The 126,727-nt window shown below is 39.7% G+C and overlaps 9 protein-coding genes across 11 annotated transcripts in view; 6 read left to right on the top strand and 3 right to left on the bottom strand.

The window, feature by feature from the left end:
• The window catches only part of LOC122037266 (gibberellin-regulated protein 14-like), a 1,217-nt gene extending 936 nt beyond the window's left edge, over positions 1-281 (bottom strand). The window contains exon 1 of the mRNA XM_042596708.1: positions 1-281. This exon is cut by the window's left edge and continues 113 nt beyond it. The gene's annotated coding sequence lies outside the window, so the exon portion shown is untranslated.
• A 9,626-nt stretch (positions 282-9,907) lies between these two features.
• On the top strand, positions 9,908-12,060 carry LOC122037276 (cyclin-D2-1-like). The gene is made up of 6 exons (XM_042596728.1): positions 9,908-10,343; positions 10,427-10,513; positions 10,998-11,093; positions 11,175-11,376; positions 11,457-11,587; positions 11,667-12,060. Exons 1-6 carry the CDS (start codon positions 10,068-10,070, stop codon positions 11,868-11,870), a joined length of 996 nt encoding a protein of 331 aa, XP_042452662.1. The 5' UTR covers positions 9,908-10,067; the 3' UTR covers positions 11,871-12,060.
• A 14,742-nt stretch (positions 12,061-26,802) lies between these two features.
• Positions 26,803-28,491, top strand: LOC122037265 (protein ALTERED XYLOGLUCAN 4-like). The gene is made up of 3 exons (XM_042596707.1): positions 26,803-27,079; positions 27,160-27,446; positions 27,515-28,491. The coding sequence occupies exons 1-3, from the start codon at positions 26,824-26,826 to the stop codon at positions 28,277-28,279; spliced, it is 1,308 nt and encodes a 435-aa protein (XP_042452641.1). The 5' UTR covers positions 26,803-26,823; the 3' UTR covers positions 28,280-28,491.
• An 879-nt stretch (positions 28,492-29,370) lies between these two features.
• On the bottom strand, positions 29,371-31,497 carry LOC122037243 (probable serine/threonine-protein kinase PBL28). Of its 3 annotated transcripts, none has more exons than XM_042596683.1 (8): positions 31,309-31,497; positions 31,059-31,140; positions 30,809-31,007; positions 30,534-30,732; positions 30,296-30,459; positions 30,114-30,218; positions 29,880-30,002; positions 29,371-29,789 (listed from the first exon to the last, which is right to left on the bottom strand). In XM_042596683.1, the coding sequence occupies exons 1-8, from the start codon at positions 31,331-31,333 to the stop codon at positions 29,586-29,588; spliced, it is 1,101 nt and encodes a 366-aa protein (XP_042452617.1). In that variant the 5' UTR covers positions 31,334-31,497; the 3' UTR covers positions 29,371-29,585. The 3 variants fall into 3 exon arrangements, with proteins under 3 accessions (XP_042452617.1, XP_042452618.1, XP_042452619.1); XM_042596684.1 differs by having other exon boundaries at positions 30,809-30,993; XM_042596685.1 differs by lacking the exon at positions 31,309-31,497 and having other exon boundaries at positions 30,829-30,993; positions 31,059-31,263.
• Positions 31,498-43,020: 11,523 nt separating this feature from the next.
• Positions 43,021-45,670, top strand: LOC122037255. Its single transcript, XM_042596694.1, has 4 exons — positions 43,021-43,078; positions 43,938-44,200; positions 45,337-45,380; positions 45,463-45,670. Exons 1-4 carry the CDS (start codon positions 43,021-43,023, stop codon positions 45,557-45,559), a joined length of 462 nt encoding a protein of 153 aa, XP_042452628.1. The 3' UTR covers positions 45,560-45,670.
• A 16,794-nt stretch (positions 45,671-62,464) lies between these two features.
• Positions 62,465-67,375, bottom strand: LOC122037254 (pectinesterase-like). The gene is made up of 4 exons (XM_042596693.1): positions 67,361-67,375; positions 67,158-67,241; positions 63,559-64,354; positions 62,465-63,156 (listed from the first exon to the last, which is right to left on the bottom strand). The coding sequence occupies exons 1-4, from the start codon at positions 67,373-67,375 to the stop codon at positions 62,465-62,467; spliced, it is 1,587 nt and encodes a 528-aa protein (XP_042452627.1).
• Positions 67,376-79,516: 12,141 nt separating this feature from the next.
• On the top strand, positions 79,517-81,532 carry LOC122037269 (pectinesterase-like). The gene is made up of 2 exons (XM_042596712.1): positions 79,517-80,375; positions 80,841-81,532. The coding sequence occupies exons 1-2, from the start codon at positions 79,517-79,519 to the stop codon at positions 81,530-81,532; spliced, it is 1,551 nt and encodes a 516-aa protein (XP_042452646.1).
• Positions 81,533-113,824: 32,292 nt separating this feature from the next.
• Positions 113,825-115,207, top strand: LOC122037252 (pectinesterase-like). The gene is made up of 2 exons (XM_042596692.1): positions 113,825-114,290; positions 114,516-115,207. Exons 1-2 carry the CDS (start codon positions 113,825-113,827, stop codon positions 115,205-115,207), a joined length of 1,158 nt encoding a protein of 385 aa, XP_042452626.1.
• An 8,088-nt stretch (positions 115,208-123,295) lies between these two features.
• The window catches only part of LOC122037251 (pectinesterase-like), a 13,761-nt gene continuing 10,329 nt past the window's right edge, over positions 123,296-126,727 (top strand). The window contains exons 1-3 of the mRNA XM_042596691.1: positions 123,296-123,472; positions 123,553-123,619; positions 123,842-124,066. Of these exons, the coding sequence (XP_042452625.1) occupies positions 123,296-123,472; positions 123,553-123,619; positions 123,842-124,066 (469 nt within the window). The remainder of the gene's footprint in view (positions 123,473-123,552; positions 123,620-123,841; positions 124,067-126,727) is intronic.

The following is a 126,727-nucleotide window of genomic DNA, read 5'->3' as shown; positions in this document are numbered from 1 at the left end:
GAGCGGTGGTTTATATAGGGGGCGAAAAGGGGAGCAGTGTCGTCAAAGCACAGGCTGGCGCAAGGAGAGCAGCTGGTGGGCACCGGGAGCTGCTCCCCATCTCGTCTGCAGACAGACAGGACTGGCGATCGCAGTTCAGCTTTTTAATTACTGCGAGTAAATGTGCGTAGAGTTCTGGCTGTCACCGACGCGTGTACGCAGCTTAATTAGCTTGGATTTGGCGTCGGGCTACGCGAGAGAGATGGAGGCAAAGGGAGGGAGGGGCACTCGCGGCTCGGGCAGCAGAGCAGAGCAGAGCAGAGCAGTGAGCAGAGCACATGGTTGGTGTCTGTACGTCCTTCATTTAAGGAGGGTTAATTATATTAATGAGTGTGTTGATCGATTTGTGTGAGAGTGGTTGGACTGGGACTGAAGTGGGCAGCATAGCGTAGCCGTAGCGTAGCTGCTGCACGTACCAACTCCGTTGTCCAGACTGAGTTGGATTGATATATATCTATTAAGAACTGTATCTCGATTCGCATGGCGAGTTTGTGGTCATATTGGGAACAATTATGATAAAAGGTAAATATATTCGTCTTCAATATTTTCGTCAGTTCGTCCTAAGATTAATACGAAAGAGTTAAATCATGAATAACTACTAACCTTTGGAATAATGACTAACATATAAGAAAGATATTTATCTCGACTTTAACGAAATTCAAACATTAAATCTTATTATTATTGAGAACAATGATGATATATTCTCTAGATAATCTCATGTTTCTTCTAGCCAGCTAAGGCGGTTCATTTCTGAAATGGGCCTCAGGTTTGGGCAATGCACTTTCTAAAAAGAAAATTAAAAAAAAAGAGATGAAATTAAATATGGATGATCTATTAACATTTGGCAATGGGCACAGTAGTTTTTTTATGGCTAAAGGATGTCTAAATGAGCTGATTGCTCAGAGTGAAATGGGCCCAGTGCCCAGCCTAATTTGGACTGGTCGTACAGCACAACATTAATGGGCTGGCAGCTGGTTTATTGCAAGTCTGGCCCAAATAATTAAAACAGAGGAGAGGAGTGCTTCCCAGTTGCATCCTTTAATTGGATCATGCCATATTTCACCGGATCAAGGTGGATGAGGGTGGCAAAGGCAATTCGCTTGCCTTCATCATCTTTCGTCCCTATGATAAAACGAAAGAGATAAATCATAGACGATTACTAATCTTGAGTAATTGAATAGTACATAAAAAGGGCAGCCACCCAATTATTAACTGAGATTTAAACTCAACTTTATGATAACAACACTATTATACATTAATCAACTATCTATTCTAAATGAACCACAGGATCATGATGGCATCCTATGTAAGATAGATTTAGGGTTAGGATTATATCGATTGAGATTGGATCATATAATCGTACGATCATAACAAGGAATCTTAAAATTTTATAATACATGAATAATAATAACACAAAAATATCTAAAAAAATAAGGATTATTTGCATATAAATAAATTAATAATTTTACATATACATCTATTCTCAACACCAAAGATGATATATTATTAACCATAAAATTTAAATTAATTAATAATTTAACTATCATTCTAATACAGTACCACTAAATAATATTTATATTTTTATATCACAAAATATTATAAACTATTCAACTTAAAAAATGTTCTAATTCACAAAATGACCTAGTTTGAAGGTTGCCAAAATAATTCCCAATAAAAAATGTATAGAATCATTTGTAACATAGGATCATATTGATCTTGCTCTGATTCTACTAATCCCATGCTCCGATCCCATTGAAAAAAATAATTCTATATGAATTTGGTGCTCAAATTCAGGATTGTAGGATTGTGTGATCCTATTATCTAAATCATGATTCTATAAATTATGATCATGCTTCTCTATTCCTATATAAACACTCTCATCCTAATACTCTAAATTAATACTTAAAAAACAAACTCAAATAATAATATCTTCTGAGCTCTCTTTTTCTCTCATTACATCGATTTATTGTAGAGAACGATCAAGTGAAGCCAGACTCCAAATAGGCAAATTAAATATGGAGATATAGCAAATAATGATTATCTAAATAGTACTCTTGAGACTTCGGGAATGAAATGAAGAATGTTTAAATTGGGAATTGATATCTGGTCATTTCATCTGACGAAAAGAAGAATCCAATGGGATATTCCGAATTTTCATTTTTAACGAATCAAAATATCTATAGATGGATTAAAAAACGATCCGGAGGATATATAATACTGGACTGTTTGAAGTAAGCATTACCATCTTTTATCAAAAGATAAATATAATCATATCTATATCTAGTCAGAGGATAGATATAATACTGGACTACTTGAAATAAGTATTACCATCTTTTATCAAAAGATAAATATTGATATGACTATTATATTTTAAAATGTTTAAATAAAATCTTGCTTACTCTTCTATATCAAAATATTTGATTCCAAGTCACAGTTTATTTGTAAAGATTTTTTCTTTAAAATAAGTGCATAATCATGGGATACTAGATTTCTGGGTCGTTCATCGTGAACACTTTTCGATTTATTCTAACGGTCAATGTAAAATCTTCATGGGATCGGATCGATCAGTACTCCATATTCGATATTACCTCTTGGTTCATATTATTTTTTATATCAAAATACTCCATCTTCAAAATAACTTTTTAATCACGCTATTTAGATTAAACAATTTAAGTGACTAAAAAAATAAGAAAATAAAAAGCATTATCTTTATTATGTAGGTTTACATTTAATTTTTTTTAAAATATATAAAATTAAAATATCAATACGAGTTCATAAAATCTATTACCTCGTTTCAATTATTTAAAGATTGAATTATTGAAAAATGATAATAATTGTTGATAAATTTAATATAAATTAGTTTATTCTTCTTTTTTATTCTCGACTTTCTAACGATCGTTGTACATTGGAATAACAAATTTTCATTAACCGTAATGGTTTTAATAATTAATACCGAGGATCCTAAGATATCTGGACAAGTGTACATCTCAAGGTTAATAGTGCGAATAGGGACGTCCTCTGATCTGATTTGTCCTGCTCACAGAGGAGAAGTGACCTGCTTCTCTCTTTTCTTACCGTTTCAGGGAAACGAAGAAAGGACCCTAAAGCCTGATCAAAAGATTCTTTGAATTGACTAGAAACTTTTTTTAGAACGAATTATTATGAAATCATACTGAAAGTTTTGGCAATACTTACCTGTTTTCTATATGAACATTATTACTCTTAATTACTTGCTATATATCCTGGCCTCAGGCCTTTCGACTAATCTTAGTGAAGTGACTACTGCACTAAGATTACTGAACATCCAGGCTTTTGGGCTTGCAACTTATCAGATCTTTTAGAATTGGAAACTTTTTCTATGGAGTCTTGCGAGTTGCAAAAATCAATGTCAGTGGCAGGTAGCATGCATCTTTTGACTCTGCAAGTTTACATCAGTGTGTAGCTCTAAGCTCACTGGTGAAACTTGTAAGCTTTTCAAAAGTTACTCAAGTTTGCAAGGCTGCACTGCACCAAAGCTTTACTTGATGTGATTTCATTAAGTGCCATCTCAGAGTATCTAAAAGGCTATTCAATTTTCTTTTTTCTTTTTTCTTTTTTCTTTTTTCTTTTTAAATATGTAAGTGCACTCAGAAATGTATTTAGGACTAGTACAATTTCATGCAATAAAAAGTAAATTGAGTATTCACTTATTAACTAATTAATTTATATATATATATATATATATATATATATATATATATATATATATATTTGAATTCATTTGCTGACTTTTTTTAAAAGACACAGATGTCTTGATCTTGTAATTATATTTCATCTGTTCTTTTTCTGCTTCATATATACTGCAAGGTGACCATCAATGCAGTATTTATTTATGTAGCAATTGTAAATTGTTTATTCTCCTTCCACGTTTCTTTAGTTTCCTGATCAGAGGAAGCATTGTCAGAATTCTTTTATAGGTTTGTCAGTTTGACCAACAGTCAAAACTGCACAAAAATATATATATATATATATATATATATATATATATATATATATATATATAATATGACTCCAAGAATATAACCGTAACTGATTTAACCAACCACATCAGTGAATTAATATTTCTGCTGCTGTTCATGGGCTATGCTGAATGCATGAATCATGAATGGGCACAGCTAAAGGTTAGGTAACCACCAACTTGATCGATCGGGTTGATCTTCGATACAATTTACTGACTAGATTCAAAGAGGCTTCAGCTTCACATGGTGGAGACTCGAGAAGCCACCAAGCTTTTTGCTCTGCACCACAGAATGTGATAAACCTCACCCGAGACCCCTTGGGTATTATTATCTCTTGCGATCTGAAAGAAAAGTAAATCATAAGGACTTCGTTTAACATAGTGACCTTTTGCATGGGAGGTGATGATCTACGATGCATTTAGCATATGTTGAGAATCGATTTCATGATCTATTATAATAACACCATATATTAGTATCAACTATGTTAAGTGTATTATATTGTCTAGTATTTGGAGGGAGGGGTAAAGTGATACATTGAGTTCATTAATTGAATTGAAAGTCATCGACACCTTAACAATTTTTTTTTTCATTACAAACTAATCGAATCAAATACTCCTTAATTTTAAAGGAATGAAATAATTTAAGAATTGAATTCAATTGAAAATCAAATTGCACTTTAAAAATTAGTATAAAATAAAGTACAAATTGATTTATCGAAATAACTTTTTGTAGCTTAAAAAATTTAATATGCTATATTTAAATGTTTGAAAAATGATAATAATTGAAAATTTTAATTTTAAAGGTTGAAAATAGATGCCAACTGATTAATTATACGTATAGATTTTGATTAGTATTAACATTTTGACCCTTTAATTATGATTTATAGATTCTCTTATATCCTAAAATTTTAAAATGCTTGATTTTTTTATTTTTAAGTTATATATTTACTAATTATCAACTCGTGTCTTTCAAATTTTTTTTTTTTTAAACTATCATAAGATTCTAGATAAGATAAATAAAACAATAATGTTTTTATACCTAATTAATTTTAATTATAAAGTAATTTATATGTTTTTAATTTATTTTATAAATTATTTTTATATATTTATAATTAAATATTTACAATGTTCTTGATGTAAAAAAAATTAAGTTGCCTGATGTTTTTCAATTAACAATGATGTATTCGGAGGAATTGACCTAATTTTTTTTATCATCTTAAAATCAAAGAGTAGGCTAGTACATAAAACTCCCATTAATATAGAGTTTTGAGGAAGGGTGGGAGTGGACTATACTGAATCTATTATATGTAGTTTTATCATTCATTATAAGAGTCGGTTAACGTAATGCTCCCATCAATGTATAATTTTAAGAAAAGATCAAAATACATTATAATATAAAGGTGGAATTCACCACCCAACGACCTCACACGCCCAATCCAACGACAATTTATGAGAAGAGATAAATTAGGAAGCCACAGTTGATCACCATGGGGAAGACATTTTTCTCGGCTTCGCCAAGATTCAACCCCTTGGCCTATTGTAGTAATATCCGTCCCGTAGTAGTCAATGTTGACGCTAGAATTCATACACTTTATTAATGATAATATGTGGTATATAAATACCATTACAAGTGAAAAATAGAAAAACACATAAAATAGAAAATAAATAAATATTTTATAATAATAATTATTCTCTAATAATTAGGAAACAAATAAGTATTTACTAATAATAATTATTTCTTAATAGTCAACTCAACTGTGCTCCGGGGCATAGATTAAATCACATTGAATTTATTATATGTAGTCTTATCTTTCATTACAAGAGACTCTTTCGCGACTTAGATTCATAATCGCAAGGTGACACTGTAATATATCGAAAAGGACGAATAACCATGAGGAAATTTTTAGAAAATTTTCGGAGCTTGTATGACGAGTTTAAGATGATGTATATATAAGCTTGGGAAAAACCTGTTTGGAATACCCAAAAATGAAAGTTGATTGAGGAATTTAACCTAGGATTTAATTAAAACCCTAAGTTTATAACATTCCATTTCTTTTCCTTCTCTTCCTTACCCATGCCCTAGGTTCCCCACGCCGATTCCCTCTCCTAACTAATTGCCTACCCCAACTCGACGACGGCTCGCTTCCTCTTCTCCCACGCATACAAAAACCATCGGCCAAGCTTCTTCTCCTCCTTTGGCATCGCGTCGCCCTACACCAGATGCCACTGCCAACTCCAGATCCGCCGGCTTCCCTTTCTTCTTCTTCTTCCATCTCTGCACGGGCGCACCCCAACGCCACCGCCGACCAAGTTTCTTCCTTCCTGTCTCAGAGTCATCTTCGGCCAAGGAGAGGATCTGTGCCCTAGTTTCCACCCGAATTCCCCTTTCTTCGCCTTGATATGCTTCGACGCCGCATCAACCACTAAATCGGCGCCAACCGATCACTCGCCACCGGAGGCTTGAGCTCTCCCATCTTCACCACTGAGCGCCTCCCCTCTGCCCTAGCTCTCCCGATCTCTTCCTCTTCACTGATCTAGATCATGGAATCCTTGTGCTGGCTGGAATACTTGCAGGTATTGGCGATACGAACAGAACCTAGAGATTAGTGGAAGGTAGGGTTCTTGTTTCACGTTTGTGGATTGAGGTTTGGGTTGATACCTTGATATGAATGTGTGATTTTTGATTTAGGGCTTTTGAATTGTTGTGGCAATTTTGCTTCAGCTGAGGATTTGGAAGAAGGAGGTTGTTAAGGATAGTTTTTATGTCAAGCATTGACCCGATCAATAAATGTATTGGAATTGGTTTAAATCTAATTGTGAATGCTTGTGGATATCCAAAACCGATGTAGTGGTTGTTGTTTGAGGAGGAATTGATAAATGAGTATGATGGACCCAATTTGGGTTAGCTAATTTGGTGGAATCATTTAGGACAATCCACATTGAGGTTCCTAATGAAATTAGGATTTAGTTTAGTTAGTTGCAGTTGGACTTTGCTAAAATTATATGCATGTTGTTACAGGACTCTGATTCGAAACGAGCGTATCGATGTGGGAGCTATCTTATACAATCTCTATTTTTGAGGCGGATACCTTTGACTTATCTTTTTGATATTGTCATTCTGATATGCTTAGTGAGTTATAACTAGTAGTAATAGTTATGTTGATATCTTCTTAGTATGTCACTACTTGATACCCGTAGTATACCTATTTTGTTATTTGTTGTGCATTTATATGTATGTCCTTTTTGATTCTTGCTATGTGTACTTATGTAGTGACATACAATGCGTTACCGGATACATGTCTAGCTAGTAGATATACTTGGCTTGTGTACCCAATTTTATTACTTGACATATGTACCTAGATTTATCATCTGACATGTGTACCTAGATCATTGTTATGGACTTGGTTTCCTTTTTGGTACACATTATGAGGAGGCTGGTATTTTTAGGATTTACATGCTTAGTGTCATGCACCATTTTGCATGATTGTAAGCTGTGCGATTGTCGGCTCCATTGTTGTTGAGCATATCGCCAGTTACATGACCTGCACACACACACAACCACTCATGGGTTGGTGGTATTTCAGGCAGGGTGTGTATGCAGTTTGCTCTGTCAAGGCTTCGTTGGTTCGCTCATGGGTAGTGGTGACTGCAGCGTGGTAGCGGGCAGGGATCCCTCGTCTTGACTATGACATAGGGAGATGAGAGCTTTGGTGTAACAACCCGGCCCTTTTGGCCTCTTGGGCGGCCCTTGTGGCGGCCCAACTGACGACCCTTATGTCGTCGGCCCATTTGGCGACCTCTCATATCGTCGACCGACGACCCTTTGGCCGTGCCGTTACTCACTAGGACTTTCCACCCTGGTAGTGGATTTTTGCCTCCCCCAGGATTCGAACTCTAGACCTCCAGGCTTAAGTACTAGAGTTTATGAATCCTGGTAACCAAGTGCATCTCACTTGATTCCTGGTACTAGAGTTTCTCATTTGGCGGCCCATTTGGCGACCCTCGGGTCATCGACCGTCGGCCCTTATGTCGTCGGCCCATTGGCGACCTCTCATGTCGTCGACCGATGACCCTTGGGCGTGCCGTTACTCACTAGGACTTTCCACCCATGACAGTGGATGTTTGCCTCCCCGAGGATTCGAACTCTAAACCTCCAGGCTTAAGTATTAGAGTTTATGAATCCTGGTAACCAAGTGAGATCAAGGGTCATCGGTCGACGACATAAGGGCCGACGGTCGACGACCCGAGGGTCGCCAAATGGGCCGCCAAATGGGTCGGGTCGTTACATTTGGCTCCCTCGCTCTGTTTGGGGTAGGAGGATAGGTGTACTCCGACAGCATCCTGTCTACTCGGTCACTCAGGAGTAGTGATGACAGAGTGCACAGTTGTCATAACTCTACCTACTCGATCTCACCATCGCGTGTGAGGTGGCTGACTGACGTCATGGGTGACCATGTCATTTGCATCATATGTATGGATTGCATTTATTGTTTGTGATTACTGCATATTGGATGTTGTATTTTTGTGGTTGCATATGCTTGACATGTATATAGGAGACATGAGATATTTGGTTTGACGACCCTTATATCCGGATAGGAGGTCCTGGTGAGGACAGTTTCTTTGTTTGTCCAGTTTTTTGCATTTCCTGTTATTGATCAGGAGACTGTACTCCATGATTATTACTGATAGCTATATCTTATTATGCATGTCAGTTCGATACCCGCTGAGTTCTTGAACTTACCCCGTTGCTTATTTCCTATTTCATGTTGAAGCTGTCAGGAGGTTCCAGTCGTTAGTCCCCACTCCGTGTTGTGACGGTTTTCTGTTTTCAGTATTTATTTTCTTGTTATGTATATACATGCTGGTGATGCGTGTGCCTTGCACTCGTGGATTTTATATTGTGATTTGGGTATGCTACCCATGTTTTCCGCTGTGAAGATTTTTCCATTGTGTTGTGTTTTCCTCGCTATAGTGGAGTAAGTATTATTATAAACTGGGTGGTTGTGTAGTCAGCAAGAGGCTGATTTATTATAAACTGCGTGGAATGTTCATTTGTTGTATTATATATGTTCCGGCCATATTGGCCGAGGTTTGAGAGGCCTTGAGGGCTGTGTAGACAAGTTTTAGATTGTCACCCGTACAAGGGAGATATTATTGAAATTTCATCGGTAAGGACTCCCTCGGGACGTGACAGACACGATAATAACTTTATAGTTAAGTCAATGCCTTTTTATCATCTCAATATTTATTTATATTTAGGAGCCTTAAATTTAGTTGTTTATTACGCTATTTTTATTTCTCCAATCATTTCAAAGAGATTTGTATTAATAATTAATTGTAGAAGTGTAAACGAGTCAAATCGATCTAAAATTTATGGTATTTAAGTTTATTTGATAAGATAATCAAGTTACGTCGAGTTTAAAATAAACTAAGCTATTGAATAATTGTTGAGGTTGGTTTAAACTTATTTTCAGTTTAATTTATTTAGATATTATCTATTTCTCAATTTTTTTTTTTATTATTTAAATTTTTTTACATTTTAAATTTATTCACGAACACTATTTATCTCTATAGTGGTAGTCAAAAATGTCTATATCAAAGATAGAAAATCAAATCAAATCAAAGTCACCCTATAATTTTCAATAAATTCCTTCCCTAATCATCACAGTTCCTCAAATATAAAACCACTGTTTACTTCAATTCTCTAATAATTTATGTGTATTTTTAAATAAATAAAATTTTATTTATTTATTTAATCAAAATATAATTTTCTTTATTTATAAAAAAAAGCAAAAAAAAATCATATTAATTGGGAAAGCATTTGCTACCATACCAAAATCATAACAAAGAATCAAGAGTCACCCACCCCATCCCTTTCCATTCCCTCCCTCCCTCCCTTTCCATTCCCTCCCCAACCCTCCCCGCCATTTTATATACCAACAAACAGAATCGCCTCCTACAATCATCATCTTCTTCTTCCTCGGTGGGGTTGGGCGGCGCTCCATGATGGTGGTGGAGCCATGAGTTGCCCATGCCGCTCACTCTTCCGGACCACACCGCTGCCGCTTGCTGCGACCTTCTGTGCAGCGAGGACGCCAGCCAGCTCGCCGAGGGCACGCTGTGTGAGGGCGGCGCCGTGGACGCTGCTTCGCCTCCGGTAGAGTTCCCCGACGACTCGGACGAGTCCATCGCCGGGTTCATCGAGTGCGCCGCTGACTACTCGCCCGGCCGCGACTACCCTGACCGATTCCGGTCTAACTCGCTCGACTCGGTCGCGCGCGAAGAAGCCGTCGCCTGGATCCTCAGGGTTCCCCTCTCTGTTTCCCTCTGGTGCGTGATGGATTTCTCAGGCGGTGACTTGTTAGATTGAGCCTGCGTTTTCTGTTTCAGGTGCAGGCATACTACTGCTTCCGTCCGCTGACGGCGTATCTTGCCGTAAACTACATGGATCGTGTCCTCTCTTCTCATCGTTTACCGGTGAGTTGAGTTTTAAGATTGAAGTTTAGGGCTTCGCAGTTTACATAGATTTAACAACGAACACGGTGTGTTTGATGATTTAATATGATTAAAGGAGTGAACCATGAACTAAAATGCCACTATTTTGGGGATATAGAGGACTTCGTTTGTCCTATACATAAAAAGAGAAAATTTGATGGTTCTCTTATATAGAGGCAAATCAAAGAAGATCCTCTTGGCTTCAATTTGTATGTTCTTTTCCCTTTTTTGTGTACTGCTAAGATTTGGTTGATTATTGAAAGTGATCATTTGGTTAAGGGGTCTACTTTATCTAAGACATGAGACATGAGACATGAGACATGAGGTGAAGGAAATATATAAAGACAATACAAGAAGATGAAGATTTAGATTTCAGAAAGTCCTATTATCATGGAACTGTGTGTTGTTAGTTTCTTTTGGAGATTAAATGTGCATAACCTCGTCTATGATGATTCTACATGTGCAGCAAAATGAATGGGCATTGCAACTTTTATCTGTGGCATGCCTCTCTCTGGCTGCCAAGATGGATGAAACAATTCTTCCATCTCTGTTAGACTTGCAGGTAATCGGATTCAGACTCTAATTCTTTGCTATGTATTTACCTTTATAAATACTTGATCTGCTCTTCTTTAAATGAGCTCAGGTTGAGCGCGCTAAGTTTATTTTTGAGCCTCGAACAATTATCAGAATGGAGCTTCTTGTGCTGACTGCATTGAATTGGAGGCTCCGATCCGTCACACCTTTCACTTTCATTAGCTTCTTTGCTCACAAGATCGACTCAGTAGGAAAATATGCACAATATTTGGTTGCGCTGGCCACTGAAATTACACTTGCAACTATGAAAGGTTACAGAGTTAGGATCTTATTAAGTATGTATGATAGGGAACTCTTTTTTATTACTAATCTGAAACTTGTGGCATAACAGATGTAAGGTTCCTGAGTCACTGCCCATCATCACTTGCAGCTGCAGCCATAATCCGCTCAACTGATGAGATTGTGGGTCTGGATTCTATTAACCCTGAAGCTGCAGCTTCTTGGTGCGCTGGATTGACAGAGGTAAGTTCTTGCGTTGAAGATGCCGAAGGATGTTATCTAACTTACAAAGTGTGTCGTGTTGCATTTCTCTTATTTGTAGGAGGGGATTGCCAATTGCTATCAGTCAATGGAGAATGTTATCACCAATATCTCAAAGAGACCTTCTATGATACTTTCAAACCTTAGAGTAGCCACTTCAATTGACATGGGACAAAGGATCCCTTCCTCTTCTTCTTCACCTAACACAAGAAGGAAACTGAACAACAATTGCTCATCAGTGGATAGTGGGAAGGAGGGCTTATAGAAACCATATATATTTATATATACTGCCCCTTTTTTGGTTAAGGCTTTAGGAAGTAAGACCAGATGCTTCTTTGGGAGTTGCAGATTCCTCATCATTTTTCAAAGTGAGGGGATGTTAGCCAAGTGATTAGGATACTGGTCTGCAACAATGTGCCTAATCAGCAGCTAGAGTGGGAGGACATTTTTTTTTTCCTGTTCTTGAAGTTCTTTAATTTATGGCACTTTGCTATTGATTCAGAATGCAATAGCAAAGTGTTGGAGATCCTCAATGGAGGGGGATCTGCCATTGTGGTAAAGTAGTTGTTCTTGCTTGTGTTGTTTGTGGGAATTATTAAAGTCAAGTCTGAATTAATTGTCGAAGGGAGGCGAGCAACTGGTGGGTCTCCTTTTACAGCCACAGTAAAGAGGGGATGCCATTAACAAAGCTGGCTGGCAACATGATCGAATCTGTTTTCCTTAGATATACATAAAACTGTGTGATTGTAAGCATCATGCATGAATTATTGAAGCATGCATGTCCACCTGGAGAAAGATGCCTATTCATCCAACTTCAGCCTGAGGTCTATGGCTAAGGCTAGTATTTGTCTTGTACAAAGGTTAATAAGGCCTTTTCAATGTCGAGTTAATCTTATTCAATAAAAAAGGATGCGTCATGTTGGCTCGCCATTCACTTTCTGTTGGGTAAACGAAGCTTTCAGTGAGCAGCGTAATGAAGAATCAATTGACTGAGAAGGAGTTAGGTGGCAAATTCCATCCATTTACTGGAGCAAAACTTGAATTCAAAGATCAATGCACAGCTTCAGCATGAGCAGCATTAACCACTCTTCTACCGTAGGGACAGGACAGGACACGACATGAGAGTCGTGGCTCAATAATTTCCAGCAGTGTTCGAGATTGGTGAGTGATGGCAAAAGCTTGTGACCCCACATGAAATGCGCCTGTTCTAGCAGGCAATTCATACGTAGGAGTCTGTCTTCCGTATCCTCTTCAGATTCCAACAAATACAACGGTTTAGTAATAACCTATGGCACACTTTGCTATAATTAAAAGATTTAAAAGATAAGAGACAAAGGGACGTATCATAAAAGCACAGAGCAGCTTTACTCCGCTCTCTGCTTTGGCCTCGACCCAAGGCAAGACCGAGTAGTTGTTGTTCCATGGATGTACGATAAACCACATCAATGTACAGTGAATGCTCACTCACGAGAAAGGAAGCTAGGTATAGAACCAACAAAACAGACAAGGAAATGGCTTCCAACTCAGACTAAACTCCAATACATCCAACCAATTGTACAGCTCATCGAGAAAGAAGAGAGCAATCCCAATCCCAGCCTTGTTTCCCGCGCAGCTTCTGCTGATCAAGAACAAGAACCATGACCAAGTCTAATGCTGCAAATCAAGCTGGGACCATTGCTTCTTGAAAGAGATAGAGGGAGAGAGAGAATGCATCTACCAAGAATTAAGAGGGTCCCTGCACCCACTTTAAAAAGGTTAAGGATGAGGTCCAGGACCTCTCTAGCTGCTCATGTTATCATTTAAGGGGTCTATTTTAAACTTGTCCCAATATGGCTATTCGAAGCACATCCACACAGAATGTATTTCCAGCCAAGTGCCTCGTCTGCAGCAGCTCCAAACTTGCACGCACTTGATATTGTGGTTGACATAATGAAGCATCCAATCCGTTTCCTTTTGCTCAAAGTGCAAAGCCAGAGATTGCTTTCCTATCATGCACCATTTCCCACCACACTCACCTTTCTCCGAGTGAGGAATCCTATGAATCAGCTCATCAGTCCACGACCGCCCTTCACTTCGATCCCACACACATCATAAAAAGTCTTGCGGATGCCGAGTGTTCTTTAGTGGTGTCATTCTTGCATCATGCTTCGGAGACGTGGTGTCTGCTTTAGGGGTGCTGTTCGCAAAGAGGAAGTTGCCTTTACAATTGATTGATGGTCACGAATTTGAATTGCTGAAATAAAACCGAGCACAATAAATTCTTCTTGAGGATCCACATTGATCGAGAGCTATGTGGGTCGAGCTGCCCATTTGAAATGTTTTGCTCAAAGCTTCTGGGGCTTAAGCTGGAAAGCTGCAGTCTTATCTATCAACCTTTGCTTCAAAAAATTCTTCTACCTACTGCTGCTGTATTAAATGGATTCTGACAAAGTCCGTTGTTCAATCATCAGAGGCCACCATCTAGTCGTAGCGCATGATCTTCCGTTTCATTACACTTTTCTGATCTTTTAGTTTCTGCCATCATTATCTACAAACGCAAAAGGAACTTTGAAGGCGGGTCAGCAATACCCTATAATTAACCACATAGTTTGAGGATACAAAGCCATCTTAAAGCAACTCCTCTGATATATATATGTTGAAATTGCTCCACTTAGCAGGGCATAATCAGCTAATACTATCAGGTTGGTGTGGAAGCATACAGAGAAAAGTTTGTCCCATGGAAGGCATTTTGTGGCTGCAAGCCGAAATGAAGTTGATACACATGAAAAACTGTCCTGGAATGTGCATATACTTTAGCAGATGTGCTAACCAACAACGGCTAAGATCAAGTGCCTCAGACAAAACCTTCTGCAGAAAGTGAAGCTGATTTGTCTGAATTGGAATTACACAGAAATAACCCTGTGGCTTGGGATCGGCCAAGGCTCATCAGTGCTCAAAGCATATGCTCCCTTCAGGAAGATATGGGGGATTTCTACATGTAACTACCAGAAGCAAGTATAACTGAATAAGGAGGAATGGTGAATTGATGCTGCTAGCTGCAAGCAACATTTGGGCAATTGATCGAACAGGTTGAGGATGCAAGTGAGCAACTTGACATTCTAACCAATCAGTAGGCCGGATTGACCCACCGGTTCTATCGACCCGCATAGCCCATCAACTCTAACTGGCCCGCCTGATTCACTTATTGTCACATCTGATTCCCTTATTTTTATTTATTTAATTTGAGTTTTGAAATAGTGAGATATTTTTTTTTCCATATTCCTTTTTAATATTCAAAATACCTTATTGTTGTGAATGTTAAATTTTTTAAAGGCAAAAATATCTATTTAATTTTTTATAGTTAAAATAATTTACTTTAAATAGTGGTTTGGCTAAATTACTTTAGAGGCCTTAATAGCATCTATTTATTCTAAGGAAAAAATAGTTTATGATCATACCTTTATTTCATTCTAATGCAATTCAGATTTGCAACATAACTCAATCTTAGATAAATATTTCTTAATTCTTAAGATATTAACTTATTATACTAGTTAAAAAAAATTTATTATTCAATTTTCTCTTTTAAGTTCATAGTAACAATATTTTTTAACCAAATGGGAATAAATAGATAAGGGATACGCCACTTGTACAACAATTAATTTGTTAGTTATGTACCCTACTTTGAATCACAATCTAAACACATACGTGACACAAAAGATAATGCATAATATGTAAGGAATTTAGGACGATAAATACGTGAAAGCGCATGGAAAACATCTAATTCCTTCAAAAGATTCATACGAAAGGAAATCATATACTAAAATTTACATAAGAAGGGAGTTATACATTTGTTGCGTGCCCTTCGCAATCCTGACAATAATATTTCTTTAGATGCGGATCTTAGCGCGATCAAGTGGTCACGTCTTTATGGTATCCACACGAACAAGTCTCGTTTGCCTCACAAACTCACAAAGTAGAGAATGAAGCAACCAAAGATTGTGGTAGCAACCCTTCTTGGAAGTTTCGGCCAAGTGGAAGAGAGGAGGAAGAAGAGCAAGAACACCAAAAACTCATTATGAAAATGAATCCAAAAACCCCTTTTTATAGATTCATGAAATTGACTCACGCCTTAATATCAATTGTCTTAATTGATATTAATATTTGTCTTCATCCAATGAATCCAATGCATGAGCAATTCAAATTATTCATTCTTCATCCAATGCATCCAATGCATGAGTACTTCAAGTTGTACACTCCTTTTTCTTCATAAATTCAAATTCATGAAATCACTTAATGAGTTCAACTCATTAATCATCAATCTAATTGACTTAATGAGTCTAATTCAAATTGGACTCAATCCAATAGTTGGATCCAATTGAGTCTAACTCAATGAGTCTAATTTGAATTAGATTTAATCCAATGATCCATCATATGAATCCATCTCCATTGACTTATTTTTTATGTGTGACCCAATAGGTTCTCGTAATATTGACAATGTATCCAAATCAACATTTAGATACATAAGCAATGAATGACATCTAATAAGGCATCATTGCTACCCAAGTGACAAGAATGTCGAGATCCGACTTAACCTTTTCATGGCTATTATCTTGTATGACTCAATCCTTCTATCCTTAATATCTAGATTGATCAATAAGGCATAGACCGTGTCATTCTCTTATCAATCTTTGTGTTTCTTGATCTCTAAGTAGATACACTCAATCAAATTAGCTCAATATCACATATTGACTTATTTAAACATGACTATACATTCTTGTGTCCTACTAATCAAGGGGCCTACAGATATCACTTCCATTATATGGAAGGGATAGATCCCATCTACATTACTCACATCCCTCCACATAAGGAACCGTAGTGACTTCAGGTCTAAGGACTATTCATGCTTAGTCACATGAGAACGTTTATGACACTCATATAACGATCAATGAAACATTCTCATGGCGGGCCATTCAGTATATATTCTCTAATATATACTCATGTGCTAATCTGATATCTTATACCATAACTTATGAGATTAAGTCATCCTTTGACTTACATGCTAGTCTCAATACATTAATATTGTTCTTGCATATTAATGCTTGATTAGGAATAGTTAAGAGTAGTGTTCTTTGTATATCTACAATATCTTACTATCAATTAGTCCAATTGATATATTGTATATTAGAACCTCCTACACTAGGACATTATTATACTTATTCATTTGACACTGAATTGAAGTAAATGTAATAACAAACTTTGCCTTTATTAATAATGAAATATGATATAAAAAAAGTCATTTACAATCATCTCATAATTGATATTAGGGCTAATACTATAATTATAAAAGCTTACCGACTGAAAAATATACATTAGTCCATAACTTTGATAATACATTCTACATAGAAGATAAATTTAGTTACCAATTGAATTAAAGATGAAAAAAATAGTTCATTTTATTTTAAAAATTAATCAAACTGATCAAAATTTAGATACTAATTATATTAATCAAACTAGTTTAACACAAATATTGAATGAAGTGAAAAATAACTAAAATGAGATCAAACTAAATCCACCTTATTTGCCTGTTGATTGACGCATCTAATTACTTGATTTGTCGATCTGCATGGTTTGCTTAGCTTGACTTCCTTGTCTAACCCAATAGGTTTAATGACGTCGAGTAGGATAACAATTATCCTACGAGCTAATGAAAATATTGAAGTAGAAGGCAAGAAGAGAATTACCCAAAAAAAATATTCATAATAGAGGATTATTTCCTGAAATAACTAAATACATTACTTATATAACTCCAGACCTTAAGATAAAATAAATGAAAATAAATCCTAATGTTATATAAATTGTAATTTCTATCTTGTAAAGAAAGGATTTTTTTTTAAAAGAATAAATAAATTATTAACAAACTCACCATCCTAAAATTTTGAAATATAGTAAAATCCAAAAAAAAAAAATAAATACAAAAGATAGAAAATATAAAAGATACCTTAAATACCCAAAAAGTAAAAATTACCAAAAATAATAATAAAAATCTATGAATGCTCCTACATCATGTTGATGATCAACCCGAATCCGTTAACGGATAAGAATAAGAATATATGGTTGGCAGTATTTTTCTTATTATTCAATAGTCTTCAACCCCAATCTATCTATTAATAATAGAAATAAGAACGCGTGGTTGGGAGTATTTCTCTGATTCAATGGATAGGAATGAGACGCTTTTGTGATTAGGATTTATTTTTCTATTCAACGGTGTAGATTGCATGGTGAGTACTATAAATACTCTCTCCTGTATTTAGGTTAATGCATCCATCAAAACCAAATTAGTGTATAATTTTCAATATATAGTGCGAATTATTCTTTATCTTTTTTTTTTTTTTAAATTATGAGTAATCCTCAAAAGTGTTGTAGTGTTTTTTATTGTCGGTATAATACAAGTAATTTATTTACTTATTTTGGGTCAAATTCTCAACAATTGGTATTAGAGTGGAACAATCAAGGATTGTTCTTAGTGGAGTTATCTTGAATCATGAGGAGTTTTATACTTTAATCAAACTTGTTTGGTACAATCAAAGTCTTTTCGGCACAATGGGCGACCTTCAAGTAGTAGGAGGAATCAAGAAGCTCAGAGTTAGATCCAACAACTCCTATTAGGGAAACTATGATAAAGAGAATAATTATCTATAATTTGAGACCAGAATATCAAGAGTTTGTTGCGGTTATATAGGGATGGCCAACGCAACAATCGCTTCTTGAGTTTCAAAATTTAATTGTAGGTCAAGAAGCTATGGCTAAGCAAATGGGAGGAGTCTTGGAAAGGGTGGGGTGGAGTGCTCTACACCAGCAAAAGTAAGGTCAACTTCAAGCGACACATTGGCGATGGATCTAAAAAAGTTGGTGATAAGGTGAAAAGTTATCAAGAAAATTGAGGCCCTTGTCTAGGCGGTGCCCCAAAGAATCACAATGACAGTAGAAAGTTTGTTGGCAAATGTTACAACTATGGGAAGGTGGACCACATGGCAAAATATTGTTGGACTAAGAAAAAGCTTATTCAAAGTAATACTGCTACTTCCAGTTTTAAGGAGAATAGCAAAGATGATTGGGATACCGAAGCTTTGATTGTTATGGAGGAAAAATAATTAGCTTTTACAGCAAAAATGATCGGATCATAGATTTAGGCTGCTCAAATCACATGACACGTGACAAAGAAAAGTTGTAAAACTTGCTTGAATATAAGGGAGCTCATATAGTGGTGACAACTGACAACTCAAGATTACCAATAACTCACATTGGTAATACAATAATTACATCTTAATATAATTCTAACTAGGTGCCACTTCAAGATGTCTATCATGTCCCAGGAATGAAGAAGAATTTGCTATCTGTGGTTCAATTAATATTATCATATCACTATGTTCTATTTGGTCCTCATAATGTAAAAACTTATCGAAACCTTAAAATCTTAGAAACACTGACAATGGAGGGGCAACAATTAGAGTCGATTTACATGATCTCAGTAGAGTTTGCATATATAGACAAGATAAAGAAAAGTGAAACAATAGATGCTTGACATATGTGGTTAACATCATGTTAACTATTCCAAGTTAAACATGACGATGAAAAAGTTGATGCTTAAGGGGCTTCCTCAACTAGACATGCAAACATGTGGCAAAAAGGTGATTCGCTCGCCCCCAGCGCCCCCGCCAACCCGTCCCTAGGCCAAGACGGAGGAGGTAAATCACGGGTAGCTACTAGCCATTAGTACAAATGGCCAAGACATGGGGGAGGTTATGCTCGGTCACGCTGAGTTTCGACCCCAAGATCTCATGTGGCAACACCCCATGCCTTAACCATCGCACCGCCCCGAGGGGACAACTAGACATGCAAACATTACATAACTAGACATGCAAACATGCACGATATGTACAGGATGTCAGTATGGTAAAGCACACCTATTAATCATATTAGGAGCCAAATTTTAAAGCAAATGAACCATTAGAGTTAGTCCACTTTGATGTATTCAGGCCTATTAAACAACCATCATTTGGTGGTATGCAGTACATGATGACAGTCATTGATAACTTTTCAAGGTATGTATGGATTTTATTTATGAAAGAAAAATATGATACATTCTCAAAGTTTAAAGAGTTCAAGTAGTCAGTTGAAGAAGAATTGGGAAAGAAGGTATGTTATTTGTGCATAGACAATGGGGGAAACTATAGCTCAAGAGAGTTCTCTCAATACTTAGGAGAAAGTCGAATATACCATCAATACAAATGTGCCAACACACTACAGCAGAATGGTGTAATGGAAAGAAAAAACCAACATCTTGTAGAAATTTGTCGAGTATGCTTCATGACGAGAATATACCTGGGCAGTTTTGGACTAAAGCTGTCACGCCCCGGGGGCAGTCCCTGTCTGAAAAATTTCGGCAGCATCTTCCTTGTACGGGTGACAATCTAAAACTTCCTACAACAATCCAGATACCTCGGCCAATACGACCGAAACATATGTATAAATAATAAACAACAACCACATAGTATGATAGTAAACAAACCAAACTAAAACAACGATACGAAAACCACCTCAATATTCCTACTCAACTACACCCATAAAGCTCAAAACTTATATCCTACTCAACTACACCCATAAAATACAAATCAAATCAACTTACTTCTTCTGCCGTCCAGGCAGGCATGTAGCAGAACATATCCAAATAAAACCCAATGAAAATAAAGGAGCATACAAGATCCAAGTGCCAAAACCAGAACAAGTCTAAAATATAGTCTAATAAGAAAACCAAAAGTCCAAATAAATATCCTCGCGATCTGCAGGGGAACTAGCGATTGGAACTCTCCGGATAGCCTCAACCTGAAAATAGTAATAACAACGGGATGAGTCAACTCCTCAGCGGGTAATACTGACATGCATAGTAAGAAAATAACCAATAGCAATAATTATGCGTACAGTCTCCTGATATAGGAATGATAAATGCAAACTGAAATATATAGAAGAAAAACTGTACTAACTAGTACCTGGTATAAGGATAACAAGGGCGTCAGACCCAGACTATCATAAATCTTGTATGCATGTCAAACATATGCATCCACCAAATATGCATCATATAAGTGCAACAAACACAAGCAATAAATGCATCAATGTGTATGATGCCAATGACATATTCTGGTCACCCCTCCTGTCAGTCAGCCATCTCACACACGATGGTGAGACCCAGTGGGTAGGGCTATGACAACCGTGCACTCTGCCATCACTGCTCCTAATGAGTGATCGAGTGGACGGGATGCTGTCGGAGTACACCTATCCTCCTACCCCAAATCATAAGTGGGGGAGCACAATGCTCTCATCTCCCTGAGCCAGTCTAGAGGAGGGATCCCTGTCCTGCTACAATGCTACGTCATACTACCCATGAGCGGACCAACGGAGCCCTTGACAGAGCAATCTGCTGCAACACACCCTGCCTGATAGAAACCACTAACCTATGAGTGGTTGTGTGTGCAGATTCATGTAACTGGCGATGTGCTCAACAATAATGGAGCCAACAATCGCACAACATGCAATCATGCGAGATGATGCATGACACTAAGCATGGAAATATCTTGATCCTATCCATCTCTACCAAAATGTGTACCAAAAGACATATGGATCAAATAATATGGTCTAGGTACACAGGTCAAATAAGGTATAAAAAACTAGATTCTGAACATAATAAGACATGGTTATATCACTACCTCTATAAGCATATAAAATCAGGTGGGTTCTAACATGGAATGCATAACAAGTAAGCAAAAGCAAGCATGTAACAGGTATCCGGTAGTGACAAACCGATGCAGATAAGAAATATAATTATTACTACTTGTTAAAAACTATTATGCATATCAAATGACATATCTAAAAAGATAAGTCAAGGTACCCGCCTCCAATAGGAAGGTCCAATCTGGTCCAAATCCGACGTCGAGATGCTCGTCTCGCGTCAAAGTCCTATGTCACCAATATATATACATTTTTATTTAGCTACAACTCAAATGAATAGTCAAATAAAAATCCTTAACAACAATTTAGGGAAAGACCCTAAACCATAAACCTCAACCTACCTAAATTAAATCCAACAGTTAATTAGGGTTAGTTACATAATCCCCAATCAACCCTTAGATTAATAATCCAATCCTAATTTCATTTACACATAAACAACTAATTACGTAATTCATTTCCTACACTTACCTAAATTAACATCGCTGTTGAAGTTAGCAAAGATCTTTACCTAACTTTCCTCTTCCTCGGTGATGGCAGCAGATCCAATCAGATGTTGATGGTGGCACTAGGTCAAGTTGTTGCCTAACTTGTAGACGACACTATCCAGAACCCACTGCTAGGCATCCTTCACCATTAGACCATACCCATAATGATATCAAAACACAAGCCTCTGTGAATCTAGAACCCAAAGGTAAACGGACTTACCCAACCAGCAGTTTCCCTCTTTGGCGAAAATCGGCATAGTGAAGAGAGGCTAGGGCTAATAGGATCTGGTGCAGTGAAGAGAGGAGGCGCCAACGATTGTGGTGGTGGCAGCGAAGGATCAGGGAAAGCAGGCGACTGCGACAGTGGAAACTGGGGCACGGTGCGGCGCTCAGGCGACTATGACTAGGGCACAGCAAGACCGGCAACACCACTACTCCGGTGAGGGGTAGCGCAGTGCGGATGTCGATCAGTGCAAGGAGGAGACAGCGCGATCAGAATCTAGGGAGAGGCTCGAGCGTTGCCGGCGCTTGGGCAAGGAACTCGGCGTCGGGCGATGTAGAGAAATCAGGAGAGAAGGAAGATCGGCGCTGCTCAGTGTCGGGAGAAGCAGAGGAAGTGACGCGAGGGAGGGCGGCGCCGGTTTGGGAGGAGTGGTAAGGGCGTGAGAGGAGAAACAACTCGGCAAGGAGGTTAGGGCACGGGCACGCGGGAGGAGAAAACGGAGGAAAGAAAAAGAAATAGAAAAATAAAAAGAAATAAAAGAAAAGGAAAAAATTTGACTTTTCCTCGTTAAAACGGGGTAGCCTAAACAGGATTTCCCGGGGCCCAGTTTTTATCCCTGTAATCGAAGTCATACGGTCTCCGAAAAATTCCAAAAAAATTTCTAAAAATTTATGAAAAATCCCTTATGGTTATTCACCCTTTTTCGGTATTTTACATTCTCCCTCACTAATAAAAATTTGGTCCTCAAATTTTCGTTATCTACCATAATCAAGTACTAACAACAGATAAAGAATATAAATGCTGAACGATAAATTTAACTCACATACCTCAAGTGAAAAGGTGGGGGTATCGAGCTCTGATCGTATTCTCGAGCTCCCGGTGGCCTCCTCGTCTGAATGATGCTGCCATCCGACTTTAACCAGTCGGATAGTCTTGTTTCGCAGTCGACGCTCTTTCTGGTCCAAAATCCGTACCGAAACCTCCTTGTAGGTGGCGTCAGGCTGAAGGGGAACTGGTATATCAAATAGCACATGTGCTGGGTTGGCTATGTATCTCCTCAGCATAGACACGTGGAATACATCGTGAATGCTTACTAGGGACGGTGGTAGTGCCAGACGATAAGCTACCGCTCCAATCCTCTCCAAGATCTGGAAAGGTCCAATGTAGCGCGGAGCTAGCTTACCTCTGAGGCCAAATCTCTTCACCCCTTTCATGGGTGAGACTCGCAGAAAAACATGGTCACCAGTAGAGAACTCCAGGGGTCTCCGTCTCCGATCAATATAACTCTTCTGGCGGTCATGCGCCTCTGACATCCTCCGTCTGATAGTACGGACCAACTCCGCCTCCTGCTGAGCTCTATGAGGCCCTAGCAACTGGGTCTCCCCAACCTCATCCAGAGGGTGGGTGTCCGATAAGGCCTACCATACAACGTTTCAAACGGTGCCATCTGGATAACCGAATGAAAGCTGTTGTTGTAAGCAAACTCTACCAATGGCAAATGGTCCTCCCAACTGCCTCCGAAATCCAATACACAAGATCTCAGCAAGTCCTATAGAGTTTGAATGCCCGCTCTGACTGTCCATCCGTCTGCGGATGGAAAGCTGTAGTGAAACAGAGCTGAGTACCCAAGGCCTGCTGTAGACTCTGCCAGAATCGGAACATGAACCGAGTGTCTCTATCCGAAATAATACTCAAAGGAACACCATGTAATATGATAATCTCTCGGCAATACAGATCTTCCAATCGATCCAGGGATTCAGTCTTCCGGATCGCTAAGAAGTACGTCGATTTGGTTAATCGATCAACGATTACCCAAATCGCGTCATGGCCTCGTCGTGTCCTAGGCAAACCCACCACAAAATTCATAGTAATATGATCCCATTTCCACTCTGGAATCGGAATCCTCTGTAGTAATCCGGAAGGTCTCTGGTGCTCCGCCTTCGCCTGCTGACAGACAAGACATCTAGCTACGAATTCTGTGATGTCTTTCATCATACTGTTCCACCAGTAGGAACGCCTTAAATCACGATACATGCGGGTTCCGCCTGGGTGGATAGCAAATCGAGAGCAATGAGCCTCCTGAAGTAGCTCCTGTAAGACCGGGTTAGACTGAGGTACGCATAATCTACCTCGGAAATATATAATACCCTCCTTATCTCGGGTGAATTCGATCTGCTGCTCGAAAGTTATCTGGCTGCTAATGAACTGAAAATGCTAATCACCAGCCTGGGTTTCTCGAATCCTCATCCTGATCGACGACTAAGCAACCATGGTAATAAGAATACCCTGCTCTGTCTGTCCCTGTTCCTGAAGGCCCAACACGGAGAAACCCTGAATCAAGTCCGTGACTGAAGCTCGGTGGCAAGCCAAAGTCCCTCTAGACTTCCTACTGAGTGCATCGGCAACCACATTAGCTTTCCCCGGATGGTAGCTAATGGTACAGTTATAATCCTTCAGGAACTCCGTCCATCTCCTCTGTCGGAGATTGAGTTCCTTCTGAGTGAACAGGTATTTGAGACTCTTATGATCAGTGAGAATATCAAATGTAATACCGTATAGGTGATGCCGCCAAATCTTCAGAGCAAATACAATGGCGGCCAACTCTAGATCATGTACTGGGTAGTTCTTCTCATGCTCCTTCAACTGACGAGAGCAAATATCCTGCCGTGCTGCATCAGGACAGCGCCCAAACCCTGAAGAGATGCGTCAGTGTAGAGTACAAATCTGTCCTCTCCGGAGGGTAAAACCAAAATCGGAGCCGACACTAATCTCCGCTTCAGCTCCTGGAAGCTGGTCTCGCAATCTTCTATCCAAGTGAACTTCACGCCTTTCTTGGTCAGGCATGTCAGCGGCATAGCAATCCGGGAGAACCCCTCGACGAACCGTCTGTAATATCTAGCTAGTCCCATAAAACTGCAGATCTCCTGTACTAATTTCGGCTGCTCCCAACTGGTGACAGACTCTAAATCATCTTTAAATCCATCCAAGTCATCTCGGCCATGGAAGCTATCATCCTCCATGATAAAACTAAATCGTCCTTGGAACAAATTTTGAGTGTAGTCAAAGGGAAGAAAGTGACATTTCATTTTCTTCTTCATCTTCTCTCAATCTCTGATCTTGGCGTTGTCTTGTCAGTCTCATAAACATTACAAGTGCTCCCACCATGCTAATCTAGACTTCTAAGTTTGAAGATAACCAGCTTCACCTTTATCCGATCCAGAACTTACTTATAGTTGAAGATCTATTCTACTTTTTGATCCAATCAATAAAATTCTTTGTATGTGATGTATTAAAAAATTCGAGTAGACCAGCTCGAAGTATGAGTTCTCCATATAAATCAACTTGATCACGTGCCTCACAATTTTTATGAATTCACACCATTTCCACTAGGTGTTGAGATAAATCTATAACTCACCTCTGTAAATCCTCATTCTTCAATCATCTTTCACAGTATTCGATTTCCTCCATCGGAACCTACATATCGCGACCACAACCACCTTCCATTGGATCTGATCCGCTCTGATACTAACTGACATCGATTATCCTACAGGCTAATGAGAAGGAAGATTGGAGGAGAAGCCAAGAATAGAATTATATATTTTTTTTATTTAGAATAGAGGATTATTTCCTCAAATAGCTAAATAAATACAGAAAGGAAATAAATCTAAATATATAGACTATAATTCTTATTGGTAAAGAAAGGAAAATAAATTTAAAAAAAACTAAAAAAAATATTAATAGACTCACAATCCTAAAATTTTTAAACGAATAAAAATAAAAAAAAATAAAATAGAAAATACCACAAATACCTTAAATATATAAAAAAATAAAAATTACCAAAAAAATAATAATAAAAATCTACATCAGCTAACTATCATATATGATTCACTTATATTTTAATATGTTTTGATACATCAAAGTGGTTCGAATTAAATCATCTTAAGCGCCTTCTTATGCATAAAATTTAAAATGGTCCAATGAATTGAAAAGTTTTTAATTTTAGGTGCAATTTTTATATTCAACTTTTTTATGATAATTCATTAATCAAAGCTATATTTAATAAAGATAAAGTAATTTATTTTTTCATGATTAAATGAAATAAACTATATATATTCCTTTGAATTTATTATGCCATTTTTCCAATTTCATGTCTACCATTCTCTGTCAGATCTGTCAAAGATAGCCCAACTATTTAATGCATTTACATACGCTATGCAACAACTAATCAGTGCATTTTTATACACTAATATCTTGTTGAACGAAAGGTTTAATTTGGTTGTGTAGAGCAGCTGACTATGAGGTTTGGTCACAAGTAATGAACAATTTCTTTCTTTTTTAAGTTAATAATAACAGTACACTCCAACATCAAGAAACATATGCAGATACAACTCTTTTTGTTTAGTCCATACAAAAGGCACTAAAACAAACCTCTCGGTTGGTTGGTGAACTGGTGCAAGAACTGCTGTATTTTGTATAATGGCCAATAGCCCGGGACATTAGTGGCCGAATGCCTAGTCCACAACCAGACTACCTACCACCAAAGTAGTAAATTGGTTTCTCCAAGATTCGACACGAACCCAAAGTCAATCAAATTTCTGCAATTCCCACATCTGTTGACCTACCAAGGGAAGATAACTGGTCGATCAAGCAACTGAGGTAAGAGTGGTTGTGGATCAGTGCATGACCTCTCTTTTTATATAGATACCCTGCAAAATTTGGCTAGCTAGCTCTCGTGACATTTTCCTAGCATGGTTCCTGCTCTGATCTCCTCCTACATGCCGAAGCTCCCCTACAGCAACCTCGAATGGGGTGTGATCCAGAAGAAGGTCGGCCCTTTCTTGTGGCTCATGGTGATCTCCACCATCCTCGTCCTCTTCGTCATGGATTCCTCAACGAGATTCAGCAGTAGTGTTGCGGTCAGTCATAGCGGAGGCCTAAAACAAGGCAGTGCTAGATCTCTGCCTGCTAATGACACCGATGCCACCTCCCCTGAGCTCTCTTCTGGTAATTAATTAACCGCGCTTTGTGATCGAATGTTGCAGAATTAGAATGGATGATGATGCTTCTTTGTTTACTTTGCAAAGGTGACATCGGAGAGGTGTGTGACATATCAGAAGGTAAGTGGGTGGAAGAGCCCCGAGGTTCAATATACACCAACACCACATGCCCAACGATGCCGGATATAAAAAACTGCGGCAAGTATGGCAAGGATCAGAGCTACGTCTACTGGAGATGGCAACCCAAGGGCTGCGACATACCGCGGTTCGAGCCGGAGACATTTTTGGGCATGGTCAGGGGGAAGAAGATGGCCGTCATCGGCGATTCGCTGGCTCGAGATCACGTTGAGTCTCTGCTGTGTCTCTTGTCCCAGGTAATGAGCAATTAATCAATCTCCGGAATTTCCAAACATATATTCTAATTCATCCAAATCCATTGCAGGCAGAGATTCCAAGCATCACTTTCAGGGATGAAATCGACAAATGCGTGACGTGGAACTTCCCGGAGCACAATTTCACCCTCATGGTGTTGTGGACGGAGTACATTGTGGAGACGATACCCAGGATCGAAAATGGAACAGTAGCTTCATATGAAATCCACTTGGACAAGGCGAGCAGGAATTGGACAGAGAAGCTTCCTGGCGTGGACTATGCCATTCTCTCAGGTGGCAACTGGTTCTTCAGAGCAGTCCACTTGTATGAAGGAGGGAAGCTTATTGGCTGTATAAACTGCTGGGAGCAAAACTTAACTCGTTATGAAGTTACTTATGCCATCAGAAGGGTGGTCAGAACAGGGCTCCAATTCATAAGCACATGCAAGGAGTGTGAAGGGCTTACCACCTTCTTGAGGACCTACACACCTTCACACTTTCAGAACGGGTCGTGGTTCGACGGAGGGTACTGCAACAGGACTAGTCCCTTGGATGAGAGCCAGATAAGGCTGACTGATGTTGCATGGGAGATTAGGAACATACAAAGGGAAGAAATTGCAAGAGTGAGAGAGAATCACAGGGGAGGCAAGGTCAAGTTTGGGGTGCTTGATATCACAAAAGCTATCATGATGAGGGCTGATGGTCATCCTGAGGGACATTGGACGAAGAGAGCTGAGGGAAGAGCGAATGACTGCTTGCATTGGTGCTTGCCGGGGCCTGTTGACATGTGGAGTGATGTGTTGCTAGCAACTCTCATGAAGAATTCTTTATCCTGATCATTGAATTGTTTATCGATCATTTTTGTGTTAAACGCTCAGTGATGTCCACAGAATTGTTTTGCCAACTCTTAAACTTGAGCCATGCATATCAAATTTGAAAGGCAACAATACTGGCAAAAGAAGCCTGTTGGATCATTAATCCAACATTGGATTTATATGTGAAATAATTATGTATTATGGGTTGTCATGTTCGGTTAAACCTAATTAAAGATGATCAATTAAGATTTTGAATATTTTAGTTTTAATGTATCTAATAGAGTATCATGGGATAATTTCTATTTTAATGACGAACTAAAATAAAAAATATCAAAAGATTAATAATCCTAATAGGGTTTCCTATAACGTGGACTTCCACTTGATTAACACATATAACTAATTGTCATTAGGAACTAAACCTCAATTAAGTGACTAATACTTGTAACATGAAGGGGGTTTGGATTATTAGACATGGATTCAATATGTACGTAGATCTGTTAACTCAGTTCATTAAGATTAATGGACTGTCAATGATATATGGATTTTATGTGGATGATCCCTATAGGATGAGCTTGGTATATAAGGGAAGAAGCTTTTCGATCCAATTAGGGCATCTTCTTGAATCAAGAGGGTTTGAGAGCTTCTTCTTCCTTGACTCTTTCCCCCTTGACTCTTTCGCCATTGAGACCAAGATTCGGATTGTCGGCTATTCCTATAGAAGATCATTGTGTGCTTGCAGGAACTCCTGTGACAAAAAAGATCAATGACTAATACGATGGATTCAAGTTAGACCATTCATTTGCCGTTGTTTCGGTTTCTATCGAATATAGCCTTATGGATGATGATAATTAGATCCTTAGATGCATCCTTTAATTCATTTTTGATGTATCTATATTGCGTTCATAACTATGTTCTTGTTCTTGTTCTTGTTGTGACAACAAATCCTTCTTAGTTGCTTTTACTATCGACATAAGTTCTTAGGGTAAAATCCAAACCACTTCTCAATAAACTTCTAGCTAATTTAATCCTTCCATTTATTTATTCATCCATATCCATTCTTATCATTTTGTGAAAAATGATACAGATATCATTCCGTAGGAGAGTATAACAAATGCATGAAACCTCATCATTGTCATTTAGATTTGTAAGAATTTTGCCTACTTTGATATTTGTGGATCTACATAATCACAGAAGGATATTATTGACATCCAAAACATTAAGCTCGCATAGGCTTTTTTATTGTTTGTAGTAACTGGGGAAAAAACTTGAAATGTTTCATCGGATGCTTATCATACAAATAATTCCTCTGGGTTCTTTGACAATTACTTTATACTCTCATATTGGCACAAATAATGAGTTGAAGTTCCTTCACGCACTCTGCCATTGATGGCCTTCCACTGCTTTCCAATCTAACACAGCGTGAAGCAAGATTTGCAAACATGGAAACAGAAACCATGGTATATGAGCCTTTAGCCATTTCAGGATCTACAACTTTACGAAGCTTTTTACGGTCATTTAGTAGATGTCGAACCTGAAATAGAAACTTTGATTCGCTCAAGGGTCTGCACTTCAGCAAAACAAAAAAAAAGATATTTATTTGAGTGAATGTGAAGTCTTTAACCTGCAATAAAAGATTTTGATCTCCAGGGCCCTGGTTCAATTCTATTGCTCTTCGACCTGTTAATAGCTCAAGTAAAACCACACCGTATGCATAGACATCACTTTGAAGGGTGAGTTTTCCTGTCTGCCAAAATTAGAGAGCAAATTCCATAAAAGAAGGGAAAAAGGCTAGTTCAAACTTGCAGCCTACTCCATCAAGAGACTGAAATTTTAAGATATTGGAACCAATGCCTACCAATGCATACTCAGGATCGAAGTAACCGAAAGTGCCAAGCAGCTTTGTAGTTGCATATATGTCCTCACCATTTGGCATTAGTTTAGCCAGGCCAAAATCAGAAATCTGTATCCAGTTATATCACCAATTCACCAGTCACTGTATGGAAACTTTATTCTCAGATGTTCAGTTTCTTTCATTACCTTGGCCTCAAAGTGTTGAGTCAAGAGAATATTGGTAGATTTGAAGTCTCTGTGTAAAACAGGAATACCAACAGCAGAGCTGGAATGAAGGTATGCCAGAGCCCTTGCTGCTCCAAGTGCTACTTTTAGCCTCAAAGGCCAATCCATCTTTGCTTCCCTAATTCCTGGATTAGCAATCACAATAAACATGGCACATGAAGTTATGTTTATAAGAAATTCACTGATATACCTTACCAACCATTTAAATAATCTTGAAGATTTCCATTTGGCATATACTCATATACCAGAAACCTATCCCTTCCATCAGCACAATACCCAATCAGTGTAACTAAGTTTGGATGTTCAAGCCTGCTCAAGATGTCGACTTCTACGCGAAACTCACGTTCGCCGTCTGCTTGTTTACAGGGAGCTAAGTCCATCTTCTTGATCGCTACAATCTTCGTGAGAGACAAACAAATGCAATAGCAGAATGGCAAACAATTATATGCCCAATCTTTTCTGAAAAACACTAACCTCCCCATTCTTGAGAGTACCTTTGTATACCCTGCCAAATCCTCCCTTGCCGAGCAAGTTCTCTTCGCTAAACATACATGTCGCATCCTCCATCTCCTTCAGAGTGAACACAGATGAGCAGTTGCGGATTTTGAAAGAGGGTGTTTGTCCTTTAAGCTGCCAATGATCTAGAGGCTTGTATATCCCTGCAAAACAGTTCCTTATCAAAAAAGTCATTGCTGTTGCATGAGATATGAACTAGATCACATACAATGATCCTGAGATTTGCCTCTTCTTCTTCTTTTGTTCCATGCTGAAACAATCTTGAAAAGCATAGTTACCGGTCGAATTAGCTGAATATTTCAAAATGCTTGCAAAGGTTACAAAGGGATGAAAATAATTTAGCAATGGAGATGCATCCAGAAAAGATAAACAAATTAATTAAAGACCAATGCTCAAGTAACTGAGAGTACTGTAACTAGCAACGCAAGAGAAGACAATCATGTGGAAGGCCCACGCACCTGAGATTGCAAGAGCAGGAGGCATCCACTTTGGCTCAGAAAGCTGCAGCGGGTGGAAGGCTTGGAGAGAGAGGAAGGAGTAAAAAGGAGATGCACGAGGGTGACAAAGGTGATGCAGAGTGAGGCCAAGGAGAAAGAAAGGGACAGGGGGACTCACTTGGGAGTCAAGTATGGGAGGCAATTAGGGAGGGTGGGAGAACAAACAACCACCTAAGCACTTGGACCCAAGAAAAAAGGAGTAAAGAAAAGAGAAAGGCAAGGATAAGAGGAAAGCAAAGGGGGACGTGTGTAATAAGCAAAAGTAAGAGAGGAAGGTGTTGGTATAAAGAAGAGAGTATACGTAATCAGAGAGGTGAAAGCTGGTGAGAAGAAGCTTTCACTCACTCAACTGCATGTCTCAATCGTCTGACGAGTCTTCAATTCCAGCAAGGATTTCATCACTGTCCTGGCAACGACGATTATTCGCAATGGCCTTTGTTTATTGTTTAATTGATCCTTCTTTGATCCTCCAAAGGTAAGCTGGGATGTGATCAATGGCAGCAAGGTGAGGATATCAATCCATGCTACGTAAAAATGTAAGAAAATGCAAGTTGCCGGAGTGAGGTGGCCGGAGTTCAACAATCATCACCTAACTCGATCCGATCGTATATAATGCATTTATAGACTAATAGTTTGGAAGGAGACCCGGTCAAATGTATGTATGCCTTGAGAAAGCAAATTGACATTGGTAAATCTGATTAAACTAAATTCTAATGCTAGAAATTTTGACACTCAATAAATAACGATTATCCTACGGACTAATGATTAAATTTAGAGAAAATCATGGTCTTCTCTTGATACATATGCATTATTTGTTAAAATTGTCCTTTTAAATTTATCTTAATAATTTATGTTAGCAAGAAAGGGAGGTTCCATTTTTTTAAAAAAAATTTATCTTTGTAAATAATTTTTTAAATTAATTTTACTTAGATGATCTACTTCCATCGACCTAACTAATCCACTTATATAGTACGATTGAACCATTTGGACAAAGCTAGCTCCTCCGGCTTGATTAGATTCACTGGATTGATTGGCCTTATTAACCTATCAAAATTAACAAGTCTATCTAGATGGATTTGTTGGTGCATGGAGTGCCCATATTGAATATGTGTTTTGGTGTATGATAAAGAAGTTTAAAGTTAGACTATTTTGCTGATCTAATATGTGTGTCAAGTGTGCAGATGTGAAAAATTTAATAAGAGGACTTGATAGGTCAAGTGGCAAAAGTCTAAACAGAAGGAAAGTCTTGATGGCCAGACAATAGGCAACATAAGTCTCGATGGTCAGGAGATGATCGGACATCAAGTAATCCTAATGAGTCAGGTGACCAGACACTAGGTAGGAGAAATCTAGATGGGTCATGAAGATCAAACGTCCATCAAGTAGGCCAGGTGACCAAACTCTAATGGGTTTAGGGTTTGTCCTGGTGGGTAAGCAAGCAGCTAGAGTGGACATCTGGCAAGGAACAAAAGATTTGATGGGTTTGATGGTCAAACATCAAGTAATGGAAGCCCGATAGGTTAGTACGCAGTTGGACCTTCCACTTGGCAAGGTAAGCCCTAGAGATACTCAACAAGTAAGCTATGAGAGACTTTTAACATAGAAGATAGTGAGAAGTGCTTCAATTCGAAGATAGTCTTAATAGCTAGGCACAAACATGATGGAGAAACCACTTTAGATTTCGAAGCCAAGGTGGACAACAATTATATATATATATATATATATATATGACTAAAAGAGATCCAGGTGACCTGAAGTTGTGATTGATCAGATCAAGTCGAGCATGAGATCCAATCTGATCGGACTTCTGAGCAACTTGATGATCTAGGCGACTTGATGATCTGAGCTATATATACAACGATTTGGGTGATTGAATTACTTTCTGGTGATCCAAAGTTCAGATCTAAGCGATCGAATAAAGCCTGACAAAGGATAAGTTTGACCGAGCTCCGGACACCTGGCGCTTGTAAGGCATCTAGGTGACTTGAAGTTGCCGTTGTAAGACAAAACATCCGAACAAGAAAAAAGAAAAGTGATAAGAAATAAACTTCTTGATTCTTGTTTGTCCCAGAGATATACAATATATATAGTAAGGTATTAATAGAGTAATAATGAAAAATAATTAATTGATTTATTCTGATAATTACTACAGCTTAATCTTATTTATATTTAGTTTGTTAAATAATTCTCTTTTACCCTTCGATAAATTCAACGAGAGATTTCTGGCGTTGAATTTACAATCTAATTTATAGAAATATTATTTGGATAATGGTTTAGTAAAGATATTGACAATTTGATTCTCAACAGAAATATAAGAGACAAATAATTATTGAGTCGCCACATGTTCTCGAACAAAATGAAAATCAATTTTCACATATTTTCTGCGAGAATAAATGATTGGATTTGCAGTGAGATATGTACGTTGCTCCAATACTAACACACCAAATTTTAGATGCGGTATTTGACGCAGATGAAGATAAGAAAGAAGTGATTGAAACCAAATAATTTCAAAAGTTGCATTTACTATAGTTTTATATTCAGCCTCAGTGTTTGAACAAGATACTATAGATTGCTTTTTAAAATTCTATGAGATAAGATTTCGTTCAAGAAATATTACAAATCCACTAGTAGAACGTATGTCTTCAGGAGAACTTACCCAATCCGCATCACTATAGGCATGCAAATCTTAAGATGATTGACGATATAAAAGAAGACCATGTAAAATAGTACCTTTGAGATAGTCTAATGGCCAGGGGTCGATTCTCAAGAACTGGCGACCTGAGGTTTACCCCACCATACGCCTGACACCTATGTACCTGCATGTACCTCCCTCTATATCCGTGGGGCTGACACTAGGGGTCGTTAATGTAGCGGTTCTACATTTGAGATAGTGAAGTATTCTTTTTACATTTTCCCAATTTTGCTCAGTTGGAACATGCATAATTTGACAAACATGATTTACTACAAAGATAATATCAGGTCACGTAATAGTGACATATTGTAAGGGTCCAATAATATTTTAATAAATCTGTAGATCAGACAGAGTAGGAGAGGATGAAGTTGTAATTTGTTAATAGCAATTTGTGTAGAAATTAGATGTGCTCTATCTATTTTGGCACTTTGGAAAAGCCCAATAATGTATTTGCTTTGAGAGAGAAAATAATCTTCCTTATGTGGAATAAGTTCAATATTAAGAAAAAAAATGAGTATTACCTAAATCTCAAGTAGGAATTCTTGATTGAGAAGATTTAATAAAGTTGTGATACTCTTGTGATCGTTTCCAGTTATTAGGATGTCATCCATATAAATCAGAAAAAATATCATAGATCCATCATTATATTTATGAACAAGAGATGAGTCAGTTTTTGATCCAAAAAATCTTTGAGTTTGTAATCAATTAGATAATCGATGAAGCCATGGATGAGAAGCTTGTTGAAGATCATATAAGGATTTCTTGAGTTGGAAAACATGAGAAGAAACTTGTAGATGAATGAATCCAGGTGGTCACTCCATAAATATAGTTTTATTAAGATGACTATAAAGAAACACATTTGAAATGTCTAATTATTGCATAAGGCAATTCGAACTAACAACTATCAATAACAATGGTCTGACATATGTAATTTTGATGACTGGGGTAAAAGTGTCATTGAAGTCAATACTTGATTATTGACTAATTAAATCCTTTGGCTACAAGTCGAGCTTTGTGCTATTTAAGATAACCATCAACTCAATGCTTAAGACGGAATATCCATTTAGAGCCCGCAACATTCAAGGAGGAAGTGCGCGGAACTAGGCTCCATGTTCCATTATTGCGAAGAAGTGCATCAAATTTAATATTCATTACACTACGCCAATTTGTATTCTTATTCGCTTGTGTAAAATAAGTTGTTTTAATAGATTTTAAAGAAACCTCTAGAGCTCATGGAAGAGGATGTCAAGTTGTGATTGGTGGACATCGTGCATATATATCACTTCAGGGAAGCATGCGACGAGGAGGATTATCATCTGAATCACTTGTTGATGGAGATGAGGAAGTAGATTGACTTGATGATTTTGATGATGGACTAGTACTATCTAAGGATCCAGAGCTAGAAAGCATATTATTTTCAACTTGTGAGGCTTTTGAGATTGAAGTAGCAACTTGAGGTGATTCTGATAGTATAAAGGAGTTATTAGAGAGCTTCGGAGCAAGACCTAGGATGCCATCACTTCCGACAATGTTAGGCGGCATCAAGAAGGTGCCACCTGTACATAGAGGAGAAATTGAAGAAACCGCTAAAAAAATGAAATAGAGACTCATCAAAACTAACATGCCGTGAAATATAAATCCATCTTGTTAGCATATACAAGCAACGATACTCATGGTGCAAATTACTATAACCAAGAAAAACACATTGTAATGAATGAAAGTCAAATTTGTGTTTAGAATATAAGCATAACTACTGATAACATGCAACAACAACAAACAACAACAACAACAACAACAACAACAACAACAACAACAACAATAACAACAACAACAACAACCAAGTATTTTCCCACTAGGTGGGGTCGACTGTATCAATCCTTTTACGTCATTGAGCCCTATCTCCTATTATATCATCATCTATATTTAAATAAATTTTATCTTATTTTATTGTTGCTAACCAAGTATTTTTTGGTCTTTCTTTTCCTCGTTTGATATGCATGTTTATCATAATTTCACATTGCCTAACTGGAGCATTTATTGGTCATCTAAGTACATGTCCGTATCATCTTAAACGTGTCTCTCGGAGTTTTTCCTCAAACTACGGATAACATGCACAACTAAAAATTCAAAGAAAAGTATAGTCAGAAGTCTGATTATAAAGTTTTTCGAAAGGACACTGATGATTAAGTAATGGAGTAGGAAGTCGATTTACAAGATATACTGTAGTGCAAATAGTTTCATCCTAAAATTTACGTGGAACTGATGCATGATAGAGAAGAGCTAAGACAATTTCAACTATATGTCTATATTTTCTTTTAGTAGAGTCATTTTGCTCTGGAGTGTGAGGGTAAGAAACTTGATGAACAATTTCACAAGAAAAAAGTGTTGGATATTGGGTCTTAAAATGACCAATACAGTTTTGCAAGAAAAAATCGAGGTGCCATCAATCGATGAAAGTTAGAATTGACTTCTAAATCAAAATCTACGTTTCGCGTAAATGAATCTAGACTATTAATTTGTTCAAAACCGATTATGGGTGAATGAGAAATTAATTGTTTAAAGTTAAGCCCAAAATCACATTAAGGAAGTATATGGAGAATAATCCCACATCCGAAAATTCCAAAAGTGATTGCTTCCTTATAATTAAGTACTACTGTGTTAATGGAGTTAACACAAAAAGCACAGGTGCTCTCTTCCCATGGGCGAGGAGCCCGTCGCCCGTACACGCTGTTGGTACCCTACCCGGACCAACACACGTGTACGTGCGCAAACTGACAATTGGCGACCAGACTTGATCTGAAGCATCATATTGAATGAAATAATCTGGTGCTATTTCGAGATAACGTCGTTGTATCTTGGGAAATGAATTGCTACTATACATAAACACCTGTAGTGGAGTAATATCGTTTTACAGAGATAATGTTGAACACTAGCCTCAACGATATCCAATATCAGTTTGCATCCTCCCGGAGGCAATCCCCGAAAGTGCCGACAGTCGTAAAGCGACTACAAGCACGAGCTTGTTGAAGACCTAACAAAAAGAGAGTATTTTGCAAATATTATTCAACTTGTTTTTGAAACTGACAGAATATATCTAATAAATCATATTTCCTTCTTATAGGAATAATCCATGTTTACTAAAATGATCAATAAATGTAACATAATATAGAAAATTTCCGTTAGACAAGATAGGTGCAAAACCCCAAACATTCGAATGAATTATTTAAAGGAAAAATTTAGAAACATGATCAGAAGAATAGAAAGGTAACTTATGATTTTTATATTCCATGTAAGCTCTACATGAATGAGATGAGGTTGAGGTAGGTAAACTATACCTATTAATGATCGACTGAACAATATGAAGAGAAGGATTACCAACTTGAGCATGCCAAGTTGATTTATTTGTGCGTTCACCAATAAAAGCTTTGATTGAAGAGATTTGAAGATAATAAAGGTAATTTTAGATTCCCCCATAAAACATAGTTGTACATGTTTTTCGATCTTTTGTTAAGATAACGATTATGATGAAATTAAAAAAGGACATTATTATCAAGACAAAATTAACGTGTGGAGAGCAAATTTTTAGTAATAGATGGAATATGAAAAATATTGCGCATATGAAAAGTATGATTAGATAAATAAATATGTGTTTCCAAGATTAACAATTTGTAAATCTGAACTATCGCCTACTTGTATCATATCTGAACCATAGTACGACATTACTTCTGTGAAGATATTATAATTTGATATGACATACAGAATTACTCCAATATTAATATACCATTTAGTAGATGAAAACTTTGATAATTTATTAGAAGTAGGTATAAATGACAGTACATTAAGATATGTTAATGAAATCGTTGATTGTCTTAAAGTTATAGAATGATCGATAAAATTTATATCAAATTATCTAGGATATTTAATACCAATATGGTCAACTCTAATATAAATTTGGCATCTTCTTCTAATCAAGTATTTGACATTCAAGGAAGAGAAAACGTCAAGGGAAAAGAGGAGATACGTTTCAATTTTTTTTTGTTTTTTTTTTTATAAAGAAAAGAGGAGATACGGTGGTGAGAAAAAGTCAAGGGAAAAAAACGGCGTGAAAAGGAAAGCATAGAGGAAGAGATAAACGACACGAAAAGGAATGCACCAAGGCGATTAACGAATTAGGATCCGGCCTCAGCTAGTTTCGACGGGGGCTTTGGATCAGACGGAGTTGCCGACAGAGTAGGGACATGCAGCAGCGATGGACGAGTAGCAATCGTGCTGTAGGAATGAGGAGGCAAGCTCGGTTGTGGTTGTCAAGTCGCGGCCAGACATCAGCGATGGCGGCGATGGAGGCCAAGGCGTTGAATCCAGAGCCATCCTTGCTCCATTGAGAGTCAAGTCCTTTTGGTCTGATGGGATAGACTCCTTGTTCGAGCGGATGTCGAGTCCTCAAGGAGGCCGAGTCTTTAAAAGAGTCAACGTTCAGAGAACAATGCCCAACCAAATGTTAAAAGGGACTTGACCAGTCTATCAGCAGAACACATTAGAGGTCCATCATATAAGTACTTTGTGGTAGTTTTGATGTGATTAACCTAGTCAAGTTAGGTCATGTCGTATTTTGATGCTTTGTGTCTAAGTGTGCAGAAACTTAGGGGCACAGAAAGTCCAGCAAAAGACGCAGCTGGTGAGAAGAACGATATGGGAAAGAGTCGACGAGCTTTGTGCATATGAGGGATGAAAAGCAGCGGAAGAGTACGCTGGTAGACGATGTCACGCCCCAGGTAGTCCCTGCCAAAAGAAATTTCGACAGCATCTCCGCTGTACGGATGATAATCTGAGACTTTACTACAAAGCCCTCTGGGCCACATATACCTCGACCAAAATGGCCGGAACAATAATAATAAAATATAACTCAACAACCACGCAGTTTATATATTTCAGCCTCTGGTTGACATAACCACGCAGTTTATATTTGAAAACCACCTACTACACTACACAACGGAAAACGGAAAACACAACAGAGAAAACAACGCAGCGAAAAAAATAAATGTAGTAGACCAGAAGTCGATAAAATCCTCGAGTACAATCCAACATCACAAGTATATAAATCAACATAGTATATCAATACAAACAAGGAACCCAAGTCCGTAAACCAAAAATCGTCGCGACACGAAGTGATGGGGGACTAGCGACTGGAACCTCCCGACAGCATCAACCTGAAATGGTAATATCAACGGGGTGAGTCAACTCCTCAGCGGATACCAAGTTGACATGCATAACAAACTATAACTAATAGTAATAAATATGCGTACAGTCTCATGAGATAATATACAATGCAAAACTGAAATAAAAGGGAGAAACTGTACTCACCAAGACCTCCTATCAGGATAGGTCGTCAAACCGAAAATAACATGTTCCTGTATGCATGTCAATCATATGCATCCATCTAATATGCAGCAAACACAAGCAATAAATGCAATAATACATATGATACAAATGACATGTCCTAATCACCCCTGACGCCAGTCAACCATCTCACACACGATGGTGAGACCGAGTGGGTAGGGCTATGACAACTGTCCACTCTGCCATCACTGCTCCTGATGAGTGACCGAGTGGACAGGATGTTGTCGGAGTACACCTATCCTCCTACCCCAAATCATAAGTGGGGGAGCTCAATACTTTCATCTCCCTGAGCCAGTCTAGAGTAGGGATCCCTGCCGGCTACACGCTGCGTCACACTACCCATGAGCGGACCAACAGAGCCAAACAGAGCAAATCTGTCTGCCGACTACCACGTTGCGTCACCACTACCTATGAGTGGACCAGCAGAGCCTAACATAACATAAATGTCACACACCTTACCTGATATACCACTAACCCATGAGTGGTTGTGTGTGTAGATCCATGTAACTGACGATGTGCTCAATAATAATGGAGCTACCAATCGCTCAGCATGCAATCATGCGAGATGGTGCATGACACTAAGCATGAAGATCCTGACCATATTTACCTCCATAAAACATGTACCAAAATACGTGGATCAAATAATAATATCTAGGTACACAGGTCAGGTATGGTATCTAACCAGTCCAGTATATCATAAGGCATGACATGTTACTACCTCTATAACATAAAAAATAAACAAAGACATGAATGCTAAATATGTAACAAACAAAACAATCTCGGAAACAAATAGTGACATATCGATGCAGATATAAACATAATTATTACTACTTGTTAAAAATCTACTAAGCATATCAACATGACATATCCAAAGAGATAAGTCAGGGTACCCGCCTCAAAAAGTGGTGATCGTCTCCAAAATAGATCCCACGTCGAGACACCGTCTCGAATCAAAGTCCTGTAACAACATATATATAATTAAGCCATGCTCGCAGATATCCAATAGCTTAATCAAAGTTCCTATTAACCAAGAAACCCTAATTTTATTCGTTGGTCTCGGTTAATTAAATAAACCGGATCTAACCCAAAGCTTAGATTAGATCCAACCTTTTGACACTAATTAAATATAACTCAACGGTCATCTAGGGTTATTTTCCTTAACCCCAATTATTCGTTTATATTTAAATTCATACTTAAATCAATTCTAGTGGCAATCCATGTTTCACTCAACTATCAAAACCTAATTCAACCTAATTTAAATATCTTACCTCAAACTCACAGCCAGGGATGCTACTGCCGGAGAAGGGTAGCTGCTGGAAATTGTGGTCAAAATTGTGAGTCGCCCTCAAATGGTGATGCTTGGATCCACAGCCAACAACAACCTAAGTCCAGAACTCCCCGATCAACATAATTTAGATATCTGATACTAAAATCCCAAATTAGGGCAGAACTAAAGTGATAAAACTTACCAAATACCAACAACAATCCACTGTTGGTTCACGATCAAGGGGTGACTCGCGGCTGTGGATTGATCTGGCCAACGACTACAGCGACGCAACGCTACCCAAGGCTAGGGAACTGCTGTGATTCTGGACTAGGGCACAACGTCGGTGCAGAGGAGATCGACGGATCAACCCTAGCGACGATGATCAGGATCCACAGTGAGAAGGTCGCACGGCAGCCTGCGCCTCACGGTCAGTGGTCCACGACGATGAAGAGGCAGAGAAGGAGGAGGGATCGGATATAGGGCACCACTGGAAAGAGAGCTTGGGTGCCTGTGGAGGTGGATAGGCCGAGAGGAGGCATCAGGAGAAGGGCTCGACCAACGGCGGCTCGAGCATCACTGGCACTTGGGCAGGGAGAAGGCGGCTCTGCTCGACGATCCGAGGAAGAAAACAGAAGAGAAGAAGAAGAAACGACGATCCTAGGGCTGGGCCCGAACAACCGACGTTGAGCCGCGAGGATCAGCGGTGACGAATAGAGGAGGAGAAGGAGACGGGGCCTAGAAGAGGTCTAGGGCACGGAAGAAGGGGAAGATGATCGGGCTCGGGGAAGAGGAGGAGGAAACAATGAAGGAAGAGGAAAGAGCTCGTGGCGGGGAAAAGAAAATAAAGGTAAAAGAAAAGAAAAAGGAAAATAAAAGAAAAATCAAACTTTTCCTCGCTTAAATGGGGTAGCTTAAATAGGCTTTCCCATGACCCAATATTTATCCCCATAACCTATACCATACGACTTTTAAAAAATTCCCAAAAAATTTCTAAAAATTTTGAAAAAATTCTATTATGGTTATTCACCCTTTTTTGGATATTTTACATTCTCCCCCACTAATAAAAATTTAGTCCCCAAATTTCGTTACTTACCATAAGCAAGTACTAACAATAAATAGATAATATAAATGCTGAACGAAGAATTAACCCACATACCTCAAGTAAAAATATGGCGGTATCGAGCTCGAATCGTATCCTCGAGCTCCCAGGTAGCCTCCTCGTCAGAATGATGCTGCCATCCGACTTTAACCAGCCGGATAGTCTTGTTCCGCAGCTGACGCTCTTTCTTGTCCAAAATTCGTATCGGAACCTCCTTGTAGGTAACCTCAGGCTGAATGGGAACTGGTATATTTGACAGCACATGTGCTAGGTCGGCTACGTATCTCCTTAGCATAGACACATGAAATACGTCGTGCATGCCTGCTAGAGCTGGTGGTAGCGCCAGGCGATAAGCTACTGCTCTAATTCTCTCCAAGATCTGGAAAAACCCAATGTATCGTGGAGCTAGCTTACCTCGGAGGCCAAATCTCTTCACCCCTTTCGTGGGTGATACTCTCAGAAAAACATGGTCACAAGTAGAGAACTCCAGGGGCTTGTGTCTCCGATCAGCATAACTCTTCTAGCGGTCCTGCGCCTCGGCCATTCTCCGTCTAATAGTGCGGACCAACTCTGCCTCCTACTGAGCTCTCTGAGGTCCTAGCAGCTAGGCCTCCCCAACCTCCTCCTAGAGGGTGGGTGTCCGGCAAGGCCTACTATACAATGCTTCAAACGGTGCCATCTGGATAGCCGAATGATAGCTGTTGTTGTAGGTGAACTCAACTAATGGTAAATGATCCTCCCAACTGTCTCCGAAATCCAAAACACAAGACCTTAACAAGTCCTCTAAAGTCTGGATGGTCCGCTCTGACTATCCATTTGTCTGCGGATGGAAGGCTGTACTGAATCGGAGTTGTGTGCCCAAGGCCTGCTGTAGACTCTGCCAGAACCGGGACGTGAATCGTGGGTCTCTATCCGATATAATGCTAGCTCAACGACACACCATGTAATCTTATGACCTCTTTGCAATACTGCTCTGCCAGTCGGTCCAGAGAGTCAGTCTTCCAAATCGCTAGGAAGTGTGTGGATTTAGTTAATCGATCAACGATTACCCAAATCGCATCATGGCCTCGTCGTGTCCTAGGCAATCCCACCACAAAATCCATAGTGATGTGATCCTATTTCCACTCTGGAATCTGAATCCTTTGAAGTAATCCGGTAGGTCTCTGGTGCTCAGCCTTCACCTACTGACAGACAAGACATCTAGCTACAAATTCTGCGATGTCTTTTCTTCATGCTGTTCCACCAATAGGAACGCCTCAAGTCTTGATACAAGCGGGTATCGCCTGGGTGGATAGTAAATCGAGAGCGATGAGCCTCCTGAAGTAACTCCTCCCTGACCGAGTGAGATGGAGGTACGCATAATCAGCCTCAAAAATATACAATACCCGCGTCATCTCGGGTGAACTCTGTCTGCTGCCCGGAAGCTATTTGGCTGCCAATGGACTGCAAGTGCTGATCACCGGCCTGGGCCTCTCGGATCCTCATCTTGATCGACGATTGAGCAACCATGATAACCAGAATACCCTGCTCTATCCATCCCTGCTCCTCAAGGCCCAACTCAGAGAAACCCTGAATCAAGTCCGTGACCATAACTCGGTGGCAAGCTAAAGTCCCTCTAGACTTCCTGCTAAGTGCATCGACAACCATATTAGCTTTCCCTGGGTGGTAGCTAATAGTACAGTCATAATCTTTCAGGAACTCCATCCATCTCCTCTGTTGGAGATTGAGTTCCTTCTGAGTGAAAAGGTATTTGAGACTCTTATGATCAGTGAGAATCTCAAATGTAATACCATAAGGGCATGTTTGGTTCAGGGTTATTCTTCATAACCTTGGTTATCCAACCAAGGTTATATTATTTAACCGTGTTTGGTTCAGGGTCATGAGGGATTCCCAAGTTATATTTGATTCTCGCCACGTCAGCAAAATGAGGTTATATCCCGGAATCAGAAAACCTCCAAAAATAGGGTTTTGGACGATTCCGGGGTTAAGTAAATATTTTTCTCAAATATAACCTTCGTGCGAACGCTGTTTAGCAAACCTTTTCTTTTCGCCTATCGCACACTTTTCTTTTCGCAAACCTAGAGCAGCGGCAACAAACCCTACTTGAACCCGCGGCGGCGGCGGCGACGACAAAGATCTTGGCTTCTCCCTCTTCGTCTTCTTCGAACCAACGGCGACAGTCTTCTCCCTCTTCGTCTTCTTCGAACCGACAGCAACCACAGACTTCTCCCGCTTCGCCTTCTTCATCGACGGCGACAAACGTCTCCTGCTTCGCCTTCTTCATCGACGGCGACAAACTTCTCCTGCTTCGTCTTCTTCAAATCTGTGGCGACAGCAAGCTTCTCCACCTCGGTTGGAGTCCAACTTCAAGAGGATCTTGCTTCGGGTAAAAAAAAAGGTATTTTTAAAGAGATAAAAAAATTCCAATTTCCCTAATTCTGTTTGCATTTAATTGTGTCGTTTTTTGGCGAACTGTTTTCAAGTTATTAGCTAATCTTGAGATCTTCCTCACAATCAGATTTTTATTAGCTAACCTTTTTCTCTTCGAAATCAAAGAATGAATAAACTATGTTTGTATTTGTGTCCAATGATTGTTTCTGAGATTTTTACACATGAACAATAGAAACAATAGTGGTAAACAGTTTGGTGTTTGTGTCGGGTGATCTGGCACAAGTTTAGAATGGTATTTGAAGGCTTAGCAGAGTGTCTAATAGTACTTTAACAATTAGCGTTCAACTTTCCTTGGCTGAGATATGCTAAAAAGAAATAGTTTAAATGTGAAGTCTGCAAATCTGCAGCATAATACAATTGCACCGTTTGATAATTTGTGACACATGTACTAAAAATTAAAACACGTATGTCAATCCTGGTGTCTGGAGGGTGTCTAGGATCAATGAGAAAGGAATATCAAATTTGGAGAAGGAATTTAGTGCACAAGTGCTACACTACTTTGCTTCAGAGGTATTCAGTTTTTGCAGAATCAAAGTTTCTCTTGTTCTCTTCTTATGCATGTGGAGTTTTAGATGCTATTCATTAGAATTGTTGATATTTGGACCTGCTTTCACAGCATTTGAATTTTTTTTTCCAGTTTGCAGGAAGAATGACTAACATAACAGTACAACAGAACACCTAAGGTGAAACATAATGAGTTTCAGTTTTCCAGTTTCCAGTTCACTTTGAGTCCATGCAAGCAAATTTATGATTTCCTTGCTTTCTTTGAATAAAACATAAAATCTTTTGAAAAATTTAAATTCTTTGAAAGGTTCCACTTCTAAGGTGAAAATGATGTCAAATTAGTTTAAGGAGGCTTCATTTTGTCTGCTTTAGTCCTTTTCTAATTCGAACTGTGGAATTAGTGATAACTATTGAGATGAGAAATATGTGCTCATTTCCCAATTACTTTATATCTATGTGTCTGACCTCATGATACTTCTAAGGTGAAAACTATGTTTGTATTTGTCTTTCGCTTATCAGTTATTAGGATTTCCACCTTGTTGATTTTCTATTTGGTTCATTGTCCTTTTTATATTATAGGTTGCAATGACTCGGTTTTCAGTAAGCCAAGAGATGAAAATGATGTCTGTATTCATTATGCACATGAAGATGATGGAAAGCAAGATCTTTTTGCTTTTATTATTGACAATATTCTTAACTGTCAAGAGAAGAAATGCTAGGTTCAGGAGGAGCATATCATATGGTACCACGTGCAGACAAAAGAAAGGAGGTACCATCTCAGCTGAAGGACTCACTGTGCTAAAACTTGTGGACAATATCATCATCACTGTGTCAATGTTGTGACATGAAATGCATTTTGGATTTTAATTTACCTCACAAAAATTTCAAACTGTATCTAGATGGTGTGACATTTGCGGAGCCTTTGAGACCAAATGGTGTGACGCGTAATGCTGAAAATTGTGTTATTTATATACATGCGTGTAAGAAGATAATAGTTGATTACTATTTATTATTTATTATTTATCTATATACATGCATAGTTGGTTTTGTAACTAAAGTAAAACAATTAAAAAAAAAAAATAAAAACGTAAAAAAATTAAAAAGTAAAAAATAATTAAAAAAATTTAAAAATTGAAAATAATAATAATAATAATAATAATAATAATAAAACATAGAAATAAAGTGAAAAAGACAAAAGTAAAAAAAAACATAAAATTTAAATAATAATAATAATAATAAATGGTTGGTTTTGTAACTAAGGGTAATATAGTAAAATATTACACTAGGTTATTCATTAAAACCTTCAAACAAACAAGTTTTTATTGCATGACCTAAGTTGAACCAAACAACATTTGGTTATTTTTTATGCCCCATAACCTTGGTTATGTGATTACTTGGTAATCACATAACTAAGGCTATACATGATAACTTGAACCAAACGCACCCTAAAGGTGATGCCACCAAATCTTCAAAGCAAATATAATGGTGGCTAGCTCCAAATCATGTACTGGATAGTTATTCTCATGCTCCTTCAACTGGTGAGAAGCATAAGAGACTAACCTGCCGTGCTGCATCAGGACAACACCCAAATCTTGAAGAGAAGCGTCGGTGTAGAGTACGAATCCATCCTCTCCAGAAGGTAAAATCAAAACTAGTGCCGACACTAATCTCCACTTCAGCTCTTGAAAACTGGTCTCGCAAGCTTCTGTCCAAGTGAACATCAGGCCTTTCCTGGTCAGGCGTGTCAGCGGCAGAGCAATGCGAGAGAAACCCTCGACAAAACGTCTGTAATATCCGGCCAATCCCAAGAAACTCCGGATCTCTTGAATTGATTTTGGCTGCTCCCAACTGGTGACAACCTCGATCTTCTGAGGGTCTACTGAAATACCTTGGCTGGAAACTACGTGACCCAGAAAACCAACTAAGGGTAGCCCAAAAGCACACTTGCTGAACTTCGCATATAGACGATGTCGTCGATGAGTCTCCAAGACTATGCGAAGATGCTGTGCATGCTCCTCCTATGAACGTGAGTAGATCAAAATGTCATCGATGAAGATGACAATGAATTGATCTAGATACTCTAGAAAGATACGGTTCGTCAAATCCATAAACACCGCTAGACCATTGGTAAGCCCAAATGGCATTACCCAAAATTCATAATGTCCGTATCTGGTATGGAATGCTGTCTTTTGAATATCAGTTTATTTAACTCTCAACTGATGATATCCGGACTGCAGATCAATCTTAGAATATACTGATGTACCTTTGAGCTGATCAAATAAATCCTCGATCCGTGGTAAGGGGTACTTATTCCAGATGGTCACTGCATTTAGCTATCTGTAATTGATGCACAACCTCAGAGTACCATCCTTTTTCTTGACAAAAAATACCGGAGAACCCCACGGAGATACACTAGGGCGAATAAATCCCCTGTCTAATAACTCATGGAGTTGGACCTTTAACTCGTGCAACTCTTTCAGCGCCATACGATATGGAGCTTTCGATGCTGGCGCGGTCCCCGGAAGTAGTTCAATAGCAAACTCCACTTGCCTTCTAGGAGGCAAGTCTGGTAGCTCATCTGGAAATATGTCTGGATACTCTCGGACCACTAGAATGTCTGAGAGCTAAGAACTATTGCTGTCGTCAATATTAATCAAAGATAAAAGAAATCCCTGACAGCCATGTGACAGCAGCTTCCGAGCTTGAATCGCTGAAATGATCGATATGTCGTGATCCCTGATGCTAGTGAAATCCCACGAGGGTTGGTTCAGAGGTCGGAATGTGACCACCCTTGTCTGACAATCAACCGTGGCATGATATGTAGACAGCCAATCCATGCCAAGGATAATGTCGAACTTGACCATTTATAGTACTAATAAATCAACCATGAGTATCATATTGCCAAAGTCTAATGGGCAACCTCTGACCTCTTGAGTGACGTCCAATGTATCACCGAATGGTAGGGAGATAGTCAGTCGCTGCGGTCTAAGAATATGTAGTCTACCTATGTCCTTCATAAAGGCATGGGAAATAAAAGAATGCGAGCTACCAGTATTTATCATCATATCAGCGGATAATGCATAAAGTAAAATCATACTGCGGAAAATCGATCCGTTGACCCGCTGCGCATCCTCTCTGGTAACCGTGTGAATACATCCAGTCTCTGACGGTGGTGGAGGTAGTAGTGCTACCAAAGGCTGCTGCGTCTGAGTCTGAGCCTACCACTGTGACGGTGCTGGGTACTGTGCCAGAGATGGATATGTGGATTGCGACTGATACTGTACTGGTGGCTGGGACTGCGTCTCGTACTGAACCAGTGATTGGGGTTGCGGCTGGTACTGAACCAATGGCTGGGGTTGCAGATACTGAATTAAGGGCTGAGGCTGCAGCTGATACTGAGGTCCCACGACAGAACTTTGTGGTACCATAAGGATAGTGGAGTGCTCCTGTCCATGCATGCCATATGTAGCTGCTACAGGGGGAGATGTTCTCTGCCGGCGATGTGAAGATTGGGCTCTCCACCCTCCTCGATAAGTCCCTGACTGACTGTACTGTCCCTTATGAACAACAACTCCGGAAGCCATATGCTGAGCTTTCAGTGAACAATCTCGGCTCAGGTGCCCGAGCTGTTTGCAGTAATAGCAACCTGATTGTCTCAGGCCACAGGCTAAGGTGATGTGGTCTCTAGCCCCACATTTGGTGCAGTGAATGTCGTTGGCGGCCTGTTTCCGGTTCTGTTGAGGAGACCGGAAATGTTCTGATGAAGATCGCCCTGACTTCTGAGACTGACCAGATGCCCCAGAAGTACCCTGTCATGGCCGACTGCGACCACTCTGCTGCTGTCCGGTAGCCTATGGCTGCTGAATCTGTCCTGATGTCCGATCAATCTGCTTTCTTTTCTTGTTCAGATACACTCTTTGGTGAGCTGACTCAATCATAATAGCTCTGCCCAATGTCTCCAGGTAGGAAGAATTACCAAAATTGGCAATTTTTACTTGCACATGTCCATCCAGTCCCTGGACAAACTGTAGCATACGAGATCTGTCCTCAGCAACTAATTCTGGACAAAATCTGACCAACCGATTAAACTCAGCATTGTACTCTGTCACGGTGTGATTGTTCTTCTGTAGACTCAGAAAATCCTGTCGACGAGTTGTCTGATATGCCCGTGAAAAGTATCGGCTCTCAAAAGTCTATCTAAATCTCGCCTAGGTAATGTTCTGCTCGCCTAGGATGGAGCGCTGCGTATTCCACCAGATATCAGCCTCGTCCCGTAAATGGAAATTAGCCAGCACTTCTTTCTCCTACTCGGAGCAAGCCATGTAGAAGAAGGTCCGCTCCATAGTGTCTATCCAGGACTGGGCCACACTCGGATCGGTCTCTCCGTGAAATAGTGTGAATAGACTTTTCATCGATTCTGCCAAAGCGGGGATCCGAGCTCGTGCCGCAACTTTATCAATCAGGTGAGTAGGGACTGCTGTGGGAACTGGCAGAACCACTGCAGCTGGTACTACAGGTGGTACCGCTGGATAGGCCGGGGGAGGTATCCCCGGTGCTGCTGCATAAACAGGGGTAGCTACCGCTGGTGGCACTGCAGGGTCAACATAAGTGGGCGCAGCTGGAGGTGCGGTAGGTGGTGGTACCAGATGTGGAGCAACTACTACTACTGGTGCGGGTGTCGGGTGAGCAGTAGGCACCGGTGGCGGTGGTGCCTGGTACGTCGTAGGCACTGTTGGCGGTGGTGCCGGGTATGCCGTATGCACTAGTGGCGGGGGTGCCTGGTACGTAGTGGGCATAACTGGAGTAGGTGCCGGGTATGCCAGTGGTACCGCTGGTGGTACCGTAAATACGATAGGAGTGGGTACGACAGGTATGGCCGAGGTAGGTACCTCTAAAGAAACCATCGGGGTCTGGGAGCCCGACGCGCCCGCAGCACCATAAAAACTCTATCCCTGACCAACATGCTCAACCCCAGTAAACGTCTCTGGCGACTCTGCTGCCAAGGATTCCAACGTCCTCTTGCGTGGCCGTCCTGCACCACGTCTCAACACGGGAACACGTGCACATCGCCTTATATCTGTTAGATTATGACGCAGATATTACTACAAGTATCAAAATTATAAAAATTAACATTTTACCTATTTACCGTCTGGAGATGTTCCGTCGCTGTCCAGTCCCCAGTTATGACCTCGGAACTCCGAAATGAGAAAATCGACGGAAATCCATACAAATCTGAAATGAAATTCTGAAACATGAATATAACGGAAATCCGTAAATACCCATATTGACTTGCAAAATTGGGCTCCGATACCAAATAAATTGGTATCAGATTAACTCAAAACTCCAGAACACGAAAAAGAAAAATAGGCATCGTAACCTGCTCTGATATCAAATAAATTGTCACGCCCCAGGTAGTCCCTGCCAGAAGAAATTTTGACAGCATCTCCCCTGTACGGGTGATTATCTGAGACTTTACTACAAAGCCCTCTGGGTCACATATACCTCGGCCAACACGGCTGGAACAATAATAATAAAATGCAACTCAGCAACCACGCAGTTTATATATTTCAGCCTCTAGCTGACACAACCACGCAGTTTATATTTGAAAACCACCTACAGGCTAAGTGCCTTTGCACTTAGTCGGGCTTTGCCTAACTGAGCGCATGCAGGCACCTTGGTGCTCGTTCGGCTTTCGCTCGACCGGTAATATACTACGAGTTTCTATAAGGCTAAGTGCCTTTACGCTCGGTCGAACTTTGCCTGACCGAGCGCGTGCAAGCACATGGGTGCTCGCTCGATCGGTAATATACTACAAACTTCTATAAAGGTAAGTGCCTTTACGCTAGGTCAGACTTTGCTTGACCGAGGGTGTGTAAGCAGATGGGTGCTCGCTCGGCCTTCACTCGGCCGATAATATACTACAGGCTTTTGTAAGGCTAAATGCCTTTATGCTCAGTCGAGCTTTGCCTGATCGAGTGCGTGCAAGCACATGGGTGCTCACTCGACCTTCACTCAGTCGATAATATATTAAGAACTTTTTATAAGGCTAAGTACTTTTACGCTCGGTCGGGCTTTGCCTAACCGAGCACTGGCAAAAAGCCTTTTACTTAATCATTCATTATCTTATTAATTATACATTCGCCTGGCTATATACTTCTCCCATCCTTCTCAATCCTAACTCCTTCATTTGACAAACCGACCTATCATAACTCATATCACTAGCTTCTCCTTCAAGTCTAGTCGAAGGAGGTATGATCGACTGACTAGACACTAGTTTTAATTTTGTTTGTTTGCTCTATTTGTCTAAGTCATTATTTTTTCTTTCTTCTCTTTTTATACCTTGAGAATCACGCGGTTTTTCAAAATTGTCTCTTTGGTAATTAGTCCTTCAACGGAAAGAGAATGTCAGAGGCACTCGAAGATGAGATCTTGACATATGATTTGGTGTGTTCTATCTATCATAAATGCCTCTTTATGGGTGATCACCACGTGACTTTTTTTTTCTATTTCTTGAAGCAACCTTTAACATGCTTTTTTATTGATGTCCTATCACATGCCCCTTAGCAAATCAACGCCTTTCCCATCGCGAGTTGTTTTATTTTGACGGAGATCCTTATACCCTCTTAAACCCTAACTCTTTTTTATTTCTTTACTCTTCGTCTTCCTTAACTCATTTTCTAGCACTTCTCTTTTTCGACTTTCTTCAACATTTTGTGCTTCTTCATCTTCCCCGACCATCTTCTATTACCTTTCATCCTTAAGGACCTAGTAAGTTACCTATCCCTTAAGTGTTTCTATTTTTCACCATGGTTGAGCAGTCACTGGTTCCTTAGTATGCTCTGACTTATTCCTCATTTAGCACCAATGATCGAGTTTCTATTCGCACTAAATATGAAATATCTAAAGAATATCATATTCGGGGTCCCGCAACCTAATGCTCATCCCCATCTTCCTCTTGATAACTGTGTTACCTTCTTCAAAGACCAATTAGTAGCAGACTTACGTTTCACTGTTCCTCCGTTCTTGTCGAAAATAAGGCAATATTTTGGTATCCCTTTACAACAATTTTCCCCAAATGCTTTTAGGTATCTATGTGGGTTATGCATGTTATTCCGCCTTTTCAGTATTCCTCCTACTCCTCAAAACTTTTGCATCTTTTCCTATCCCAAAAAATCAGAACCAGGAGTATTTCTTTTTCGGTCTCGTCCTAAGATGGTGTTCTTCACAGAAATATCTTCCTCCAACAAGGGTTGGAAATCGCGTTTCTTTTTCATAAAATTTCCTAGACCTGTTACATGGTCTACTGCATGACAATCTTCTTTCCCTCATCTTCCTGATGTAAAAGAACTTCATCAACAGCCGACCTACTCTAATTATTACAATAGATTACTTGCCACCACTTTTACATCCATAAATGGCTACATAATGATCTTCTCTACCTTTTTAGCCTGAGCTCTGTTAAAAAAAAGATTGCAATGTTCCTTTGGTAAGTCTTTACACTTCAACCATCACTCTTTTAACTAAAATATTCTTTTTATTTGTTGTAGTGGATGTTGTATTTAGAGCTTTGGTTGATAAGGAAATCTGCCTGGAAGAGGAGGCGTTACTAGCTAAGGAACGAGAGCTTAACACCACATCAACTTAAGCTTCTGATGCTTCTATGCCTGAACCTTTGACCCAACCTACGCTCGCTTCTAGTTCTCACATCACCTCTAGGGAAACATCCACGAGTTTACCTCCTTTATCGGAGGATGCTCCTTTGGAGCTACTAGAACAGGCCCCAGAAACTACTACTACTAGAATACGCTCCGAGCGGAGGTTAACCTTAGCGCCCCTCTCCAAGAAATGGACTATCTCTGTTCCTGAGGATATATCTGTAGGAGATATTCAACCAACTTCTCCAGAACCTACCCTATCTTTCTTATACCCAATGCTCGCTTCCCCACCTATTCAACCACTGGAAGACCTTCCCCTTCAAAGTGCTAGTTTGGATCCTGAGTTCATGATGGCTTTCCCAGAACCAATTCCTTTACTTAACCAAGGAACTCAGGGTCCTCCTATTCTTCTCTTCTCTCCTCCTTCACTTCATAGTTCTTTATCATCCTCCTCCACATCTTCTTCCACCCTCCAAACATTATTGGGGGTTCTTTGACTACAGTTTGGGCAGAGGCCTGTAAAGGACTTGAAAAGCTCACCTTTGCTGATTTGGCTGATAGGTTTTCTTTAGAGGAAATTAAGGTAACATGTCCTTTGCCCCTTTAATTTTTCATTAATGCATTCTAATAATAACTTTTCTTTATACAGCGATGGGTAATAAATAAGAGTGTGACACACCATTTATATGATTTAGCTCAAGAAAACAACACACTGAGGTAACAAACCCCTGGAGTGTTTTCTTCTCATGCCTCTAGAGAATTAGCGGAATTATCTAATTAGCTATAAGAGACCCGCAAACTTCTCAAGGCAGAATTTAAAAATTTGAGTCAATGGAAAGCCTTTGTAGAGAATTTTGAATCTCAAGTTAAATTAGAGGCTAGCCTTCACACTGAATTGACATCCAAACTAGATAAGTATACTGTCGAGAATGCTCAATTGTCATCTCAGCTGTAAGCATTGAAGGAAGTTCATGCTCTAGAATTCGCTGCTAAAGACTATGAGCTAGACTCTGTACATTCATCTTTATCCATAGCTAAGGCAAAGATTTCCTCCAAAGAGTCTTAATTAAAAGCTTCTCAAGATACTTTCGCGGATTATCAGGCAGGTGAAGATGAGCGATTTGAAAAGAGAAAAAGAATACTTCTAGAATCCCCTGAATTCAATTCTCCTATTGTTGCTTAGATTGCTAGGGCTTTCACTCATGGGGTTGAGGGGGGGGGTGTGAGGCAACTAAAAGAAAAAGGACATATAATTTCTAATCCTCCAACCAATTTCCTTAATCGTCGAAAATTGATTGAGACCATAGCCCCTGATATGTTTCCTAAGTTGATTTAGCTTTTGATCTGGTTTTCAATATATTTTTGTGATGTAAAACAATTTTAATTGTTAACTTTTTCTTATGATGTTTGACTATTTGTACAATTTGTCTCTATGTTGATCCCTTGAGTACCCAGAAATTTACATACTTGGGTGAAGTTATGTTGATTTGAGTTGATTTGGTTTTATTATTGAAGGGTTAAGTTATTATTTTTAATTAGAATTGGTATGTTTTAATATTCACTCAGATTTCTTTTATTGTATTTGGGGTTATCATTTATTAATCTTCTTATAAGCAGATTATCTTTATTTTAATGTCTACATTATTTCTTGATAACAATTTTTTGTTAAACCTTTACTGGCCGAGTAAGTTCACTTCTGTATTTAATTTCAATTGAACTTAATACTCGACCGACCTTTAATGACCGGTTAAGTTTAGATATATACATACATATATCCTTAACTAACCTTTGGACTCGATCAACCAGTAATCTTAAGATCCGATCAGTTGATACTATCCAACCGAGTTTATACACACATACACATATTTTGAATTAGCCTTAAGATTTGATCGGTCGGTAATGGCTGACCGAGTTTACAATACAAGAAGCATATAATTTTATTTTATATAAATATTTAGTCTTTCTCGGGATCTTGAAACTTTTAAGTTTAACCTATAATGACTTTGATATCTTGGGAACGTGACCTTTTGTATCGGTTATCCACACTATTTTCCTATTGCTGACACATATGTCCATGATGTCTGAACTATACCTCTCTCATTATGTTCACCGCCTCATCGATCCATCCAACAGTTCTTCTTTGGCTCCGCTTTTATCCTTACCTTAATCTAACATTCCCCCTTAAAACATCTTCCTTGCTAAGGATTTTAAAGAGAAAAATCGCTAACACTTCGTCTTCTTCCTCCAGCGTGCATACTTCTTACTCTCTAACTTCCACTAGTTGTTCTTCTTGTTCTCACTAATCCTTCAATATCAACCCCCGGTGAGTGGTATACTCAATGCTCTTCCCGATTTTCATTACAGGAGGCCTATGAGCTTCAATGGAACTATGACTTCCTCTATACCTAGCCACCCCTATTTCCAAGGACCGTCCTCATCGTCCAGCTCCAGATAACCTAGTCATCTTCTAGGAACAGGTCCTATGTGATTTCAGGTTTCATATTCATCCCTTTTTTGTTGATGTCAGTAGGTAGTTTGACCTTCCCCTAAATCAACTTATTCCACAATCATTCTCTATTATGGTTGGGTTTGTTGTTGTTTCTCGTCTACTTGACTTTCCTTTATCTCCTCGACTATTCCACCATTTTTTTATTCCTCATCAAGTGGAGGATAGTATTTTTAAGTTTCAATCACGCCCTAAGACCACTCTGTTCCATATAATTCCCCCTCAAGGAGAATGTTGGGACAACTTTTTTATGCACTTCTTTTTCCCCCACCATATTCAATAGCCTGGCAGCGAAACCTTCCTTCCATTCCTCAATTGGGTGATATTTTTGAAGATCCTACTCTTTGCTCTTTCCTGGAAAAATTAAAAGGAGCAAAGTTTAACTTGCCTGCCTTAATCGCCGAAGGCTTATTGTTTGCCTTTGGTCTTAGCCCAACCGACACAACCTTGGATGTTTCCTTTGGTAAGATTATTCTCCTTATGTATGTTTTTTTGGTCATTTTTATTTTTCTCTTTTTCTAGCTGATGCTATCCTCCCTGCTTTCATGTACAAGAACACTCAACTGACAAGAGTAGTCTTGACTAGAATGGGGGAAGAATTATTAAGGGATCATCGTCTCAATCACCCTTTGTCCTCTCTTGGTTTACTACTCCATCTGAGCAACCTTAGGAATCATCTAGCTCATCAGATCAAGAAGGTCCCTTTGTTGTGAAGCGTAAAAGCCTCGTGCTTCCTCCCCGTGTCCACCTGCTTCCACTATAGCTACTTTTGAACAGATTCCTATTACTTCTTCCAAAATCTCCCACAGTAGAGGTAAGGAACCTGCCCTTCCTACACATACTCGTTCTAATTTTGCTCTGAATATGATGATGCCAGGACTTCTTATTCCTATGCCTCTTGATATTCCTCGAGTTGTTCCTTCACTTAAGGAAGCATCAACTATGCCTGTGGTTCTATTGCCCCTTCTTCCGGCTCTACCTTCTTCTTCCACCAAGCCTCGTGCCAAAAGAACTTCTTGCAGGAGATCAATTACCTCCGGGCCTATTAGAACATCTACTGAATAAGATCCTTCATTAGCTAGCCTTTCATCTCCTGATCCATCTCCACATGCTTTTGAACTTCCTCCTTCTTCACCATTTACTACTTCTGCCAGTTACTCTATCCTTTTCAAACAATCTCATGGGCTACCATCCCAACTTGGTCAAACCTCTATTTCCATTTCAAATGGGCTATTCAACTGGAAGGATCACTAGCTGAGTCCTGGTTAAAAGTCGTAAGCACATATGAAAAGAAATACAATATCTGAGCGTGCTGATGATCATAGTCGTCAAGCTACTGCGATAAGTTTCTAATTAAACTTTCTTACTTGGTAACTATAAAATATAATCATATTGTTATTCTATTCAACTCTATGCTTTAAGCTTATATTTGAGTAAGCTAGTCGAGGATTTGGAAAAGACTAATCGAACTTTGAAAGATAAAGTGGAGGAATCACAAGCTACTTCCAACCTCCCTAATAATGAACTCATTCAACTACGGGACAAAGTGAATTCACAGGCTGAGCTGAAAGCCAGCCTAGAAAAAGCTCTACAAGACTACCACCAATTGCTACAATCCTGAGAGGAAGAAAAAAAAACTTAGAACTACAATTACAAGGGTTGAATTCTAAGCTTGATGTTGAAAAGGCCTTAAAAGATAAAGCTCTCTCGGATGCTGCTTACAAAACCTCTCTTCTAGACCAGTTACAACTGTCATATAGCTCGAAGTCTCCTGAGTTAGCCCCAGAATTAGCTTCTAAAGATTTTGCCTTATTTCAGCAATAGGAAGGATTACGAGCTCAGGACTCGTAGATAAGCTCACTTTTAAAAGAACTAGAAGAGGTTAAGGCGTAGAAAGCTACTTTATAGGGGAAAAGGATAGCCTATAATCTAAGTTTCAAGCATATAAGGCAAGTGAAAAAGAGCGCTGGTAGAGCACGCGTAGATCCTATTTGGATTCTCCTGAGTTTGGTGGAGAATACGCTCGACGCATCATCGGAACCCTTACCCATTCTGTTGAAGGGGTAATTCAACAGTTACGAGAAGGGGTTATCTATCAAGAGAATCTCCTCCCTTGTTTGTAGATCGCCGACGACTTAATCAGGAGCTTCCAAAAGACTTTCTAAGTAAATTTGAGTGAACTTGGGATCTTGAATCTACATTTTCTTATCATTTCATCACTATTGAATACTACTTGTTATTTATCAACTATTAATGAAAATTTACAATTACCTGTATTTTCTTGTGTAGCCTCCTCTATCTTCAGAACCACCCAAGTATTTATATAAATGAATTTTTTCAATATATTCGCCACATGTAGAGAAATCCCATAGAAAAATTATACTCGAAGGAAGTAGATCTCATAGTTATCTTTTGAGTGATATATAATGCTGAATGAATTTTTCCTGATGATCTCCAGGTTTTTATGACAAGCTAGATGCCTTGCTTATATATATATATATATATAAAGAATCCTTGACCTATCTAATAGGCCGATCGGACGTATATTTCTGGATGAAATAACCATACAATATAAATGTTCCTTTGGACTATTCCCTACTGTACAATAGATCAGTCGGATTTGTATGCCTGGGCGAGATTAAACATCTGCAATATAAATACTCCTTTGGGCTTTCCCCGACTGTATAATAGACTAATTGGATTTGTATGCCCGAGCGAAATTAAACATCTGCCATATAAATGTTCATTTGGGTTTTCCTCAACTATACAATGGACTGGACGGATTTGTATGCCTGAGCGAAAGTAAATTCCTACAAAATAAATAATGTTGATGCTAAAGCTCATGGTTATTCTCGAAGAGTGTTTAAAGTCTCCGGTTCCCCCTAAGGAAGTATGTCTGGTCACTCCTTAAAGTCCCAGATCGACTATATGAAGGTTTAAAGTATCCGATTCTCCTTAAGGTCTCCGATCTACTATATGAAGGTTTAAAGTCTCCGATTCTCCTTAAGAAAGTCTGTCCGGTCACTCCTTAAGGTCCTCGATCGACTGGATGAAGGTTTAAAGTCTCTGGTTCACCCTTAAGGAAGTCTGTCCGGTCACTCCTTAAGATCCCCGATCGACTGGATGAAGGTTTAAAGTCTCCGGTTCCCCTTAAGAAAGTCTGTCCAATCACTCCTTAAGGTCCTTGATCGACTGGATGAAGGTTTAAAATCTCCGATTCCCCTTAAGGAAGCCTGTCCGGTCACTCCTTAAGGTCACCGATCAACTGGATAAAGGTTTTAAGTCTCCGGTTCCCTTTAAGGAAGCCTGTTCGGTCACTCTTTAAAGTCCCTGATCAACTAGATGAAGGTTTAAAGTTTCCGGTTCCCCTTAAGGAAGCCTATCCGGTCACTCCTTAAGGTCCCCGATCGACTGGATGAAAGTTTAAAGTCTCCGGTTCCCCTTAAGGAAGCCTATCCGGTCACTCCTTAAGGTCCCCGATCGACTGGATGAAGGTTTAAAGTCTCTGGTTCTCCTTAAGGAAGTCTGTCCGGTCACTCATTAAGGTTTTCGATCGACTGGATGAAGGTTTAAAGTCTCTGGTTCCCCTTAAGGAAGTTTGTCTGGTCACTTCTTTAATTCCGATCGACTAGTTTGATGGTTTAAAGAGAAGTATATGACCCATCCAAATAATATTGCATGTACCTTTTCTGTTACTCATATCAACAATGTTTGTACAAAATATATGAATGACTTACATGCATGTTTGCTAAGTTCTATATGGTTGCAAATGATTAGCACTCCAAGGCCGTTCAAGTTTTCTCCCTTCTGCATCTTGGAGGTAATAGGAGTCTAATACAAGTTTCTGTATGATTTTATAAGGTCCTCCCTGTTGGGGTTCCAGCTTGTTAACATCTCCAACAGACTTGATGCACTTCCATACAAGATCACCTACCTGAAAAACCTTGGAATAACTCTTTTGTTATAATTTTATCTCATTCTTTGACGATATGAAGTGAGCCGGGTTGCCGCTTTGTCCTGTGATTCCTCTATTAAATCAAGTTCCATGAGGCGTCGATCCGCATTGCTATCATCATAAAGTCTTCTTCGATCAGATTCCACTACAACTTCAATCGAAATCACTACTTCACCCCCATAAATCAAGTGAAATGGAGTAATTCCTGTGGCTTCTCTAGGAGTGGTACGATATGCCCACAATATACTGGGTAATTCATCTACCTTGCTACCACCAACATGATCTAATTTGGTTTTGAGTCCTCTGATAATTTCCTTATTGGTTACTTCGGCTTGTCCATTACTCTGTGGACACGCCATAGAAGTAAAAGCTTGTGTGATGCCATAATTAGAACACCATTTTTTAATTTTCTTGCTGTGAAATTGTCTTCCATTATCAGAAAATATTTTGTGTAGAAATGATAGGATGTTGGGAAAGGGAATACTAGACTTTGATTGAGTAAGTTAGGGTTGAGAAATCAATTAGATAATCGATTGTGCCAAGTACAATTGATCAGTGGATCGATTGGGAGTTTGTCTTCGTGAAGCAAAAAGGCCTCGGATCAATTGGATAATCGATCAAGGCCAAACCCAATTAATCAGGTGATCGATTGGGAGAAAAAACTCGCTAAACAGAGGGTGGCTAGATCTATTGGGCAATGGATCAAGATCTGCATCTATTGGCCATGTTTCTTCGTGATAAACAAGAGCTTCTTAATCAATTAGTTGATCGATTAAGAGGAGTTTTTTGCAAAGCACAGTAGCTTTCTTGTGAGAGCATGATCAATTGGGTAATCGATTAGGAGAAGCTTGTGAGTGAATAGTGGGCTTCATAATCGATTGGGTAATTGATTGGGAGAAACAGAAAAGACCCGTTGCAAGGATTGGATGACTAGATATGCTCGAATCTGATGTAGCAATAGATTGGGGGTAAGATCAACTGATTGACAACCCTAATCCATGAGATATAAAGGTGTTCAAAGATTCTAACCATCAACACTTCTTCTCCTCCTCACTTCATCTCTGGTTTTAAACATCAATAGGCAATCCATAGCAACAAGAGATCAAGAGCAAAAGTTCTTCATTGTTGTATTTATTTCCTTATTCCTGTTCTATTTTTTGTTATGTTTCTCATATTGGCTTGTATGAGGCTTCTTCGCCTTCTAGAAGAAGATTTTCATAATGTACTATGAGTAAGGACAGTAGACCCCTAGAATAATCACCTCAAGGAGATGGATACCAAATAAAATCAAGGGTGTTAGCATTTGATTCAAGTTTTTCGCTGCAACAAATCTTTAATGAAGCAATTGGAGCTAATCACCCCCCTCCCTCTAGCTATTCGGAGTGTCCTAATAGGATCTACCTTTTTCGACTTAGTACAATCCCCAGCAAAGTGACCTTTCTTGTCATAGTTATAGTAAGTTAGGTTGCTTTTAGGTTTCTTTCTATACTTCTTTCCTTTCTTCTTGATTGAACCTTATCTAGCAACAATACTAGCTTCTTTTCCTTTTCCCTTTTTCTTATGGAACCAATTCCTTTTATTCTTGGATCCAAATTCTTGAACAAGACTTTCACAAAAGCTTGTCCAGAAATCCTTGCGAATTCAATTATCTCCACCTCAAGTTCAACATGATATGAGATATCAGTGAAAGTCTTGATACTCTCATTGTATGTGAGATTTTATTTCATTGTTTTCCGAGAATCAAGAAGGAAACAAATTACTGCCTAAATTTGTTGTTCATGAGTCAACTCGTGACCAACAATTTTTAGCTCCCGAATCATATTCGCTATTTCTGTCAAATGTTAGGCCATGATAACATTCAGGCGCTTCTTGTAGCTGCCAAAACTGTATTGTCAGCTGACTAAGCTTGCTCAAACCAACTCCACTAACTATTTTTTATAGGTCAATTCTTTTTTCTCAGATATCTCCGTGCATTGCTCCACCTTGTATAAGGGGCCTAGCTAATGTTAGAAAGTATACTTTTGTCAATTTTTTGACTAAGATCAAGTATAATATTAAATTAATTTTTTTATAAGAGAGACTCTGTTACAGTAACTTGTTGCTAGGATTTTCAAATGTCACCCTAACCTTACACTATTAAATAGTCTGATGCACCCTTACCCAATTTATGGGCGACCTTTTGGCTAAGATTAAATGTAATATTTTTTTTTAATAGTTTAATATTTGATATAAAGAATTAAATTAATTTTTTATAAAGGAGAGATTGTTACCTGCACACGTTCATGTATTATATTACACACATAACCAGGGGCAGAGCCATGTATAGTTTTGGTGGGTAGTTGCCCCACCTTAATTTTTTATAAGTAATCTAGAGGTATATAAAATTATAAAAATATTATAGTCTTGCCCCACTAAAAAAAAAGTAAAAGTACGGGGCAATCCTTAAAAATTAAAACTATTTTTTATAGGTCAATTTTTCCCCCTCAGATGTCTCCCTATTGCCCCACCTAGTATAAGGGGCCTAGCTCATGTAACTCGTGTGCACAATCGCTCGTATCTAATAATGATACTCTATTTAATACTGTAAAACTTATACTTATCTGAATTAGGTTCACAAAATTTGAAAAATTTAATTAATAATTTTACATCTTAAAAGGTGAGAAAATTAAATTTTATAAAAAATATTTTTAAAATTAATATTTTAATTTATAAAAAAAATTTAAACCATTGTTTTCGATTCCAAATCTAAATGAAAAAAAGGTGAGAGGTTTTTTTTAAACAATGCCAAAGGTCTAAATTTTTTTCCCATGTAGGACCTCAAATAAACTTGAGCCGGCTTTGTCGACACACTTAATTAGGAGCCAGGTGATCACATGGAGCGTTTGCAATAATTAATTGCCTGATGATTACAGATTAGATCATACGAGGACTCAAACATAGAACAAACTTTCAATTTACCTACACAATTTATTCGACTTTCTAGTTTTCCACTTTATTTATATATAGGGCTGTAAATGAGTCAAGCGTTCATGAATAAGCTTAGTGTTTAACTTGGTAAAAGTTGGTACAAGATTAATTAAACAAATAAGTTTGAATAACTTAATAAACTAAACAAACAAGTTTGAACATATATATGTTCAGCTTATTAACGTTCATGAACAACGTTCGTGAATAACGTTCATGGACAACGTTCGTAAACAATGTTCATGAACTATATTTATTAATAAAACTCTTATCAATATGCTAAATAAATAATAAGATAAATAAATAAGACCAATCAAACAACTAAAAGTTTCAAAAAATCAAATAAACTTGAATTGAGAGTTTGATAACATCTAAACAAATTAATCTCGAATCAAGCTCAAACTAAGTTTGAATTGAAAACTCGATAATATCTAAACAAGCAAAGCTCAAGCTAAGGTTCAAACAAGCTCAAGCTTATAAAAAATAAACCAAGTCAAACTTCAACAATCATTTCAAAAGCTTGGTTCATTTTAAGCTCGGCTCGGCTCGGCTACCTTATCAAATAAGTTTGAACACCCCAAAGCTCTACTCGGATCATTTACAACCCTATTTATATCACACAATAATTTATAGGCCCGGCGTGTAAGGAACCCCGGTGGCTGGTATCCACGAGTCGCCGGACAAGAAGGTTCCGACGGTGAAGTTTTCAACTTCAGAAGAGTTATCGATCACGCGATAACCACTCCAACTCACCCTCCTACTTGTGTTAGCGCCGACGCCGGTGTTCATGAACTCCCCAAAGTACAACGTGCTCAGCGCGAAGCTGCCATTCCACTCCAACCACCCTGCTGGGTCGATTAAGCCTCCCAGCTCCGTCTTCATCACCACCGTCCTCGAATACTCTCGCCATGGCCGGCCGAGATACGTCCTGAACGACCCCTGCACCGGCGCGAGGTCTGACGCTGCAGCCACGACGGAGTTGTGGATCAATATGCCGGTGGTCTCGTCCGAGTTGTTCCTGCCCTGAGCCGTCACGGTGTTCGTCTGGCCGCTCATTGGCCGCCTCACGCAGAGGTTACAGTTCTGGAAAACAACAGCGGCGTTGCCGAAGATGAAGTCGACGGTTCCGTAGACGTCGCAGTTTCGGTAGAACTGGTTTTGGGAGTGGACATAGAGGGTGTCCTGGTAACCCTTGAAACTGCATCTGTAGAAAACGGAGTGGTCGGACTTGGATCGGAGTGCCACCGCTTGGTAGTTTTCTGGTCCGGCCGTGTTTTGGAACGTCATATCACGGGCAATGAATGTGTTGCCCGATACGACTGATCAATATACATTGAGTTATAAACATTAAACGAATCCTAACCAATTTGAAGCAATATTAAATAGATCGATACGTACGTTTGATAAAAATTGGATGAAACTAAATTAAAATAGCTAGCATATTGATCGACTTTGTAAGATACAAACATTAAACGGATCCTAACCCATTTGAAGAAATATTAATTAAATAGATCAATACGTTCTAGAAATTACTGATATAGTTGACGATCGAGAAAAATGAAATCAAATAGTTTTAGAAATTATTACCAAGTAAATTATATAATGATATAGTTACATTATATATATATATATATATATATATATATATATATATATATTCTCATATTAATTAATTTCTTACCAAGTAAATTAAATCAATTGATTATTTATTTATAACTAACCGAAGGTGGCCGTTTGGAAGGTCCGGTAGCCATCTTTAACGCTCCTGTTCCCCGTCACCACGGTAGCATCTATCCCCTCGCCGGTCATCGTTAAATTCTCCATCGACTTAGGAATCTCCACGTACTCTTCGTAGACGCCGGCTTTCACGTGAATCACGAACCTCTCCGTGCTGTTTCCCCTCGCCTTGGCCGCAGCCGCCACGGCTTCGACAATGGATTCGTAGTCGCCCGAGCCATCCTTCGCCACCACGAGATCCGATTTCACGTCCGACTCCGCCAGCAGCTTCCGGTCGGCCGCCGCCACCCACTCCGGGAACAATAACCCCAAACGGCGACGCCGTTTATGCTGCCCGTCGGCGGCAATCAGCATGGCGTTGTTAACGGCGAGCAAGTTACTGATCGACTCTGTCAGCTCGCCGTCGTCCATCACCGGCGCCGTCAAACCGAGCTCGAGGAAGCCGTCGCGGCACGTGCGCTGGTTCGTCATGGCCGCACTGAGCCACGTCTGTGCGTTGTCACCCGGGCGAACTAGCGACTGGTTCACGAGGCCGACCGTATCAGCCAGCAGCTCGACGCAGTCAGTCCAGGCCCATCTCCCCGGCTCGTCGAACTGGTTCGGGTTCCTCGCATCGGCCCGCTGGTGGGCGAGGATGGCCCTCTCGAGAGTGGCCTGGTGGAGGAGATCACGGAATCCGTTCCAAGTTAGCGACGACTGCTCAAAGAGCGAGTCGGACAGATTAACCATGGAGCTGCACACGTCAGGGTACGGCGTGCGGGAGCAATATGGCACCATCGGCTGGCCGTAGCAGTGTTCTGGCCGTAGCTGCAGCAGCGGGAGGAGGAGGAGGAGGAGGAGGAGGAGGAGGAAGAATAACTTAGATGAAGAATTCGCAGAATTAAACGTCATGGATGCAGAATTCGCAGTCGCAGACAACTTAGATGAAGAATAATTAAACGGCTGCATGCATGCTTTTCATTTATATAAGGTTCAATATATTATTAAATTGGGTAAGTGTAAATCTATAAAAAAAAAAAAAAAAAGTATAGATATTTTATTTGATAATTCTCATTCCTTGTATTAGTGTATATATATGGAAATATATTACGATTGTAATCGAGCATAATTAATTAAAGATTTCTTTCTTAATTAACATAAGTATGTATATGGAATCAAATTATAATGGTAATAAATAATCATAATTAATTAAGGATCTATTCCATAATTAACATATGTAAAGGTATAAAATGAAAAGGTTCATATGCAATAATACATATTCCTCTCAACTTCTTCCTGTCTTGGTACGTGGACATCAATTCATGCCCTTGATCTTCTTTTTGTCCTCTCTAAGGTCAAAAACAACACTAATTCTTAGAGTTATCCTTGTTGATATGTATACTATAAACTTAACTTTTATATGAACATCTATTTTGAAATGAGAATCACTTTGGTCAAATATTTATATTTTATATTTATATATATGTCAATGCAGTTATTCATTTAATTTATATTGTAGATAACATGGTGTGTAGAAGACCATATTATCGGTTTCTTATAAATTATAAATAGTAGCTCACAACCAAGATGGATTAGGACAAACCATTGGAACGGTTATAGTGTAATTTGGTATTAGTCTATCTTGACTATAAAATTATACTAGCTAGTACACTATGTGTGTATTGAGCAAGATCGTTTGAGGTTGTTCGATTTGTACTGACTACATAAAAGAACAGAACCTCTGTTATTATGGATGTGCGTCCTCTTAATCCCTATATAATAACAAGCACGTATACTTAGTATTTATTTCTTTAACTTATCAATGAGTGAAATTTATTCGTTAAATCAATAGGCCCGATAAATTGGGACATAATATTATTTATATGGTGTGTTGTTGATTATAGAAGGAATCTGTGTCCTAATTATTTAGGTTGATGATGCCCCCTTGAGGAGCTCATAAGGATTATCATGTAAAACCTGCAGGAGGACTTAGTCCGGCATGATAATAAAGTTGAGTAGTACTACTCTTGCAATCAGATGTTAATTAATTGAGTTGTCAATAACTCATTTAATTAATGGGCATATGATATCTTAAACACAGGGAGATTAACACACTCATGATAAGAAGGAGCCCATATTGTAATATGAGATTAGTGCGATAGTTCAATAATAACCCTTTAGTAGTATGAGTTATTATTGATGGACTTGGGTTGGGTGTTCGGGCCGAACACAGGAAGCCCAAGCCCATCAGGAGGCTTAAATCAATTTCTCCTCTAGGTCCCTGTTGTAGCCTCTATATAAAGCCTCGCATCCACTCATCCATAACTTGGTTTGGTTTAACTGGGTTTGGTTTAACTTGGTTTAGTTTAACTTAACTTGGTTTGGTTTAACTTAACTTGGTTTGGTTTAACTTGGTTTTAGTTTAGATTTTTTCTAAACAAAATTCTGTTATTTTTTTTTCCTTGTAACCGACGGCAAGCCTATAAAAAGGAGTAGGTGGTGGCCCCTAAAAGCTAATTTTCTAATTCTCCACAATCCTCTTCTCTCCTTGTGGTCGACAATATCGCTCTTCCTTTGCTAGGGCCGGCGCCCCTCCTCACCTTGCTAGGGCCGCCCCTTAGTCACCTTGCAAGGGTCGCCCCCCTCCTCTCCTTGCTTAGGGCCGGCACCCCCCTTCATCTCCTAGCTAGGGCCAACACCCCTTCCTAGCAATCCATTGATGGCCGACGACAAGAAGAAGAGGAAGAAGAGGAAAGAAGAAGGAAAAAGATTAGAAGGTGCCCCATCCTAGAGCCTCCTTTTGTAGCCGGCGGTTTGGAAACCAAGAAGAGAAGGAGGGTGGTGTTGTCTTGGTAGATCGTTGCCCACACGATATCCAAGAAGAGGAGAAGAATACGGCAGAAGATCAAGAAGTCTTTAGCTACAAAGAAAAGGTACAACTAGTTCTTAATTTCGCTGCATAATTAGTCAAGTTTTTTTTGTATTATTTTTGGAATACCAACACAAGAGGCCAACGATCTTGTACTTCAATCAAGGTGTGCTTTGATCATTCAAGAACTTGCTTGATTGATCAAACACATAATTGATCGAACATGCGGGTTGCTAAGAAAAGTTATATTCTTGTACAATTTTGTACAGGGAAATTGAAACAGAACAGAATTCCAGCGCCTTCAATCCTATCTTCACTGCCCTCTCAATTTTCTCAGCCTGTGCTTTATCATCAGGCTCCTTCGAGCAGGCTAGCAGCCCCACTTCTTGCTCCACAGATCTTTGGAGACACGGATCTCTCTAAGTTCGTCATTAATTTTGTTTAAAATAGTAGGTTGATTACTTAATGTAAGCTTCTAAATTTTCTCAATATATCCCCCATCCTATAAATATTACTTTTGATGGAACAAACTATGATTTGTGGGCTGAAGAGATGTGTAGCTTTCTTGAAGGAAGACTTCTTTGACTGATTGTTACCGGTGAAATACCTAAACCCATATGAAAGCCAAAAGAAGTAGAAGATACGTTTATAGAATGTTCGGTCAATTAGAATGGTATGAACCATCAAATTTTGACATGGTTTCGAAATACTTGTGCTAAGGGAATTAAGCTCGACTTTCGACGTTTTGATACTGTGCAAAAGGTATAGAATTTCTGAAAGAAACGATATTCTATATTTGATGATGTCAACCAATTTCAACTATATATGAGATTTCATCGAATGCAACCAAAACCAGAACAAACAATTCATAGCTATGTCTCGGGATTACAAGAAATTTGGAATCATATTGCACTTGGTGATCTTGTATGACCAAGTACTGATGCAGCTACCATCTATGCTAATCTTCACGACTGTTAACATATTTGCACTTGTTGATGACTCTCCGAGATGATTTTGAGTCTATTAGAAGTTCTCTTTTTCATTGAGGATCCTTGCCAAACCTCGACACTATAATAAAGGAGTTAATCACCAAAGAGACTTGTCTACATGCTCTACATATAGAAAAGTCTGTATCTTTAGTTGATACTATCTTGGCTATTCAGACACCTCAACGATCTGTTAAAAAAGTTGTATAGAGGCTCCTGAATTATTGTAAAAACCTTGAACATCATATTTCTGAATGCAAAAACTAATCTACAAAAATGTTGCACAAGATCAATTATCTAAAGTTCCTCACTCTGCATCTTCTTCTACTGTCGCTGCTACCATAGATGGTCTTGTTGGATCATAAAGATGCTAGAGGGGGAGGGTAAATAGTGTTTTTTGCTTTTTTTTTTAAAGTCAAGAGTATGCAATGGATACAAAGATGAAGAGAAAGACGCTAGAAAGAAAAAGACAAGCACGCGCTAACACAAGTAATTTTTTACTTGGTTCGAAGCTTTCGACGACTCCTACTCCAAGACCCGTACTGATTAAATACTTTTTTTGGGCAATCACTATCAATTTGAAATAGATATACAAAGCTAAGTACAATAGTTGTAATGTAAATGTTACTGACAAACAGAAAGGAAATTTGAAAAAGTCTTCATTCTTGGAACTTCGGAACATTCTTTCGGTGCCATCGAAGCCTTTTCGGAGTAGCGCACGAATATAAAAGTTGTAGCAAATATTATTTTAAACCTGCTAGTCGAAGGCTGCTTTTATAGTCCCTTCCGGGTGCCTGGACCGTGCTAACGTGGCGAACTCTTTTTCAGCCTTTTCTGTCTTGCAAAAAAGAGTTCGTCCAGGGAACCAGAATATGTTTACCCTACAAAATAAAGTTAGAATAATACAATAAGGTAGTAGTAATTAGATCCTATCTCCTCAAGATGAGGATGTAGTGAAGGTCTCATCTTAGGTTTCCCAAATGGACCTGAGCTAGATTGACGCCTACTATTTCATCAACCGGGAATGCGTCCTCACTGAATCTCTCCGCAAGTTGCTTACCTTTTACTTACCAACTACATTCTCTTGACTTGCCTTTAACCCACCAGGTCTTCCTGCCAGTTGTCAGGTCCCACAGACTCAATTGGACTTTGGCCAGTTGTCAAGTCCCGCGGACCCAACCGGACTTCCCGGCAGATTGTGTCTCGCGGACCTATTTGGACTTCACACCAGCTATTAGGTCCTGCAGATCTAGCTGGATTTTATCCTGATGTCAGGTCCTCTAGACCCGTCAACTTCTGCACACATAGTAAAGTAATTAGACCATAAGCACTCTAACTTTAATCTACTCGTCATTCATCAAAATCTGAGTTAGATCATTAGTGCAAATTACACCAATAATCTCCCCTTTTTTGCTACAATGACAACCTGAGTTAAAGTTATAAAAAAATAATATTCTACAAGCAATATTGAAAGATTATTAATGCAAAATGCAAACAACTAATCTAAGTTAGTTTTGAATTTGATTTATTTGATCAAGTTTGTTTGTTCCTTTTCTATATTATTTCAAAGTTTGTTCTTTTTCTACATTAAATTTTACCCTCCCCTTTGGCATTCATAAAAAAAACTAAGGTAAAAGAAAGACAAACATAATATGGAATAAATAATGCCAGACAGTAATGCAGAAAACAAATAATGCATAAGAACATAATAGAAAGTAAGTAGCAAAATATAGCAAGCATGCGAACAGTCAAGTTGCAACATAAAATATACATCTAAAACTAGTAAACATAAGGGCTAAAGAAAATGCATCAAAGATTATCTACTAAGAAAATGATGAAGAGTGGCTCGAGCTCCCAGAAAAAAAAAATGACCATCAGCTTAATATCGCAGTTCTCTCCTCCTCTTGAAGACTAGAAAGGTCTTGTCAAAGATCGGAGACCTCCTATTGAAGACTCGTCATAGACTCCTTAAGTTTGGTAACTCTATCGTCTAGAGTAGGAGGGTCTAGAGGTGGAGGTAGTCCAAAAAGATTAGCAATGATGTCAAGTATCTCTGCCTCCTCTCTTGGAGCTGGGTCAAGCTGAGGCTGGCCTGCAAGATCAGGCTGATGCTAGGCCACTCTCCTCCAAGATAGGGCCTCCTGTTCATCTATATGGACACCAGCTAAGGATAGGTTCCTAGCAACTATTTGTTGGTGCAACCTTAGGTCAAGGTTGACCTGGTTGACCCGACTCGAGTTGACTTGACTCGAGTTGTATTTTGATGTTTGACTTGGGAAGATTGTCGGTGCAACCTTAGGTCAAGGTTGACCTAGTTGTGTTGCATGTTGATGTTTGACACTCGTGAGAGAGTTCTATTCTTGATATGGGACAAGAATAGATGTTTGGGAGATTATTGGTGCAACCGTAGGTCAAGGTTGACCTGGTTGATGTTTGGGAGATTATTGGTGCAACCGTAGGTCAAGGTTGACCTGGTTGACCTGATTCGGGAAAAAGTCCAAGTATGGAGACTTGGCAACGGAAAAGTCCAAACAGGGAGCTTGGCACTGGAAAAGTCCAAGTATGGAGACTTGGCACTGGAAAAGTCCAAGCAGGATTCGGGAAAAGTCCAAGTATGGAGACTTGGCACGGAAAAGTCCAAGCAGGAGCTTGGCACGGAAAAGTCCAAGTATGGAGACTTGGCACGGAAAAGTCCAAGTATGAAGACTTGGCACGGAGAAGTCCCGGTGAGTGAGGCAGTGGAAAGTCCTAACTGGATGTTAGGCGGTTGGAAAGTCCCGTGAGTGAAGCCAGAGGAAAGTCCTAACTGGGATGTTAGGCGCAGGTGGAAGTCCCGTGAGTGAAGCTGAGAAGGAAAGTCCCGTGAGTGAAGCCAGGCAGAGGAAAGTCCTGTGAGTGAAGCTAGATCTGGTGAGTGAAGCCGGTGAAAATCCTAGTGAGTGAAGCTAGGTGAATGAGAAAGTCCTAACTGGATGTTAGGCGGTGGAAATCATGGTGAGTGAAGCCGGTGGAAAGTCCCGTGAGTGAAGGGAAAATCCAGATGGATCAAGGGTGATCGGACATCCGTGTTGAGAAGTCCAAGTGAGTGAAGCTTGGCATATGGAGTCGGAGAGGGCTCGGTAGCTCGTTCTCCGAACTAGGTTAGAGAGGGCACTCTAAACCGAGGAGTTGGATCGGTCCGGTGACCAGATCCAGAGGGGTCCCGATCGGTCCGGTGACCGATCGGACGTGCTGGCTCAGGCATTAATCTGATCGGTCCGAGACCGATCGAGGCAACGCAACCTTGCGAGAAGAAACCGTGGATCGGCTCTGGCGACCGATCCATTTATGGCCCGATCGGTCGGCACCGATCGTGAAGAGATCGATGGCGAGAGGAGTGAAGACCGATCGGCCTATGGACCGATCAGAGGTTCGATCGGTCCACGCACCGATCGTGGCTTGATCGCGACACCGATCGGTCCGGGACCGATCAGTGACAAATGTAAGCTTCACGCTTAGGCCGATCGGTCGCATCGATCGTGTTCTAGCGATGCAACGCTAGTTTCTTCACCGCTTCTTCTTCGCGGTATAAAGGCCGAGGGCTTCTACAGGCTTCTTCTTCTTCTTTCGAAGTATCCTCAAGCTTTTGCTTCTTCTTCCTGCTCTTAGTTGAGAGCTGGGTGCTAAAGCTTCACGTGAGCTTCTTCCGTTGCTGGTTTTCTAGCTAGGCTTGGATCCGAGAAGCTGCTGCTTCACCAGGGTTCCTGCTGACTTCAAGAAGGCAAGCAAGTGTTGTTTACATTTCTGTTCTTGTTTTCTTGTTCCTATTTGTACTTCTATTGCTGTTGCAAAGATTGTGGTGAGGTTTCTCCACCCACAAGGAGTATCTATTAGCCGGGTTTCCGGGGACTCATCCACCGACGGATTGATAGGCTTCGTCCACCTTACGGACACGCCGAGGAGTAGGAGTTCATCTCCGAACCTCGTTATATGGTTTGTCTTTCTTCTCCTGTATTCTTTCTGCATCTATTTTTCCGCTGCGCTAACCCTAGTTTATAGAAAGAAACGAGCGATTTGGGGCGGCTATTCACACCCCCCTCTCTAGCCGAGTACCCAGGATCCTAACAAGTGGTATCAGAGCGAAGGTTCGCTCTTCATCGGATCAACACCCGTGGGAGCAAAGCTAGAGAATGGATCTCTATGGAGAAGATGTCACGATTCAACCCTTCTACGAGTCTCACGACAACTTCACATATTGGAAGGTAAGGATGATGTACTTTCTTAGGACTAATATGTTAAATTGGTTTTGTGTACAAGAAGGTTTTTCCCCTCCGATGGACGAGGAAGGAAAACCTATCAAGAAGAAGGAGTGGACGAAGGAGCAAATCCACAAATCAACCATCAATGATGAGGTAACGAAAATCATTGAATTTTCTTTACCTAATGATGTTTTGTGTAGGGTAGAAGGATACAATAGTGCCAAGGAGTTGTGGAACAACTTGGCCAAACTTCATGAGAAGAACTCCACTTCAAGTCATGAAGAGGAGACAAGTGAGTCATCAAGTAGCTCACTTCATGGAGATAGAGAATTGGGAGTTGAGGGCTACTCAACATCCAAGGAAGAAGAGGAGGAGAGCTCTTCTTCAAGATCGGAGCAAGAAGAAGCATCTACCTCCGGAAGGGATGAGGAAAAGAGCCTTCATCCATCCTCAACCCTAGGTAACTCAAGCATCGTAATTTCAAATAAGTTACATATAATATGCTTTGAGTGTAGGGAGTTTGGGCACTACAAGAGTAAGTGTCCAAGGAGGGTTAGGAAGACTCCACCGGCACCAAAAGTCAAGGGAGCCGGAGTCCCGACACGCAAAGGCAAGGAGCACGTGGTATGCTTCCAATGCAAGCGAAGGGGACATTATCGGAGTCATTGTCCGAGGGGGAGGCAACCTCACAAGGGCAAGAGACCGGGCACATCGATAGGGGGAGCTAAGGCAAACCCTAAGGTAACCTCTAAGGTTCATTTTTGCAATTCTAATAAAATGCATGCTAGGAGTTTTATTGCAATTGCAAATAATGATAAGCATGATAATCTTAGGAATCAATATATGTGCTTAGGTGCCAAACATGTGAGCCTAGATAAGGATAACACTAGGAAGGCTAACCCTAGGATCAACCCATCTAAGGCTAAGGATAACCTAGGTAGGAATCCTAAATCAATTAGACACATGCCTAGGAATACCTCAAGGAAGAGTGATAAATCAAAAATTGAGGTATTAGAGAAGGAGAATCAAGTCTTGAAGTCAAGACTTGATACTTTGGAAAAGACTCTTAAGAATTTGGAGAAGTCATCTCTAGGCTCTAAGAGTCAAAACCAATGTCCAAGGACAAGAAATGTTTGGGTCACAAACCTAAGTCCCAAGTGGTCAAGCCCACTTACCACAATGTTCCATTTGATTATGGAACAAAACCTAGGGCTAGGAAGACCATTACCAAGGTCACAAGGGGAGTCACCCCTATAGTTGACCTTGATGAGACCCAAATGACCAAGGCTTTAAAGCCTAAGAGGGTCATTAGGAGGGTTGCTAGGGAAGTTATCCCTAGTGAATATTTAGTGAACCCAATGAGCTCAAATAGGTATTGGGTTCCTAGGAGCATCTTCTCTACCCCATAAATGGGTTAGAGAATGTCAACTCCAATAAGAAGGGTAGTTAACCCAACTTTGAGGAAATTGACACTCAAGGAGCATTTTCAAGGTTTTGAGAACTTTTGAAAATGAAATGGAATTATCATTTACTCCCTTGAAGAGCTAAATGTGCCTAATGGTGGAAATATCATTTTTAATCTTAAGTGGCACAATTTGAGGAAAACCTAGAGAAATACCATAATTGGGATTTTGGTTTTCTCTTAGGGATATATGGGCAATCTAGGGTTAGATTTTAAGTTAGCTAAGGCTAAGGATACTTAGATAGGGAATTTAGGTATTTTATTTGTGCTAACTTGCCATGATTGGTTACCATATGCCATGCCATGACATCATATTTATTTTATTATCATTTGAAATGTCATGATAATGCTTAGGCTAGTTGTTATGTCATGTTTATTTAAGTTTCAAACTTTATGCCATGACATCATGACATTGGCACATGTTTTCATTTATGATATCATTATATGCCATGTCATCATCTCTTGCATTATAATCAATGTAATTGATTTAAGGAAAAACACATTTTGATATTGAGATCAAATTGATGTTTAGAAAATGCATGAGAACTTAGCCTAAGTTGACCTTAACCCATATCTCACATCAAATTGACTTGAATGTGGTTTGATACACTTTAGATGTGTGTGAGATATTAGGATCATGAGTTAGGATCAAGGTGCATAATTCTTGTACCTAGATGACCCTAATTCAAGAAATGGAGGATCATAGGGAAAGCTTATGTACAAGTCATGTACATTTAGCCCTAAGATTATGGTCCTAAATTCAAATGGTTTTAAAAGCATTTTAAAATTGATTTGAAAAACCTTGATGAAGCTTTCCTAGTGATAGCATTCATCATTGAACTTTGTGATACAAAGTTGAGTTAAAACTTGAACTATTTCAAAGTTTTTGAACTTTGTATCAAGATTTGAAAATGGAAACTATTTTCATAGAAAATTATTTTTCCATGATAGTGTATGATATGAGGAATGTATCCTCAAAATTTCACAATTTTCGAATTTTCTGGAATTTATTAGGGGTTTCTGAATTTCGGGAGAGGAAAAATTCAGAAATCAGAATCAGGTTGTGGACCGATCAGGAGGTTCCCTGATCGGTCCAGGACCGGTGGATCGTGTGGATCGGTCTGGTGACCGATCCAGTGAGGTCTGATAGCGTGCCAATGTGCTGAAATTCGACTGCATGTCTGAAATTTCGGCTGAAAGTTGGTTTTTAGATTTATAAAGGTTTGAAACTCTCCAAGACATTGTTGGTGCAATGGTCAAGGGGGAGTTGGCCTTTAGGGGGAGTTTTAACTATTAGTCAAGGGGAGTTGACTTTTAGGGGGAGTTGACTTTTAGGGGGAGTTTTTACTCCTTGAGGATTAGTGATATGGGATTATCACTAAGTGGACTGTTGAGCTTAGTATCAAGGGGAAAATAAGAGTTTCAATGAAAGGTATGGGACTTTCATTAGGAAGAAACTCTTGACCTTGATACCCTCCTTATTCTTTTTGATGTGTGTCAAAAAGGGGAGAGTGTTCATTGGAGAATTATTGGAGAACCCAAGTTAGGTTATCGGTTTAACCTAAGCTAGGGAAAGATTGTCAAGGAAGAACATTGGAATACTTTTGATGTGTGTCAAAAAGGGGGAGAATTATTAGAGAACCCAAGTTAGGTTATCAGGTTAACCTAAGGGGAGAATGTCTAGAGAATGTTCAAGGAAAGAACATTGGACATTGGAAGATGATTGAAAACCTAAGTTAGGTTATCGGGTTAACCTAACTTGATTATGGTTTTGTCAAACATCAAAAAGGGGGAGATTGTTGGTGCAACCTTAGGTCAAGGTTGACCTGGTTGACCCGACTCGAGTTGACTTGACTCGAGTTGTATTTTGATGTTTGACTTGGGAAGATTGTCGGTGCAACCTTAGGTCAAGGTTGACCTAGTTGTGTTGCATGTTGATGTTTGACACTCGTGAGAGAGTTCTATTCTTGATATGGGACAAGAATAGATGTTTGGGAGATTATTGGTGCAACCGTAGGTCAAGGTTGACCTGGTTGATGTTTGGGAGATTATTGGTGCAACCGTAGGTCAAGGTTGACCTGGTTGACCTGATTCGGGAAAAAGTCCAAGTATGGAGACTTGGCAACGGAAAAGTCCAAACAGGGAGCTTGGCACTGGAAAAGTCCAAGTATGGAGACTTGGCACTGGAAAAGTCCAAGCAGGGAGCTTGGCACGCGAAAAGTCCAAGTATGGAGACTTGGCAACGGAAAAGTCCAAGCAGGGAGCTTGGCACTGGAAAAGTCCAAGTATGGAGACTTGGCACTGGAAAAGTCCAAGCAGGGAGCTTGGCACGCGAAAAGTCCAAGTATGGAGACTTGGCACTGGAAAAGTCCAAGCAGGAAGCTTGGCACGGAGAAGTCCGAGGAGTGAAGAGGAAAGTCCTAACTGGATGTTAGGCGGTTGGAAAGTCCTGTGAGTGAAGCAAAGGAAAGTCCTAACTGGATGTTAGGCGCTTGGAAGTCCCGTGAGTGAAGCCGTGCAAGGAAAGTCCCGTGAGTGAAGCCGGGTGAAGTCCAGGTGAAAGCCTGGTGAATGAAGTGAGGCTGTGAAAATCCTAGTGAGTGAAGCTAGGTGAATGAGAAAGTCCTAATGGATGTTAGGCAGGTGTGAAATCGTGAGTGAGGCAGTTGGAAAGTCCCGTGAGTGAAGCGGCAAGGGAAAATCCAGATGGATCAAGGGTGATCGGACATCCGTGTTGAGAAGTCCAAGTGAGTGAAGCTTGGCATATGGAGTCGGAGAGGGCTCGGTAGCTCGTTCTCCGAACTAGGTTAGAGAGGGCACTCTAAACCGAGGAGTTGGATCGGTCCGGTGACCGATCAGAATCAGATCGGTGGCTCACTGATTGCAATCTGAAATCCGATCCGGTTGAGTAATGCACCATATTAGTTAGTCAAACCAAGTTAGATCGTTTGTGAGCCAAACCAAGAGGTTAATAGGCCAAATTTTGGTTAAGGAATTTGGGTCGGGTTTGAGCTTTCTAATTCAACTCATCAAGAGAACCTATAGATTGATATCGAAGGGAGAAAATTAATAACCAATTCATTATTCAAGAGTTTAGGTTTTTAGAAAACCTAGCCTCTCTCTATTGCCTCCGTCTACCAAGCCAAGATGAAGAAGTTTCTCTTCCTCAAGCTTTTGCTTCTTCTTCCTTCTCTTGAGTCACATTGCCTCCATGCTTGGATGTTAAAGCTTCTTCCTGTTGCTGGTTTTCTAGCTAGGCTTGGATCCGAGAAGCTGCTGCTTCACCAGGGTTCCTGCTGACTTCAAGAAGGCAAGCAAGTGTTGTTTACATTTCTGTTCTTGTTTTCTTGTTCCTATTTGTACTTCTATTGCTGTTGCAAAGATTGTGGTGAGGTTTCTCCACCCACAAGGAGTATCTATTAGCCGGGTTTCCGGGGACTCATCCACCGACGGATTGATAGGCTTCGTCCACCTTACGGACACGCCGAGGAGTAGGAGTTCATCTCCGAACCTCGTTATATGGTTTGTCTTTCTTCTCCTGTATTCTTTCTGCATCTATTTTTCCGCTGCGCTAACCCTAGTTTATAGAAAGAAACGAGCGATTTGGGGCGGCTATTCACACCCCCCCTCTCTAGCCGAGTACCCAGGATCCTAACACTATTATGTCAAACTCATTTAGGACTCTGATATCACATGTGGTGACATTAATACCTAATAATGCTAAGTAGGAGGTTAAAATATGACAATAAGGCAGATGGACCCGTTGGCTAGTCGTAATACCTGCTGAAAAAATGATGATATGAAATATATGCAAACTGATGTATATGTCTAGCCTCTGACATAATGCATAAAGAAGGAATGAATGAAATGGATGCATTATGTCTATATCTTGAGTAGTCAAAGGCAGAATGCATATGACTAGGACTCTATAGAGGGCATAGTCCTGGATCCTAAGGGTGACTAATCTAAACTAGGTCATAGTAGGTATGCACTGCCCCCCGAAAAAATATGAATATATCATATCGAGGGTGATATGAGAATAAAGATTACAAAATGGTATATCCCTAGGGGGATAACATTAAGAAGGGCATGTTGATGGTCATAATCCTAAAAAGTCTCTAATAATTGTAAGGGATAGTATAATGTCTATACCGACAATCCTAGAAGTGTATGTAAAATCATTACTTTAACTAAATTGTTATATAGTTCAACACACATACCTATGTTTACGGAACTAGAATAGTACACTAAATTTTGCAACCTATAGTAGTCAATGACCTCAACGCTGGAAATGCATGATCACATGAAAAAACCCTTATCTAGATATCTAGAATGCAACGGAACATATGTAATGGAAGAAAAATCTAATTCTAAGTTCCTTTATAGGAAACCTAGTGTCTATACTAGGAGTTTGAGAAAGACCAACATCAGTATTTATTCCTTTCCTATTTAACAAAAAATTCTAAAAATAAAATTATAATTTAGACAAACAAAAAAATAATATTTAAATTTAAATTATTACCTACACATCATGAATATTTATAACAGAAATGATGACCTCGGTTGATATTCGACAGCGCGGATAAAAAATCAGAGGAGAAAAAGTTTAATATTTTTGTGGGAACAAAATTTATTTTTCCACTTTTGCTTTGAAGAGTGCAATGAAGACTCTTTGCAAAATGGAGTGAGGCAAGGAAAAGGGGCGCCCGTTGGCCCCCTTATATAGGCATGGTCTCTCGAATGCACCGAACCTGTCGACTCTTTTCGGTTTCATCTTTCTTGCTAACGGCGTCTTTCGCTCAACTTCTTGTGCGCCTAAGTTCCTATATACTTAAACACAAGGATCAAATATAACAAGATCTAACTTGACTTAATTGATCATATTAAAACGAATACGGGGTACTTATACATGTTAGGAATATTGCTACATCCACCATCTTTCTTTAGGCCTACCATAGATCCTTAGGTTGATTAATGGAGAGAGAAAAGGAATAGAACAGTAAGTAGTTCATAGCTAATAAATGATGTTTGTGTTGTTGCTATTAATGAAAAGTTGATGGAAGATGGAACAAGAGAACTTAAACGTGTCTTGAAACCTTTGTTTTACTCGAAATGCTGGATTGGTTACAAAATGAGAGTTCATCCCTATTTATATTAGTTCCGCCTCCTAACCAATGGTTAGGATTATACCAACACATATTCATCTAACGGCTATTAAAGCATATCTAGAACTTTCTAAACTATTCTACAATAATATGCTCTCATATATATTTCTTGAGATTATTCTAGAATATCCTACTCTATTCCCTCAAATATTCTAGATCACAAGCTTATTTAATTCAATTCACCTTACTCCAATAGTCCAAAATCAAGTTTAATTTCCAACACTCCCTCCTAAATTTGTTTTTGTCACTCCAAGCAAACTTTATTTCTTGATAAAATCTGTAAATTTGAGAGGCTTGCTAAAGATATGGGCAACCTAATCGTGAAAGTTCATGTGTTCCATTTATATCATCTTTCTTATGATGCACTCTTTGATATAGTGATATCGTGTATTAATGTGCTTGTTTCTTTCATCGAAGACTAGATTTTTTGTTAAACCAGACTTGCCCTTTTAACTTCCCATCTGAACCGAGCCGGTTTAGCTAAACCGGTTGCTGAACCAAAAAAAATGAACCACTGAACCAAAATGAACCGATTCAATTTCAATTTCTTTATGACTTGAAATTGGGCTTTTAAATTGGTATTTCTCCTTTTCTTGCTCCACTCTAACCATTTGATAATTGATCCAAATCATGACTTGATTAAATTGGTATTTCTCCTCTCAATTATTGTCTCCCTGGATTTATGCAAAACACACTATAATCAAATAATATTTAAAATATTTATAAAATATATAAAAATTAAAATAAAGGCGATACTTTTTGATAAAGGAAAAAAACATTAAGTTATACCAATAAAATCAAATTTCCAAATGTCAGCTATCACTGATCTGCTCGAAGGAGCCTGATGATAAAGCATGAAGAAGTTTCGAGGAAATTAGAAGATAAATATATCTTTTATATATATTATTACATACGAACATTTACACATTTACATATGTTAATTAACCAAGAAATCCTTAATTTATTATGATTAATTATCATCATAATTTGTTTCTATATATAATTAAGGAACATAAACTAAATTAATTATGATTGATTACAATCATAATATATTTCTATATAAATAAACTAATACAAGGAATAAGATCATCTAAATATGACAATGAAATCAAATAAAATATCTATAAATTTTGTATAGATTTAATTACAACTATCCAATTTAATAATATATTGATGGTATAAATGAAGAGCATCCATGCAGCCGTTCAATTATATTCTTCATCAAGTTGTCTGCGAATTCTGCATGGCGAACTTTTTGTTAGCTTTCACGTTGTTGTTGCTGCTGCAGCTGCAACACAGCGAGCCGATCGTGGCCTACTGTTCTCAGACACCGTACCCTGACGTGTGCAACTCCATGGTGACTCGGTCCGACTCGGTCATTGAGCAGTCGTCGCTGACTTGGAACGAATTCCGTGGTCTCCTCCACCGGGCCACGCTCGAGAGGACCGTCTTCGCCCACCAGCGGGCCGTGGCGAGGAACCCGAGCCAGTTCGACGAGCCGGGAAGACGGGCCTGGACTGACTGTGTCGAGCTGCTGGCTGATACGGTCCGCCTCGTGAACCAGTCGCTGGTTCGCCCGGGTGACGATGCACAGATGTGGCTCAGCGCCGCCATGACGAACCAGCGCACGTGCCGCGACGGCTTTCTCGAGCTCGGTTTGACGGCGCCGGTGATGGACGACGGCGGAAACTTGACAGAGTCTATCAGAATCTTGCTCGCCGTTAATAACGCAATGCTAATTGCCGCCGGCGGGCAACATAACCGGCGCCGCCGTTTGGGGTTATTGTTCCCAGAGTGGATGGCGACGGCCGACCGGAAGCTACTGGCGGAGTCGGACGTGAAATCGGATTTCGTGGTGGCGCAGGATGGCTCCGGCGACTACAAAAGTATTGCCGAAGCCGTAGCGGCTGTGCCCAAGGCGAGGGGAGGAAGCACGGCGAGGTTCGTCATACACGTGAAGGCCGGCGTCTACCAAGAGTACGTGGAGATTCCTACCACGATGGAGAATTTAATGATGACCGGCGATGGGATGGATGCTACCGTGGTGACAGGAAGCAGGAGCGTTAAAGATGGCTACACCACCCCCCAATCGGCCACCTTCGGTTAGTAATAAATAAACAATTGAATTAATTTACTTGCTAAAAAATTAATTAATATGTGAATATAATGTTTTCATCAACATCAATTAACAATTAGTATTTTTTTTTTACCAGCGATATAAAGTACTAATTTAATTAATTGCAAAATTAAACAATCATACAAGAAATAAATTTTCACTTTGCTAGCTTTTAATCAATAATTTCTAAAATTATTTTATTTTATTTTTCTCGATAGTCAACTGTATCAATAATTTCTAGAACATACTTATTGATCTAATTAATTAATATTTTTCAAATTGGTTAGTATCCGTTTAATGTTTGTATCTTACAAAGTCGATCAACATGCTAGCTAGCAATTTTAATTTAGTTTCATCCAATTTTTATCAAACCTACGTATTGATCTATTTAATATTTCTTCAAATTGGTTAGGATCAGTTTAATGTTTGTAATTCAATGTACATCGATCAGGTGTATCGGGCAACGGATTCATCGCCCGTGACATGACGTTCCAAAACACAGCCGGGCCGGAAAAGGAACAGGCGGTGGCGCTCCTATCCAAGTCCGACCACTCCGTCTTCTACAACTGCAGTTTCAAGGGCTACCAGGACACCCTCTGTGTCTTCTCCCACACACAGTTCTTTCGAAACTGTGACGTCTACGGAACCATCGACTTCATCTTCGGCAACGCTGCTGTTGTCTTCCAGAACTGCAATCTCTGCGTGAGGCGGCCTATGAAAGGCCAGGAGAACGTTGTGACGGCTCACGCCAGGAGCAGCTCGGACGAGGCTACCGGCATATCGATCCACAACTCTGTCGTGGCTGCAGCGTCGGACCTCGCGCCAGTGCAGGGGTCGTTCAAGACGTACCTTGGCCGACCGTGGGGGGAGTATTCGAGGACGGTGGTGATGAAGACGGAGCTAGGAGACTTGATCGACCCAGCGGGGTGGTTGGAGTGGAACGGTAGCTTCGCGCTCAGCACGTTGTACTATGGGGAGTTCATGAACACCGGCGCCAGCGCCGACACAAGTGGGAGGATGCATTGGGATGGTTATCACGTGATCGATAACTCATCTGAAGCTGAAAAATTCACCGTCGGAAGCTTCTTGTCCGGTGACTCGTGGATACCAGCTACCGGTATTCCTTTTACGTCGAGCTTATAAATTATTGTGCGATAATAAACGGGAACACTAGAAAGTCCAATAGATTGTGTAGGTAAATTGAAAGTCCTCGTATGATAGATTGTGTTCTATCTACGAGTCCTCGAATGATCCAATCTGGAATTATTGCGCAATTAATTATTGCAAACCTCCATGTGATCCCTCTACGGCTCCTAATTAAGTATGCCGGGTCTGGGATACGAACAAACCCGGTCCCGTCGTCTACCATCCCTCGGACCAGTTCGCTCGTCCAAGTCCATTAAACTAATTAATATTCTAAACACATTCACGCCATCCCAAGCACATGCTGCCACCTTCCCTACTAGCTTCCTCTCAAATTAAGCCACATCCGAGGTTATGATATAGCGATAGGGTATTCAGATTATCATCTAAGTATTAATGATTCGAGCTTCAGCTATAACACTAAAAGATATTTGACTTTTAGGCTGCTCGTTGCGAGTATTTTTCGATTTATTCTAGTGACGATAAAATTTTTTTATAGAGCCGACTTGATCATCCCGAATTCGATCTGATTAATCATTTTTTTTTTCCCTTTCCCAACTAGCATACAGTGACACCAGAACACAGTTGATAATTAACCACCGGTGCAAATCGTCCCAGCCCTCGCCCGAGCGTACACGTGGAATATGATCTCCGATATCCTGCAGGTCTCCAGTTAGTTGGTTCTTCGATCTCTTCTATTTTCTTCTTGTTCTCTCTGTTTTGTTGCTTGCTTGTCCTGGATCAGCATGGGAACAGAGGAGGTGGTCAACCTTCTCGATCGCTACTGATTCTTCCTCAACAAGTTAAAAAAGCAACCACCGAACACCGCCATCAGTACCACCAACTCTCCCTTAGCTTCTTTGCCGGACAAGATCAAGGCATGTCCCGGCCCGAAGAAAGCAACGACTCATAAGCTAGCTTTTTCTTCGGACGCAGTCCATGCCGGATCTGAGCAAGATTCGGCCTGATGAATCATCGACCACCACCACTGTTTCAGGGAAATACTATCTGTCAGTAAGTACTCTGGCTCAGCTCCGTCGTTGCCAGTTTGCTGCAACGAGGACGACGACTCCGACTCCATGCAACGATTAATCTGTTCGGGCTCTTGAATAAGTCAGCCTTGTGCTGACTGTCCGCCGCCTTCTCCGGTCACTTAGGTGATCTCGCTCATCCGGAATTGGGATCATCCGAATCCATCTTTTGACTTTCTCATCAAGCAATCTTCCGCTTCTGTTTCTCATCCCTTAGAAACGCTGCACGCTTTCTTCTCATCCTCCAGCGTACTTTTCCATAGCACCTCGTCCCTCGAATGCACCGAACCTATCAACTCTTTTCAGTGCCATCCTTCTTGCTAGTTACGTCTTTCGCTCAACTTTTTGTGTTCCTAAGCTCCTACATTCTTAAACACAAGGATAAAATATAACAAGACCTAACTTGATTTAGTTGATCATATTAAAACGAACACGGGTACTTATACATGTCAAGAATATTGCTACATCCACCATCTTTCTTTAGGCCTACCATAGATCCTTAGGTTGATTAACGGAGAGAGAAAAGGAATAGAACAGTGAGTAGTTCATAGCTAATAAATGATGTTTGTGTTGTTGCTATTAATGAAAAGTTGGTGGAAGATGGAACAAGAGAACTTAAACTTGTCTTGAAACCTTTGTTTTACTTGAAATGCTAGATTGGTTACAAAATGAGAGTTCATCCCTATTTATACTAGTTCCGCCTCCTAACCAATTGTTAGTATTATACCAACACATATTCATCTAATGACTATTAAAGCATATCTAGAACTTTCTAAACTATGCTACTATAATATGCTCTCATATATATTTCTTGAGATTATTCTAGAATATCCTAATCTATTCCCTCAAATATTCTAGATCACAGGCTTGTTTAATTCAATTCACCTTACTTCAATAGCCCAAAATCAAGTTTAATTTCCAATCCTCTCTCATAAATTTGTTTTTGTCACTCCAAGCAAACTTCATTTCTTGATAAATTCTATAAATTTGATAGGCTTGCTAAAGATATGGGCAGCCTAATCGTGAAAGTTCATGTATTCCATTTATATCGTTTTTCTTATGATGCACTCTCTGATATAGTGATATCGTGTATTAATGTGCTTGTTTCTTTCATCGAAGACTAGATTTTTTGTTAGTGCTATTGTAGACTTGTTATCAACTCGAATCTTGGTTGCATCTTCTTTGTTAAATTTAGCTCTTTCAATAAATTTCTAACCCAAATAGCATGACAAACATATGAAGTTGCAATCACGTACTTCATTTGGTAAGTAGAAAGTGTGAATATGTTTGTTTCCTTGACATTCAAGTGAAAGCGGTCTCTGATAAAGAATGGAAATCCTGTAGTACCCTTTCTATAACCCATCCATATCTCCACCTGAATTACTATCGCTGCATCATTCAAGCTGGGAACTGTTAGATGATGAATAAAGCAATGCAAAATCTGCCGTACCTTTCATATAACATAAATTTCTCTTGGCAATCTTAAAATAGGTGGTGTTGGATTTCCGGATGCGTATTTTAAAATTTATTTTCGTAAAACATGCAGCGGAATGTAATAATTTTCTAAATTATTACAATACGAGCATTACACGTATACATGATACGCACATGTGTTAGACAAAACTATTGAAAATAATAACTTTGTTAGAAGATATACCTGAGTTAGTAACAGAACCTTGGAGAGAGTGTTTGCAATCATTGCAAGGCTAGTCTCTATCAGAATCAACAAGCAAGCTTAACGAAACTTGCCTCTATGTGTATCCACACCCAGTTATCTTCGAGGTGACTTCACTAAGTCACGAGTTGTGTCTCCTCTTCGGTACTAGACGAAGGGGGAGACTAAGTGATCCGAGAGAGGGATTACGACTCAATTTGTACCTGGGGGTAATTGCAATCCGACAGCACAAATTGAGTGAACGGCAGCAACTATTGTTGTTGTTCGGAGGCAAAACCCCAATTTCCCATAAGGGACAGCAGGTTCGGCACCAGCAAGGTTTCGACAGCAACCTTTGCTGGCCAGAATAGTACCAAGGGGCGGCGGAATAGGGGTGGACGACGGCTATCTTCAGCTGGACTGAAGCTGGGCGGCGGCAGCCCTTTCGGCTGGCAGGACCAGTTCACTTCAGCCGGCGTAAGGCAGCTGAACCACCACCAGCAGCAACCTTTACTGCGGTGGTCTATGGCACATCTTCTAGCCTGCGCAACCCTTTCAGCTGGGGGATCAACACCTCAAGGAGGAGCTGCTGCTTGGCGGAGCTGCACTCTTGTTGCTGGAGGAGCAGGTCCAACGATAGCCTCTCAGCCGGCGGCAGAACTGATTTTGCCGGTGGCACAACCTTTGTGGGAGGCTAATCATCGATGGGCAGAGCATCCCTTGCACCGGCCGCGAGTAGCAACTACCGGCAGAGCAACACCCTTCTGAGCATCATTGGTTCACTGAATTGGCTTCCTGCTTTTGTATACACTTTAGTATTTTTAATGGGACTAGAGATGCTCAGCTGATTGAACATGATCAGTGTTCTTTTTGCAAAGTAATAATTGATTATTTGCAGAATAATGAAACAGGGCCATGTGAACTAATAAAAATAGAAAAGGAACAAGTAGTTCACTTTGTGCTAATAAATGCAAGATTAGAATTTTTAAAGAAATGGTAAATTTAATCTTTTAATCACTTATACAAGTATTTGGAGTTTGCATCTGCAAATATCATAATAGTTACATGTGCTTTACAATGAATATTAATATCCATTAAAAAATACTATTTTTTGCGACAAATTTGGCAATGAATTTAAAAAAAAAAATCGTTGCAAAAATATTTTGCGACGAATATTTTTTATCGTAGAAAACTCGTCCCTAAATATTTGTGATGAAAAATTGAAATTTGTTGTAAATTTTATGACAAAAGTAACATTCACCGTTAAATTCATTGCAAATATTGTAAAATTTAAAAACGGGTTTTGCAACAAATTTTTATATTTGTTGCTGATTTAGCGACGAAAATAAGAATTTGTCGTAAAATTTATGACAAATTCTTATTTTCGTCGCATAGTTATTTGGAAGATCACAAAATTTAGAAATCGAATCTACTAATGGATTTTGATTTTTGCGACGAATTTTTAGATTCGTTGCCAAACTCATCACAGAAAGTACGACAGAAATAAAAATTCATTGCAATTTCTGTGACAAATTGTTAGAATTTTCGTTGAATCTGTGACGAATCTAAAAATTCGTTGTAAAATCTGCCACGAATATTAGATTCATCGCCGATTCTTCGACAAATTTTCGGATTCGTTGTAGATTTTTGCAACGAATCTAGAAATTTGTTGCAAAAATCTACGATGAATCCGAAAATTCATCGTAGAATCTATAGTATTTTTTCGATAATTATGATAGTTTTGCGATGACAATAATTTTGTTGTGATTTTTGTCACAGATTCTATAATGAATATGAAAAATTCATCGTAGAATATGTGACGAATATGAAAATTAATCACAAATTCAGCGACCAATTTTCATATTCGTCACAGAATCTCCGACAATTTTGCGACGAATAGTGTCATCTTCTTCTTTGTGCCATGAATCTTTATCAATTTGAAACATTATTTATGTCAATTAAACTAAATCTGTTTTGCAACCAGTAAACTTACAAAAAATAAATTACAATAACCAGTGATTCAAATTAGCAATTGTTTAATGGTATTATGGTGGTGATAGTTGCTTCCACTTTATTTTGATGCTAACATTGTTGTATGTACCTATGCAATAAACTCAGCATTTTACCCAAAGGGTGACATCTAAAATTGCAGTGTATTCATTATTCAAAGGGTGCGTGATACATTAAAATTTATCATAGAAAATATACACCTACTTTGATGGGTTTCTTGAAATTGCCCTCTCCCAACTTGCTTGCTAGATCTGTTCCCACTCAAACTATTTTCTCACTTGCCTGGACCTCATACTATGAAGACATTTAAATGCTTACAAAACTTCTCTTTTAGCCTTTCATACTCTTTCTCCCTCTCTCCATTGTGCCAAAGCCCGTCGTCACCCAAAATTGTTGCTCAAAATGTCATCTTATCAACGTAACTAACCACCAAATAAGTCACTCAAATTTTTGTCATAATCACACATAACAAAATAATTATCGAGTTTCCTCTCTAATGCATTGGTTATCTCTCGAGCAAACCTGAGGTTTCTTCTTTATAAAGTTGTGATTTCTAAAGTAAATTTTCAACAGTGTTTAGTTGATCAATGTGAATATATATCTGCTATACAATTTCTACATATATATATATATAGAAAGATTTGCTAGCCTACACATCCAATGGTGCACACCTTGCGAACACCATGTGCAAATTTATTTAATGTTTTTTTATAATTTCTTTTAGGGATGTAAATGAACCAAACGGTTCGCGAGCTATTCGGAGCTCGATTCGGTAAAAAGCTCATTCGAGTTCGTTCGTTTATCTTATCGAGCTAAACTCGAACTTAAGGTTATTCGACTCATGAGCTCGCGAGTATGTTCGTTTATAGGCTCGCGAGTCAAAAAAACGAGCTTTAAAACGAACTTTAAAACGAGCCAAAAAAATGAGCTCTAAAACGAGCCTTAAAATGAGTTTTAAAATGAGCCAAAAAAATGAGCTCTAAAATGAGCCAAAAAAGAGCTCTAAACGACCCAGAAAACGAGCCCGAGCTCGCTTAACGAGTTAGACTCGTTAACTTTGATAATCGAGCTAATAACGAGCCGAGCTTGAACTGTTCGCGAACTTGATAATTCTAAAACGAGTCGAGCTCGAGCCTTGTGATAAAAGCTCGATTCGAGCTCGAGCCGAGCTCGAACCCGAATATAACTTAAATGAGCCGAGCTCGAGCCTAATACTGTTCGACTCGGTTCGACTCGTTTACATCCCTAATTTCTTTTAATTTGAATACTATAAACTAACCTATAAAGACTAAAATCCAAATTATAAACCCTAACCTTGTACCTTCATTAGTTTGTTAATGGTTTTTAAGTGACTAATTAGATTGGAAATATGTCTCCAACGGTACCTCAAGCTCGGAAAGCATCATTGGAGTGATTCCTTGAAAAGCAGAAGGAAAGGTAGGATAAATTGTAACATTGTTTACTCTCTATGTAAAATACCAAAAAAGGGGCGAATAAACATAAGGAAATTTTCCGAAATTTTTAAAAAAATTCTGAGAATTTTTCGGAGCTCGTATGACGAGTTTAAGAGGATCAAATATTGGGCTCCGGGAAAGCCGGTATAGGCTACCCCATTTAAACGAGGAAAATGTTGGTTTTTCTTTTCCTTTTTATTTTCTTTTTCTTTTCTCCCCCGCCGAACCCGTGCCCGAGTCGTCCCCGACGCCGTTCCTTTTCCTTCTTCTCCTCTCACACCCAATCTACCCCAACCGCTCCCTTTTCCTAACCGGCGCTGCACGCAACGGTTTCTTCTCCCTCGCGTCGCTTCCTATTCTTTCCCCAAGTACAAAACTTCAATTTCCTCACAAATTCACCTGAATTTATTTCCTTCACTAAGCGTCCACCCGAGCCTTTCTCCTCTTGCCTTTCTCTCGGCATAGTCGCAGACGGCCGATGCCCGGTCATCGTTCCTACCAGGCGCCACTGGGTCTCCTCCAGCCACGAGCGAGGTTGCCGATCTCCTTGCACCGTCGCCCCTTCGACCTTGCCGAGCTAGGACAATTGATCAACATCGTCTGTTGCTCCACGGCTGAGCGACTCGTGCCATCGCCAGCCGAGGCCCCAAGCATCTACCACCACCGAAGCGCCTTCTTCTGAATCAAAGGCCAACATCCATTCCATCGCCGGAACCCTACTGGGAGCATATCGCCTACCCTTTCTGCTCACCGCCATCATCTCCAGCCGACCTTCCCTCTGTGCCCTAGACCGCCGACTCTTGGTGTCTCTTCATCGCGGCACCAGCCGGTCTTCTCTCGCCGCTGCTCGCTGCTCTATACTCTGGTTCACCACCACAATGGCCTTGTGGAGGAGGTTACGAATTGGGTCTTGGTAAGGAATGCTTGGTATTAGGTGTAGCTTTGATCTGATTTCGTATGTTGTTTAGGGAAGTTAAGCAGAATGGTGCGTTCTATTATTGTAGTTCTGTCGAGGAGATTGGCCTTTGGTGGATAGCCGCTGCCATCAGCATCCTTGCAAGCGGCAGCTATTACAAATAGAGATCAGTGGTAACATGAAGGTAAGATCTCTAAATTAAGAGGTTTGGTGTTGAGGTAAGAAATAGAGGAATCGTTTCATTTGTTGTAGCATACATAGGATTTGAACTAGGAAAGGTTAATGAATGAATTAGGGTTCCTGGTAAATAAGGATTTTGATTTAACTATTTTGTTTACAATAAAACTTAGCTAAACCGTACGATTTATTACAAGATTCGGATTCGGGACGAGCACTTCGACATAGAGGTTGATTAGCTCAATCTATATTGGAGGCGGGTACCTTGACTTATCTATTTTGATATGTCATGTTGATATGCTTAGTAATATTTATGTTCATTTTTGCATCGATATGTCATTATCTATTACCTAAGCATGTTGTATTTATTTCCTACTGTTGCATTAATATTCCTTTGATTATATATGACCTTAAGGTAATGACATACCATGCCTTATTATATTCAGGACATTGATTTATTTTGTCATACCTGACCTGTGTACCTAGATCGTATTATTTGATCCATATATCTTTTGGTACACATTTTGGTAGAGATGGATAGGATCAGGATATTTCCATGATTAGTGTCATGCATCATCTCACATGATTGCATGCTATGCGATTGCTGGCTCCATTATTATTGAGCACATCGTCAGTTACATGAATTTGCACACACAACCACTCAAGGGTTAGTGGTTTTTATCAAGCAGGGTGTGTTGCAGCAGGTTACTCTGTCAAGGGCTCCGCTGGTCCACTCATGGGTAGTGTGATGCAGCGTGGTAGCAGGACAGGGATCCCTCCTCTAGACTGGATCAGGGAGATAAGAGCATTGAGCCCTCCCCCCCCCCCAACTTATGATTTGGGGTAAGGAGGATATGTGTACTCCGACAGCATCCCGTCCACTCAGTCACTCATCAGGAGCAATGATGGCAGAGTGCACGGTTGTCACAGCCCTACCCACTCGGTCTCACCATCGTGTGTGAGACGGTTGACTGGCAGTAGGGGTGACCAAGACATGTCATTGGCATCATACGCATTGATACATTTATTGCTTGTGTTTGCTGCACTTATTTGCTACATATTTGGTGGATGCATATGTTTAACATGCATACAGGATTTATGATACTCTCGGCCTGACGACCTTGTTATTCCTATACCCCTGGGTCCTGGTTAGTACAGATACTCTTGCTCTTTACAGTTTTACATTTGCCATATGAAATATCCAGGAGACTGTACGCATATTTATTATTAGTTATTATTTTCTTACTATGCATATCAGTAGTTACCCGCTGAGGAGTTGACTCACCCCGTTGGTATTACTATTTTCAGGTTGAGGCCGTTGGGAGGATTTCCAGTCGCTAGTTCTCCTGCATATCTCAAGGATGTTTGTTTGGTCTTTTGGTTTTTCTTATTATATTATCTAGACTATGTTTTAGACTTGTATATTTTTGGCACTTTGGATCTTGTATGGTCCTTTATTTGTCGATGGGGCTTTATTTGGATATGTTCTGCTACATTCCTGCCTGGACGACAGAAGAGCTGAGTTGATTGTATTTGCGTCGTTGTGATTTGAGTTTTATGGGTGTAGTTGAGTAGGAATAAGATTTGAGTTTTATGAGTGTAGTGGAGTAGGATATTTGGGATGATTTTTCCTCATCGTTGCTTAGGTTTAGTTTTTTACTATTAAACTGCGTGGGTGTTTTGCTTATATTATATATATATGTTTCCGGCCGCGTTGGCCGTGTATGGTTATGTTGTAGAAAGTTTCAGATTGTCACCCATACAGGGGAAATGTTGCCGAAATTTCCTCTGGCAGGGACTCCCCCGATGCGTGACAATTTATTTGGTATCAGAGCCCAGTTTTACGAGTCAATCTGGGTTTTTACGAATTTGTATGGATTTCCGTTATATTCATGTTTCGAAATTCCGTTTCGGATTTGTATGGATTTTCGTCGATTTTCTCGTTTCGGAGTTTCGAGGTCATAAATGGGGGCATGACAGTGACGGAACATCTCCAGATGGTAAATAGGTATGAAAATTCATTTTATAATTTTGGTACTTGTAGTAATATTTGGGACATAATGTAACAGATATGAGGAGATATACGCGTGTTCCCGCTCCGAAACAATGGAACGGGAAGAGAATCGATTAGATACACAGTCTTTGGTCTCATCGGGGAGTGATTCTTGCCACTTTCCGTTCTTATTCGATTCAAATCAATAGAACACGAACCGAACGTTCATTGTGAGCTACGTAGGTTTGACATCTTGCTTGCTGCTTCGAGATACAATGTTGATCTTGAGGGTTGCATTTGCTTCTTCCACCGGCCCGCTTTGGATTTACGAATTTGGGATAATAATAATAATAATAATAATAATAAAATTAAACTCTTCCTAATATGTTAATTGGTTAACTAATTAACGTTACTGTAATTTATTGCTTAATAGAGTAAGATTTATTTAATCTAGTAAACCCATATGATAAAGAATGTTAGCCATATCTCAACACATCTATATTGACAATCTTACTAGTTATGAATGTCGTATTCATGAACCTGATGAGACTTCTAGTTCATTTATGAGGGGCATAGGTAGACTATCCACAGTTAGACCGCAGCGACTGATCGTCTCTCTACCGTCCAGTGATACTTTGGACATCACTCAGGAGGTCAGATGTTGTCGTTAGACTTTGGCAGCATGATACTTACGGTAGATCTTTTAGTACTAGAAATGGTTGAGGTCGATATTATTCTTGGCATGGATTGGCTATCAACATATCATGCCACTGTTAATTGTCAAACGAGGGTGGTCACATTCCGGCCTTCGAACCAACCCTCGTGGGATTTCACTGGCATCAGAGACGATGACAAATCGACTATTTCGGCGATTCAGGCTCAGAAGCTGCTGTCACATGGCTATCAGGGTTTTCTGTTATCTTTGATTAATACTGAAGACGACAGTAGTTCTCAACTCTCCGACGTTCTAGTAGTCCGAGAGTATCCGGATGTATTTCCAAAGGAGCTACCAGGTTTGCCTCCCAGAAGGCAAGTAGAGTTTGCTATTGAGTTGATTCCGGGAACCGCGTCGACATCGAAAGCTCCTTACCGTATGGCACCAAAAGAGTTGAACGAACTGAAGGTTCAACTCCAGGAGATTTTAGACAGGGGATTTATACGCCCTAGTGCTTCTCCGTGGGGTTCTCTGGTATTATTTGTCAAGAAAAAGGATGATACTCTGAGGTTGTGCATAGATAATAGACAGCTGAATGCAGTGACCGTCAGAAATAAATACCCCTCACCTTGAATCGAGGATTGATTTGATCAGCTCAGAGGTATATCAGTGTATTCTAAAATTAATCTGCGGTCCGGATATCATCAGCTGAGAGTCAAAGAAGCTGATATTCAGAAGACAGCATTCCGTACCGGATACAGCCATTATGAGTTTTTGGTAATACCATTTGGGCTTACTAATGCTCCAGTGGTATTTATGGATTTGATGAACCGCATCTTCCTGGAGTATCTTGATCAATTTTTTATCGTTTTCATCGATGACATATTGGTCTACTCGCGTTCCGAGGATGAACATGTGCATCATCTTCGTACAATCTTGGAGACTCTTCGACGACATTAGCTATACGCGAAGTTTAGCAAGTGTGCCTTCTGACTATCTTCAGTTGGTTTTCTTGGTCATGTGGTTTCTAGCTGAGGTATTTCCGTAGACCTTTAGAAGATCGAGGCTGTCACCAACTAGGAGCAGCCGAAATCAGTTTAGGAGATTCGCAGTTTTCTAGGACTGGCTGGATATTACAAACGGTTCGTCAAGGGTTTCTCCTAGATTGCTATGCTGCTGACACGCCTGACCAGGAAAGACATGAATTCACTTGGACAGAAGCCTGTGAGACCATCTTTCAGGAGTTGAAGTAGAGATTAGTGTCGACTCCAGTTTTGATTTTGCCCGCTGGAGAGGATGGATTCGTACTTTACACTGACGCATCTCTTCAAGGTTTGGGCGCTGTTCTGATACAGCATAGCGGAGTAGTCTCCTATGCTTCTCGTCAATTGAAGGAGCATGAGAAGAACTACCCTATACATGATATGGAGATAGCTACCATCATCTTTGCTTTGAAGATCTGGCGGCATCATCTGTACGACATTACCTTTGAGATTCTCATGGATCATAAGAGTCTCAAATATTTGTTCACTCAGAAGGAACTCAATCTCTGACAGAGGAGATGGATGGAGTTCCTGAAGGATTATGATTGTACTATTAGCTATCACCCGGGGAAAGTTAATGTGGTTGTCGATGCGCTTAGCCAGAAGTCCATAGGGACTTTAGCTTGCCACTGAGCTTTAGTCTCGGACTTGATTCAGGGTTTCTCTAAGTTGGGCCTTGAGGAGCAGGGACAGACAGAGTAGGGTATTTTGGTTACTATGGTTGCTCAGTCGTCGATCAGGACGAGGATACGAGAGGCCCAAGCCGGTGATCAACATTTTCAGTTTATTGGCAGCAGATAGCTTCCGGGCAGCAGACAGAGTTCACCCGATATGATGCGGGTATTATATATTTCTGAGGTCGATTATGCGTACCTCCATCTCACCCGGTCAGGGAGGAGTTACTTCAGGAGGCTCATCGCTCCCGATTTGCTATCCACCCAGGCGAGACCCGCATGTATCGAGATTTGAGGCTTTCCTACTGGTGGAACGGCATAAAAAAAGACATCGTGAAATTCGTAGTTAGATGTCTTGTCTGTTAGCAGGTGAAGGCTGAGCACCAGAGACCTGCCGGATTACTTCAGCGGATTCCTATTCCTGAGTGGAAATGGGAACACATTACCATGGATTTTGTGGTGGGTTTGCCTAGGACACAATGAGGCCATGATGCGATTTGGGTAATCATTGATCGATTAACTAAATCCGCGCACTTCTTAGCGATCCAAAAGACTGATTCCCTGGATCGATTGGCAGATATGTATTGCCGAGAGATCATCAGATTACATGGAGTTCCTTTGAGTATTATTTCAGATAGAGACCCTCGGTTCACGTCCCGATTCTGGCAGAGTCTGCAGCAGGCCTTGGGCACTCAGTTCCGTTTCAGTACAGCTTTCCATCCGCAGACTGATGGATAGTCAGAGCGGACCATTCAGACTCTAGAGGACTTGCTGAAGTCTTGTGTATTGGATTTCAGAGGCAGTTGGGAGGACCATTTGCCATTGGTAGAGTCCGCCTACAACAACAGCTTTCATTCGGCTATTTAGATGGTACCGTTTGAAGCGTTGTATGGTAGCCCTTGTCAGACACCCACCATCTGAGAGGAGGTTGGGGAGGCCCAGCTTCTAGGGCCTCATAGAGCTCAGCAGGAGGCAGAGTTGGTCCGTACTATCAGACGGAGGATGTCAGAGGCGCAGGACCGCCAGAAGAGTTATGCTGATCGGAGACGGAGACCCCTGGAGTTCTCTACTAGCGACCATGTTTATCTGTGAGTCTCACCCACGAAAGGGGTGAAGAGATTTGGCCTTAGAGGTAAGCTAGCTCCGCGATACATTGGACCTTTCCAAGTCTTGGAGAGGATTGGAGCGGTAGCTTATCGTCTGGCACTACCACCGTCCTTGACAGGCGTTCACGATGTATTCCATGCGTCTATGCTGAGGAGATATATATCCAACCCGACACATGTGCTGATAGATATCTCAGTTCCTATTCAGCCTGACGTTACCTATGAGAAGGTTCCAGTACGGATCCTGGACCAGAAAGAGCATCAGTTGCGGAACAAGACTATCCGGCTGGTTAAAGTAGGATGACAGCATCATTCAAACGAGGAGGCTACTTGGGAGCTCGAGGATACAATTCGAGCTCGATACCTCTATCTTTTCACTTGAGGTATGTGGGTTAATTTACCGTTCAACATTTATACTCTTTATCTGTTGTTAGTACTTGCTGATGGTAGTTAACGAAATTGGGGATCAATTTTTTATTAGTGGGGGAGAATGTAAAATACCGAAAAGGGGCGAATAAACATAACGAAATTTTTCAAAATTTTTAGAAATTTTCTGGGAATGTTTCGCAGCTCGTATGACGAGTTTAAGAGGATCAAATATTGGGCCTCGGGAAAGTTGGTATAGGCTATCCCATTTAAATGAGGAAAAGGTTGGTTTTTCTTTTCCTTTTTATTTTCTTTTTCTTTTATCCCCCGCCGAACCCGTGCTTGAGCCGTCCCCGACGTTGTTCCTTTTCCTTATTCTCCTCTCACGCCCGATCTACCCTAACCACTCCCTTTTCCTAACCGGCGCTGCACGCGACGATTTCTTCTCCCTTGCGTCGCTTCCTCTTCTTTCCCCAAATACAAAACTTCAATTTCCTCACGAATTCACCCGAATTCATTTCCTTCACTAAGCTTCCATCCGATCCCTTCGCCTCTTTCCTTTCTCTCGGCATAGTCGTAGACGACCGACGCCCGATCACCGTTCCGATCTGGCGCCACTGGCTCTCCTCCAGCCACGAGCGAGGTTGCCGATCTCCTTGCGCGTCATCACCCCTTCGACCTTGCTGAGCTAGGAGAATCGATCAACATCGTCTGTTGCTCCTCGATCGACCCACGACTGAGCGACTCGTGCCACCGCCAGCCGAGGCCCCAAGCATCTACCACCACCGGAGCGCCTTCTTCCGAATCTGAGGCCAACATCCATTCCATCGCCGGAACCCTATTGGGAGCATATCGCCTACCCTTTCTGCTCACCGCCATCATCTCCAGCCGACCTTCCCTCTGTGCCCTAGACCGCCGACTCTTGGGGTCTCTTCATCGCGGCACCAGCCGGTCTTCTCTCGTCGCTGCTCGCTGCTCGCTGCTCTGTACTCTGGTTCACCACCACAGTGGCCTTGTGGAGGAGGTTACGAATCGGGTCTTGGTAAGGAATGCTTGGTATTAGGTGTAGCTTTGATCTGATTTCGTATGTTGTTTAGGGAAGTTAAGGAAAATGGTGTGTTCTATTATTGTAGTTCTGTTGAGGAGATTGGCCTTTGGTGGATAGCCGCTGCCACCAACATCCTTGCAAGCGGCAGCTATTACAAATAGAGATCAGTGGTAACATGAAGGTAAGATCTCTAAATTAAGAGGTTTGGTGTTGAGGTAAGAAATAGAGGAATCGTTTCATTTGTTGTAGCATACACAGGATTTGAACTAGGAAAGGTTAATGAATGAATTAGTATTCCTGGTAAATAAGGATTTTGGTTTAGCTATTTTGTTTACAATAAAACATAGCTAAACCTTACGATTTATTACAGGATTCAGATTCGGGACGAGCACTTTGACATAGAGGTTGATTGGCTCGATCTACATTAGAGGCGGATACCTTGACTTATCTATTTTGATATGTCATGTTGATATGCTTAGTAATATTTAACAAGTAGCAATATTTATGTTTATTTTTACATCAGTATGTCATTATCTATTACTTGAGCATGGTGTATTTATTTCCTGTTGTTGCATTCATATTCCTTTGATTATATATGACCTTAAGGTAATGACATACCATGCCTTATTATGTTCAGGACATTGATTTATTTTGCCATATCTGACCTGTGTACTTAGATCGTATTATTTGATCCATATATCTTTTTGTACACATTTTGGTAGAGATGGATAGGATCAGGATATTTCCATGCTTAGTGTCATGCATCATCTCGCATGATTGCATGCTGTGTGATTATTGGCTCCATTATTATTGATCACATCATCAGTTACATGGATCTGCACACACAACCACTCATGGGTTAGTGGTTTTTATCAGACAGGATGTGTTGCAACAGGCTGCTATGTCAAGGGCTCCACTGGTCCACTCATGGGTAGTGTGGCGCAACGTGGTAGCAGGATAGGGATCCCTCCTCTAGACTAGCTCATGGAGATGAGAGTATTGAGCTCCCTCACTTATGATTTGGGGTAAGGAGGATAGGTGTACTCCGACAGCATCTCGTCCACTCGGTCACTCATCAGGAGCAGTGATGGAAGAGTGCACGGTTGTCACAGCCCTACCCACTCGATCTCACCATCGTGTGTGAGACAACTGACTGGCAGTAGGGGTGACCAGGACATGTCATTGGCATCATACGCATTGATGCATTTATTGCTTGTGTTTGCTGCACTTATTTGATGCATATTTGGTGGGCATATGTTTGACATGCATACAGGATTTATGATACTCTCGGTCTGACGACCTTGTTATTCCTATACTCAAGTCCTGGTTAGTACAGATACTCCTGCTCTTTACAGTTTTCCATTTTCCATATGAGATATCCAGGAGACTGTACGCATATTTATTATTAGTTGTTATTTTCTGACTATGCATATCAGTAGTTACCCGCTGAGGAGTTGACTCACCCCGTTGATATTACTATTTTCAGGTTAAGGCTGTCAGGAGGATTTCCAATCGCTAGTCCCCCTGCAGATCGCAAGGATGCTTGTTTGGTCTTTTAGTTTTTCTTATTATACTATCTAGACTATGTTTTAGACTTGTATCTTTTTGGCACTTTGGATCTTGTATGGTCCTTTATTTGTCGATGGGGTTTTGTTTGGATATGTTCTGCTACATGCCTGCCTGGACGGCAGAAGAGGTGAGTTGATTGTATTTGCGTCATTGTGATTTGAGTTTTATGTGTGTAGTTGAGTAGGAATAAGATTTGAGTTTTATGAGTGTAGTGGAGTAGGATATTTGGGATGATTTTTCCTTATCGTTGCTTAGGTTTAGTTTTTTACTAGTAAATTGCGTGGGTGTTTTGCTTATATTATATATATATGTTTCCGACCGTGTTGACCGTGTATGATTATGTTGTAGAAAGTTTCAAATCGTCACTCGTACAGGGAGGATGCTGCCGAATTTTCCTTTGGCAGCGACTTCCCCGGGGCGTGACACTCTAAGAAAGGACTTGTAACTTTTTGATAATGAGGATAAATTGGATCACGCAATCTTGTGCCAACATTTTTGTACAAATTTTGATAGCTTACTTATTAGCGACTACTTTATAGGGTGAATGAGATCTTGCCCTATTCCACTTCCAAGAAACTCGAGAGTGCTAATGCATTGAGGATCTCTTTGTCACCCGATATCAATCTTTCAACTAGAAACCAAGTTGATCCTATGGTGTTAGGGAACTACAAGAACATTACTAATAGTGGTGACTCTCCAAGCACCAAATTAGAGACGTGAAGAATCTATGTCAACACAGTACCAGCTGAAGGTCTATCCCTACAATTGAACTGATGGAAGGCACCAAAGTGACCTTAATCCATCAAATTGGATGAATCATGTATGTCTTATGGAATAGGAGACTATAAGATGAAGTGGTTGGAACTACTCAGTGCCCAATCACAAAGGAAGAAAAGCCTCTGCAAGAATAAAATATTTTTGCCTATCCAGCTTCCTCACTGTGTAGTCTAGCAACAATGATATTAATATAATAAAGGAAAAAACAGTTCATAGACGGCAAAATTCAGTAGTTGTATGAACCAGTTCTCTGGATTGATTCATCATGCTTTCGACATGAGAAACATGAACCTAGATATCATGCTCTTGGGGTATACTTGTCCGTGCTACCAGATAGTACCCCTTACTAATAATATAAGAAATAATCAATATCAAACCAATTAAAGCGAACACAAACACCGATGCAATATAAAAATCACTAAGTTTATAAATATTAATACATGTAGGTATGTATGCATGTACATGTGATCATACAAAACGAAACAAGATAATAGTTATGCTATTATAACAAAGCTCAAAGATTCGACGAGAGAATAAAACCATAAAATAAATCAACCAGCTTGAAAAGTGAATCCAAACGAGTAAGATAGGCAGCCAGGACCTTTGAGTGACACGACATAACATATCCTCTTCCTGTTAACCTAGAAGTCAAAGAAAAATAAGGGGTAATGAGTAAAAAATACTCAATGGATATAAGACAGATAGGGTATGATGTAATTACCCCGAATTAGTTTTGATATGATCAACCGGATTAAGTCAGACCCTGTGTATTTGATGCCTTATGTTTGAGTGTGCAGGGATTTTGGAACACAAGAAGTTGAGCGGAAGACGCAGCAGATGAGAAGGATGGCACAGAAGTGAGTCGACAGACTCGGTACATCTGAGAGATGAGAAGTTGCGGAAGAGTACACTAGTGAAGCGAGAAGGACACACGCTATGGTTCGAGGGACGAGAAGCCGGAGACAAAACCTACTCGAGGATAAGGCTGGAGTTGAGATTAGGTGAGCTCAATTCTGGATGGCCCAAAAATCACCCAAGTGACCAGAGCAGTAGCGGGACACATCAACTCTGTGTTGACTTGTTTAGGTGCCCTAGGCACCCAAACTAGGTCCTGGCACCTAGACTAGCTTGCTACCGAACAGACGCCTCTTCGCAAACGTTGCAGCGGGGATAGAGTTTGGTTCCACATCAGCAACAATCTAGCTCCCGAACCGATCACCCGAGTATCGATAAAGACTTATCATCACATCGTTGAAGAGTCGTTGTACGTAAATAAAGACTTTTCATCACGTTAGCAACAATTCATTTACAATGGTTTTCCAAAACCATTATCCTTATGTGAATTATTTTTTTCTTTACAACGGTTGGGACAACGGTTATAAACCGTTATCAACGAAATTATAAGTGATGTATTTTTCCCACCTTAAAACTCGTGTCAGAAATTGATTCACAACGGTTTATAATCATTGTCAATGAGATTATAACCATTGTGTTAATCTTGCCTAAAAACACGGTCGAAATTTGGGAGCGTCAAAACCTGACTGCAAAAATTTTTTATCCCCGATGCCCCTATTCAAGAAAAGAAAATTTTCCATCCTCCTTCGTCATGGATGGATTCTTCCCCATCGATCTCGCCTCTTCCCCCTCCTCATACTTCGAGTCCTTGGTCTCTGCCTTCCCTACCCCCTTGATGGCTCAGATCGAAGGAAGAAAAACCCTTCCATCCCTTCTCTCACGCGGACGAACAAGAAGGGGGTCACTCCATGCGACATCCCTCGACGCATCAACGCAGCAATTCTTCTTCCTCCTTCATGATCCATCTCCTCCACTCCCAAGGGCTGACGATAACCTCCTCCCCACTGCCGGCCGTCCCTCACCGCACCTCATCTGCTCAAGCATCTACCATCATACCTAACCTTCAACCTGGCGCCAACACAAAAGCCCTCTTCTCACGTGGGCACACTCCTGATGCCAAGCACCCAGCACCGGAACTCCTTCATCTTCTTCTTCTTCTTCCACCCATCGCCAACACCACCAAAGCTCCCTAACTTGTCTTCGAGTTAGAAGAGGTGGAGAGCTTCTTCCTTCCTCTTCATCCTCCCAGCCATGTTGTCGGCCCCTTCTTCAGGTTTAAATAAGGAATCCATCCGACCATTTTCTCCAGCAGCATTTCCGGCCATCCACAAAGATCTTCCCTTCGGGCTAGAAGGGAAGCACTCCCACCTTCTAGCAAATTCTACCAAGTGCTCATAGCCACCTCTCCTCTTCGGGTTTGAAGAGGAGAGCTCTTCATTAGTCCGCAGACATCCAGTAGCCTCGTCTCCGCCAAGTTCGCAACCCCTTCACATTCCGGATAGCAGCGACATCTGAAGCTCCCTTGTAACCATCGTCATCAATCTCCGATGTGTTGGGTCGATCTCTTCATTATGGTTATGCTTGTTCATAGCTGTTGGTTGTCTTTCTTTGAGTTAACATGTAATTGATTGAATACTTGTAATGGGATTTGCTTCCCATCTTTAAAATTGCATGTTTTAGATTTGAATTGGTAGATGTATATTAGGTGTTCGATGAATTTCCCCAATCACATATATTTTTCCCATTTGTTGCAATTAGGTTAGTTTATTCTTGCATGTCTTGTCTCTTTCGATTGCTTTAAGTTCTTGCTTTCGTTCGGATGCAATTAGATTAGATTAGTATAGGTTTCATTCATGCTTTACTTTATGTTGCTTTTGATTTTCTTGCAATCGTAGTTTAGGTTAGCATAGATTCCCTTAAATTGCATCGTCTTTCATTTATTATGATTAGATTTCATAGTTGCTTTTATATTTCATTCCCCCCCCCCCCACCCCAAAAAAAAAAAAATTTGATATCAAAACCCCAAAAGCGATCATCAATCCCCAAGTTATCATCCTATCGTTACATTCCTTGTGAGATGACCCGAGTCACCTCAATACTACCTTATAGTGTAGAAGAGATTCGTTAACTTTAATTGTAATTTGATAAGCTCCCATAGTGAACACTGGAGATTGTATCAGTTGCCTAACCAGTAATGACTACAAAGTTATTTGCAGCTGAATGTATTTCTCCAAATCGTCATGTCTAACACTTCCTTTTTATTTCTATAGAAAACTAAACTTATAGAACATAGCGTTTGGAGATTAAGAGGACTTGGGCTAACCCCACATTTTTTAGCTTGCTGCAGTGAAAATGCCCCAATTAAAGTCTCATTTCATCATTTTTAGCTCTCTTGAATTTTCACACTAATTTCTTTTCCATTACAATTATACACATACTAAAGTTCAATTTGATATTTTTTGCAGCCCATTGAAGTAAATGTTAAAGAAAAACTTTCACTTTTTGCCATGTTCTAGTAATCTTTTAGACTTTTACTCATCAAGATATTTTATTTGTTGTTTATTCTAGGATGTGTGTGCTAATTTTATTATATCAATCAACTATTTTTTCCTTCAGGTGCCAAATATTATTACACTCTATGAATGATGTTACTATTAGGACCAAAAGGGATTTAGATATCTCCACAATGGTATGATATTGTCCACTTTGAGCCTAAGCCCTCATGATATTGTCCACTTTGAGTCAAATTTGTAAGTTAGTTACTCCTTGTCAAAAGGAAACACCTTTATAGAACTTCTAAACAATGCCTTAGAAGACTTTGGATAGATGGAGACACTAGAAGCTCTAGAAGCAACTCTCAAGATTCTTGGTTTGTTAGAATAAAAATATATAATTTGTTACAAACACATGATTTGATTTTATGATCATTTAGTACTACTATGTTGAACAAAACATTAAGCATTTATACAATGTAATTAGAACATGCCCTCTATCTCAAATGATTTATTCTATATGCCCAAGGCACTTTGAACAAAGAAATCAACATTAGTGCAGTGGTTTCATAGTGTGAAATTAAGTTTTAGTAGCTGAAGTTTAAGTATGAATAACTCCTAGATAGCTCATGGTTGTTAAGTCTTTACTTGGATTGTACTATCTACATTTACAAATTCTCTTTGGCGACAAAATGCTGCTTGGAGTATTATGTGTATTTGTAATCTTCTATGTCATTGATCTCATTGTTTTCTTTTTTAGTGTTTTACTTTATTTAAATAACACACGGTGTCACGTCTACACTTACATAAAGCATTAAAGTTTCAAAGCGTCAGATGAGACTAAGGGAAGGGCATGGTAATGTTGACAACAATTCAAATTTGTAAGCTACTGAAACAAGGCTTCAGGAACTTAAATCAAACATGGCAGTGTTGGGCAAAAAACTTGTAGCAGTAATGACTATTGTCGAAGCTCAACAACAAAGGTTGGCCTTGCAGTGACTTATTGTGATGGTATACCTATGTCAAATTCATTGTGGAGCTTCTTTGTTTTATTTAAGAATTAGATATAACCTAGATAATTGGTATTGAAAGTTGAATCAGAATGCAATTACCATCAGAAAAACCATCAAATCTTAGATCAGCTTGTTGGACAGGCAAGTGAATTTATTTCAATTTTTACATGGAGAATGTTGTTTTTAGACAAAGAATGATTTATTTATTTATTTTATTTGGGCAGTTCGTTTGTCGCTTAGATTTGACTTTTTTTTTTTAATGACCATCTCTCAACATTTTTTGCTTCAATACTGAACTTGATACTATTAAGATTGGTTATTTTCATCTATTATTATTTCTCTGATTCGAATTTGTGTATACTTTTAGCAATTAACAATATTGTGATGAAGCGCAAAACTGATGCTTCTGGTTCAGGTGAAAGCTTAGAATATCAAGAGACAAGTGTTGTGACATTACAACAACTCCCCCGTGTCACGGACGTTGAAGGTAAATCGCACGAGGAGTTGCAAATGCTTCAAGAGAAGTATTCATCATTTTGTAGACTATTCAGCCACGAGAATCTTGTGCAAGCAACATCCAGCTTTTCTCAAGGTTTGCTTCACTAGATTTGTGATGTATAGTAGCTTGTGATCAGAAAAGTGTAAATTTCATCTCTATGGCACCTTCTTTGTGCGTGTTATCTGTTTTTAAGGGCGATCGTTTAAAATAGGATGATATGAGTTTGTACTTCATATTGTTCTTTTTGATGTTGTATGTGGATATTAATTTGGTAAGGTAATCAGATCTTAAATGGTTTATTGTTCTCTAATGTGTGTTGAGAAACAATAACGGTTAAAACACAACAGTTAAAACAACAATGATTTCAATATAAACGATAACGGTTAAAAACCATTATCTATGACCCAAAACAACTATGGTCAATCAACGTGTTGTGTAATATAGGGCGCTCAAAGATAACGGTTATAACCTGTTGTCTTTTTACTTGAAACACGACGGTGAAAAACCATTGTAAAAGACCCCAAAAATCTGTTGTAAATTGTCGTGTTGAGAAAATAAGCTGCTCAAAGACAACGGTCATAACCCATTGTCTTTTCACTTAAAATATAACGGTGAAAAACCATTGTAAAAGGCCCCAAAATTCAGTTGTAGATCAAAGAGTTGAGAAAGATAGGACCCTCAAAAGACAACGATTAGCAACCATTGTCTTTTCATTAAAACAACAATGATTTATAACCGTTGTCATTTGAGAGACCTATCTTTTTCAATGCTTCCATTTACAACGGATTTTTAGGGTCTTTTACAACGATTTTTCACCATTATCTTTCAACAGTTTTGTGGTAGTGTCAATCGGGTTAAGTTGGGTCATATGTAGTTGATGCCTTGTGTCTGAGTGTGCAGTGAATTAGGAACACAAGAAGTCTAGCAGAAGACACAGCAGACAAAAAGCATGGCATAGAAGCGAGTCAATGAGCTCGATGCATCTGAGGGATGAGAATCTATGGAAGAGTACAGTGGTGGAGCGAGAAGGATGCGCATTGTGGTCTGAGGGGTGAGAAGCCAGGGAGGAAGCCTACTCGAGGAGAAGGCCGGAGTTGGGTTCAGGAGTTGGGGTCAAGTGAGCTCAACTCTAGATGATCGGAGAATCACCCAAGTGACCGAAGAAACAGTCATACAAATCAACTCTTTATTGACTGTTTAGGATTCCGGACGAGGTCTAGGTACTCGAACTAGCTTGGTACCAAACAGGCGCCTCTTCGTGAAAGTAGCAACGGGGATAGTTTTTGGGTCCACACCAGCAATAGTCCAAGCACCCGGACCGACCAGGTGCCCCCGGTACCGATAAAGGCTTATCATCACGCCAGTGCACCGCTGGGGCGCCCAAACCCACTCCAGGCGCTAGGAGATGTTACGTCATGCTACATATGAGTTCGACTAGTAGAATACAAGTAGAGCACTATTCCTCTTCATTTAGGACAACACTTTTTGTACTTCATTTTCAACTATATTTTTCGTATTTACAATTTGTGCTTTCAAACGTTGTATGAGACTTCTCCGCCTCCAACTTTGCTCGATGAAGGAGACTTTACTAGTGCTTACATTGCCTTGGATTAGCAACATTCCATGTTGCAAACCAAGTAAATTTTAATAGCCTCGTATTTATTTATAAATATTTTTTTTTAAAGTGTTTGTCTAACTCAAGTCGTAAGATTAATAAGGGTATAATCATAATTTCAGGGCAATTCAACCCATCGTACTGGCCACACCATGTCCTACACATTAACCACGCATCATAATCTGTCTCATGATAACTTCAGGTTCATAGCAAAACTACTAACAACAAGCGCACCAAGCTACCATGACCTGTCTCGTAGGCATACCGGATATGTAAGTAGCTATCTAGCTATTGATTGTAGACAAACCACTCTACCACGACCTGTCTCGTGGGCAGTCAAGGTACACAAATAATCTACTATCTGCATGCGAACCATGCTACCACGATCAATCTCATGGGCAGTCGGGGTACATAAATAATGTAACGAGAACCAAGTAAAGCAGTAAACAATCACACCCAAGGGTATAAGCTACCACTATGCTATGGTACACTATTACTGGCAAAATAGCAGAGTATAAATGACAATAAATAACATCGATAACAAAGACTGCATGGATATCATGTAGAGTAAAATAAGAACAAGCAACCAAGTATCAACTCAGGAAACAAATCCAGTGGAATCATGGTAAGCAAGTAAATGCTACATAATCAACACAAATCAAAGGTAAAATATGCACTACAATAAACGGAAGTAAAGAGGTCAAGGAAGGGTTATGTAAAATACGGCAACAAATAATAGTTAAATAATAAGGTTTAATAGATGAAAAACCTTAACGGAATTTTTAGAAATTTGTAGAAATTTTCTGGGATTTAATTGGAGCTCGTATGATGTATTTTGAGGGGATAAAAGTATAGGCTTTGGAAAAGGTCTGTTTGAAATCCCAATTAAATTGGGAGTTGATTAATTAAATTGACCTAAAGTTAGTTTATTAAACCCTAGGTTTAATTATATAAATCTAACTTCTCCTTTCTCCTCCCTAATTTCCCTCGCCGAACTCCCCTAAGCCACTGCCTCGCGACGCGCCTCCTTCCTCTCTTCTCGCGAGCCACCGCACCCTAGCCGGCGATTCCCTTCCCCTTCTCAAGTTTCCGGACGCCGCCGATCTCCTCACGCGAACGAGCCACAACCGCCGGCGATCTCTCTTCCCGAACCCTCAACCTCTCGCGGCCCCTCCTCCCCACGCGCAGGCACCATCTTCACCGGCGGCTCTCCTTCCTTCCCTCGCTCGAGCACCACCACAACAGCCGCCGACCTCCTCTCTTTGCGCTGTGCCCCGACTGATCCGGAAAGTACTCTCCTCTATGGTGATATGAGATTTGTGAGGTAGTGGATAGGTGCCTAGGAGGAGTTGATTAGTAGTTTGTGATGTCCGATTAGTAGATTGTGTTGAGGTTCGATTATTTTCCGTGAGGTTCTTGGTTTGACTTAAGATTTCTTTTGCAGTGTTCTTGCATCATCATGTTCTTCCCATAAGCTTTTTTTTTGCTTTGATTGGGACCTCTGTGACGTTCTCTCTTGGGCTGGTGACTCCTATTGGATTTTTGCATGGATTTGTGGCATTCATGATTGACGTTGGGCAGCTGTAGGTTAATTCGATGTGTTCTGTTCTTGATCAGCTGCGGAACTTGGAGGGATTCATTTTGAGGTGTTCTACTCTTCGATTAGTAGTGGATTTGGTGTGGTCTAGGTTATGTTTAATGATGTTCTTACCTCTCTTGAGGGTTTTCGGTGTTCATGGATAGATTTAAGTGGATCTGTGATGCATTTATCTTCGCTTTTGGCTTTTGATTTTATGGACAAGTTATGGTTAGATCTGGACTTAGAAGGATGATGTTTTTCCTTTTCTACTAATGTCGTGTGTTGTTATTTCTGCTTCCCATAGATGGTTTTCAATGAAGTTCCTCTCCTTCATGATGCTTTCCGGTCTTCTTGGCAGATTTAGTATTCTTTGGGTTCCTTGGGAAGATTTCCATTGGTGGTGTTCTAAAGTTAATTTGTGTCCAGGCTTGGTTAGGATTTCGGTTTGTTTCCTTTCCGGATGGGATAGATTTAGATAGTGTGGATTTTTATTAAGGATTTATTTATTGTATTTGGGTGAATCGAGGTCCATAGTTGAATTAGGGTTTTTCCCTAATTAAGTTAGGTTTTGGTTTAGCCAGTGTCGTTTATGAAATTAGCTAAATTATACATCACGTGATTTGCAGGACGTTAATTGAAGACGGTTGACACGATCTACATATAAAGGCGGGTACTTCTTACTTTGATTCTGTAGTTCTTTGAACTTAGTGCATGAACTATTTTTGGATAAGGACTGTTTACCTTGACTCCACTCTTACTTTCCTACGCTTGATACTGTTGGTTGCTACTCGGAAAGCCTAGAGGTTCCACTGTACAAAAATTTTGTACAAAGATCTGAACCTTTTCCTAGCTACCATGTGTTCTTTTAAATTAAATTTTGGATCGCCTGCGGAACTTAACACGTTTGATCCAAAACTAAATCTATTTGTTCTTTTAGATTTTGACTTGGATCTCCTGCGGAACTTAACACGTTCGACCCAAATCACCTTAAGTTATTAATTCCATTAAATATTAATTTCCATAATTGGTTCCCAGTACTGACGTGTCGAGGCACATGTCCTTCTTGGATATGGGAGCAACCACCACCGACTAGACAAAACCTTTTATAGAAATCTAATATTTAATTTCCTAAAATAAATTTAGGTTAACCGAAAAGAACAATCAAATCACAAGGAAAAATAAAACAAAAGAACACAACTTCGAAAAACATATTCGAAATACTAGAATCGTAAGCCTCTTGTATTTGGTATTATTTCCATAAATAACTAGCATGATGCGGAAAAAAAAAATACTAGTTATACCTTCTAGAAAGACCTCTTGATCTTCTACCGTATTCCTCTTCTAACCTCGGACGTTGTGTGGGCAATGATCTTCCGAGATGAGAAACCACCAAGCACCTTCTTCTCCTCCTAGCTAGGTTCGGCCAACACAAAGAAGCTTCACCAAGGATGAAGAACAAAACACCAACCAAGCTCCAAGGGATACGAGCTTTCTCTCCTTCTTCTTCTTCTTCTTCAAGTAGTATCCGGCCACCACAAGAGCTCCAAGCCAATAGAGAAGGTTCGGCCACCACCAAGAGGAAGAGAGGTTGGCCGGCCACAACACCAAGGAAAAGAGGGAGAGAAATAATAGAGGTTGTTCACCATGAAGCCTTCTCTACCCCCTCTTTTATAATCCTTGGTCTTGGCAAATAAGGAAATTTAATTAAAAACTTCCTTAATTCTTTTGCCATGAAAAGGAAAAATTTATTTAATTAAAACAATTTTTCTTTTCTCAACTTACATGGCCGGCCACCATCAAGCTATAAACTAGGAGAGTTTTTATTAATTAAAACTTCCTAATTTGTCTCCAGAAATTTATAAAAAATTTCTCCAATAATTTTCCCTTCATGGTGGATTATAAAAAGGAAATTTTATAAATTAAATCTTTCTTTAAACATGTGGATAATTTCCGAAAAGTTATCTCAAAAATTAAAATCTCCTTTCAATCTACAAATAAGGAAAGATATCAAATCTTTTCTTAATCTTTTGTAGAAATTAATAAAAGAGAATTATTAATTTTTTAAACTTTCTTTTAAATCATGAACATGGTTAAAAAGGAAAGTTTTCTTAAAATTTAAAATCCTCCTTTAATCAACAAATAAGGAAAGATTTTAAATTTTAAACTCTCTTTTAAACATGTAGATGATTTACAAATAAGGAAAGTTTTTACCAAAAAATTAAAATCATCCTTTTATACTACAAATAAGGAAAGAGATTAATCTCTTCTCTTAATCTTTTGTAGAAAGCTATAAAAGGAAATTTTTAATTTTTAAACTCTCTTTTAAAATCATGATATCCACATAAGAAATAATTTTAATAAAAATCCTTTTTAAAATTCTAGTGGCCGACCACCTAAGCTTGGGACCCAAGCTTTGGTCGGCCACCTACATGGCTCATCCACTTGGTCTTGGCCGGCCCTAGCTTGGATTCCAAGCTAGCTTGGCCGGCCCCATTGGATGGGTAAGAAGGTGGGTATGCGATGGGTATAAATCTCTATATACTAGAGGCTACGATAGGGACCGAGAGGAGGAATTGGTTTTGGTCTCCCGATGAAATTAAGCATCCCGTGTTCGCCCCGAACACACAACTTAATTTCATCAATAATAATTCATTCCACTAAAGAACTATTATTGAACTACCGCACCAATCCCAAATTATATTTTGGGCTCCTTCTTATTATGAGTGTGTTAGTCTCCCTGTGTTTAAGATAACAAATGTCCACTAATTATGTAAGTTACAGATAACTAACTTAATTAATATCTAGCTCCAATAGTAGTACCACTCAACTTCATCGTCATGTCGGACTAAGTCCACCTGCAGGGTTTAACATGACAATTCTTATGAGCTCCTCTTGGGGACATTCTCAACCTAGATCAGTATGACACAGTTTCCTTCTATAATCAACAACACACACTATAAGTGATATCATTTCCCAACTTATCGGGCTTATTGATTCATCGAACTAAATCTCACCCATTGATAAATTAAAGAACTAAATATCAAATATATGTGTTTGTTATTATATTAGGATTAAGAGCACACACTTCCATAATAACTGAGGTCTTTGTTCCTTCATTAAGTCAGTATAAAAGGAACGACCTCAAATGGTCCTACTCAATACACTCTAAGTGTACTAGTGTAATTATATAGTTAAGATAAACTAATACCTAATTACACTACGACCTTCCAATGGTTTGTTCCTTTTCATCTTGGTCGTGAGCTACTGTTTATAATTTATAAGGAACCGATAACATGATCTTCTGTGTGTGACACCACACACCATGTTATCTACAATATAAATTAATTGAACAACTACATTTATCATAAATGTAGATATTTGACCAATGTGTTTCTTATTTCTAGATAAATGTTTATACCAAAAGCTAGGCTTTTAGTATACATCCTAACAGATACTTCCACTCAAAATCTTTGAGTTACTCATTTTTATATCCATACAGTCTCTTGTTGTTGTCCATGATCAGTAGCAGATACTAGCTACCATGTTTGTATGCTTGGACTGTTATTTATTTATATATTATGTTGTGCATGCTGACTTCATGTAGCATACATGTTTCTGCTTATATATATATGATGACTGTTGCATTGTTTGCATCATGTCATTGCATGCATGCCGCATCCTCGGCCACTTGTGAGAGTGGTAGCTGAAGTTGATGCCGCTTGTCCTGTCGTGCCGCACTCGGCCACTTGTGTGAGTGGTAGCTGGAGTACGAGCAGCAGGGACCCCCATCGCAGACGTAGCTAGTTAGCTACTATGCAACTGTCCCCTCGGCCACTCGTGTGAGTGGTAGCTGGAGTGGTGTACAGTCTGTCACTGACCCGGCCTCTCGACCATACAGGGGTCATGGTGCGGAGAGGTGGGCGGGAGTGACCATCCGTACATAGGCTGTTGTTATTATATTTGCTTTGGCTGCTGTTGTTTATATATGCTGTTATTGCTTATTTACTGCTGTTGTTTACATACGCTGTTATTGCTTGTATATACCTTGCTTGTTGTCTCTGTAGTTATGAGTAGTACTGTAGCAGATTAGTACCAGTTCTGTCTTACTATACCTAGCCTAGGATATGGTTTCAGGTATGAGTACTTATTTTGGTCCTATTGTAGTATCTGCTATTTCTTTTATGAGACTGTACGCTCTTGGCTCGCTTTCTACTTATATGTTATGTTCATGCACTATCTCTCTCCTTACCCGCTGAGTTCCAATACTCACCACCCCGTAAAATGATTTTCTTTCGCCAGGTAACAGGTAGATGAGTCATGGATGTTTGGAGAGTCCCAGCTGTCAGTCCCACGACGCACTCGAGGATAGTTTCTTTTTTTGGTTTTGGTTGCTAACGCTATTTATGTTTTGGTTTTGTGAACTTGGTATTGTATGCTTCGATATGGATTTTGGAGTCTAGTCTGGTGGTTGTAGGTAATTCTGTTAGTGTCGTCGTTGGTTTTATGTTCATATTGTTTTGTGTTTTCCGCTGCGTTTACGTTGTTGTGTGTTTACTTTCAGTCGTGTAGGTTTATTAAACTGCGTGGTTGTTTTTATTTTATTCCAGCCGAGTGGGCTGATATGATTAAACTGCGTGGTCGTGTACATATTCCAGCCGAGTGTGGCTGATGTATATTTTGTATGTAGTAATGTTTCAGATTGTCACCCGTACAAGGGAGATGCCGCCGAAATTTCTTCTGGCAGGGACCCCTCTGAGGGCGTGACAGGTTATCCATCTCTCAAATGTAGATCATCCTAACTGTATTCAAGTCAGAGGTATGCATCGAGCTCAAATCCTACAAGTGTAGGATACGAAGAAAATCTAAGCTAAGGATTTATAATATGTGAACTAGCAAATCGTGCTACCATCCTATTAGTAATACCATTGACTATTGATTACCAAGTAGTTAACTTGATATTTAATAACCTATACATTTGATTACTGATTCAATAAATCCTTAATCAGATTATCTAATTATAATCAATTAATTATCTTTAGAGTTAAATAAATTAAATAAGTAAACCTTTGTAAAGGTCATTATTTGGTAATTAATCAATTGATTAAATGTTAATAAATCAAATTCACTAACTTGATAATTACTAGTTAGCTAAATAGATTACCAATAATTGCATCTAGTCAACTCCTGTTTAGTTCAATTCAATCAACTAATCTATTATTAACCATTTATTATGCATCCAATAAATCAATTAGTTATTAATCCTCTTAATTATCAATCAATTAATTACAGGATAAATATCACTAGCTAGGTATACCAACCAATTAGAATCGACCATGTGTTCCAAACAAGGAAAATTAAGTTTCATCCTATCCGAGAGCTGAGTCGATGGACGCAGGGGACGTGGCTCTCCTGTTAACTGGTTGAAGACTCCCAAGACGTAAATCCTTTCCCGCCGTGAACCTACAAACACAATGTCGAGCCGGGGAGGGGTTCCCCGACGATGGCCCTCCGATGCTCAAGTCAAATATCCGACGGAAAGAAGCGAAGAACTGTGACTACAGTAAAGAAAATAGTGTGCATACCCTCGTCGAAGTCAAGGAGTCCTTATATAGGGCCTCCGAAAAACGCGTGCACGCTTACCAAGCCATACACGCTTCTCAAAGCATACATGTAATGGTCGTGTCAGGAAAGCATGCCCGACACCCTACCTTAATAGCACGAACATATCTCTGATGTGACAGTGGAAGTTTCTATCGTACGATTCTCTGTCTAACCAGGCTGTCGGCCGTGCATCTTGTCGTCGACACTAGTTCCTTGGAAGATCTCGCCACCTGCTTCCTCTGTCTTTTACTGGGCTGAGCGGAGTACCCGCTCGGTTGGCGTCTTTCCCGGCCGAACGGAGGCCATGTCGGCTAATGCCTTTAGACGGATGCCCGTTCGGCCGGCTGCCGTGTCTGCTGTTAGCCAAGAGGAATGGACGCTCTGCATCCGTTTCTTCCTGCTTTGCCTCATGAGCGTCGGAAACTCGGTGTCAGGCCGAGCTGTCAACATGTCGGGTCGGCTATCCCTCTTGCTGACCAGGAAGGTAATTCGCCCGGTCGAACACCTGCTGGGTGTTTACCACTCTGACCTCCTACCGGGCGGGCCCCCCTCCCTTTACCAGATCACATGTCTTCCCTTCAAGTCTAGTCGAAGGAGGCTGAAAGTCCGACTGACTGGAAAAAATAACCTGGCGAGTGGTTGGTCGGTCGGCTGATAGATGAGTTGGATCCCGCTAGGTCTCTGTAGGACTGATCTTTCTTTCCCGGTCAGTGCTTCGTGTCTTCATACTTAGTATTTTGGATACTTTTTCTCACCACTTTCGAAGGGACGCGGGTCGGTCAGCTAATGCTGACGCCGTCCGAATCACCTCGTGATGCGTGAAAATCAATTCCATTAAGGCTGAGCACGCGGCCATTAAATGCTATCCAGTGAGAGGACGCCACGTGTCATTGGCGCAATAGCCGCACGTCCGAGGTGATAGCTGCCGATGTGACGTTTGGCGGTTCAAATTCAACGGTCGGATGCGCACTTCGATTCCTGTGCCCTAGATCGGACGACCCCGGTCGGCCGCGCCCATCTTTATAAAGTTACAGTGTCGCCGCTTCTTCTTCCGCATTCTATTTCTGCTCTTCGACTGTATGCTCCGGCGACCCTGCTTGCTTCCAGCGCTCCGGGCAGAGGATTAACAACCATTGTAAAAGGCCCCAAAATTCATTTGTAGATCGAAGAGTTGAGAAAGATAGGACCCTTAAAAGACAACGATTAACAACCATTGTCTTTTCCTTAAAACAACAATGATTTAAGGACAACACTATAGACGAGTTCGACTAGTAGAATACAAATAGAGCCCTATTTCCTCTTCATTTAGGACAACACTTTCTGTACTTCATTTTCAACTATATTTTTCGTATTTACAATTCGTGCTTTCAAACGTTGTACGAGACTTCTCCGTCTCCGATTTTGCTCGAAGAAGGAGACTTTACTAGTGCTTACATTGCCTTGGATTAGCTTGATATATATATTGAGTCATCAATAACGTAACATATATAGGCCATGCCTCATGCTCAACCACTATATATTAATTAACTTGATAATTTCAAACAAATTAAATGTCATAATCAATCCTAACAAATCAAATCAATCGGGCATGACCAAAGCCTAGTTAGGCCAAGTCCATGCGATAAGATGAGTGAGTCAAGTCTAATCAATTAATGAAGATTTACATATTAATATTAATAATAATAATAATAATAATAATAATAATAATATTAGCTCAGTACTTTTTTAGTAATGAAGTTGGCCGTCCTTAATTAGCACGATTTGTGATAAGCACAAATATATTCATATAGACACACATCAGGATTGAGATCATGTAAATATGACAATTAAATCAAATAAAATATCTCTAAAGTTTTTATAAATTTGCACTTATCCAATCTAATAATCATAATATAATATATTGATCACAAGCGAATTAACCTACCTTGTATAAATGAAGAGCATGTTATTAATGAATTTGACCGTACGTCCTTATATATACAAGGAATGAGATCGTCTAAATATATATGACAATTAAATCAAATAAAATATCTATAAATTTGGTATATATAGATTTACACTGATCCAATTTCATAATATATAAACGAATTAAGAGCATGCATGCAGCCGTACGTTTAATATAATTAATTATTCTTCTTCATCAAGTTTCTGCGAATTCTGCATCCATGGCGAATTTTTTGTTAGCTTTCCTCCTCCTGCTGCTGCTGCTACGGCTAGAACACTGCTACGGCGAGCCGATGGCGTCATATGAGCAGTCGTCGATGCTGATTTCCGCCGGCGGGCAGCATAAACGGCACCGCCGTTTGGGGTTACTGTTCCCGGAGTGGGTGGCGGCGGCCGACCGGAAGCTGCTGGCGGATTCGGACGTGAATCCGGATCTCGTGGTGGCGCAGGATGGCTCAGGCGACTACAGATCCATTGTAGAAGCCGTGGCGGCTGTGCCCAAGGAGAGGGGAGGAAGCACGACGAGGTTTGTGATATACGTGAAGGCCGGCGTCTACAAAGAGTACGTGGAGATTCCTAGCTCGATGGAGAATTTAATGATGACCGGCGACGGGATAGATGCTACCGTGGTGACCGGGAACAGGAGCGTTAAAGATGGCTACCGGACCTTCCAAACGCCCACCTTCGGTTTGTTATGAATATATAAATAACAAATTGATTTAATTTACAATTAATTAATATGTTTGTAGTTTTTTTACCAGCGAACTAGTTGAATTAATTGCAAAATTAAACAGTCGTACAAGAAATAGATGTCCACTTTGCTAGCTTCTAATTAATCCATCTATTTAATTAATATTTCTTCAAATTGGTCAGGATCCGTTTAATGTTTGTAATTCAATGTACACTGATCAGGTGTATCGGGCAACAGATTCATCGCCCGCGACATGACGTTCCAAAACACGGCCGGGCCGGAAAAGGAACAGGCGGTGGCACTCCTATCCCAGTCCAACCAGTCCGTCTTCTACAGATGCAGCTTCAAGGGTTACCAGGACACCCTCTACGTCCACTCCCAAACACAGTTCTACCGAAACTGCGACGTCTACGGAACCATCGACTTCATCTTCGGCAACGCCACTGTTGTCTTCCAGAACTGCAACATCTGCGTTAGGCGACCAATGAGCGGCCAGAAGAACACAGTGACGGCTCAGGGCAGGAACAGCTCGGACCAGACCACCGGCATATCGATCCACAACTCCGTCGTGGCTGCAGCGTCGGACCTCGCGCCGGTGCAGGGGTTATTCAAGACGTACCTCGGCCGGCCGTGGGGGAACTATTCGAGGACGGTGGTGATGAAGACGGAGCTGGGGGACTTGATCGACCCAGCGGGGTGGTTGGAGTGGGACGACCGCCCCGCGCCGGACACATTGTACTACGGGGAGTTCATGAACACTGGCGCCGGCGCCGACACGAGTAGGAGGGTGACTTGGCCCGGTTATCACGTGATCAATAACTCGTCTGAAGCTGAAAAATTCACTGTCGGAAGCTTCTTGTCCGGCGACTCGTGGATACCAGCCACCGGCGTTCCTTTCACGTCGGGCCTATAAATTAATTGTACATATATGGTGCTATATAAATAAAGGGGCAAACTGGAATAAATTGTGTTTCTAGGTAAAAAATTAAAAGTTACTTTGTTCTATGTCATGAGTCATCGTATGTTTATCATTGCGCAATTCGTTATTGCAAACTCTCCATCTAATCAGGTGGCGCCTAATTAAGTGAGTCGGTGGGTTAACTTAATTAAAAAATGTCCTTATAAAAAACACTTATTTAAATTGATTAATTTTATAAATTAAATATCCCTTTTAACGACCAATTTTATAATTACAACGACATTTACTAGCACTTTAAATTATATTTTATACTTTTTTATTCTGAATTATGATGATATATAAATATTGAATTCAAGTTATATATTTTAAATAAATATTAGTGACATTATGTTCATAAATTATTATAATCATATTTATTAATATCATTATATATCTTAAGTTAAGATGACATTTTAAAACAATCGCCAGTGACCCCTTATGTCGCGTTGGGCACTGCTTGCATAGGAATCTTCCCATGCTTCCACCTTCCCAAGCTGGCGTGGACAGAAACCACAACGAGGGCAGAGATAGAGCAGCAGCTATCTACGTTAGGTCTTGGGCAAGGATCGTGTCCTGCAATGCGAGGAGATTGCTGCATCTACCGTATGATCTTTCCTTAGGCCTGCAATAGATCCTTAGGTTGATTAATTAATGGAGATCGAGAATAGAACAGTGAGTAGTTCGTGGCTAATAAATTATCGATGTTTGTGTTGTTGCTATTGGAATGAAAAGTACTTTGTGGAAGAGGGATCATTTAGCTAGAGAACTTGAACTTGTCTTGAAACCTTTATTTTACTTCAAATGTTGGCTTGGTTACAAAATAAGATCTAGTGTTGGAAATTAAACTTAATTGTATCTAGATCTAATGTATTTAAGAGTAGTGGTTATCTAATAAGCCTATAAATATGTTAACATTTTTCAATGAATGAAAGAAAGTTGAGTTCATGTTTCAACTTTTTATTCTCCTCTTCCACGTAGAGTGCATTTCTTCACCCATAATTCTTTTATCCAACATCTAGTTCATCCCTGTTTATACTAGTTCCGCCTCCTAACCAATTGTTAGGATTACGCTAACACATATTCATCTAAAGCTAGCTATTAAAGCATATATATCTCAAAATTTCTAAACTATTCTACTGTAATCCACTCCCTTATATACTTTTTGAGATTATTCTAGAATATTCTGCTCCTAATCAACTATATGAAGGTATACAAAAACTTTCAAAATCATTATGCAAGCTAAAGATGAAATGCTTACAATTTAAAAGGAAAAAAATTTATAGAATTAAGAACTACTTTAATTAGCTAATCTATGCCCCTTAGAAAATTTTGATCAACTGAAAACAGAAAATGACAAATTAAAGGAACAAATAATAAAAAATTAAGTTTGTTCAAATGTTCAAAATTATAAAAATTTTCAAGAACTAAATTAATATTTTAAATTTCACAAGGGTCAAAATAGAAAAGTGACACAAAAATATATTCCAAGAAAATATCTTTTTAATCTAGAAGGGAAAAACTTATTAGGAATTCCAAAATCCATTTTGACCTAGTAGATAATTGACAATTAATAATATTATTATCAAAACTTCTTTTTGTATACTTTTTATTTGATTTTTTTTGACAAAAAAATTGTGTGATAAAGCTTCCAATTTTATGTAGAAAGAAAAATTTTCAAGATTTTTTTAACTAATAAATAATTTTTAATGAATTTTCTACCAAACGATGAAATTTTAATATTTAAAATTCTCAGCATTAAATTTTTCAAATCTTCGATTTTTCAAAAACTAACAACTAGATTTTGAATGTTGAAAAAAAAATTTCAATAATTTTTGAAGTCAAAATCTATTTTTAAGCAATTTTTTTTCAAAATACATATGCTATCCTAAATGGTTTATTTTTGTTAAAATATATATTATTTTCTTGTGAAAAATATAAGGGATAATTGTGTTTGTTAGTGAAATAAAAATTCATAAATTTTAGAAGATTAAAAATAGTCTTTAAATTATTTTGCAAATCTAGTTTTTAAGATTTAGAAATTTAGATATTTGAAAAATAATTATTGAAAAAATTTCTCAAACTTGGTCATTATTTCAATCATCCTTAGAAAACTTTTCAAATTTTTTTCAATATATACCCCTATTTTTTTGATGTGATCAAAGGATGAGAAGAACTTAAGAGTTAAGAGGAAAACGTGTTTGTTTATTTTTTTTGTTTTTCCGTAATTGCAATATTTCGATTGTACTTAATTGCAATATTTCACTCATACTTAATTGAAATAGTTTTTTATGTTTTTGTTTGGCCGTAATCTTATACTGGGGTGATGTATTAAAAAAGGGACGATGGTAAGTACCCCAACTTAGTGTTAATGTAATCACACGGAAACAAAACTGTTAAAAGACAACACTATAAAGACAACGATTTTAGAAAAAAATCGTTGTAAAATTGGAAAGAGACAAAGGTTTATCATTGTTTTTGATGCAACAGTTATCACAAAAAACAATGGTTTGCCACTATTCGCTGGCGTTTAACATAATAGTTTTTTAAAATAACAATGCATTTACAACGATTTTCCAAAACCGTTATCTTTATGTGAATTATTTTTTTCTTTACAACAGTTGGGACAATGGTTATAAACCATTATCAATGAAATTCTAAGTGATGTGTTTTTCCCATCTTAAAACTCGCGTCAGAAATTGATTCACAATGGTTTATAATCATTGTCAATGAAATTATAACCGTTGTGTTAATCTTGCCTAAAAACTCGGCCGAAATTTGGGAGCGTTAAAACCTGAATACAAAAGTTTTTATCCCCGATGCCCCTATTCAAGAAAAGTAAAGCTTCCATCCTCCTCCATCATGGATGGATTCCTCCCCATCGATCTTGCCTCTTCCCCCTCCTTATTATACTTCGAGTCCTTGGTCTTCGCCTTCATGGTAGCTCAGATCGAAGGAAGAAAAACCCTTCCATCCCCCCTTGGTGGCTCAGATCAAAGGAAGAAAAACCCTTCCATCCCCCCTTGGTGGCTCAGATCGAAGGAAGAAAAACCCTTCCATCCCTTCTCTCACGAAGACGAACAAGAAGGGGGTCACTCCACGTGACATCCCCCGACGCATCAACGCAGCAATTCTTCTTCCTCCTTCGCGATCCATCTCCTCCACTCCCAAGGGCTGATGATAACCTCCTCCCCACTGTCGGTCGTCCCTCACCGCACCTCATCTTCTCAAGCATCTACCATCATACCTAACCTTCAACCTGGCGACAACACAAAAGCCCTCTTCTCACATGGGCACACTCCTGATGTCAAGCACCCAACACCCGAACTCCTTCTTCTTCTTCTTCTTCTTCTTCCACCCATCGCCAACACCGCCGAAGCTCCCTACCTCGTCTTCGAGTTAGAAGACGTGGAGAGCTTCTTCCTTCCTCTTCATCCTCCCAGCCATGTCGTCGTCCCCTTCTTCAGGTTTGGATAAGGAATCCATCCGAGCATTTTCTCCAACAACATTTCCGGCCATCCACAAAGATCTTCCCTTCGGGCTAGAAGGGAAGCACTCCCACCTTCTAGCAATTCTACCAAGTGCTCATAGCCACCTCTCCTCTTCGGGTTTGAAAAGGAGAGCTCTTCATTAGTCCGCAGACATCCAGTAGCCTCATCTCCGCCAAGTTCGCAACCCCTTCGCATTCTGGATAGTAGCCGCATCTGAAGCTCCCTTGCAACTGTCGTCATCAATCTCCGATGTGTTGGGTCGATCTCTTCATTATGGTTATGCTTGTTGACAGTTGTTGGTTGTCTTTCTTTGAGTTAACATGTAATTGATTGAATGCTTGTAATGGGAGTTGCTCCCCATCTTTTAAATTGCATGTTTTAGATTTGAATTGGTAGATGCATATTAGTTGTTCGGTGAATTTCCCCAATCACATATATTTCACTCATACTTAATTGCAATAGTTTTTTATGTTTTTGTTTGGTCGTAATCTTATACTGGGGTGATGTATTAAAAAAGGGGCGATGGTAAGTACCCCAACTTAGTGTTAATGTAATCACACGGAAACAAAACTGCTAAAAGACAACACTATAAAGACAACGATTTTAGAAAAAAATCGTTGTAAAATTGGAAAGAGACAAAGGTTTATCATTGTTTTTGATGCAACAGTTATCACAAAAAACAATGGTTTGCCACTATTCGTTGGCGTTTAACATAATAGTTTTTTAAAATAACAATGCATTTACAACGATTTTCCAAAACCGTTATCTTTATGTGAATTATTTTTTTCTTTACAACAGTTGGGACACTGGTTATAAACCGTTATCAATGAAATTCTAAGTGATGTGTTTTTCCCATCTTAAAACTCGCGTCAGAAATTGATTCACAATGGTTTATAATCATTGTCAATGAAATTATAACCGTTGTGTTAATCTTACCTAAAAATTCGGCCGAAATTTGGGAGCGTTAAAACCTGAATACAAAAGTTTTTATCTCCGATGCCCCTATTCAAGAAAAGTAAAGCTTCCATCCTCGTCCGTCATGGATGGATTCCTCCCCATCGAACTTGCCTCTTCCCCCTCCTTATTATACTTCGAGTCCTTGGTCTTCGCCTTCCATACCCCCTTGGTGGCTCAAATCGAAGGAAGAAAAACCCTTCCATCGGCCCTTGGTGGCTCAGATCGAAGGAAGAAAAACCCTTCCATCCCTTCTCTCACGCGGACGAACAAGAAGGGGGTCACTCCACGTGACATCCCCCGATGCATCAACGCAGCAATTCTTCTTCCTCCTTCACGATCCATCTCCTCCACTCCCAAGGGCTGACGATAACCTCCTCCCCACTGCCGGTCGTCCCTCACCGCACCTCATCTTCTCAAGCATCTACCATCATACCTAACCTTCAACCTGGCGGCAACACAAAAGCCCTCTTCTCACGTGGGCACACTCCTGATGTCAAGCACCCAACACCCGAACTCCTTCATCTTCTTCTTCTTCTTCTTCTTCTTCCACCCATCGCCAACACCACCGAAGCTCCCTACCTCATCTTCGAGTTAGAAGACATGGAGAGCTTCTTCCTTCCTCTTCATCCTCCCAGCCATGTCGTCGTCCCCTTCTTCAGGTTTGGATAAGGAATCCATCCGAGCATTTTCTCCAACAACATTTCCGGCCATCCACAAAGATCTTCCCTTCGGGCTAGAAGGGAAGCACTCCCACCTTCTAGCAATTCTACCAAGTGCTCATAGCCACCTCTCCCCTTCGGGTTTGAAGAGGAGAGCTCTTCATTAGTCCGCAGACATCCAGTAGCCTCGTCTCCTCCAAGTTCGCAACCCCTTCACATTCCGGACAGTAGCCGCATCTGAAGCTCCATTGCAACCGTCGTCATCAATCTCCGATGTGTTGGGTCGATCTCTTCATTATGGTTATGCTTGTTGACAGCTATTGGTTGTCTTTCTTTAAGTTAACATGTAATTGATTGAATGCTTGTAATGGGAGTTGCTCCCCATCTTTTAAATTGCATGTTTTAGATTTGAATTGGTAGATGCATATTAGTTGTTCGGTGAATTTCCCCAATCACATATATTTTTCTCTTTATTGTAATTAGGTTAGTTTATTCATGCATGTCTTGTCTCTTTCGATTGCTTTAAGTTCTTGCTTTTGTTCGGGTGCAATTAGATTAGATTAGTATAGGTTTCATTCATGCTTTACTTTATGTTGCTTTTAATTTGCTTGAAATCGTAGTTTAGGTTAGCATAGATTCCCTTAAATTGTATCATCTTTCATTTATTATGATTAGATTTCATACTTGCTTTTATATTTCATTTCTTAGTCTTAGAATCTAAACCCCCCCCCCCCCCCCCCCCCCCCTAAATTTCATATCAAAAACCCAAAGGCGATCATCAATCCTCAAGTTATTATCCTATCATTACATTCCTTGTGAGATGACCCGAGTCACCTCTGTACTGGGATTCATTAACTTTAATTATAATTTGATAAGCTCCCATAGTAAACACTCGAGATTGTATCAGTTGTCGAACCAGTGATGACAACAAAGTTATTTGCAACTGAATGTATTTCTCCAAATTGTCATGTCTAACACTTTCTTTTTATTCCTATAGAAACTTAACTTACAGAACATAGGGTTTGGGGATTAAGAGGACTTGGGCTAACCCCACATTTTTTAGCTTGTTGCAGCAAAAAGGTCCCAATTAAAGTCTCATTTCATCATTTTTAGCCATCTTGAATTTTTCCACTAATTTCTTTTCCTTTAAAATTATACACATACTAAAGTTCAATTTGATGTTTTTTGTAGCCCATTGAAGTAAATGTTAAAGAAAAACTTGTTGGGACCTTTGTGCCCGCTAGAGGGGGTGAATAGCGTCTCGTCACGTGTTCGTCGGTTACGTCTTGATGATGTGCAGCGGAATACAAAGACAAAAAGAACCACAATGCTAACATTCGGATTTACTTGGTATCCACCTCAAGAAGAGGTGACTAATCCAAGGATCCACATACTTGAGCACTCTCCACTAGTAAACAACTCCTTCTCGGTCGCAGCCGGAGGCGGAGAAGCCTCTTACAAGCATACACAACACTACAACACTCACACAAGAAGAAGATACAAAAATACAACTAAAATATACTCTTCTTCTTGCTTACTTGTTGATTGTTATTGCCTCTCGAACCTTGGGGATGCACCCCAAGAGCCTTCAAGAACTGGCAGAGAAGCTCAGAGAAGATCGCTGAAAAATCGCTGTGAGCTCGCAGGAAAAGATCGCACAGATCTGCGGAGAAAACACTCCGCCAAGGCTTTAAACAGTGCTCCCAATCGATCCAAATCATCCCCAATCGATTGCCACGTCATCACCACTCCATCGCAGCCACCCATTGCTCGTTTCCTGCGCAACGGTCACTTTCCAATCGATCAACCAATCGATTGGGCCTGCCTGAATCGATCGCCCAATCGATTCAGCTCCATTCTGTGTTCTCACGTCTGCATGAGAACTCCTGCTGCCCAATCGATCGCCTGATTGATTGAGAAAGCTTATGTGCTCGCGATTTCATATCCCAATCGATCAACCGATCGATTGGGCCTTCCCACAATCGCAGCACACTCCAATCGATCGACTGATCGATTGGACCCTGGTTCAATCGATCACCCGATCGATTGACCAGCCTAAACTTGACCCAAACTCAAGTTCAAAGCCTCCAACCCAACTCTCGGTCAACTGTGACTTGTTGGGTCTCCATGTCTAGTATTTGGCCACACCCGACCAACCTCAAACTAGACTTCTAGCCTCCTCCATCAGCCTTGCATCCCTTGGATATCTCCCCATCCTTCACGCCTTGCCTTTAAGAGCTTCCTTCGGCCTCATCCTAGTTGTCGAATTTTCCTTGCCAAGTAATACCAGGACTTATCTTGCCAAGATCACATGCTTGGACTTACCACCTTTGCTAAGATCACACTTGGACTTTCCATTGCCTGGCTCCTCACCAGGACTTCCCAATTGCCTGGCTCCTCACCAAGACTTTCTCCTTTGACAAGATCATACTTGGACTTTCAACCTTTGCCAAGATCATTTAGTACTGCTATGTTGAACAAAACATTAAGCATTTATAAAATGTAATTAGTGCATGCCCTCTATCTCAAATGATTTATTCTATATGCTCAAGACACTTTGAACAAAGAAATCAACATTAGCGCAGTGGTTTCATAGTGCGAAATTAAGTTTTAGTTGTGATATGTTTTGTCATGTATCAACATTTTCTTATCAAATTAACTTCAACAAATAGAGAAAGTTATGAGAAAATGAGACAAGAAGCTAAAGTTTAGGTATGAATAACTCCTAGATAGCTCATGGTTATTAAGTCTTTACTTGGATTGTACTATCTACATTTACAAATTCTCTTTACCGACAAAATGCTACTTGGAGTATTATGTGTATTTGTAATCTTCTATCATTGATCTCATTGTTTTCTTTTTTAGTGTTTTACTTTATTTAAATAACACACGGTGTCACGTCTACACTTACATAGAGCATTAAAGTTTCAAAGCATCAGATGAGACTAAGGGAAGGCCATGGTAATGTTGACAACACTTCAAAATTGGAAGTTACTGAAACAAGGCTTCAGGAACTTAAATCAAACATGGCAGTGTTAGGCAAACAAGCTGTAGCAGCAATGACTATTGTCGAAGCTCAACAACAAAGGTTGGCCTTGCAGCGACTTATTGTAATGGTATACCTATGTCAAATTCATTGTGGAGCTTCTTTGTTTTATTTTAGAATTAGATATAACCTAGATAATTGGTGTTGAAGGTTGAATCGGAATGCAATTACCATCAGAAAAACCATCAAATCTTAGATCAGCTTGTTGGACAGGCAAGTGAATTTGTTTCAACTTTTACATGGAGAATATTGTTTTAGACAAAGAATGATTTATTTATTTATTTATTTTATTTGGGTTGTTCGTTTGTCGCTTAGATTTGACTATTTTTTTATGACCATCTCTCAACATTTTTTACTTCAATATTGAACTTGATACTATTAAGATTGGTTATTTTCATCTGTTATTATTTCTCTGATTCGAATTTGTGCATACTTTTAGCAATTAACAATATTGTGATGAAGCGCAAAACTGATGCTTCTGGTTCAGGTGAAAGCTTAGAATATCAAGAGACAAGTGTTGTGACATTACAACAACTCCCCCTTGTCACGGACGCTGAAGGTAAATCGCACGAGGAGTTGCAGACGCTTCAAGAGAAGTATTCTTCATTTTGTAGACTATTCAGCCACGAGAATCTTGTGCAAGCAACATCCAGCTTTTCTCAAGGTTTGCTTCACTAGATTTGTGATGTATAGTAGCTTGTGATCAGAAAAGTGTAAATTTCATCTCTATGGCACCTTCTTTGTGCGTGTTATCTGTTTTTAAGGGCGATCGTTTAAAATAGGATGATATGAGTTTGTACTTCATATTGTTCTTTTTGATGTTGTATGTGGATATTAATTTGGTAAGGTAATCAGATCTTAAATGGTTTATTGTTCTCTAATGTGTGTTGAGAAACAATAACGGTTAAAACACAACAGTTAAAACAACAATGATTTCAATATAAACGATAACGGTTAAAAACCATTATCTATGATCCAAAACAACTATGGTCAATCAACGTGTTGAGTAATATAGGGCACTCAAAGATAACGGTTATAACCTGTTGTCTTTTTACTTGAAACATGACGGTGAAAAACCATTGTAAAAGACCCCAAAAATCCGTTGTAAATTGTCGTGTTGAGAAAATAAGCTGCTCAAAGACAACGGTCATAACCCATTGTCTTTTCACTTAAAATATAACGGTGAAAAACCATTGTAAAAGGCCCCAAAATTCAGTTGTAGATCAAACAGTTGAGAAAGATAGGACCCTCAAAAGACAAACGATTAGCAACCATTGTCTTTTCCTTAAAACAACAATGATTTTTAATGCTTCCATTTACAACAATGATTCTTAAAACAACAATGCTTCCATTTACAACGGATTTTTAGGGTCTTTTACAACGATTTTTCACCATTATCTTTCAACAATTTTGTGGTAGTGTCAACCGGGTTAAGTTGGGTCATATGTAGTTGATGCCTTGTGTCTGAGTGTGCAGTGAATTAGGAACACAAGAAGTCGAGCAGAAGACACAGCAGACAAAAAGCATGGCACAGAAGCGAGTCAATGAGCTCGATGCATCTGAGGGATGAGAATCTACGGAAGAGTACAGTGGTGGAGCGAGAAGGATGCGCATTGTGGTCTGAGGGGTGAGAAGCCAGGGAGGAAGTCTACTCGAGGAGAAGGCCGGAGTTGGGTTCAGGAGTTGGGGTCAAGTGAGCTCAACTCTAGATGATCGGAGAATCACCCAAGTGACCGAAGAAACAGTCATACAAGTCAACTCTTTATTGACTGTTTAGGATTCCGGACGATGTCTAGGTACTCGAACTAGCTTGGTACCAAATAGGCGCCTCTTCGTGAAAGTAGCAACGGGGATAGTTTTTGGGTCCACACCAGCAATAGTCCAAGCACCCGGACCGACCAGGTGCCCCCGGTACCGATAAAGGCTTATCATCACGCCAGTGCACCGCTGGGGCGCCCAAACCCACTCCAGGCGCTAGGAGATGTTACGTCATGCTACATATGAGTTCGACTAGTAGAATACAAATAGAGCACTATTCCTCTTCATTTAGGACAACACTTTTTGTACTTCATTTTCAACTATATTTTTCGTATTTACAATTCGTGCTTTCAAACGTTGTATGAGACTTCTCCGCCTCCAACTTTGCTCGATGAAGGAGACTTTACTAGTGCTTACATTGCCTTGGATTAGCAACATTCCATGTTGCAAACCAAGTAAGTTTTAATAGCCTCGTATTTATTTATAAATATATATTTTTTAAAGTGTTTGTCTAACTCAAGTCGTAAGATTAATAAGGGTATAATCATAATTTCAGGGCAATTCAACCCATCATACTGGCCGCACCAGGTCCTACACATTAACCACGCATCATAATCTGTCTCATGATAACTTCAGGTTCATAGCAAAACTACTAACAACAAGCGCACCAAGCTACCATGACCTGTCTCGTAGGCATACAGGATATGTAAGTAGCTATCTAGCTATTGATTGTAAACAAACCACTCTACCACGACCTGTCTCGTGGGCAGTCAAGGTACACAAATAATCTACTATCTGCATGCGAACCATGCTACCACGATCAATCTCATGGGCAGTCGGGGTACATAAATAATGTAACGAGAACCAAGTAAAGCAGTAAACAATCACACCCAAGGGTATAAGCTACCACTATGCTATGGTACACTATTACTGGCAAAATAGCAGAGTATAAATGACAATAAATAACTTCGATAACAAAGACTGCATGGATATCATGTAGAGTAAAATAAGAACAAGCAACCAAGTATCAACTCAGGAAACAAATCCAGTGGAGTCATGGTAAGCAAGTAAATGTTACATAATCAACACAAATCAAAGGTAAAATATGCACTACAATCAACGGAAGTAAAGAGGTCAAGGAAGGGTTATGTAAAATACGGAAACAAATAATAGTTAAATAATAAGGTTTAATAGATGAAAAACCTTAACGGAATTTTTAGAAATTTGTAGAAATTTTCTGGGATTTAATTGGAGCTCGTATGATGTATTTTGAGGGGATAAAAGTATAGGCTTTGGAAAAGGTCTGTTTGAAATCCCAATTAAATTGGGAGTTGATTAATTAAATTGACCTAAAGTTAGTTTATTAAACCCTAGGTTTAATTATAGAAATCTAACTTCTCCTTTCTCCTCCCTAATTTCCCTCGCCGAACTCCCCTAAGCCCCTGCCTCGCGACGCGCCTCCTTCCTCTCTTCTCGCGAGCCACCGCACCCTAGCCGGCGATTCCCTTCCCCTTCTCAAGTTTTCGGACGCCGCCGATCTCCTCCTCACGCGAACGAGCCACAACCG

The sequence above is a fragment of the Zingiber officinale genome, unplaced genomic scaffold (genome assembly GCF_018446385.1).
Source record: "Zingiber officinale cultivar Zhangliang unplaced genomic scaffold, Zo_v1.1 ctg249, whole genome shotgun sequence".
Lineage (NCBI taxonomy): Eukaryota > Viridiplantae > Streptophyta > Magnoliopsida > Zingiberales > Zingiberaceae > Zingiber > Zingiber officinale.
This window is presented reverse-complemented; position numbering and strand designations above follow the sequence as displayed.

Coding starts and splice junctions, on each gene's coding strand:
- LOC122037276 (XM_042596728.1), top strand. CDS start 10,068: ATGCCGCTCACTCTTCCGGACCACACCGCTGCCGCTTGCTGCGACCTT. Junction 10,344..10,426: donor CCGTCGCCTGGATCCTCAGG/GTTCCCCTCTCT, acceptor TTTCTGTTTCAG/GTGCAGGCATACTACTGCTT. Junction 10,514..10,997: donor TCTCTTCTCATCGTTTACCG/GTGAGTTGAGTT, acceptor CTACATGTGCAG/CAAAATGAATGGGCATTGCA.
- LOC122037269 (XM_042596712.1), top strand. CDS start 79,517: ATGGCGAACTTTTTGTTAGCTTTCACGTTGTTGTTGCTGCTGCAGCTG. Junction 80,376..80,840: donor CCCCCAATCGGCCACCTTCG/GTTAGTAATAAA, acceptor TACATCGATCAG/GTGTATCGGGCAACGGATTC.
- LOC122037254 (XM_042596693.1), bottom strand. Junction 64,355..67,157: donor ACAGTATCAAAACGTCGAAA/GTCGAGCTTAAT, acceptor TGCTACGGCCAG/CCGATGGTGCCATATTGCTC. Junction 63,157..63,558: donor CTTCCAAACGGCCACCTTCG/GTTAGTTATAAA, acceptor TATATTGATCAG/TCGTATCGGGCAACACATTC.
- LOC122037243 (XM_042596683.1), bottom strand. CDS start 31,333: ATGCCTCCTGCTCTTGCAATCTCAG. Junction 31,141..31,308: donor TCCTGCTCTTGCAATCTCAG/GTGCGTGGGCCT, acceptor TGAAATATTCAG/CTAATTCGACCGGTAACTAT. Junction 30,219..30,295: donor CTCAACACTTTGAGGCCAAG/GTAATGAAAGAA, acceptor AACTGGATACAG/ATTTCTGATTTTGGCCTGGC.
- LOC122037255 (XM_042596694.1), top strand. CDS start 43,021: ATGTCTTTTCTTCATGCTGTTCCACCAATAGGAACGCCTCAAGTCTTG. Junction 44,201..45,336: donor TGCTTCGGGTAAAAAAAAAG/GTATTTTTAAAG, acceptor TTTATATTATAG/GTTGCAATGACTCGGTTTTC. Junction 45,381..45,462: donor AGCCAAGAGATGAAAATGAT/GTCTGTATTCAT, acceptor TTAACTGTCAAG/AGAAGAAATGCTAGGTTCAG.
- LOC122037265 (XM_042596707.1), top strand. CDS start 26,824: ATGGTTCCTGCTCTGATCTCCTCCTACATGCCGAAGCTCCCCTACAGC. Junction 27,080..27,159: donor CTCCCCTGAGCTCTCTTCTG/GTAATTAATTAA, acceptor TACTTTGCAAAG/GTGACATCGGAGAGGTGTGT. Junction 27,447..27,514: donor TGCTGTGTCTCTTGTCCCAG/GTAATGAGCAAT, acceptor AATCCATTGCAG/GCAGAGATTCCAAGCATCAC.
- LOC122037252 (XM_042596692.1), top strand. CDS start 113,825: ATGGCGAATTTTTTGTTAGCTTTCCTCCTCCTGCTGCTGCTGCTACGG. Junction 114,291..114,515: donor CTTCCAAACGCCCACCTTCG/GTTTGTTATGAA, acceptor TACACTGATCAG/GTGTATCGGGCAACAGATTC.